Below are 121,007 nucleotides of genomic sequence, written 5' to 3'. Positions count from 1 at the left end.
TAAAGGAGAAAGGCATCTTCAACTTTCCACAGGGAGCAAAATCTATTAAAACAGAAGTGGATCAAACTCGATTTTGCTTTAAAATGGGAATTTACGCAGGACCTTCATCTAAAGTGCTGCGCGGGCATCTGCTGTGAAAAACAGAGATTATTTGTATTTGCTTCTGCCACCAACAGAAACCATAAGCGCTTTTGCCATTTGCAGGCAATGAGAACATTGCAGCGGGGCTTGAAGACATCCTGGCAGGTCTCCTTTGGACTAAGGCAGAATAATTTTGCCTGGAATCTGTACAAATAAATCTGTCACAGACACAATAGAAGAAAACAATTTTGTCTTTCAAGCCTTTTCAGCTTGTCACTATTTACAGCATCACCGAAACAAAGATGTTCAAATATTAAGCAACGCCTTCTGCTTGAAGTTCCTGCATGCAAACGACTCAGTAACACAATGAACTCGTTCTAAACTACTTTTATTGAAATTGTGTGTATACAGCTTTTGACAGGCAGTTGTAAAATTATCATTAATTAAGTGTACAGCTTGCAAAGATGTACAAATACCATTATTTGCTTGCTTTACGGAACTTTAAAAAATATGGTTTAAGTGCGGTAACTGAGTGTGTCCCTGTAGATGACTCTGCAAACCAGTAAATCTACAGAAAGGTCAATGTTTCGGTACTGACCAAAAGAAATTAAAAGTCACTATTTACAGTCTTGAAAATTCCAGAAGCAATGACTTTGGCTATGGAACTTAGATGGATGCAATATGACAGACCATAGAAAAAGCTGCTAAGAAACAGATATGTCTAGGAATTTATACCTAGGGAATAACAAAGTATGCCACAACAGCATAAGGGAGGGTGAAACAATTAATGCAATGTGTATGTTCAATACTGGGGTTTTATTTCTTCAATACTCTTAGCACCAGCAAGGCTGAGTGGATGCCTGAGAATGACAGAGAACTTGGCTGGTAAGAGAGGCTATTTGTCCAACATGAAGTGTTTTAAATAAATCGTCATGGGCAGTGAGCCACTGGGTGCTTTATGGTGAATACGGAAAATAGGAACATGCATAGAATCATAGAATCATAGAATCACCAGGTTGGAAAGGACCCACTGGATCATCGAGTCCAACCATTCCCAACACTCCCTTAAACCATGTCCCTAAGCACTTCATCGACCCATTCCTTGAACACCTCCAGGGAAGGTGACTCGACCCCCTCCCTGGGCAGCCTGTTCCAGTACCCGATGACTCTCTGTGAAGAATTTTTTTCTGATATCCAACCTGAACCTCCCCTGGCGGAGCTTGAGGCCATTCCCCTTGTCCTGTCCCCTGTCACTTGTGAGAAGAGCCCAGCTCCCTCCTCTCCACAACCTCCTTTCAGGTAGTTGTAGAGAGCAATAAGGTCTCCCCTCAGCCTCCTCTTCTCCAGACTAAACAACCCCAGCTCTCTCAGCGGCTCCTCATAAGACTTGTTCTCCAGCCCCCTCACCAGCTTTGTTGCTCTTCTCTGGACACACTCCAGAGCCTCAACATCCTTCTTGTGGTGAGGGGCCAGAGCTTAACACAGTATTCGAGGTGCAGTCTCACCAGTGCCGAGTACAGACGGAGAATCACCTCCCTGGACCTGCTGGTCACGCCGTTTCTGATCCAAGCCAAGATGCCATTGGCCTTCTTGGGCACACTGCTGGCTCATGTTCAGTCAGTTGTCAACCAACACCCCCAGGTCCTTCTCCTCTAGGCAGCTCTCCAGCCACTCTTCCCCCAGTCTGTAGAGCTGCAGAGGGTTGTTGTGTCCCAAGTGCAGGACCCGGCATTTGGCCTTGTTAAACCTCATGCCATTGGCCTCGGCCCAGCAGTCCAGCCTGTTCAGATCCCTTTGCAGAGCCTCCCAACCCTCCAGCAGATCCACGCTTCCACCCAGATTAGTGTCATCTGCAAACTTGCTGAGGGTGCACTCAATGCCTTCATCCAGGTCATGGATAAAGACATTGAACAGAGCTGGACCCAGTACCGAGCCCTGAGGAACCCCACTTGTGACTGGCCTCCAGCCGGAGTTAACTCCATTTACCACCACTCTCTGGGCCCCACATAGGTGCACCGGATACCTCTCACTTTAAGCCACAGGGAAGGTAGAGCAGCTCCCCCTCCTATGAGTCCCCTCTGCCTTGCGTAGGAAGAGATTGGGGCTGTTCTCACCTCTGCAGAACTGAATTTGAAATGTGAGTATTAAAATAGCACATTCTAAAATATTTGCTTATGCTAGCCTCACTGTTTTATAACTTGGAGTCATATTTGAACATAGACAAATAACCACTTAAAGAAACCTAGATAGAAACAAAAATCAAGAATTACCCTGTTAATTCCCATATGTAAAAGGCACTAAAATTTTCCAGGCTATTAAGAATATTCTATTTTTTTTGAAAGTTATAAGGTATTCAGGATATGCCTGAATGTCATTAAAGATGACAAACGTTGTTGGATAACTGACATTATCGACCACGCTGTCGTACAGGTCAGTGGGATCTGCTAGGCTTTTTGGTGGTGGAGCAGCTAGTCCTTTTCTCCCTGCACAGTACCACCCAGTGAGGACTCGAGCCAAATACATGTATCTTCAGCCTTTGATATCCGGTCCGGAATAAGTACTCCGAGCAGAACAACTTGCATCAATAGCAAAGTAGGTTCCACTTCCAATGTCGGCTGCTGTTTGGAAGGACATCATTTACAAATAGAGTTAGTGTTCTTATTCCCGTGAGAATCTCTAAGGCTCCTCCTTTTTTTTTTTTTTTATATACTCTGTGGTAGTTATACATTTGGTTAGAGTTTAAATAACAAATTCTAGTAATAATCTTTTGTATCAGAATCAAATATGAATCCACTTAGATGTTGGGTATCAATACCCAGGCTTTTGACTGACCCTGTTCCTCTCTCTGTTTAGCCTGCAAGCCATCAAATTGCAAATCTTCAGAGCCTTTTCAACTTAAAAATCATTACTGTAATTGTAATGACAGTTTTCTAGTTACACATCACAGCAAGAAGTTAGAGGAATCCTCTTTCTTTGTCTGTAACAGATTTCTTTTTTCTGATACTGGTAGAAAGCTGTTCAGACAGCTCCTTCCTATCTGCCTGCTCCGATCTTGAGGTATTTTCACATGGCTAATGAGCCTGATAGAAGAAAAGCGTGTCCTTCCTGTTGTAATTGGTGGATGAGATGGAGGAGTGGATGTCAATATTCATAGGCTGAAAGCAGACATGGGGATGTAGGGGTCTTGCTTCCCAAGTAAATCCAACCTTCTGACATTACCAAAGACCAGGAAAGTGAAACTGCACCTCCTCTGGTCATGTCTTAAAAAGAAATGGTGGCTGCCGATTCTATCTTGTGTATGTTTGGCTTCATTTTCTTCAGAAAATATCAGTGTAAGTGACTCTAGAGAATCTGGACAGAGAAATGTCTACTTTTTGCATCCAGACCACGCTTAAGTGTCAACTGCTTCTGAGTTAAGCTGTCTGGCTCCCTCAAGATCAAGTCAGCCCTAGGCATGTACAATTATGTCTTAAGGAAGAAAATATCAAGGACAGAAAGTAAGGACTTTGGAATTAAGGTTGCAAAACCTCTAAGAGCAGCGGGCACCTCAATTCAGCCCAAGTTCCATTTCTTTGGATGCTGCCCTTCACTGTTGAATGCTACCAAATAATAAACATAACATAACTGTACAAGAGGAACTGGACAAACCCAGCTTTGAATTAATGCAGAATGTCTTTCTGCTAAATATTTAATGGTTATCCAGAACAACTCTTAATGGGGGGAAAATAATTAATTAATTAATTTCAACGCATTTCATTTGCATAAAAATGGTAGGGGAGTGGGATCTTCTGATTGCTTGTGCTGTCCTTACCTTTGGGTCCAACAGGAGTACCTGCAGCTCTATCTGCCTTTGTCCAAGAAGAGAGGAGGTACCAGCAGCTACTGGTTAGTACCTCAGCTGAGGATGCTGAATAGCAATCCTTGTTCCTTTCTGTAGGCAGGTCATACAAAACATTTCTCAAAAGCTGCCCAGGCTTGGCTTCAGAGTAGGCGAGATTTTGCTGGTACCCTCTAGATGGTGGCATTCATCTACAAGGGATTAACTGGTTAATTCCTTTATCCCTATAGATTATGCTCCAGGGTTGTTTCCTTCAACTTTATTCTGTCTTCCTGTTGTGCTGACAGCACTATAACATTGACATTCCCTAGCACCTCATATACATTTAGGAAATAAACTGCTTTGGATAATGACTCACCATTCTTTCCAGCAAACCCACCATTAAATCCATTGTAGTTGATCATGTTCAATGAGGACGCAGCTGTCCCATGAAACAGAAACTTCTCATTATTGTGATTTTTATTCTTTGTACAGAGTGAGATTCTTTTGATTTGGTATGTCTGCCAGAGGAAGGGATTTTTGTATTCTTTCAATCTGCAAAATTAGAAAATAGAACTATATTTATAGTGCTAGGGACCTATACTTATCATAGCAGGAAAGCATTAAAATCAAATGAAACTGAAAGAATGACAGTTATTTTCACTGTGCCCTGTGTGGTTTGGGTTGGGGGACTGAAAAATCAGAAACTAAAGTAGCTTAACAAGATGTTTTCAAACTTAGTCATTTTTAGCACACGTTTGTCTTGTATGTACACCAGGTATCAGGCACTCACGGTAGCTGTGCATTGCCATCTTTAGAAACAGGCTGTTGTACTGCTGCTAGAGGCAAGGATGTAGGATGACTTCTGTACATACCAATCATCTTTACTGATAATTTTCTCACTAAAGGGTAGATTTTAGAGATAACATGATGCTGAATTTAAGTTTCTTTTCTAGATCTCAGCTTGGACGTCAAAATTACTTCTTTTACTGTGTAGCTTAGCAACCCATAAAAAAATCCTATATAAAAATAAATTGGTGGGAGGATAGATGTTGCTGTCTCTCTATGCCAACAATATTAACATAGCTGTAGGAAATGGTGTATCTGCACTGTAGTCTTAAAGGCATTGCTGTAACAGCTTTCAGTTTTTCAGTGGAAAAGGACTTCATGTCACCTGTGTACCATGGTAAAAAAAAACAGGTAATTTTTCTTTCTATTTGTGTCTTGGTGACCGTGCTCATTGAATCTCATGAAGCAAGAAATTTTTTTGAACACATATTCTCACTCTTAATTTAATCATATTTTTTCCCTGTCTATCACTCCTCCTGATTCTGAATAATTCTGTCTTCTTGGCAATTAAACCTCTGTGCACTGCATTGTAGACTTTTCAATAAGCAGGATCAAATTTTGACACTTTGCTTAAAACCAACACTCTATCCTGAAAGGCTCTGGGACTGACAGGGAAGAAGCAGTAAACAGTTAAAAGCTTTATGACCAGTCTGCAAGAACTTTGTATTTTCCTTTGTATTCTGGATGCGTTTTGTCATTCTTCCATTCAAATATAGAAATTCCTAACTGGAAATACCACATTAACTACTGAGTTGAACACAGAGTCAGCCTGAAGACTGATGGTCACTGGGTTTGCGTTATTAGAAGGCAGAAATGGTAGGGCAATTCCTAGGAAATTTGATTTCATTTATATTCACCCTACACAGTGGTGGGGAGCCAAAGAGATGAAAGGTGTATTAGGTTGCAGACACCTTACAAACAAATGTTTAAAAACTATATGAATGTTTTTAGTCCAAAAATTCACTTTTTTTTCTGCCCACGGGATTTCACCTTCTGTATGACATAGTTGGAAGGCGTTCTCTGAAATTTGCTCTCAACTTCCTGGTATTTCCAATGTAATGGTTTGAGATTCATTAGTTTGACCCATTCCTCTTCCATGTCTTCCCAGTGTGTGGGAAGCTCTATTGACGGCTTATCTGCAAAACAGAGGTTGCGTTATCATCACAGATATCTAGCTCAGTTTCATAGGCATGTCTCACAAACCAACTGCATACAGAGGGCTCAGAGGCAGTACCTTATGCAACACTTCTTTCCAAGAATAATCTCTCTTCAATACAAGCCTGGCTCTGTAATTCAGTGTTCAGAGGATGGTTTGGGTGAGAAGGGACCTTAAAGATCATCTAGTTCCAACCCCCCTGCCACAGACAGGGACACCTTCCTCTAGATCAGGTTGCTCAAAGCCTCATCCAACCTGACTTTCAACACCCCCAGGGATGGGGCTCCCATGACTTGTCTGTGCAAACATGTTCCAGTGCCTCATCATCCTGACTACTCTCAATCCATTCTCTTCCCAGCCTGTGTTTGTGCTTGGGATTGCCCTGACCCAGGTGCAGGACCTTGTTGAACTTAACAAGGTTTGCACAGGCCCACCTCTCAAGCCTGCCCTAAATACCCTCCACGACATATTGTGGCTGTGAAGAGAACACAGCCTTCATTATTGGCTAAAAAACATTAAGAATGAGTCTTATTCCATCATTTCACCAGCTTCTAATATGACCCTCACCAAACTCTGATTGCTTTGAATTATATCATTTGATGTCCTTCATGTCTGCAATTCACAAGGTCACCAAAGAATCTTTTGCTTCTTATAGGTCAGTGTACCTAACCAGGGCTTTGGCTTACAGAGAAACACATTGGGACAAGAGCAGTTTTTCAGAATTATATTTGATCTGGAAAATCCCTTTTATTTAAGCATTTTTGTTTTTTAAACAGGAAAAATCTGGTCAGATGTCTCCCATTTGAGTAGTTTGGAAACTAAATGGAATATTCAGGACATGTGAAAACACCATTTTACATGTTTCCTGACTAATCATAACTCTCTCTCTCTTCTGAAAAATACTTCATAGAAGTTGCACATGTGGACAGTTCTTTCCCCTTCCCCCTTCTAAAAACTAGCCCAAGTTTCTCTCCAAAGGACTACATAGTTGATACAATACCTGATGTGGTATCAAATGATGCGTTTGATATGTTTACAATAACATCTGTATCTTCCTCTGTAATATCTCCACTTATTATTGGAGTATAATGGAACCAATTTGCATTTCATGAACTCCCGATACTTCCATTGAAACAGGACTAATGAAAACTGCAAGGGAAAGAAAAATACCTTAAACACTTCTCTAGTTTAGGGTATTATTTTCTTCCACTGATGGAAGCTTCAACTTATCTATTGGAGGAATATACTCTAGATCAGTTTGATGGACTTAGAGTCTCGGTCTTTCTGTTTACTCCTTTTCTGAAAGCAGGAAGACACAATATTCTTCCCATTTAAATACTGTGAAAGTGAAACTATTTCTATTCCCGTAAATTCTATTCCTGCAATACAAATTCAAGAAAGACTCTTAGTGTTACCTGATCTGCCCAGTTCTATAACAAAGTTTCCTCAATTAACTCTTAGAAAAAATAGGATTATCCAGCTTAAGCATTGCCAGTAGTGGAGATGCCATCACACCACTTTTGTAAGTTATTTCATCTTTACCCTCACAGACGCAAAACTGTTCCTTACTTCTAGTCTAAACTTATCTAATTCATATTTTATCTGCAAACTCTTTAACTTCCTCTCACTGACAGTTGCCACAACTGAGAAGAGCTATGAAGAAAGGGCTATGTGTAGTTTTATGAATAAGCCTCTGCCATTCATGCAGTTCAATCATGAATTTTGCTACAATGTCACATTGCCATCAATTAATAAATGGAAAGAAACTTATCCATTCTGTAGATCTCTAAAAAATAAATGAAAGGTACAGAAATATATGTTATTTATGGCTTGTTTGACAAAGTTTTGTCAAGTTCTTATACCTTTTGACTAGGACAACCTGACTGTTCTCCTAACAGGACATCCTCTTCCCTGTCATGAGACTGACCTCACTGAGAGACGAGCATGCCCTCAAGAAAAGAAATTCCTCTTTAAGATTTTTGCAAATGGAGTTTAGGAATGCCAATCTATTAGAAGGAAAAAAAATGCTGTGCCTTGATGACATTTCATCTGTTTCCTGATAATTATAAAAGTGCTTTACAATATTTATATTCTCCTCTGTGTTCCACCTCCTGCCCCTACACAACTTACTTGATGGTGGCCCTGCAGCATTGCAGCCTTCAGCTACCCTACTTTCTAGTTCAAAGTCAAGGCCTAAGAAGAGGAGAAAAAGGTACCAAAAACAGTATTTCAGAGTTTATATACTGAATAGTCCCATAATTACTAATAACAGTCATGTAGCTCTTGCTGAGACATCTGATGCATTTTAGAGTCATGTTTAGGTATCATTAATAACAGTGGAAGCCTCAGTGTGGGCGGTGTGATAAAAGATATGTCTTTGCATTGCCAAAACTCCTCTGTCAAAAGATGAATGAGCATCTACAGGGGTTTACACTGTCAGCAGTGAGGACAACTTTGTCTGCAGCTTGTGCTTGCTGAGATTTTATATTGCAGAGACATTGAGTGAGACACTGGAGTGACATCCCACTGCTGCTGGCCCACGGCAGTAAGAAAGTGGTTGGATTCAAGAGAAAATGAACTTCCTTGAGAGTCTTCGAGTGTGACTGCTACTGAACTTGAATACCATATCAAACATTAAATTAGCAACAATGGTTTTAGGAAATCTAAACCCTGCAGTTCCAATAGCTGGGAAAGTGATGGATTTCAGTCCTGGCTCTTCAGTTTTCTTCAAGCAGGAACTGATTATATCTTTTAGCATCTGTAAAACACAGCAAAGATCCTTTGGCTTTTTTTTTTTTTAACAAAAAAAAAAAAAAATAAGGCTTCATTTAGTATTCGTTCCAGAGAAACTATCCTGGTATGAGAAAAAGGTCTCAGTGCATTAAGGCACTGTATATATAGTCAGTGTATATATCATGTACTACGTAGCACACACTATATTGTATAAAATAATGAAATCAGAGTATCTATCACATACTAGGAAGCACACTTTACATTGTCTACACTAACTAAGTCAGTGTACACATCTTAACTCGCAGAAAGCTACTGTTTGTGGGTTACCTCTCCTAGCAGCTCTCCTCCCAGGCGGGTTCTCAGTGCCCCGGATCCCGATGACCCGCTCACTGAAGCTGAAGCCCATCCCACTGCTAAAGAAATGTGGTCCTCTGTTGCCGTGCCTTTAGATGATAAAAAATACGTTTGGAAAAGCAGCAGCTTTTATTCATCACAGAGCCAGAGCTGGAGGTGTCTGCTCCGTGCTTGATGATCCAAGCACCTGTCTTGCATGGGCTAGTGAAAAAACACCTTGGTCTCATAGCATCATGGAATAGTTAGGGTTGGAAGGGACTTTAAAAATGGTCTAGTTCCAACCCCTATGCCATGGGCAGGGACAGCCCACCAGCTCAGGCTGCCCAAGGCCCCATCCAACCCGGCCTTGAACACCTCCAGGGATGGGGCAGCCACAATCTCCCTTAGCAACCTGTGCCAGTGTCTCACTACTCTCATAGTGAAGAAATTCTTCCTTATATCTAGTCTAAATCTGCCCCTCTCCAGTTTATACTCGCTTCCCCTCGTCCTATCACCACAAGCCTTTATGAATAGCCTCTCCCCAGCTTTCTTGTAGCCCCTTCAGGTACTGGAAAGTTGCTATAAGATCTCCTCAGAGCCTTCTCTTCTCCAGGCTGAACAACCCCCACTCTCTCAGCCTGTCCTCATATGGGAGGTGCCCCAGCCCTCTGATCATCTTTGTAGCCCTCTCTGGACCCGTTCCAATAGTTCCATATCCTTCTTATGCTGAGGATTCCAGAACTGGACACGATACTCCAGATGAGGTCTCACAAGAGAAGAATGGAGGCGCAGAATCACCATCCTTGATCTGAATCACCTCCCTCGACCTCACAATTCACACAACTTCCATGACCTCTTACTAGCTTGCCAGGGAGGGTTATTGTATTAAAACCAAGCAAACCTGTATTAGAGGTGTCAAGTTCATTGAAGTTCATTAATTGAAAACCAATGGTAAATGTTGAGAGAGGTTTAGACAAACACAAGCCATTAACTACAATTAGTTTGTTTATTGAAAATCACTGTGCCACCATTCATGATGCAGACTGGCATTTGCAGACTGTAAGAAGCAATCAGAAATACAACATCAAGTGGTCAGTGGCTGAAAGAAGAGCCTTTTCAGTCCCCTCCACCACTTGCCACCTCCTAGTGCAACGAGGATGGCCATAAGGCTGCAGGAAAAGGCTAATACAATATAAAGGCTTGATATTTAACCTAATAACAGTTTTCAGTAGAATATTGAGCTCGAGCGTTATATATGCTCAGCTGCTCCAAGTGTTAACAAGCAGTCCATTTCCGTGCTATCAAAAATTGTCAGAGGTTGCTTAAATGTAACCAAGCTTTAAAAAATCCAGGTGATAAAACTATTTCTTTTCATTGTATATTTTATTGCATTTCTGTCCTTCATAAAGGCTAAAAGACATACAATCTTGCCTGCAATCAAAATGCTTATTTAGTGAAAGTGATAAGGTATTCTGGGTAAGCCTGAATGTCATTAAATATGATGAACATGGATGGTTGGTTCACATTATCAGTTGAACTATCAAATAGATCTATAGAGTTACCAGCATTTTTTGCTGCTGGAGTAATTGATCCTTTTATCCCCTGAGAATATTCGCCAACCAGGACTCGAGCCAAGTACATGTACTTCTTCCCATCCGCATCTGGTTTGGAGTAGGTATTGCTGGCAGAATAGCTGGCATTAACAGCAAAGTACGTTCCATTTCCATAGTTTGCAGCTGTCATCAGGAAAACAAACATTTGTGAGTGTTGCATTAGTAGCAATTCATTTATCTAACATCTTCAGAGCCCGTGAATATCTCGACAATTATGCTTTTTATTTGCATTAGGGAGATTTAACAAAAAAAATAATTTTGCGTACAAAGCGGGGACTGTGCAGACAGCACAGCAGATCAGTCCTAGCCCTGTTCACAAAAAGAAGAGTTATTTTGAAATTCACATTACCGTGCATCCCAGCATAGCTCCGGTTAAATCCTTGGTTGTTAATTAAGGTTAACGACTCCTTACTTGTCCCATGAAACAGAAACCTCTCATTATTTTTGCTGGCATTTTTTTTGTCCATTTCACACTTTTTTATTTGGTAGGCCTTCCAAAAATATGGGTTCTGCACCCTTTCAATCTGCAAAGTTTGAAAGTAAGACACATTTAATTTTCTTTAGGTTGCTATAACGAAAAACATTAGTGCATCAACAATTCAACCTGCTTCCAAGATTCTCCTCCTAGCTCTGAGGCATATATACCAGACTATGAAATAAATTTGTCAAATCACTCCAAACTGTGGCACAATGGACAGCAGAACTCAGGCCAAAACATGACAGAAACACTCTATAGGAAACAATATGGGACAGTTTTCCAGGTTTCTGGGGCACAGATGACATGTCTACCTGCAAAGTACACATGGCTTAAGCGAGCAAATGCTATGCTCTATTACAGCAAAAACAATTTAAAGAAAGAACATTCTCCCTGGGTGCTGAAGAAGAGACTGCTTAAGAATCATTCCAAATACTTCAACTGCAATATTAAACCGATGCTGATTAAAGTCAGTGACATCCATAAAGACTTGTCCAGCTTCAGAAATCCCAGTGGAATTTATTTTTCCATTGTTACTAGTATTCTTCATCACTTGTTCTCAAAGTATGTATCCTCAGATATAATTACATGCTTTCACCTTTTCAATTTTTGATGAGTGACAGGTCTTCAGAAACTTTTCCTGCACATCTTTATATTCTCTTGTTTCTGGTTTCAGTTTCACTACTTTGAGTCGCTCGTTTTCCATATCGTCCCATGTTGCAGGGAGCACTGTTGAGTCTTGATCTGCAGAAGAAACGCAAATGAATAATGTTTACCCAAACCCTCTGCTTAAGATGAAATACGCACTGCCACAAACCCTTCTAAAAGCCCCTACATCTAGCTTATCACTAGAGCCTACTGGTCTTTGTCAGCCAAGGGTATTCCGCGGTTCTTTTACCAGAGGATTAGGGCTTTGTAGATTCCAGTTTGCCACTACCCTGGCAATTGATGTGCCTGAATTGGTAGTTCCTAGACAAATCTCTTCTTCACAGCTGAAGTAGGATCCCTTTGCAACATCTTTTACCAGTAGCCTTGCCTGCAAATCAAGTTTTCGAGGACATAGAGTAAATGCAGAAATACTGAGTAATTAATTCTCACCAACTAGGAGACTAGGAACAAAGCCTCTGAATAGGGATGGTTTTAAATTAAGGAGTTCAAGAATATACTATCCATCTGAAAAGCAGAACTCTTCCCTTTCTTCCATACTCCCATTTCATGGCCTAGCTGTATTGTCAAACAGTAATGCTAACTGATGCATATAATGCTGGATGTCTGTAGTATAGGTTCTCTCAATTAGAGGTGACACATTTTTGGGGAGAGAACAGAAAATAAAAATCTGAAAATACGTGCAAGAGGCATTACTGAGTCACTGGGAGCTGCACAGTTTCTTAAACCTGTCTGCTTTCACCTTCAAGTGTTAAGCAGACAAAAAAGTTGTTCCTGTTAGAATATAAAATACGCCGCTGTAAAACTGAGTCATAGCAGGACAAAGAACAATAATACAACAGGAAAAGTCCTGTATGGATGAGTAAGGAAAAGGTAGTTCCTTATATTGTAAAGGACCAGAATAAATGGAAGAGAGTACATCTCAAGAACAGAAATTAGCTGAGATCTAGAATGACAGCTGCTAGAAACATCTAATTATTGCTAGTAAGCCTGTTAAGAACCTCAAAACACATTCACTACATTTAAAAAAATTTAGATAACTGCAGGATTCTTTTATTTTCGTTTCCCAATTTAGTTCCTTTCTACATTCTCCAAAAATGAACCAATAACACTTTGCATATTCTTACCATGTCTTCCTTTTACTAGGCTAGATGCAACCTGGTTTTAACGCAGGAACATAAGTCTGTCAAGATGCTTTTACTTACCTTCACATTTATCAATACGTCTAACCGGTCTTTGTTTTCCTTGCTCATCCACAGCGTATCTACCTTCTATATTCACTGTGTATTTTTTCTTATCAATGGTGACCAGAATATCTTCTTGCTTGCTCAGGAAAGCATTTTCCAATTGCATATTTGTGAGGCTGTCGAAGGGCACATAGGAATCCTTTTCAAAATACTTCCACTCAATTAGGTTTTGTAGAAGTTCTGCACTGAACTCTTCCTGTTTAGCAGCTTTTACCCTGTGGATCATTTCTTGAATAGCTGAATAAGCCATCCAGACATCTTTCTCAACACCTGAAATTCGGATAGAGGTACTATCCAAATGTTCAATTTTTAGTTTCTTTTGTAGGTCATGCAGTTCCTTACTCTCTCTTTCACCAAAATGAGCGATAGATTCTTCTTTGATTTCTGTTTGAAACTGATCCTTTAAAATTGCATTTTTCAACCAGTTTTCAGCTTCTTCCACTTTCTTTTTGTTTTCACCACAAATCTGCACAACAGCCACGTCAATTTTCTTTTCCAAAAGTGGTTTGGTTTTTCCCTTTGCGTCACATTTCTCAGAGTTCCACCATGCTACATTGAAATACACAAATGTTGTAATTGATATTAACCATTATCAGCCAGCACTAAACAGATGTATAACCTGTATTTAAGTGGTGTCTACTTACACTTGATCTTGGAATACAATAATTTGGCTGTTTTTTTAGCAGAATGTCCTCTCTTCTGCATGCTTGCATGGAACACACTCAGCAGATGTGGCTGGAAGATGACAACTTTAACAGTTTTCAGAGATGGAGCAGAGTTACTTCTTGCAAAGTCAGTTACTGCATCTATCATGTCATCAGCTACTACAGCTGGATCAAGGCCTGCCTCACCTGAAACAAGGTATAAAGATTTTACCCTTAAAAAGCATTAATAACTGTTACAAGTGGTAAAAACATCTTTAGAAGAACAGTTATGAATATACCCATAATCACTTGGATCACAAACAAGTCAGAAATAGCTTCAGGCTGGCAATTATGAAATATTTCTATTTATCAGGAAAAGGAGGTTTGAGACCACGTTTCCAGCAAGGGAAAAATGGAAGTTTACTTTTGTTGACATGGCGACTGATTAGGTTACAATATAGATGATATGGCTTGGTTACCTAACAGGCCGCAAGCCTGATGCTCAGTGGTCCAGTAACCAACTCTTTGTTCAAAAAATAAATCTAGTTCTACTCATGCAAGACGCACCTGCATCAATGGGGCCCAGTTCTGGATTCTCTGACTCTAGGGATCCAATCAAAAATATCAAGGACAATTTGTCCTTTTTGACAGTCTACATTCCATGCCTATCAACCCTACTTGTGCAGCCGCTAGCCAGAGTTGCATCATCTGTTGATTTCACCAAGAGAAGTAGCTCCCTAGATATTGTCCCATGAGCTGCCCACACATACCAGGATGCTGTGATAAATATTTGTGGTTCTCCAGGAAGTATAGACACACCTTTGAATCCCTGTTAGCAAGGAAGCAGTCGTAGTCTCTACATATTAGCTGACTGCAAGGAGTGAAGCTTTCTAGGTCTTCATAAGCTTCTGATACCAGTTTTAAAGACTACAGTTCCTGAATATATTTTCACCAAAGAATAACCCCTTCAGATAAATCAAACTCATTGCTTGAACCCCGAGATCAGCAGACTCACAGGCACTAAACCCATTTCAAAGGGGAGACACAGACCTGTTCCAATTGCTGGAAAGGTGACAGAGGTGTACTGCTGTAATTCACACTCCTGAAGCACTTTGGAGACTATCATCTTGATATCATCATGAGCGATACAATGAATTATTTTTTTGCACGGCAGTCTTCCTCCCTCGGTGGTGATATAGCCCTTGTTAGGTTGTGAGGCTGAAACATTAAGTAGGACATAATCAATCAACAATTACCCACAAAACTGATATGTACTAATCTTCATTAGGAGATAAGACATCGTGACAAATATGCCTCGAGATAAGCTTCAAGTTTCCTTCCACAAACTGTGTGACCCTCTCCCTCTATTTACACTTTCAAGGCACAAGGATTCATTTTATGTTTGTAAAATATTTGCCTCATTTAGCAAATACTCCCTGTGGGTCTTAATTTGCCAAGTTTGCCCTACAGACTTGAAGAACTTCATGTAGACTAGCACTACACTCTGTCTTCATGCACAAACAAGCATGCCATTTACCCTCATGCTGCGTATTTTGAATTACTCTCTTGGCCTGCAGAACTGAGTTTTACCTCTTATCTCCTCCACATAATTCTTTTCCTTTTGTTGGTCTTCTAAGTTGACCCTCCATACCAGCCTCTTTCCCACTTCCCTTGTTTTGTGGGGTTTTAAAGCATAAACCTGTGCCTGCCTACTCCCCATTCACTGTATCTGCTGTTCACTACCTAAATTTAGTCTACAAATAAATGCCTCTTCTGAAGCAGGAACCCGACTTCACTATTTTTCCCTCTTAGTCACACAGACGGTCCAGCAGTGGGCTGCTAATTAAGCCAAGAGCAAACATATATCTTCTCACTCAGGCATGACAAAAGGAGTTGTAGGTAGACAGCAGCTTCCAGTGAGGTATGGCTTCTCTATTAACATTTATGCCAATGTTATCCCCTGCTTATGGCTCTCTTTGATGTAGACTTGATCTGTTTTCAGCATGGAAAGCTTTACTGGAGTAAGAGGACGCAACAGCGAATAGATATAGTTATTTACATATGCTAGGAAGCTCTTTCTTCTTTAAGATTTTTCTTTTCCTTCCCTCAACAGATGTTTACAAACATCACATTAACTGATTAAAAACTAGGTGATGTAATGGACTGCGTAATACAGATGGATGTACACTAGGCACTGAGAAAGTATCCCAGCAGATTCCCTGCCATGCATGAAGACCTTCAGAAAGGAGATTAGAAACATTGTACCATACCTAGTCGAGCACATTCTTGATCAATTGCTGTTCCAGCACCACTCAAAATTGCTTTAGAGACTCCTTAAATGAGAAGAGACATGTGAATCCACTGTTACTACTGTATTAACAGCAAACAGTTAAAGTCCTATTTGAGGCAGAACCGTGTACCACATAGTATTTAAAAATAACTCAATCCCGGTAACAGTAAAAGTTATAACTGAAAAGCACTATTACATAATTTTTAGGCTTACGCTTTTCAATTCAAAGTCATATCTAATGTACCTAACAAATTTCACTGAGGAGAAAACCTCATGGAGGTCTGCATTCTCCTTCAGTCTGGCAGACATCTTATAACAAGATTCTATAAAACGTAAAAACAAACAAACAAAAAAAAGATTAAAAGATCAGTTTCCCTTTCTGCAAGAATCTTAAACATGGCATCCTGTAACATAGATTAAGAAGGACAATTAAGCTGCAGACAATTCCTAATTGAACCTTTTTACCGTAAGAAGCAAAACAGAAACCACACTGTGAAACAAAAAGGTTTGAAACTTTGAAAAAAATACTTCCTACTCTCCTCATCTAGCCCTTCCAACCACGCACATTGTTTTCATACATAATAGCAACTAAAATACCTCTTCTGAGGTCGAAGGTTTGGTTTGTTATGTTTACGATGACATCTCCATCTTCCTTGGTAATATCACCTTCCACCACCTGGAACAGGATGGAGCCAATTGTCATTTCATTCACATTCAGTGCTGGGGATGAAGAGTCACCAGGGGAAGCTGCAGGAAAGAAATGCAGACCCTGAGCAGAAGGGATCAAGGAGGTAACAGGCTACAATGCTCGTTGATGGGTACAACACCTAGAAAGATCTGTCTAGCTTCAGCCTCAGACTGTGAATGTTAACCTGTCATATTGACTGAAAATCATTCCTTCTCACGGGAGTCTCTGATCAACCCTTCACCTATTCCCACCATCGCTACTCATGCTGAGATGGCAGAAAAAAAACTTGTTTTGCTGCACATCCCCTATACAGACACCACTTGGCTGACACTTTAAGCCTTCGCAAAACTCTAAGGTAAGACAGCAGCAAATCCCCCCAGGTCTCACTCCCTTGCTCCTCTGTCTCACAGAGTATAGTATATACTGCCTTTACAGCAGCCACTTTGACTGCCACTTGGACTTTGGGAATGACATCCTTACCAAACAAAGAACTAAACATCCATAATGAGTGCATTGCCTGGAGTATTTAAAAGAATGAAAAATATCCACTGGGCACACAACTTCTGTGGAAGTAGCTTACCTGCGCTAGCATTATTTGTAGAAGTCTTCTGCATTTTAACACCACATCTGTTCTCAAGTTCCTCTGAGAATTTCTAAAGAAGGAAATGACAATGAAGTCCTCTAGCAGTCTTTAGATTACACAATAGAAATAAAGGTTTGAAAGGTAAAGTTAAAAAACACTTCCTAAGCGAACTGGCCGATGTGGTTGCAGAGCCACTTCCCATGATATTTTAAAAGTCATGGCAATCAGAAGTGCCTGGTGCCTGGAAGAAGGGTAACGTGCCCATTTTTGAGAAGGGTAGTAAAGACAACCCTAGGAACCATCGACCCGTCAGCCTCACCTCTGTGCCTGGGAAGATCATGGAACAGATCCTCCTAGAAGACATGCTAAAGCACATGGAGGACAGGGAGGCGATTAATGGCAGCCAGCATGAAGAATTTCTTCACCATGAGACTGGTGAGGTGCTGGCACAGGTTGCCCAGGGAAACTGTGGCTGCTCCATCGCTGGAGGTGTTCGAGGTCAGGCTGGATGGGGCCTTGGGCAGCCTGATCTAGTGGGATGTGTCCCTGCCCATGGCAGGGGGGTTGGAACTAGACCATCTTTAAGGTCCCTTCCAACCTAAACTATTCTATGATTCTATGTAGAAAGAGCTTAACACAGATTACTTCATACCATTTGCCATAATGATGATGGCAAGTTTTGACTATTGTTCTCAGACAGCAAGGTTATTTAGTGTGAGCAACAAACTGAACTGGAAAATAACTAAGTCGCCAAGTCCTCAAGCCAATGCCACCCTTCTCTATGCACAGCAGCTCATGGTTTGCTGCAGCTGCCTTCAAGTTTGGCTTTTCAAAATGTATACAATAGCAGAAGTCAACACATGCAGAAACATTTATTTGGACATTAAACACAGCACTTCCTCTTCCAAGAGATTCATGTGTGAAATAAGTAACTTGAGTGTGGATATAGAGAATTTGTGCTAACATGGTATTGAAGAAAGGGGGATGCAGAATGCCAATACGTTTTCTACTGGAGAAGTTTACCAGCATAGCAATCCTAGCTTAATTATTCTTCCTGAAAAGACATTAGCACTTCATTGAAGGCACTCCTATTTCCAAGTGTGATGATATCTATGTAGGATTTGCAGCAAATTTATCTGTAGACAAGTCCTACATACTGAAGAATTAGGCAAATTAATGAGATAAAGAGTAATTACACTTTCATCTGTATTACTGCCAAGGAACAGAAAAGGACAGGGAGGAAGCAGGGCTGCACAAGACAGGTAGCTGACCACAAAGGGTAGAACCCAAAAACAGAGAACCTTGAGTACAGATGAGAGAATGTCAGCAAACTTCTTCTTTAGTATAAGAACAAGCACCCTGTCAATTCTTTGAAGATCATCAGATCGCCAAGTATCATGAGATAGACCCAAACAAAACAGCACATAACGGAGACAGAAAATCACGGTAACTCACCTGAATATTAGCTGTGTCTTTTGAGTGCAACAGAAAGTGAACTTCCTCAAGAGAATTTACTTTATTTTTGCTACTGAATTCAAACACTTTGTCAAACAGCACTTTAGCAACAACAGACCTTGGAAATCCTAAAATCCCTGTCCCAATCGCTGGGAAAGTAATTGACTTTAAAGATAGCTCCTCCGCAATCTCCAGGCATTTTGTGATGACATTGCCCAAGACCTATAAACACAATAATTTTTTTTCAATTACCAAAGGTAACTTCTTCTAGTACATGCAATGTAGCACCCTCCCTTTTATCTTTCTCTTGGTATTAAAATACAATAATAGCATACATCACAAGGAATATATCAGGCAACAAGCAATCAGCCACACATCCACACAGTTAAAAAAGGAAGAGGCCAAATTCTCATCTCTTGCCCACCACATCAATGGAAAAGAGGCGTTAAACTCACTACAAAGCCCAGTCAAATTAGAGTTCAGGCAAATGGAAATCCTTATACCTTTTCAGATGTGTGTCCCTGAGACCATGAAGGTACCACGGCATGAAGAACGACGCTGCAAACTAGATTGTGACCTTCTGTTTTCAACACAGATCCATCCTCAAGTGTTTTCCCTAGGCCTTCTTCTTTTAAGCTCATCTGAAGCATCGGCCCTGCTTTGCTTAGCAAAGCTTTAGCAAGTGGCCCTTTATTAAGCTGCAGATCTTTAGCAACACTGATGACAACAACGTCTGTCTGAAAAACACGCAAGCAAAACATCTAGCTTTTAAGTATCAAGTCTTTTAAATATCAGGTTTAAATTTTACAATGATTACTTAAATACAGGCTGCCTGCTGATTTACAAAGAAAACATTTGGGACAGAAATCTGAGAGTGAACAAAATTTTGGCAAAATCCAGAAAAGTTATGCTGTTGTAATACCATGAGCCTGCCCGTAGCAGCATAAAAACTGATTCAAAGCAGAATTAATTTCAAGACAACAGGAGAAAGATCAAATTGTGCATTCCTGATCTACTTATTCTACCTCCATTTTACAAATGTTTATGAAGTCCATTCTTCGACAGAAACTCACAGACCAAAAATCTGTGCTCACTGAGAAAAGCAGGACCTTCCACACGTGACTGGTCCAGAGAAAAAGGAGAAACTGAAAACAAAGACTGGGAGACAGCTATGGAGAAAGAAGTGATAAAAGTAGTAGCTTAGAAGGGAGAGGAATACAAAGGGCTATGAACATTGCATCAAGCACTGCATTCAGCTCCTCAGGAAGGACCTCTATACATTTTAATGTATATTCTGCTTTGGCCAAGTGGAGTTGCTGCACACACAATCTGTGGGATGCATCCACTCCTGAAAGGATTTGCTGGTCCCTATGGAAAGGGTTCTGAAATGAGTTGCTTTCAATATCAGTGATCTCAGTGAAGAAGCTATCAGTCAACTAACTGATAGCCATGCAATCCTAGAGGCAACTCAAAATCCATTAGTGAAATTGTGTGCTAGTATTCATCAATGACAAAATGCATAACAGTCCCCAGACCAATATCCTACAGACGCAGAGAGAAACAGACTGGCCGTGGGCTCAGACAGGCATGGCTGTGCTGCCTCAGAACCACATTGGATCTGGAAGCAGCCCAGCCACACTCACAGGGCAGGACACTCATGTTAACAAACACTGAACACCTTGAGCACCTTCTTTTGCTTCTGTGCTAGTACCACACTCCTGTAATCAGGAGGTCTGGAAAGGTCAATGCTACATGCAGGTGTTTCCTGCCCAGTGTGGTAAGGTCAGGGAGTTTCGGAGCCCAGAACCATTTGTGGTCACTACAATTGCTTCTGCTAAACTGTAATGCACCACACACCATGGGGATCCATCTGCCTCTGTGCTAACAGATGACAAAACACAATGCTGTGCAGTCATCTGCATCTCTCATTCACGATAGTCATCTAACAGCAATTCTTATTATCAGCAATAATAGCCAATTTCAGTAAGATATCAAACCTGTTATAAATTGCTGATTATAAATGATGGTCTAAGGTTGGTTGGGTTTGGGGTTTGTGTTTGTTTTCTTTTAAACAAAACTCTTCACTTGATATTTGAAAGGCAGGTAATTTAAACCACTTACTGTAGCATCTTCAATGCTTCCTTTTTCCAGCACAATGTCAAGGCCTTCCTCAGTTGTTACCAATGGGAAATCCTTGCTATTTTGAGAAATTTTGCTTTTCCTAGGCTGATGAACTGCACTGGTCTGATGCAGTGACCTGCTTGAAGGTGAACAATCTGAAAACACTTCACTCAGTGCCTTGCTGAAAGCCTCAATGTTATCCTGTGTAATACCCACAAGATGAACCTCCTTCAAGCTGCTGTCCCCCATAGACTCTTCCAAGGTCTCCTTGATGGAGGCTACAATTGAATACGTACACAGTTCCAGTGGGAAGCCAAAAATCCCTCCACTTATAGCAGGCAGAGCTATGGAACGATGATTGTACGTTTCAGCTATTTGTAGACTTTTCTTCACTGTCTTTCTTAACAAGCTCACACAATTTTCTGCTTCATCTTTCCTCCACCTGGGCCCAACAGCGTGAATGACGTTCTTGCAGGGGAGTTTCCCAGCACCCGTGATAACTGCATACCCAGGCTGCAAGCTCCCATGCTTCTTCAACAGGTTGTCACATTCCTGTTGCAGCTCTGGGCCAGCTGCTTCTAACAGTGCCGCAGCAAGGCCACCACTGTGTTTTAAGTCTTCATTAGCTGCATTTACCACAACATCCACAGGGTAATTACACAAGTTACCTTTATTCACTGCTATTACAATTCCACCTAAGGTGACCTGCCTATAAGGCTTGCCTATATTACCGAGTTCTTGTTGTTCCTCCTGCTGTACCTCTGATGGCTCTTCCAGCCTGATCAGACACTTAAATTCCTGTTTTGCACTGGCAGCAAAAAAGTGTTCTCGCTCTTTGAAATATGACTTGGCTCCTGGTGCTTCAATTACCAGACGCTTATAATGCAGGCCAGACAGAATTTGCTGGACTAAAGCGACCCCCTTCAGCACTTCTCTTCTCGGTCCACTCAGGGATATAACTCTATGTTTCTTCTGCATGCTGAAGTCAACTTTCACACCCTTTTGTTGTAAATTGTCCCAAACACTGGCCTTTTCTTTCTCAAAAAACATTATGACAGCAATGGGCTTTCCTCCTATGACCTTTTGTTCTTGCGTGTTTTCATCTATAAAGTTAAAAAGTTCCTCATAGGCTTTTTCTACTGCTTGAGAACAACCTGCAATGATGACCTGCCTCTCTGCCTGAGTGACTCTTATGGCTTCATTCGAGCAGTTTTCCTTGGTGAGCATTTTCCATTCTGTCTTTTGGAGAACTGACTCATCCTCTAAAGCAATGCATTTGTAGATCAGTTCCTTTTTTATTTCTTCTGCTGCTTTTTGGACATCTTCAGGAGAAGTTCCTTTCAAGATGATAGCTTCTGTGCCAAGCTCATAAAAGGCATTAATATGTTTTGACATAAACAGGCTCTGTGACAGAGTTTCATCATCAATATGCTCTAAAAATTGGTAAATGTAAGGGTGGATATTAACTATTTTCTTTGTCATTCTGTGTATATTATCTAATATTTCTCCTTTTACTTTATAAACTTCCTCAGGCACTCCACACAGATTAATGATCTTCTGTGAATGATCATAAGATATCTGCAGGGCTGGGAACTCTGTGCGAACTTTATCTTCAAGATCAATACTCTGTAAAACTGCATATTCCCCAGAATTCAGGAACACTATTTCTTCAATTCTTTGTTTTTCTCTTTCAATTTCTCTGGTGGCCTTTTCTACCAGAAACTTCAGTTCTTGTTCAACATTCTTCACAACTTCTTTTTCACCTACTAGAATAAGTAAATCCCGGGAAATATATGGGAGTATCAGAACTTCATTTTGAGTAAAGCTGTTTCTAATGGCTTCCCACACTTCTGCACTTACTTGACATCTACTTGCTTTGTACTTTGATATGCTATGTGAAAATGCTGTGGAAACAGTTTCATTCCATGTCTTGATCAACCGAGACGCTAATCTCTTCTGCTCAGACAAAGCAGCTGAAGGATGCAAAATAACTTTTGGGTCTGCACAGGCGGGTTCAGGCCATTCTAGCTCACAATTACATTTTGCCATTTCACAATTTATTGTCTCTATTAGTCTATTATTTTTGTGCAAGTAATACCAGACAAATCGATCCAGAGGCACTGTAATTGAATCTGGCTTCTTTATTTGTGGCCCTTCCATTCCATACAGAGCTGTTCCCAGCGAGACGTAGTAAGGATAGACAGAGATTGGTGTTTTGTTGAGTGAATGCTGCTTTGCCAAGATATTGGTTACATCTAAAACAAACAAACCAAAACCCAAAACAATTAATGCTAGCATTTAAAGCTGAAGATATTCTGGGATCTTTTCTAAAACATTGTTTTCTACATAATAATGTTTGCTACAGAATAGTTCCTCCATGAATTTTCCCCCATTCCCACACAGACATAATCCCAAATTATTGAAGAGTTGTTTTAAATGCCAAAAACTAGGTTACAAAATGCCAGGTAAGAACCAACACCATCCTCCTCCAGGAGAAAATATGCAGAGCAGTCTCTGCGCCCTTGAGCTGCCCAACTCAGCAGCTGTCTGGGCTGCTAGCCAGCGGTATCAAATCACAGCTGCTCCACTTGCCCCAAAAAGAGTGTCTATTTTCTTCAACCTCTCTTCAGATCTCCCCTTATATGCAATGCCTCCAGCTTCCCTCTTGTCCTCCACCTTCCACAGATGCTCATGTTTCTGTGACTGGCTGGACAAGCCACAGCACCCACTTTCCAGCAGAAAAGCTGTCCAAGAAATTGGCCTCAGATGACCCAGACGACACCCATAGCCACAGGGCAGCTAGCAGTGAAGGTGGAGTGGAGAAAAGTCTCCTGCAGTACATGGGGCTGCGCTTTCTCTATTGAACTCAAACTGTAGCCTGAACTCTGTAAGGATAAAGGCCTGGGTGAAATAAACTATGTGTGAAAAGGAAAAAATTCTATGCCTCATGCCCAGCCGGTCCAAAACTTAAACCTGCACACCCGTTAGCAGAGACCTGCTGACAAAGCACCAGATCTGTTGGTTTTATAAGGGGAAAGCAGCCATCTGTCTAGAAAATCCATATTTTGATCTTTAAGTGAACAGACCTCAAAGAAATAGGCTTCATTTCGACCTTACCTTTATGGTCACTGAATGTAATGATAGCTGCATCTTCATCAGGCAGCTGCTGAACATCCACTACCTGCGCATCACCATTCTTCTTGTTTTCGAAGTAGATGGCTATATAGTCACTGGCTGTGTTAGGTGGGATATTTTCAGCCCTAATGCTTCTTGTTAGCTCAAGGCACCGTGCAGTAATATTTTGTTGCTTTGCTCTGTGGTTTTGATTAAGCTTTTTAGCAAATTTTCCCGCAACTAAAAAGATAAGGGAGAAGAAAAAATAAAATCAAAAACCCAAACAAGATCAAATTAGCGGCTCACTTTTTCTACTACAATGCTAGCAGACTATTGCTGTGTGCATTGACCAAAGCATTGAATTATGAAGCATCTATCAACTCAGAGATGCCCACTAAGCTACTTCTTTCCACATATTCAGTATCTGTTACCAAATGTTCACCAGATGGTTGAGAACAACTGTTGACTGCAACTGCCATAGCCAGTATTTGACACTAGTTTCCCTACTAAGCAAACCAGGTCTCTTTAACCCAAAAAAGAAAATAAGATCAGTTTCAGTTTTGGGCCACGGCTTTATACATAACTAATTAGACATAAGTCAACAGTTCTAATTTGGTTTCTTTCACTTTTACAATTATAGAATTGCTTGGTTGGAAAAGACCTTTGAGATCACAAAGTCCAATTGTACCTGTCCACTACTAAACCATATCCCTCAGCACCTCATCTACCCGCCTTTCAAATACCTCCAGGGACAGACAACCTCAACAACCTCCCTGGGCAGCCTCCGCTAGTGCCAGATAACCCTTTTGGTGAAGAAATTTTTCTTAATGCCTAATCTGAATTTCCTTTGGTGGAACTTGAGGCCATTCCCTCTCACTCTATTACCTGTCACTTGGGAGAAGAGACCAACACCCACCTCCCTACAATCTCCTTTCAGGTAGTTGTAGACAACGATAAGGTCTCATCCTAGCCTCCTTTTCTCCAGGCTAGACAACCCCAGTTCCCACAGCCGCCCCTCATAAGGCTTGTTCTCCAAGCCTTCTCACGCATTCTATCTCCAGGTATTTTTTCGCCTGTTACCACCATGGTAAAAGACAGTCAAGTCACTTTTACATCTGTCAGGCAAACCCACGATTAAGTTTTTAAAGAATCCACTTATGTCCTAAAGGCTACACTAAACATTTAGGAGTGGACCACAATGTGAGAGGCAAATAATTTCTTACTTACAAAGTGGAAAACCTTGTGCCTTCTCAGAAACTAAAAATTTCTTTGGTTTAGTCATAGCACTGACTAATCCCTTCACAACTTTCAGATTTTTGAGCAACTTCATTCTTACTTATGAAACACCAGCAATACAACTGTTCCCACAGTTGATCCAAAACAGCATAAACTTGTTTTCACCACATTCTACCTTCTACAGAGATTTAGTTTTCCATATGGAAGACAGAACTCTGCTTTCTCTCCTGTCCCAGCTCCTTATTCTAAATCAAGCACACATAAAATCACCCTATCCCTAAAAGGACTCAAGCACAACAACACTCAAAGAATCCTGGATCCAGTTCACTGCTGTTAAGTTTAATTCAGTTCTCCTGGTAATGCAGTGCTGTTATCTCTACACCATCAGCTATGGCAATGGCTTACGCCACTCTGGTCTTACCACATCACTTACAGTTCACTATGTCTTGGGATGGAATTTGTTAAAAATATCAACCATTAATCTTGCCAGGAATTAGGAAGCCTCCCTAACCTCTCACTGGTGAGAAGCAGGAGCAAACACTTCTCCGTCATCTGGAAGATATCCTTGTCATCAATCACTCATCAGGCAGAAGAGAAAGTGTATGGTATTGAACACACTGAAAAACCACAGCGGGCAGACAGTAGCTTAACAACTAGTTGGTACTGCAGCATCAGGCAACGCATACAGTGCTGATTCCATGCTTCCCATCACTGACAGCTGCCACTCTGCAAAAAGGACAGCTGGGCTTGCCTCAGCACCCCAGGGTGTACCCAGCCCAGTATCCTGTATCTAGGAAGCTCAACAGCAGGTATCTAGAAAACAGCTTCAAGAAAATGCTGCTTCCCTATTCCAACTATTTTTAGCACTATTTTTCAGCCTCAAACTATTTTTAAGCACAGCTGATTTCCCAAACCTGATGCAGTCTATATAACAACCTCAAAAAACGCTGTTCCATGTAGTTGTTCAATTTTCCCTCAAATCTATACAAACTTACTACACGTGTAACACCTTTCTGCAAGGAAAGCCTCCATCATCGAACAGTTCTAAGACCAGAACAAAATTTTTTTGTTGCTTGTTCAAAGTTATAGTTTGGTTTTAGTCCTACCTGTTCTGTTTACAATTGAAATCAGAGCTAGCCACCTTCCCACTTACACTGGCCTCCATACCTTAGATAAATAACTTTAGTAGAGCAAATCCTCATTTACAATGATGCAATACCAGATTAAACCTTAAACCCATGACAGAAAACATTCATTTCTTGCTTAGTCTCCCTCATATACACAAGCAGCTAACAGAAAAGATCTGCAACTCTGACTCCTTCTTACCAGGATCTCTAGTAAAAGTAACTACAGCAGCATGTATTTCAGGTATCATTTCCACACTGAAGTCACCCTCTTCCTCTGACAAGCCACTGACATTCTCTACCAGCATAATTAACACACAGTCTTTTACTGTCTCCTGCACATTTTCAAGCACAACTACGTTGGAACACAGGGATCCTTCAGAGTCTTCCATTTGGCACGGTTCCTGGTGAGTCTCCACTTCCCATGGCTTCACAAACAGCTTAATTTTCTTCAGAAAGTGATGCTTCCTTTGCAAAACGTCTTGGGCATCTAGTTTGACAAGAAAACAAAGAAAGATGTGATCATCCCTTCCCCTTTCACCATGGCACAGTAACATGTTAAATTACAGTCTACTTCAAAAATCTGGCCAGTCATATTTTCTTATATAACAGAAGAAACATAAATAAGGCAAAACTACATCAGAAGTTAGGGTCACAATAAAAACTACTCTATGATCTAGATGTCCCCCATCTCCTTAAGGCAAAAATAAAGTTACTTTTAGAGGTAAAAGCCACCTCCTTTCCACCGCCCTCAAGTGCATAAACTATTCTCCAGATCAGTAACACCTAATAAACAGCAAATAAAGAAAGGGTTTTCCATCCTGCTTATCTTGTGTATTTAACACATATTTAAGTAGTAAACTAAATATGACTATGTAAATATTTAACTACTTCTCCTGCATAAAGAGTTTCCTCTATTTGTATACATCCTTCACACACTAACAAGTAGCCAACAGCACTTTAGTGTAGAGGAAAACAGGAAAACTACAGATAAATTGAGGCTACTTTAAAATAATTTTCTCCAAAAAGGTGAGCATTCATCTCTCTGCCTTACAGATACATAATATTTACTACCTCTTTTCCTCCTACTTTCCAAAACCCTGGCAATTGAAATGAATATGAAAGAAAATACAACAAAATAGTATTTACCCATGATATGCCTTTAATACTCTACTATGCTTTACCCTGCCTGCAGAGGCAGAATTAAAGTCTATTTATTCTGCAGTGCTCCTGACACAGTTTCCCCTGCATTATTCTCTGTAAGACTTGATCAAGCATCTGGGACAGGTGTAGAGTACCACTTCTTTCCCTGTGGGTTATTACAAACACTGTCAGAACCCCACATCTGTATTGGATAGACAGGCTCATCTGTTCCTATTACCTCTTGTCACTCTCAGGGAGTAATACACGGCTTCTGCTGAAGCAATGCCCACAGAAAGATCCAGCACCAACAAACGTCTATTTTTATAAGAGAGCTTTAGTGATAGAACACCTGCAAGATACGATCATACCTTCCTCATTCTGAAAGGTGATGAATATTTGCTGGTCCTTTTTGACGAAGGACTCGATTGTCCCCCCACCAGACTTGTTTTTATTTTCAAAGTACATTTCCACAATCTCATCTTCTATTTCCTCCCCAGGGGCAGTGGTTACTACTATGACAGATTTCCTAGAGGCTGCGTTTTCTGCTTTCTGTTTCTCACGTGATTCTGAAAGAAAAGATCACACCCTAATGCCTTAGAGAAAAGTTAAGGAAAAAAAGCAGTTTATTATACTCCAAGTCTGCATGCCACTTTTTACTCAAATTACAAATAAGATCAGGGAAAAGAATAGGCGAATAAACAGTAATTCAGGTGGTTGGTTGTGGTTTTGGTGTTTGTGTTTTTTTTTTTTTCACAACAGCCTTTAAATCCCAAAACTGAACTATCACTAGCGTGAGCTGTCATATCAACAGGTTAGGAGAAAACGTTTCCATTTATCGCCAGGTAAGGACAGGAGAAGTTACGGCTATGAAAACTCCTTCGCAAATTCACAATGAGGGGAACCATCGCTTTTCTGTCTATGCACTCTCTCCACTTACAGTTCCAGCCACGGCTGTGGGTCACCATGGGTCTACACATGCTGGCTGCCAGCAGAGCTTCGCTGTACCTGGGGTACACAGCTACCAATTTTCTATCACAGGTCGCCCCAGCAGGGCGAGTGGCAGCTGGAAAGGGCTAGGGAGGGACATGCTTACCCAGAACAAAAGTCAGCATCAACTACATACTCCCCCTAAAGAGCTGGCCTGTCCGAGGCTGCCAGTGAAGTGGGGAGTTTCCTAAAGGGACTCATACAAAGATAAAAAAACCCTTATTTATTTTAGCCTGAGACCATGATTTCTACACTCCATTAGACACATATCACAAGCCACCCAGGTGACCAGGGCACTATTGCAGCATAAAGGTCAAAGAAAACCAATGAAGCAATAAAACACTGGTCTTTGCTTGATAAGTGACATGCTTACCTGTCTTTTCCTGCTGAGTGCACACAGAAGACTCCTTATTCTGGCAGGTGGGAAGAGACACCTGGGATTCATTAACTAGAGCTAAATGACAGTACTTTCTGAGTTACTGCATACTTAAAGAAGAAAAAGGTCATTCTTGTAGACCCAGGACCAAATACAGTTTGAATTTAATTTCATTTGGCACTGCTAGAATCACAGATTTCCATATATTCCTTTTTCAAACCATATGTTGAATGTGCAAACACCCTTTAAGCTCAGAAAAGCCTCGGGCATAATGTCAAAAAACAAACTAGCACACAGTCCTGCTGTGTGAAGCACTGCTAGCAGGTCCTCCCATGTGTTACAGCACTGTCCTCACACAAACCCTGTGTCGTTGAACAAGAGATTTGTCAAGGACATCCCTGCTCTGGAGGGGAAGCACCTTTGGAAACCTGGCACCTCTACAAAAGCATCTGTTGTGACGTATTCGTACTCTACACAACATTCCTCCCTGCTAGTTTAAAACAATAAATGGATTTAAATGGAAGGCAGAAGATATAGATTGGACATTCTTCATGGAGAGGGTGGTGATGCACTGGAATAAGTTGCCCTGAGAAGCTGTGGATGCCTCATCCCTGGCAGTGTTCAAGGACAGGTTGGATGGGGCTTTGAGCAGCCTGGTGCACTGGAGGTGTCCCTGCTCATGGCAGGGGGCTGAAACTGGATGATCTTTAAGGTCCCTTCCAACCCAAGCCATTCTGATTCTATGAACTGCGCAGGTATGCGTGGACCTGATGGTTGGAAAAGACCTTTGAGATCAAGCGATTCTATGATTCTATGAATAAGGAACACAGATAAATAAGAAAAAAAAAAAGATAACAGCAATATCTGCCAGACAGCTTTTCTGGTCTGTGCGCTCATCCCTCACTGGTGGGCTGCCCTTGTTGGCACAAATAAGTAATCCACACACAGAAAGAAGCGGGCTGGGAATGATGGACAGCCTCTCCCTGCAGGGAGAATGCAGGCAGTGTCTGATGGAACCACAACAACTGCATGGGAAGTCAGTCCTTTCAGTTTTTATGCATACCTGGGACCTTACTTACAGGCTGTGCTTTATTAATTAAATTAATTGTGTGGTTCAAAACCTGAAGGAGAGTGCTGGGGTGGGGGAATGGGGAAGGAAGAGTGCAGCCTGCACCAGCATTCAAGGGAAGCTGCCTTAGAGCCCCACAGTGATGAGGCCAGTGTTTCAGCCCTACACTGTGCCAGACATGGATCCTACCTGGTTCCTTGGCACCGCCAGCTGGTCCCAGCTCCTGCAAGCGGAGCGAGAGGAGAGCGGTTACCCATGGTCCAGCTTGTCCCCAACTTCCCACCCCGCACCTCCACCTTGATGCAAGAAGCAGTGGGATATTTTTTATTTCAGCTAAAGAAGAGTAAAGTTTCAACTAAGTAATTGCATTTTTTCCTCAAAGTTAGCCAGAATGTCCCTCTGACAGCATGTTTTCTTTCATGTTTTTCCAGACATTGTTCATTCTTTGAAGACGATAACACCTTCTGTGAACTATAATCTATGCTGAACAGAGGTCTCCTCTTCTGCAATCACCTCTGTTTGAGTCTCTCCCTATCTCAGATATAAGGTCAGAGAGCTGGAGCCAGCTCCAAATTAGAAAGCGTTTTGACTGTTGTGAAGTCCATAATAACATTAAAATTAGTTCTTGGATAATAGAATATACAGGAGATTTCTGGGAAAATTTATACATAGGCCTGTAAGTGGGAAATACATCCTGTAACAGCTCCTGTCTCGCTGCACGTCATTGATGGAGATCGCTCCTCGTGTTTCCAGGCCTGATAAAGGGTGCTTGAGTCTCAGAGTGTTTATTCGCTGGCATTTTCTGTATCAGCCTCACCTGAGCAGTGTCCTCATCGGGAGCAGCGTCCTCGTCAGTGGGCGGCTCGGTGACCAGCAGCGACAGCCGCCCCTGAGGCCCCCACTCCAGCTCATGGATGCGCCGGTCCAGTACCCGCTGCCGCACTGCCAACACCACAGGCACTGGTCAGTGGAGGAGGGGGAGAGGAAGGGGGAGAGGAAGGGGAGGAAGGGGAGGAAGGGAAGAGCAGAAGGGGGAGAGGAAGGAGAGGAAGGGGAGGAAGGGAAGAGAAGGGGAGAGGGAGTGAGGAGAAGAAGGGGAGAGGGAGGGGAGGAAGGGAAGAGCAGAAGGGGAGAGGGAGGGGAGGAAGGGGGAGAGGGAGGGAGGAAGGGGGAGAGGGAAGGAAGGAGGAGAGGGAGGGAAGGAAGGGGGAGAGGGAGGGAAGGAAGGGGGAGAGGGAGGGAAGGAAGGGGGAGAGGGAGGGAAGGAAGGGAAGAGCAGAAGGGGAGAGGGAGGAGAAGAAGGGGAGAGGAAGGAGAAGAAGGGGAGAGGGAGGAGAAGGGGGAGAGGGAGCGAGGGGAGGGAGCCGAGCCGAGCCGCCCGCTCCCCACTCACCCTCGGGCTGGGCGAAGCAGACCAGGACGCTCCCGGCGGCGCCGCCCGCCCGCAGCTCGCACTCGCCGCCCCCCGAGCGCTTCTGGCTCTGGAAGTAGCAGAGCAGCTTCTTGCCGAGGGCCGGGGGGGGCTCGGGGGAGCCCCAGTCGCCGCTCACCAGCACCGGGAAGGCGCCCGGGAGCCCCGACATCGCAGCAGCCGCTGCCTCGGCCCCGACCCCGCTTTCGGTTTCGCTTTTCGGAGCGCTCCGCCCGCTCCCGAGTGCGGAGCCCCACAGCTGGGCTGGAAGGGAGGGACCACAAAGCCCATCCACTCCCACCACTGCCACGGGCAGGGGCACCTCCCACTGGATCAGGAGCTCCAAGACCCATCCCGCCTGGGCTCGAACGCCTCCAGGGATGGGGCAGCCGCAGCTTCCCTGGGCAACCTGGGCCAGTGCCTCACTGCCCTCATAGGGAAGAAATTCCTCCTGATGTCTAATCTCAATCTTCCAATTTAAAGCCATTCCTCTCTATCCTATCACTGTAAGCCTTTGTAAACGGTCCCTCCCCAGCTTTCCTGTAGCCCCTTCAGGTACTGGAAGCTGCTCTAAGGTCTCCCTGAATCCTCCTCCAGGATGAACAAGCCCAACTCTCTCAGCCTGTCCTCGGATCGGAGGTGCTCCAGCCCTACGATCATCCTTGCAGCCCTCCTCTGGAACTGTTCCAATAGTTCCATATCCTTCATGTTGGGTATTCCAGGACTGGACGCAATACTCCCAGTGGGTTCTCAATGTATCTTGGCCGTGTCCCAGGCAGCACAGGGCTGGTGGGCCCTCACTGGCCTGTTGCTACCTAGTGACCCACACCAGGTCAGTGGAGGAAGAGATTATTTGTTCTAAGTTACTAACCTATTATATATTTGGATACTATGTATCGTTTTTTCTGATTTTTTTAGAACTAAAATATAGGATTAGCTTGAATAATAACTTGTAGCTAGCCAGTGCCTGGATACTTACGCTTACATAAGGAATTTTAACAAGGCTGCGGTTAGAAAAAATGGGAAAGAATGTGACTGTATCTAATTAAGCCAGATAACAAGGACTAGCACAATAAGGGAAAGAAGAACCAGCTAGGACCAAATGCAACCTTGAAGAGGTGCCCAAGGAGTCTAAGAGAATGTGTAAGAAGGAAAGTTGAAAAGGTCATAGTGAAGAAGCCTGCGAACCTTCCTCGAGAAGCCCCCGAAACCAAGACCCCGAGAGGGCAGAGCACGTGCACCAAGGGGAGGAAAATGTAAATAAATTATGTAAATAAGTTCCAGGAATTTATTATAATAGACACACCTGTTCCAGGAAAAGTGATGAATATCTATGCTTTGACTGTAATTAGACTTTGTGAACTGTGCTAAAAGTCACAGGCACGTTAAGTGGAGCGATCCCCTGCATGCCTGCCGTCGCATAAAAGGATATCTTACTTAATAATAATCAAATCTGCATTGATTATTGAGTCTGGCTTTTCACAGCACCATCAACCGAATGGCCACAACCTGTATGATGTTGTTGTACTCCTGAGCAAAACAATATGAGCTGCTATGTAGAATGCAGTATCCATACTAACGCCTAATCTAATCAATGAATGGTAAAGTCCTCATTTTGTGATATTTAAGGAATAAAGCAACGAAGACTGCAGAAGACTGGCATCTGGCCAGTACTTGAGGAGCCAAAAATGATGGGTGGTCAAAATAACCCTTGTTTCAAACCTTATAGAAACTTCAAAGGGGGCCAGATGCCAACGAAATAGAGTAGGGGGCTCCTTTGCAAACCTCAGACTCAATAAAGGACCATGGGGAGCATGTGTGAGGAGGAGGACTCTTGTTATACTTAATAATGAATATGCATGTTTTTTAAGAGAAATATAGCACATAGGTATAAATTCAGTCTATGAAAAACCTGCTACTTGTAGTCGCCAGTATATACAGTAGAAGGATCAACCCCTCGGAAATCCAGTACCATATTAAAAAGAATGCCTTCTTCTTAAGACCCCAAACTGGCGTTAAGAAGTATTTTTCCCCATTTGGGTGACAATGTGACCTGTTAGAGGACGTGATGGCAGGGAGTGACTTGTCACCAATGTGATGGAAAAGGGCAGGTAGGTGCTAGGTAGAATCTAGAAGAAACAATCTGTCATTGCTAGGTGATGTAACTGAGTGCATAATACAGATGGATGTACATTAGGCATTGAGAAAGTACCCCAGCAGGTTCCCTGCCATGCATGAAGGCCTTCAGAAAGGAGATCAGAAACATTGTACCGTACCTACTTGAGCACATTCTTGATTAATTGCTGTTCCAGCACCACTCAAAATTGCTCTGGAGACTCCTTAAATGAGAAGAGGGGTGTGAATCCACTGTTACTACTGTATTAACAGTAAACGTTAAAGTCCTATTTGAGGCAGAACTGTGTGCCACATAATATCTAAAAATACCTCAATCCTGGTAACATAAAAGGTTGTGATTGAAAAGCATTATTGCATAAATTTTAGGCTTACGCTTTTCAATTAAAAGTGACGTCTAAAGTACCTAACGAATTTCACTGAGGCCAAAACCTCATGGAGGTTTGTGTTCTCCTTTAGTCTGGCAGACATTTTATAAAAAGATTCGATTTCGAAAAAAAAAAAAATTAGTTTCCCTTTCTGCAAGAATCATAAACATGGGTTATTTGTAAAAAACTTGATTAAGGTTTCAACATATAAGTCTTTTTCTACACTCTGCAGTTCTACTAGGCTGAATAACACCAAAGATATTTCAGTTTGGCTTTGCTGTTCATCTGAACGTGTAAAAGATTAATGAGCATTCCAAAGAGGTCACTTTAAGACATACAACCAGGAACTCACCTACCTTCCCAGGACACAGGAAGGCACTGACCTGCTCATAATCTAATCAAGTATTGCCACAATAAAAGAAAAAGCCCTGTTTGTGTCCTTGACCCATGATAGATTCTGCTGTCCTGATTTGTAAGGGCACTATACAGATAATGAGTAACAAGTACGTTTTTCTTCTTGGCAGCTCTAAAACTGCTTCACAAGTCACAGACAGTCTGAAAATACTATATATACTGCCTTTACAGCAGTCGCTTTGACTGCCACTTGGATTTTGGGAATGATGCTCACCAAACAAAGAACTAAGCATCCATAATGAGTGTATTGCCTGGAGTACTTAAAATAATAAAAAATATCCACTAGGCACACAACTGCGGTGAAAGTAGCTTACTTGCGCTAGCCTTGTTTGTAGAAGTCTTCTGCATTTTAACACCACATCTGTTCTTAAGTTCCTCTGAGAATTCCTAGAGAAGGAAATGACAATGAAGAAGGATGTGGAACTGTTGGAATGTGTCCAGAGGAGGGCTACAAGAATGATCATAGGGCTGGAGAACCTCCCATACAAGGACAGGCTGAAAGAGTTGGGCTTGTTCATCGTGGAGATGAGAAGGCTCCGAGGAGATTTTATAGCGACCTTCCAGTACCTGAAGGGGCTACAAGAAAGCTGGGGAGGGACTGTTTACAAAGGCTTGTAGTGACAGGAGTGGGAGCAATGGGTATAAACCGGAGAGGGGCAGATTTAGGCTAGACATAAGGAAGAACTTCTTCACCGTAAGAGTAGTGAGGCTGTGGCACGGGTTGTCAAGGGAGGTTGTGGGTGCCCCATCCCTGGAGGTGATAAAGGCCAGGTTGGATGGGGCCTTGGGCAGCCTGGTCTAGTGGGATGTGTCCCTGTCCACGGCAGGGGAGGTGGAACTAGATGAAGTTTAAGGTCCCTTCCAATCCTAACTATTCTATGATTCTATGATTCTATGATTTCCAGGTCACTTCTGGACATAATGACACTTTCTACTTGCAGGCTTGCAGCCCCCTAAATGCTGCGTCAAAACCCAAAGCTTCAATGTATTAATACAATCAGTAATTATGAGCCACTCCTCCACATATGTGTGTGGTGCTTAAGCGTGTGAGGGGTTACTTTTGGTGATTGCTTTCCTGTGCCGGGAAAACATCTCAGGACTTGCATCCCACTGTGCTCAGAGATCATTGTGCTTTCAGAGTTGTGCAAGGAGCCTGCTTTGCAGATGCAGCTGTTTCCAATGCCTGAGCTGCTGATGTCAGGCACTGGATAATACTGACCTTGCTCTCCCTGTCAGACACTTTGTTGTGATCTGAGGTAAATTATAATCAGTTTTGTGACTAACTCAGTTGCTGTAAGTAAATTCATTCTCTGAAAGCTAACTGCATGTTTTCGAGACAGTGTTCTTCTCCCAAAGCGGTAACGCAGGGCACTGGTATGCACAAAGGCCAGTGCTTATACATATCCCTACAGTAACAAAGGCCATCCTTGAGCTGCTGGAAAAAGGTCACACCTGCCAGGAGGGGTGAATAGGAGAGGTGACCCTAAGTTGACCAACAGTGTATTCCATCCCATATACATTGTACTCAATATAAAATTGAAAGACTAGGAGAATTTCATTCTTCTTCTGTGATGGCAGACATCCAGTGAGGACCTCGTTTGTCTGGTTGCTCCTGATCTCAGATCCACGCATTCTTGAATCCAGTTCCTGAGCTCTGCTCCCTCCAAGCCATGGACCCATTCTCTCATGTGTGCTCTTCAGTATTTGTGGTGACATATAGTCATCGAGGGTGGGGGCATGATCTCATATATTAGTATTTATTTTATTAAATTATTTATTAAATATATTTTATTATTTTTTTTCATGATTGCTAGTGTTATTATTATTATTATTACCTCATTAAAGCTGTAGTTTTAGTTTCCAATGTGTAAGTATTTTTCCTCTCATTTTCCTCTCCCTTTCCCTTGGGGGTGGAGGGGAAGGGATCCAGGAGCCCAACTGCACGGTCTTAGCCACCAAAATTTAGCTGTGCTGGGGCTAAACCATGACACACTTCCACATCAAGTCATGACACATAGTAAATTTACTCATTTACATCATTCTCCACCAGAAATAATTCTACGATCGTGCAGGATTGTGAGGGAAGAGTCTTTTCCTCAAACTGATGTGTCAGCAAGCTATTTCCAGCGGAGTGATGAGGACTTCCCCTCACGGAGGCTGCAGTTCTCAGCTATTTCTTCCTGCGTGTTTTGCCAATGTCCCCAGCCATAAGACCCTTTGTCACAGAAAAAACGGGAGCAAGTGAGTCATCAGATATGGGCCTGGCATCTGTGAACTGGCTTCTTGGAATAGAAAGTGAAACGAGAAACCGCAGGAGGCTGGGGAGATTTGACCTTCACAGTTTGCTGCAGTGTGGAGAAAAACAAAGTCACTGGGAAACAACCAGTATATTGGTATCACACTGCACTAGAAAAGGGAAGAAACTGGAATAGTGTAAAATGTGAAAACAAATACAATAAAACAAAACCACAGTAGCAAAGTCATCCTAGCCCACTTGGACCAAGCCCTGCCCAAAACTAAAAAATCTAAAAGTCAAGGTGGTAAAGCAGGACTGCCTATCCACAGTGAGGGGTCTTAAAATAAAAAAGGAGGTGGCATGGGGTTCAAATTACCTCAATTCATGGCATTGCTGGGAACCTGCTAAATGAAAAAAAATATACAACTCTACATACCCAAAACAGGAGGAAAAAGCTATACAGAAGGCAGAAATAACCAGATGGTATTTTCATGTTTTATTTATTGATTATATTCAACAGCCTAACAAAAATGGCTTAACTCACTAACATTAATGGCTTCTTCAAGTGAAAGCTATTTGTTTCACACCACCACAAGTGTAATTACCAAGCTATTTAGACAGCACAAAGTAGCAACAAAGTATCTTTATGATATAATTTAAACCATATACTGGAAGCAAAGGGAAGAATATAGTTTTATAGTTGCAAAGCTGACTCAAAAGTTGTATTTAAGCTTAAACACAATGGCAGACACAGAACAAGGACCCCATTATCAAGACCTGACCACAGACACTCTTACTTCCCATCTGCTCCAACGTGGCTCTGAGTGTCTTCTGCAGAGTTAAAAAAACAGGGCAGCATCCACGTTCCTTTTCATACACTATCCATCCTAATTTCATACTTAAAACTCAAAACACTAAATGACATTTCTACCCTGAAAAGGAAAAGAAGACAAAAATTGCAGCCTTATCATAGCTGATACTGTAACAGTGGCATAAAAGCTTTTCAGCAGATGGGTTACATGATGCTATCCATGACAAGAGATGTACTAACACAAAGGTAAAGTAAGTGTTTGGTCAAATAAAAGCTAGTAGTGGATCTACCAGTTTTGGAGGTCAGACTGAAGACACAAGAAAAAGTGCAGACCAGATTAACTGCTAAAATCAGATACACAATCTGATATCTGACAAGCGCAAGAAGTACTGAGGCTGCAGTCCCAAGACCCAAATTCTGTAAAGGCTACACCTCCCTATGGCAGGGGAGTTGGAACTTTATGATCTTTAAGGTTCCTTCTAACTCAAACTATTCTATAATTCCATGATTCTATATAGGGAAGCATTCAAGGAAGCAAATGATGTGCAAAAAGAACATAAACTGTTTGACGAAAAAAGGTTACTTTTCTTAGCTGACTGACAGAAAAGTGACTTAAGTACAGCAGTTGAACAAAGTAACTTCTTTCTTCTTAGTGCTTGAATAGTAAATTAACTGCTACATCTTCAGTTGTTAGGCTTAACAGATTGATGGTTGATACATTTCTTTATTCAATTCCTTTTGCTTTCAATTCTGATCGAACCCGCTGTAGATACTCAGGATCAGGGTAACCAAAACTAGGAGAAGAAGAAAAGAATTATTTGGGCTACTTCTGCAACGAAGCACTCAACAGTTCTGCAGAACCTTCATACCAAAATCTCTTACAACGCTTCACAGATTTTATGCACTGACTTCTTACTCTGGAGAGAAACAGACCCTATTTTGCAGGTCAGAGAGGTGGCACAGACAGAGTAAAGCTAAAAGCGTAAGGAGCTGCTGAATTTGATCATCCAAATTGACAGTAAGAACTTGATTTTCAAAGTTTCATTTGAAAATGACAGGGCCTTCGGGTTTTCTAAAAATCAGACCTGAAGCACATCTTAGTGAGCATTCAAAACACGAATATAATGGCACCTCTGGATTTTTAGTGCACTACCAAAATTGTGTGTGAAGCAAGGGATAACTAGGACGAGCACTTGGGCAGAGTGGGGGACAAAGGAAAACAAATGCTTTTTGCTCTTTTATGATCCAGGAAGGAGGATCTAGACACCAATCTTTAAAGCTTGCAGGAAGACACCTGCCCCTGAAAGGCTGCAACAAGCTTGAGAGGATTGCTCCAAGCCCCCCTCTTGTCCCTGTGAGATTTTTTCCAGGAGCCAAACAGTTCACTGATACAACCTGTAATTAATCATACCTTTATGAAAGGTCGATTGTATGACCTCAAGGGGTACAATGTAGTGAACTTGACTGGAAGGTCATTATACACTGAGGAATTACTGACTCACGTTGCAGTTAACCTGGGCAGGCTCAGCTCTGTGCCGTGCTGCGACTCACCCAGCTCACTCCAACAGAGGCAGCTCCCACTCAGTACTGGGGATCAAGAGCTTGCTGTCCTGTCCTGAACTAGAAGTAGTTTCTCATCAGGTAGTTACTGACTGAGCAGGCATTCACACAACTCAGTGGTGAATGAGCGGCCTGAGGGGCAACAGAAGACTAAGCTCATCCTTGTTCCCACTGTACAAATTAGTAAAGGTGATTCAAGCCTGGATCCTTAGAGTATTCCATAATCGCTTTGTTAGCAACAAAATCTGAAAGCTTTAATATTGAAAATATCCAGGGTAGCCTTTCTGGCACATCTGAGTAGCAATAAAATTACATAAAGAGAAGAATACTTACTTTGTGGGTCCTCCCATTGTGGAAGTTTTGTGGTGAATATCATTCCATGTGATAACACCTTGTGCACCAGTGGTACGTGACTGCCCCACTGTGAAAATCAATTTTTGGTTAAAGGCTCTTCTGAGGAGCTGCAGAATTTCTTGCCCTTCCTTATTGTCAGGTAAATATGCTGTTCGAGAAGTTGCACCATAAGGTTTTCCTGGGTTTGGATGGTTGCTCTGTTTTGTAGAAAAACAAAACCACATTGTATAACAGAAATGCTTTGAAAGTGTGAAAATTACACACCTCAGCTTTTGTGATTCTTTTTATCCTGTCTTTAATTCAGAATAATGTAGCAGGACTGATGACAGATTTTGAGTTTTTTAATATAATTTCCTTCATATAAGTTTCATTCACATTTTCTTGTCATCAATCATGCATCCATTGTTAATTTTTGGGTTTTCCTCTTTGCTCCCCCAAATGCATGTCATCCCTCACCCAACTTTTTAATCTATCCCATTTTCGGTCCTAGTCATGACTCTAAGCACAAGCTGATTTCTCACCTGGAAAGGTTACGAGCCAGCCAGCCATTCATTTTTGTCCATTGGGTTGGCAGCTAACAGAATGTCTCAGAGAATCCTCCTTATACTCACAAAATTTTGTTTACATTATATCACTTCACAGATTTCAGTTCAGTTATTCCCAGTGTACAAATCAAAACCAGGCAGCTATGTCCTGGAGGGCTACCATATGACTATCTAATTCCTTCTGTATTACTCAATCAGACCCCAAAATACCGATCTAAATACTTGCAGATCTGCACAGAACAAAGAAATGTCTCTCCTGGTTATGCATTAAAATGATGAAAAAATAGTTAATTTTATATTCACTATTGGTTTTGTTGTGGGAAAAATATCTGTTATAAATCTTTAAATATACTTACAGTTTGAATACCAGCACACATGTTATATGTAATCACAATAGTACCACAATTAGGGTAACCGGGGAGAGCTATAGAAATCGTTCTAGTTGACATTATTCCCTCTGGTTGGTCTCCTTTCATGCTTCCATAGACAGTATTACAAATAGGACAAGCTTGCTTGTAAGTCATGGCCTGGTCAATGCAACTTTTGCAAAACGCATGATTGCACTTCTCCAGTATTTTTTTATTTTTAATTCCCTCCATGCAAACAGGACACACATCTTTATCGTCTTCTTCTGTCTTTGCCTTAGCCTGTCCTTCAGAAGAAACATCATTCTTTTGTGTGCCACTGTATTTCTTCTCAGACACTCCTGTAGCTTCTTGATAGCTGAGATCAGAGGACAGTCGTGTCTTATTTTCACTTTGTATTGAGTCTTCAGTATTAAGAAGACTCATAGTGTCCTTTTCAGCAGCATAAAGATGGTTTGGTAAACCATGTAAGATGGTTTTCTCTTCCTTTGTCTTAAGTTTTACATGCAGATCTTCTAATTGTTTTCCATTAAGTTCCATATTTAATCTTTTCTTCTGATCTTCTGAAAGTTTTGAGCTGAGGCGTTTTCCTCTTAACATTGCAGAGGCGTACTGAAATGCAGTGATGAAACTTTCAGTAGCATGTGAAGACATATCAAAAGTTTTGGTCCTAGGCCTAAATATTATGAGCATCTTCTGGCCATGTGAACCGTCTTTCTTTTCTGTTACCACATCAAATTTGTCTGCAATGTCTTCAATTTCTTTGGACAATATTGTTTCCAACAATTTAAACACAGAAGTATCGACTTCAATTCCATTTCTGTATTTGTACAGTTCAGATGATATTTTCATATTCTTTTCAGCTTGTCTGTTCTCATCTTCCCCAGCTAGAAATTTTTTGGCAGCTGCAATCTCACTCGCTGGACCACGGAGTAGCAATTGATTCCCTTCTTCTTTGGCAAGAAGATTAGTAAACCTAGAATTTAATTCCACTATTGTCTCATTTAATGTATAACTGTTTGTTATGGGAATTTTTTCCTGTTTCAGATCTTTTATCTTTTTCTGAAAAGTCCTGATAAAAAAATCATTAGCTTTTTGTATTGATGCAGGACTTTTATCAGAAGTGAAGCACACTGATGTATTTCCATCATAGCGATCTTTACTTCTTATGCACACTCCAAACCTTTCACGTAATGTTTTGATTTCTTCCTTGCAGGTATGATTGAAATATTCATATAGAGCTGACAGAACTGTAAACTCATTCATATCATCAGTATTCAGACCATTTTCATCTTCCAAACTCTTCTTACTTTCAGAATGTGAATAATCATGGTTTGGGGCATTGCCTTGAAGGATATCCTTAAAGTAGTGATAAGCTTTTTCAATATCTGTAAAATCTCCCATTAATTTCTCAGCGCCATCAACATCAGGATTTCTTTCTCTTTTTAAATTCGGACATATAATGGTAACTTTATCCCTTTGCTGTTCAGTGAACATGCTGGTATTCAAAGTTGCAGATACTGTAAGAAATATCTAAAGAGAAGACAAGAAGACATCAGTAATAGGTTTTTTTTCTGAGGTTCTCTGCTTGCTGCTTCTGTATCTTGAGTAAGAAAAACCTCTACATGTCTCAGCAGGGTCAGATTTCTATAGGCACATTTCCACACAGTGTTTCTTTCATGTCATGTATACTGACCTTACACATGTGTAAGTAAAGCGATCTGCTTCAGAGTCAGCAGCAGATATGAAATCTGTTAACATCAGCATTGCAGGAACAAAGACAACAGCTTTGCTGCTTAGTTTGAGACCGTGACCATTATGTCTTCTCCTGACCCCTGGTGATGTGAACACCTTTTTAGAAGGCTCATGGCCATTTTCTGTGACGAAGCTGGTCACACATTGGTCTCTTTTCCCCCTATTATCAGGCCCTGAAGGGGCCATGCAGACAAAGCAAGCAGATTTCTTCTTCCCCTCCCTGTCGTGCTCAAGGTTCCTGGGCACTAGGCTGATTACTGCCCTTCTCACTGTCCTCGAAGGTCTCAGGCATCCAAACAATCAGGTAGTGATGAGCCCATCACAGAACAGGGAAGCAGAACTGCCTGCAGAGCACTGTCTACAAAAACAAGCAGTTAGAAGTCCTAGGCATGATCCTGGACCATAGCTGCTGCTGGACAATGAGATCCGTGATCCACTGGTGGCCAGGGACACCTCCACCATCCTCTGCTTCCTCCAAGGACTGACTGAATGACTCGTATTCTTTTACATGTTTTTCAAGTCTGGATTATGATTGTCGTATTGATGCAGCGAGCCAAGTATTACTATTTGATATGACCTACAGAGGGTCCAGATGATTAAAAAACACAGGCTGAGCTGTGCTATAAAATTCGGTGCTGTGCTACTTATAAAATTCTGCTACGCTGAACCTGCTTGTAGAAATCCGGTGTTATTCTGATCGTTAATTCTATGGAAATCCTGTTAAAAACAAAGTTAAAGCTTTAACTGTAACTACAACATAGTGCCACCACCATTCTGCCACGGATCCCCAAAAGAATCTCTCTGTCTCTTTAGTGTTGGGTGACAGAGACACAACATATTTTAACAGCACATATAAGTTATATCACATTGTTCTTTAATTATATTAGACTTTCTAGTTTCCTCTTATTTTTTTTTTTTCAAAAATTCCCAAACCACAGTAACTCAGGTTTAAGGCAGAGAACAGGACTCTGAGAAATAGTAACAAACACGTTCACATCTCTACTTCGCACAGACAGAAGGACAGGGAAATTCGCAGCATACTGCTACAGATGTCAGATAACCACAACATCAGCACATGCTGCACCTTAAAAGCTACATCTATGCTACTATACAGAACAGTGTAGACCCTCTGGGCGAGGTGTCAATGTCAGAGTAGAGTCACAGTGTGCAACATGTAGTCTGGCCCTACCCCATGTGCCCAACACACAGCTGTAATTTTCCGCATAGCTCTGGTTCAAAGCGTCTGAAACATTGTTTGCTGTGCTACATCCTATCAGAGTACGTTTATTTAACACTGAGGTAAGGAATAGAAGTAATTAGGGCTGTTTGGAGGTGCAAAATATGATGAAATAGTGTTGGAGGTCTGCGCAGCAAGAATGGATAGGCTAATACAATTCTTCCACCTTTTGGGAGCAGTCCTTGTTGCATAATATCTCTGAAACCTGCCAGGCTGCCACTCCAGGGAGTAGCAGTTGGCATGTGCTGAGGCCACACTGGAGAACATGCTGCCTGCGGATGATCCACCTGATTGGTGGGATGCCTGGGACCTTCAAAGACAGTGAGGAGGGGAGTAATCAACCTGGTGCCCAGGAACCTTGAGCAGAACAGGGAGGGAAAGAAGAAATCTACTTGTTTTGTCTGCATGATGCACAGGACCTCCTGGTCCTGATAATGAGGGGAAAAGGCTAATACATGTGGATGACCTGTGGTCAAGCACTCAGAAGTTGCTCGTTGCCCCTGTTTTGTTGACTAAGACAACATGAATGACATTTGCTTGGCAGGAAATATTGAAGTGCAAACCAAAGCGACGCAAGGGACTCGTGGAATGAGAAGCGGGACAGGTTTGTGACACTGCCTGTTGCCACTTTTCCTGACATACCTTTTTGGTAATGTCTCTTTCTGCATCTCCGTGGCCTTTGGCTGCTGGCTGCTCTTGCTGAGGCGGGGAAGAGCTGGAAGCGACGGAGTAGCTGGGGGAGGCCCGGCTCTTGCTCAAGTCCCCTTCTCCTGGCAGGATAACTATCTTCAGGTGTCTGGCACCAATTTCCAAGACATGATCTGTGCGGGATTCCACATTCTTCTTATCTGCAGTAATATGGGAATAGGCAGATAAGTCTGATAAAGCTTGCGGCCACGAACGCCAGCTGTGAGCTGCATCAAAAGAAGGATGGCCAGCAGCTTGAGGGAGGGGACTCTGCCCCCCTACTCTGCTCTGGTGAGACTACACCCAGAATACTGTGTCCAGCTCTGGAGCCCTCAGCGTAGGCTCAATGATCAAAGGCCTGGAACACCTGCCCTGTGAAGAGGGGCTGAGAGAGTTCGTGTTTTTCAGCCTGGAGAAGAGAAGACTCCAAGGAGACCTTATTGTGGCCTTTCAATACTCAGCGGGCTTATAAAAAAGATAGGGAAAAACTTTTTAGCAGGGCCTGTAGCAATAGGACAAGGGGTAATGGTTTTAAACTACAAGAAGAGAAGTTTAGACTAAGATATTAGAAAGAATTTTTTCACACTAGGTGTGGTGAAACACAGGAACAGGTTGCCCAGAGGGGTGGATACCTGGAAGCACACAAGGTCAGGTTGGATGGGGGTCTGAGCAACCTGTTTGAGTTGAGGATGTCCCTGCTCGCTGCAGGGAAGTTGGACTAGATGACCTGCACGGTCCATTCCAACCCAAACCATTCCATGGTTCTATAAGCTGCCCGAAAGCTCGAGGGCTGCGAGCGCCCACCGAGATGGCTTTGCCCTGCCCAGGGGTGCAGGATGAGGTCCCGGGCAGACCCCTCAGGCTGGGGGGCAGCTCCGTGGGGCGCTTTCATTCCTCACCCCTCTGCACCAGCAGCAGCCGAGCCCCTAAATTCCCGAGCCACCAAGCCCCCAAGTTCCCAATTCCTGAGCCCCTGAATTCCCGAGGCCTGAGCCCCTGGACTCCCGAGCCACCAAGCCGCCGAGTTCCCGAGCCCCTGAACTCCGAGCTGCGCCCTAAGCTCCCGAGCCCCGCTCCCCGCCCCCGGCCGTACCTCGCTGCTGCTGGAAGTCCACCCAGTACGTTCCGGGCTCGGGTCCCCTCCGCACCTCGCACTCGCCTCCCCCCGAGCGCTTCCCGGACTGGAAGTAGCTCTGGAGCTTGAGGATGGGCTTCTCGCCGGCGCCGGGCGCGGGGCTGAGCCGCACCAGCAGCGACGCCATCGTCCCCGCGCAGACCCGCTTTCGCTTTCGCTTCCCGACCCGCCCGCCGCTCCCGGATCCAGCTCCTGCTCCAGCACCCGGATCCAGCTCTCGATCCAGCTACCGGTATCGGTTCCAGCTCCCGCTGCCGCTCCCTGCTCCAGCTCCCGGTCCCAGTCTCAGCTCCCGCTCCCCGTTGCAGCTTCCGCCGCACCTCCCAGCTGTCGGTCCCGGTCCCCGCTGCAGCTCCCGGGCCCGCTCCCGGTCTCGGTCCCCGCTGCAGTTCCCGATCCCCGCTCCCGGTCCCTCTCCCAGCTCCCGGTCCCGGTCCCCGCTGCAGTCCCGGCGCGGAGAGGCAGCCGTGAGCGCCGGTGGCCGCCGCCGATCGCGGTAAGAGCGGGGCCGCCCCGCGCTGGGCCGGGCTCGGTTGGGGAGCGCTGTTCTCTGTCCGGGCGCTCGGGGTAAAAGCATACGTCTATCTCGGGATAAAGCATCCCTCCGGACGCCAGCGGGTCCCGTTCAGTGCTCCCCGGGTTCAGTACTGGGTCCTGTTCTGTTCAATATCGTAGAATCGGAGAATGGTTTGGGTTGGAAGCAATCTTAAGGCCCATCCAGTGCCAACCTCAGACATCTCCCACCGGACCAGGCTGCTCCAAGCCCCATCCAACCTGGCCTTGAATGCTTCCAGGGATTGTGCATCCAAAACTTCCCTGGGCAACCTGTGCCAGTGCCTCACCACCCTCATGGCGAAGAATATCTTTATCAATGATCTGGATGAAGGGATTGAATGTACCTTCAGGAAGTTCACAGATGACACTAAGTTGGGAGGAAGTGTCGATCTCCCTCTGCAAAGGGATCTGAACAGGATGGATCGATCAGCTGAGACCAACGGGATGAGGTTCAACAAGGCCAAGTGCCAAGTCCTGCACTTGGGGCACAACAACCTCGTGCAGCACTACAGACCATGGGAAGAGTGGCTGGAGAGCTGCCCGGAGGAGAAGGACCTGGGGGTGTTGGTTGACAGCAGCTAAACATGAGCCAGCAGTGTGCCCAGGTGGCCAAGAAAGCCAATGGCATCTTGGCTTGGATCAGAAATGGTGTGTCCAGCAGGTCCAGGGAGGTTATTCTGCCCCTGTACTCGGCACTGGTGAGACCGCACCTCGAATATTGTGTTTAGTTCTGGGCCTCTCGCTACAAGAAAGACATTGAGGTCCTGGAGCGTGTCCAGAGAAAAGCAACGAAGCTGGTGAAGGGTCTGGAGAACAAGTCTTATGAGGAGCGGCTGAGGGACCTGGGGTTGTTTAGCCTGCAGAAAAGGAGGCTGAGGGGAGACCTCGTCACTGTCTACAACTGCTGGAAAGGAGGCTGTAGCGAGATGGGTGTTGGTCTCTTCTCCCAAGTGATAGGATGAGAGGAAATGGCCTCAAGTTGCACCAGGGGACGTTCAGATTAGACATTAGGAAAAATTTCTTCACCAAAAGGATTATAGGGCACTGTTAGAGGCTGCCCAGGGAGGTTGTTGAGTCACCATCCCTGGAGGTGTTTTAAAGACAGGTAGATGAAATCCTTAGGGATATGATTTAGGAGTGGACAGGTATGGTTGGGCTTGATGATCTCAAAGGTCTTTTCCAACTTAGTGATTTTGTGTTTTCCTGCTTCTCCCCACCTGCAGGCCCGCTGGAGCTGGAGGAAGCTGCGGTGGCTTTGCCCACAGCATCTGTTTACTGTGATTTCAGCTCTGAGCAGCATTTGAGATATTAGAAAATTCACACTGGTGTCTGAAAAGGTGGTGCTGCCGGTGCTGTTTGCAACAGGATTCGCACTGTAGGAGCACAGCCCGACAGGTAGTAGCATGTGTTTTGGCTTACTTGGGTTTTCACCATAGAGTTACAATCCAGAGAGCTCAAATGAGAGGAGCAGTTCAGGTAAGCCATCACTTAGCCCTTCACAAAGCCCGTTCCTGTATTTCAGTTGGACATTGACGCTACAGCCAGCAAACTGGAAAGCATTGACGTGGGATAGCCAACAGCGAGCTGAAATGTATAAATTGGTTATGGTTATGAATCAATGTTATTGATTACTTCAACAGCATTTGCTTTCATTTTTCCTCTAAAAGTAAGACACTATTTTGATGAATCAGTGTGAATGCCTTATAAGTGTGAAGCGTTACACTCTTTTTACAAGCAGTTAGCATGCCCAGGAGGAAAGTTTGATTAAACTTGTATGAATTGATTTACACTAATTAGCACAACTACTGCATATGGTACTGCTGACATCTGCCAGGAGAGAGCTGCATGGCCATAGAGATAATACAAAACCTGCCCCACTCGTTAGCATTATTTTGGTAAAAAAAGTGGTTTAAAAAGCCCTTCTGAATTTGTAAGTTCCTTACCAAGAAGGAACTTGCTTGTGGGTTTTAAGCGCAGACCAAAGAAGAGACATAGACTAGAGACAAAGTTCAGCATAAGATTTCTGTGGCACGGTTAAAGGAATGCATCAGCAAGTTTTCCTTTGTGGATGTGGCTGTGTGTCGCTGACTCTGCAAACACCTGGGGTAATCGCCCTTGGACCTTGCTGGAAATCAGTAACAACATGCCAAGAATGTCCGGGAGAGGGCAGAGGCAGGCTTCGGCCCTCTCAGCAAAACAAGTTCAGAGGGGGAGAAATGGTGTTTTCTGCTTTTGTAAGCATTTTGAAGCACTGATTATGGCGTTGCTTTTCACTTTTGGCTTCTCAGCTGGAGTTTTAGTGGCAAATGCAGCGCAGCATCACAACAAAGCCCTGTAACGGCATCCATTTCAAAGACATTCCTCTTGTACTTATCTGTACCATTTTCTTCCTTCTCACCATTTATTCTCAGCCAATTCAGTTGTGCTGCTGCATCAGACTTTGAGGTTGGTGCTCTAACTCAAATTTTGTGGTTTGGCTTGGGAGGTTTTAAATTCAGATTATGTCATTGATTCATTTAAGAATATGTCCCTGACAATGGTCTTGTCAGCCTAATGGTGGGAGAATAAACAGTAGAAAAGAGAGTGAGGGAAGATTGAGCAGCAGGAGACACATCTTAACCAAGCTTCCTTCTCAGGTAAACTCACAAACTTAAGCCCTCAAGTCACCACAGGCTCAGTGATATTGTTGTCATCTTTTAGTGCCTTTGGAGGAAGTATAGGGAAAGAGAAGCCTTCGGCTGCTTCTAAGGAAAAAGTATTTACCCCAGGGACCTACAGGCCATATGCTGGTAATCCCTCTGCTGAAAGGACTCTGAGCCAGCTGTTTCGGGGCTCAGGGAATATTTTACCAGGTCTGACATCTGCTGGGTCGTAAGAAGAGAATCAGAAAACAGACTGCTTCGCAGGAGGGTGTGTGGTCTGTTTGAGGACACTGATCAGCAGCTGGCCACTCCCATGGCCTGTGTTCCGTTACAGGAAGGGCGCTGGTTGTTGATGGGAAAGATGAAACTCAAAGTATTCACAGGCTTATGGGAAACATGGACAGCATAATACTGTTTCTCAGAATCCAAATATGTTAAGCCAGCAGAGTGTGCTTGAACTTTTCACTTTCCTGTGATTCATAAGGTATTGGAAGGAAAGAGAAGGTCTTGAGGAAAGGTGGGAAAGGAGTTACTACATGGGGAGGTTAATTTGAACATAATGAACAACACTCAATGCCTTGATTTCTTTGCTTAGTTGAGCATTCTAAGCCTGTGGAAAGGAGAGAAGAGAGAATCAGACTGTGCCTACAAATATAGTATATAACAACAGTAGGATAAAATTGAAAGCTATAAACCACACTTCTATATATAAAAGGCAATGTTTTGACAGTAGTGTCTTGGATTTCACTTTATATTATTCTTTATCCTAGGGCCAAGCATGGTGATGGCTGACAACAGCTTGATGATCCCCATCAATAAAGATGCCTATGAAGTTCTTAAGAGAAGAGAGGACTGCCTAAGTAGTCTCATTTGCAAAAAGTTTGGTTGCACATTGACCTTTAAAAGTACAAAGTGCACTGTTGAAGTATACAGGAAAAAACTAAAGCAGGGAGTCAACATTTGTGTTTGTAAGGATGATCTCACCAGACACAAGGCTGATGCTTTGGTGAATGCAGCTGATGAATATCTAGATCATAAAGGAGGCCTTGCATTAGCCCTTGTGAAAGCTGGAGGGCCAGAAATACAAGAGCAAAGCAATCTTTATATTCAAAACTATGGAAGAGTCACAACTGGCAAGATAGCAGTGACAAGTGGAGGGAAGCTGCCTTGTAAGAAAATTATTCATGCAGTTGGTCCAAAGTGGAACATTTATGAAAAGGAAAGATGTTGTGACCTACTTAAGGAAGTTATTGTGAATGTTCTGATGTACGTTAGTGCTCCAGAAAATACTATAAGGTCTGTAGCTATCCCAGCAGTGAGTTCAGGTACTTTTGGATTCCCGCTCAGTCTGTGTGCTCAAGTGATTGTGATGGCTATAAAGGAATTTGTTGAGGCAAGTCCACCAAGCTGTCTGAGGGAAATCCGCCTGGTGAACATTAATGAGCCTACAGTTGCAGAAATGAAGATGGCCTGTGAAAAATTCCTGGTTGATAACTGTTCACCTCAGGAGACTCTTTCAGCATCACCAGGCCAGACTTTAGCTTCTATCAAACATGGAGGCATTCGCTTGTACGTAGTAAGAGGACTCCTTGAAGAGCAGAAGGTAAGCCTGTCCTGTAATATGTTGCACATGGAGTTGTCTCCAAGTCTTTGTTGGATTTGGAGCCCACAAGTTTAGAACATATATTGTATTGGTTCGCTAATTAGTCACCTTCTCTGCCTGAGAGAATTTACAAACGGTAAATCAATTATAGCAGCAAGCAGTTGGCTTTTTTCCTAAATGGGTACTAAACATTAGAACATTTTTGTTTCTTTTTTCTATACATTGTGTTGTGGTATTATAGGAAGCAGCCAAAGATTGGACGATTAATAATAATATATCCCTATGTTAACATTGATCTTCTTGTTATAATATTATGGGAGTTCACATTTTATCGTATATTCCCTAGAAGTCTAATTTTATTTTTCCTTGGTTTTTTTTCCTATAGTTTATGTTCTTGTAAGTGCCACTGCTGGATTTATTCAGCAAACACTGAAACAGCTGAAAATAACTTATATAGATGTTGTGCTCCTTGCCTTTAAACAGTGCATCATTTAAACTGATTCATTTAACTTTTTTTAGCTAGAGCATCTGATGCAAAATATATGAGCTTGGTGATAGTTATCCAACAGACCTCTTAGTCTGGAAGCTACATCACAGGAATGGCATTTGCTTTTAGTAAACACTGTATCTTAAAAAACAAGAATAACTTTTATTTTAAAGAAGTATCCTAATTGAATAGGAGGTTCATTTTTTTGAAGTGAGAGCAAAGGATCACAAAGTTCACAGTGTGGGGAATTTTATTAACCAGTTCTACAGCACTGAAAGATACCATATGCCTTCAAGACTTTGAGGAAAATATGCTCCAAAATCTTGTGTATTTAGATAATCTTCAACAATTAAAGTTAGAACAATTACTACTGTTATCAGCGTTCTGTAAACAAATTTTTTTTTGCATTTTACATATTTAATTTGAAATACAGAAGACCTATGGGAATCTGCTGTTTCCTCTGGGAACTGGAAGCAACCGTATTTTTGCAGCTCCCCTGTGTGCACTGACCATGCCAGTTTGGTGATAAACACTTGCTACCCTAACATGGATAGCATCTGTGTGAGCTGGGATAACAGACATAGCCATGGTTCTCTCCTTCTCATTGATAACTGACTGTGGGATTGCATTTGATGAGGCACATATGGGTCACTTCTATAGCTGTGATAATAATTCTGATGACTTGAACAGATCTTATGCACGCTGATCGCTTCTGAAAAAAAATGTATGCATTTACTGCCACAAGATGGTGCATACATCAATGTGTTCCAGTGCTGCCCTTAGTAAAAGAACCTTTCAAAGAGCTGGTCTGCAGCAGGCAGGTTTTTATAAGGGAACTGCTCCTAGGAAAAGCGTTCTTTATAGTAGCAAAGCTTGCAAATAGTAAACTTGGAGTATACTGAAATTTTGCACTCTTTTCTTCCAGACTACAGCTGTTGTTAATTTTGTGTCTGTGAATGGCGAGCCTTACTCTCCAGTTTCAAGAAAGCTGCTGCAGAAAGTGGATTCAGCTCTTTGGGATACACTTAAGTCTCATCTTAGACATTCTTCAACTTACAAGGACGTCATAGTAACAGGAGGGTATAATCTGCCCTGTAAGATTTTACTGCACATTGTATGGCTGCCGTACCACCAGAAGGTGCGAGGTGTTGATCGCTTAGAGTGGATTTTAATTGATTTTCATGTTGAATGATGCGAGGACTAAAACACTTGTTTTTCCTGCAGGAATTAAAAGCTACAGTGGCAAAATGCCTGTATTATTTAAAGGACTGGCAGTCTCCCTCAGTTTCCTTTCCAGGAAGCGAGGTGTGGTCATTAAACCTGCCAGCTGATACAGTGGCAGAGGTCATGATCGAAGAGGTTTTAAATTTTGCCAAGGCATACCCTGAGAAGGGGATGGATGTGCTGTTTGTCTGTGAACCACATGACAATGATGCCTATCAGGTAACAAATTTGTTGTTAACTACCAATAAAGAAAATACCAAACTGTAAAAATATTCCATAGATAATGACAAATCAAGATAATCTGAATTCCATACTACTTATAACATTTGTGAGTGGCAGATCCCTTTATGAAACTATTCATCTCATTAACAGGTATTATTAATCTTACAAAACTTAATTTTCTCTTTACTAAAGCCAATCTTCACCCTGTGGCCTGATAGCAAGTGGAGGGAGCTCTGAAATTCCCATGACTATCAGCAAATTTATAAGAAAGTATCTATGCTTAACTCATCTGAGAATAAGCTTATACCTCCACAGGAAATTTATTTAACTATTTTATTTAATGAAGTTCCTAAGGCAAAACACTATTGACACATTATATGACCTAACATAGCAGGATTTCAACTGCAGTGTGCCATTTTCCACCTGGCCAATGTGATTAATACACGATTTTAGATAGCCACGTATTGTAAAAGTACAGAGTTTGCTTTTGTTCCCATTTAGCTTCAACCATCCATTCTTTCAACTGGTGCAAGACTTAGGTGGAGGGGGGATGGAACTGGATGATCTTTAAGGTCTCTCCCAACTCAATCCATTCCACTATTCTAGATCCATATTCTGTAACAGTGCCGTAAACTCTAAAGGAAGCTGTGTGATGGCTATGTGCTCTTCACTTAATCCCTTGATAATAAGGGCACAGCAGAAACTCTTTTTGATGAAAAAAGGAAGGAAAAGCAATTGGCCAGATGGCAAATCTGCTACCTAGCAGAGTAGCACTGCTCAGAGGCTTTGCATGTGTGGTCATGAAGAGGAGCTTTGGGGTAAAGGCAGGGGAATAGTCTGGGTTTAAAAATGAATGATTCATCAGCATTAAACTGCAGATAATGAACACCTTTATTTACTGTGGTTCCATGAGTTCTGGATATGCCACAACCACGAGGAGCTGGTAAAGGTGCCATTCAGTGTGTAAAGTGTTGTTCCTTGGGAAATGTAGAAGAACAGGAATGCATTTGATGGTGTCAGGAATTACATTTTGGGAAAAGCTGACAAATATCAGCTGTTAACAATTTCAGAATTTGGGAGCGGGAGTAACTACAGCTGTAAACTGCTTATCTATAAGACATTTGAAGAAATGAATTGCATAGTTGACAACAGAGATATCAAACTGCTCTTAAACTTTTCCCTTTCAAGTTTTTCCAGAGAAAATGTTATTTGGCAGCACACAAACTGGAAAAAAAGCATTACAACAGAAGTGATCATTTGAGTAAGTAACGCGCAGAAGAGGCATTTAAAGTATGTGAGCACTCCAGATATGAGAATCTGAAATCACATTCCTTTAAAAAGAGCCTAATATTTGCATATGTATCTTGGGGACAGAGTAAGGCAAAAATATGTGAGTGATTTGCATTTTTACATTAATAGGAACGGCAATGGGTACTCCCTTTAAGAGTTTCAAACATAAAAATTATCGTCAGTGCCTGACTTGCTGGAAGTCATTTAGTGGAAGGCAAATAAATTCTGTATGTGTATGGGTTGGGTTTTTTTTTCCTGGAAAGCTTACCTGCTGGTATCTAATTCCTTTTATTTTGAGGATACCAGAAGAGTAACGTTTCTCACACTGTACATCTTGGATTACCTATAGGGATTTGTGACAGCACTTGAAATCTCTTCACTCTTCCAATGCACTTATATAAAAGAAATCTTTCTTCCAGGCACAGCGTCAAGCAGTCAAAGCGTAAAAGAGTCTGCTAACAATGAACTAGCCATTGAACTTAAAGGGGACAGAGATACAGCATTGGAAGCAGCAGAATCATGGATCCAAAGTGTGGTACAAATTCAGGAAAGACGATGTGCTGTTATTGAAAACAACTATATTTTTAGCTTTGGTAAAAACGAGTTTGCACAACTGTCTCAGAAGCAGCATTCTGGTGTATGTGTATCAGAAGAAGTGAGAGGTGGTAAAGCAAGACTGAAATTTCAGGGCCCTCCTGAAGCTGTGATTGATGCAGTACTCACAACTGAAAAAATACTGCTTTGTATGCAAGAGAAGACTACAGTCACACAAGGGGAACTGCTGTACTTAATGGGTATGTAAAGTAAGTAAGTGACTAAGTAAATAAGTGCCTAAATAAGGTCAAATATGAAGCACCATATATCTGTGTATTGCAGAGCGTGGACAGAGGTGTATTCAGGTCACACACATATTGAGCGTTGCTTTAATTACTCATGTCATTGTACCTTTATCATATGAGCCCCTGAATGACCATTTGTTAGCTTTGGTTACTCACTTGGCAACATTCCCAGTAGGGCACATGTTATAGAGGTGCTGGCTGTTGCTGTACAACCAGCTGTAATGCTGCCTTCCCCCAGGACAGCTTAACTTTAAAACCTGGCCTCTGGAGATTTACAAAATTTGCACTTAATTAATTAACACATACCTTTGCTAATCTCCTTAGCTGGCTACAGCTGGACCACCGGCGCAGAACTCACCAATGGACTTGTTCTGCAGAGCCCTTGACTTTCATTAATAGCTCATAGAACTGGTGGTGATTCCCTCTCTGGTTTCTTTAATAAATGTAAAAAAAAAATTAATAAATGAATATATATGCATTAGTCCTCTGGCATTACTTTGGCAAATGTTTAATATTCTTTGTTTGTAGCTAAACTACCAAAGTGAAGTATTGGATCCCTTCTCCTTGCCTGTGCTTCAGATATCATAATATAATGAAAATTTTACTCTCCTATTTGTATCCAGGTCAGTCAGATGCAGGTCAGCTTTCAGAAGGACACCTTCACAAGACAAATACTACTAAATGCTTTGAGATTTCACTGGTGGAACCGCACCTTCTTGAGTTTAAAGACCGACAGAAACAGTTTGAAGAAGCTGGGCTTCACGTACTGAGGGTAAAAAGAGCATTCATGGAAAAACTAAATTTCCAGTGATATATTTGAACTAACATATAACAAATGCTTTAAAAATGAAGAGGAATTATTTCAATACATTGCTTTTAAAAAGTAAGATCAAATCAGCCTAATCCTTAAAGTAGATGTAGTCTTTACTCTGAACATAATGCCAATAATCACTCAAAAAGTGTGGTTAAATTCTGCAAAGTCTTTTTAACCGTACTGTATATTCTGCCTCTTACTTCATGCTCCAAATGTTCCTCTAGAGAAATTTGAGATTGCTACATTAGAACGAGTACAATATTCCAGGACACTAATGCAGTGTCTCTGTTTTCTTCTTGTGAGCTTGACACCAAAAATTAGCAACTGCATTTGTCAGAGTTATGATCTGATTGGTAGTGTGTTGAAGTTGGGATCTTGCTTGGGTATCAGGGCTTTACTGAACAGCAGGAGGATGAGGCTGTGCAATGCAGAGAAATACAGAGGGTTGTAAACAGGGATTTGTGTGCCCGGTAGTAATGGTAGGTGACTGACTGGAAACCAGACTGCCACGTCCCGAACCACCTTTCATACAAGAAAGGTATTTAACAGAAATAATAGCAAATACCAACCTGATGAAAGCAAGTGCTTCTTGATCTGAAGAACTAAAGACTTTGTTAAATCTCAGCACAAAAGCTACATCAGAATTGAAAACAATGCTGCGCTGAGAATCGGTCATAGCTCAGTTAACTAACTTTTAAGAGAGTCAGCCTCAGCAGCTTCTTGTTTTTAGCTGAGCAGTCGGTAGGCTGGTGTGAGTGCGTTGCTGGTACTGACAGGACTGTGCCTGTCCCGCTGGTGGAGTCAGGAATGCCAGCAAAAGCTGCAGCTTAGCCAGTCCACCTGAAGTTGTGTGGTGTGACACTGCATGCAGCCATGCTTTTGACATGCAAGCTAACATAAATGCTTTCTTATCTGTGGACACTTTTTTTCCCCTGAGAGCTGTAAAGCTTTGACCAGCAAGGGCCGAGGTTCTCCACACCTTGCGGGACACCTGCAGTTCTTCACAAGATTAGGCAATGAGCACTCGCACGGTGGTTGATACTCAGTCTGTTCAGCACAACTCAAGCCCACTAGGATATATTCCCACTGATTTCAATGAGAGGCCTGGGACAGTGGCATGGTTCTTTTCCCGTGGATCAGCCGCACACTTCAGATACCTTATCTGCTACGCAGTCAATGCATATAAGCTAAATCAAAGGTTCTTACATCGAAGAACATAGCCTGAACAAGAGCACTCATGGATTTCATGGATATTGTTCTCTGCTTGCTTAAACTACGCTATTATTTATGTTACAGATTGAAAAGATAAATAATCATCTTTTATCTGCTGCATTCCAACAAATGAAAAAAGAAGGAAAAGCAGGTACCTTCAAAATAACCCAAAAGTTATACCAAGAAGTTCCTGCTCAGTTCTGTAGCTCAGTGTGCCAAACTGGATTCCACAGGATGTATTCTCCACCAATAGGTAATAATTTGCTTTGGCTAATGAACATTGACTGACTACTAAAGTTGGATTACAATCAGAAAAAAAATGGCATTCCTAAACAGGTTTCTTACCTGCATTTAGAGTCATATGAGCTTACTTTTTTTGTCTACAGTAAGATTTTCCTGTGTTTCCTTCATGATACTGTGGAGTCAGTAAGGCTCTGGGAGGATAAGCCTGGATTCTAGCATACACTCCACCCTGACACTGTTGTCAGAATTGTTAATATATGCATAATGCTAAGCGTGGGGTTTATTTTGTGGCATCACTTTCTGAAGAAAGTAAAAATCCTTATTTAATTGCTGCAAACACACATTCAGCAGCTCTGATGCTTTAAAGCATGTTCAAAGAATTGCGAAGGTACCTGTGAAAAGTCATCCAAGCTAACCCCCTGCTCAGATCAGGTGCGATCAGAGACAGCAGGTAAATGTCACTGAGCTGAGCAAACTGCCATTCAAACTAGAGCAAACTTGGGAAGGAAGCTGTGGTGCCTATGAAGTATTGTAGTGGACAGATGTTTTCAGAAACGGAAACAAAAAGCATTTAGCGCTTCATCCTGCAGTAGGTGAAGAGTGTGATATTTTGCTTGTTAAATGCAGAATTGTGATTTCAGACAACAAACTGTTCAAAAAGTGAATTGCCTAACTTTGTCCATGCAGTGTGCATGGCACATTCTCACACTTTCAAAGTAATAAATAGGATTAAGGTCCATTTCATTTCTTTGCATTTTTCCATGTGTACTGTAATAGCATTTTATATAGCATCCTCCTTATAAATCCCAAAGGGTTTTTTTGTAGTTACCTCCTCCTGGGGCTTATTTGAGACCCTAGTATGTGATGACACAAGTGTTTATATAAATGCATTGTACTTTGATGCTCCTGTCACTGGATTAAAAGCTGAATCTGAACGGTCACCAGTGAAGCAGCAGCTAAATCTGCCATCAGCAGTTATTGCTCCCAATTTCAATGGGAGGTCAGTGCTTGCATGAAAGCCACTTAAGGCAAATTTACTTCCAAAAGGATGGCACACACTGAGCAGTAACATAACACGTAATACTGAAGCAGTCTCTTTGTACTACCACCTCAAAAGAAACAGTTGCTAAAAGCTTATTTTTTTCTTTCCTTTTCCAGAACAAAAATATGGAGCGGGCATCTACTTTAAACGGAACCCAAAAAGCCTAATCAAGGCTAAAGATATGTGGGAAACAGACTCTAAACTGTACGTGTTCGAGGCTGAAGTACTAACAGGGTTGTACACTGAAGGCAAGCAGTCTTACATCATGCCACCGGCAGTGGAGGGGGATGCCACTGAGTTCTATGACAGTTTAGTAGACGATGTAAACAATCCTGACACCTTTGTCATTTTCAACAGTGTTGGGGCCCTTCCACTGTATTTGTTGACATGTTCCCAAGTGAGGGAGAAGTATATGGCCCCCTGAGGGAACCAGCATCATCCTGAGTAAGAATCAACCAGAACGGTAGCTACTGGGAAGACCTCTCAGAACAAAGTCTAGTAGATTTTTAAGAGGATGCTTTACCTTGTAACTTGCTGTGACCAAAATGCCTTGTGCAAAGTGCTCCGAAACATCCGTGAACAAAAATGTAATTCAATACCTTAGGGAGATTAGAACAAAATAATGGCATATGGAAAGGAAAATATCACAAAATACGGTTTAACATTTATCTGGTCATTTACTTAATGCCTTAACGTGTTCTGCGCATGCGACTATACACTTGATGTTTGCATAGGTTTTCATTCTTCCACTACATTTTCTTAATCTGAGACAGCGCATACATTAGTGACAACCAAGAAATCTTCTTGTGTCTTTGCTTCTTAGATGTTCTTTTGACTTAACTAGGTGAAGGTATCAGGTGAAAGCTGATTCCCACTTTAGGGACATGCTAATAAACACACACAGTTAGGACAAATATAAGGCAGAATTTCATGATTTCTAATGGTAGTTGCTGTTATGGTTTGTACTAGTTAATAGATTCTGAGCATTGTAGATACCTGCATTCAAAATAAAAAGCATGAATGACACGGTCAGCCAACCTGTTATTTTTTTCATAGTCTTAAGAACTTGACTTGGACTGGATTTGAGCTTCAGATTCCTCAGCAGCATTCGATCTCTTTGCAAGGCAACAAAATAGTAGAGAATTGGTTCAAGCTACAGCTTGAAATTGCTCTGCAATTAATCTACCTTTACTAATATCTTTAAAGATTACAGTGTCAACTGTAGATATCCCCACATTGCTTCTGCGGTGACCCGAAGCCAGTAAATGGAAAAGCCTAAGCTAGTATACTCATTCCAGTGTAGAAGGGGATTCAGCCCAGCTCTTGGGTACTTTGAAATTTTCTGTACCAAAGTCTGAAACTATGGCATTAGCAGAGGTGAAAGAAAAACCTACTGCCCCACACAAAAAGCTACCACCAGATGTGTCCAGTGTGAAGCATTTAAAACCACCAGCTATGCCCCTAACTAAACAACTGAACAGCTTAGTGCTGTAATACAGAAATAAAGGCTCATCTGTCAACATCACCTCTGCTCCAAAATTCGCCTACGGTTAACACTGTAATTATCTGGGGAGATGAAGAGCTCATGTAGAACTATTAAAAAATGACAACATTGTCATATGAAAAGCATTTCATCCCCATGCAGAACACTGTGGTAGTGGAGAGCAGCCTGAACCCTAAAACATAAACAAAATTAGCATTTAATAAAACTTCTCTAACTTGTTAATGAACTCACAGCATATTTACATGGCACCTGCAACTCCCAAGACAGCAACTATAGTACTAGGAACTGCTCGCAAGTCCAAAAGAAATTAGGTTATAAAAGTCTAATTCTCAGTTCTAAGTGAGGATGCAAGTGGAAAATTTATTCAAACCATTGGAATACAAACTTTTAAATGTATATATTCGGTTTTTTAATATTTATTTAAAAATTATTTTTAAGACTTGTTGTGCCTACAGTGTTACAAAAGGGTAGCTTTTGTAGTGTGTGAGCCCAGCGTGCTCTAGGATAACGTTAAATGGGCAACCCTCCTGTGAACTTCTAAGAACCATCTAACCCATACAAGTCTTGTTCTCGCAGAAACACCGAGGCTGCTGGAAGTTTGACAACAGAATTAGCCTATTCCTATTTTAACTTTTCCATTTAAGCAACTGGTTCTTTGCAACTTCTGTCCTGTTTCTCCTTGTGTTTCTTGACTCACACACTACTACCAGAAAAACACACAGCTTTCTTTTGAGCTTTGTTTAGACAGCACTGAGGAAGAATAAGCTCTTAATTCAGTTTGATTCAAGAGGTTTCATTTTTTAAATGAATTTCACAGCAGGAATTTTTTGTTTCTATTTTCTCTTGAAAAAACTCAGTACAGAATTTCTGGACTATTGCAACAATTGCTCACAAGCATTAGTTTCAGAATAAAAATAAGGAATTTTTTTTTGGTAAAGTGTAACATCTTTTCCCCTACCAGGAATAAAGGACAGTTTTCCTGGTACAGTATTTTAATACCATTACACAAGTACTGGTAACAATGTATTTCATTAATATTTTTATTAACTTTGTAACTCTTCTTAACTGCATCAGAAAAACTTGAGAGTCAGTTTAATAGAAAAAATATTTACTGAGAAAATTTTAACAACTTACTCAAATGCCCAACACATTCTTCCTCCTCCTTCCACAGACACCCGTAGTTTATCAGGTTCAGTCTTACTGAATATTTATCTTGCACTTCATTATTGTGAGATTTTTGTCCAGTATATAGTATCTACTCACGTTCACCTGTGCCCTCTGCACTTAGTGATACAATAGATATTCTATACATACAGTTTTTTAAAAACTGGTAGCATAAGAGGTTTTATAGAATTCTTTTCATCTGGTCCTCAGAAAGAATAATTTCATATACAGGAACTAGAAAATAAATCCAGCACAAACTAGATGTACCAAGGAGTACATATTAAAAATAATTACCACAGTAATTAAAAATTCCCTGGTCTTAGTCCTACAACCATCGGTTAACCAGAGGCTACTCCACTGCTTCTGGGATTTCTCTGTCATCCACAATAAGGGTATGGATAATGCCTTCCTTTCGTTTGCCACTACTGACAGCCTTAATGCAACAGCTGTGGTCACCAAGATTGAAGTGAGTTTCGGTCCCATCTTCTACAAATTCACCCTGGGAAAAAGGAGACAAGAATAAAATCAGACATGCTATTATGGCAAAATGAAAGCTTGAGCGCATCAGACTGTTTCCAAAGCCAAGATCACTTGTAGTTCCCTCAGTTAGGTACCATCTGTAGGTACCTGTGACTAATGCAGCACAAATGCTGAACAAAGCTGAAGACAGGGCTTTGTCACAGCATCTGACTAGATTTGTGGGTATCAGATGATAAAATTTCACATAATCAGAAATGGTAAAGAGGGAGTTTATGAATTAACATAATTGATCCACATCAGTAAAACAAAACCAGAAAAGCCAGTTTCCTTACAAGTTGTGCAGTACAGCCAATATGTACCACAAAAACCTATGCTGAAGTGGCAGTAAAGTGTGACGTATTTAGTGGTGCCTTCTAAAGCAGGACAAAAAGATCCTTAAATTGAGTGTAACAGTGGTGTACTTGGATACACAGCTCTGCTGCAGCGGCGAAATTTCCTGTTATGGATTTTGACATGCATAGGTGTGTTTCTGTCATCATCTTGGGGAAAGCAGGAAAATCACGTGTGCTGCTCTGATGCAAGCACAGTTTGACAACCAAACCTGGACTTGTAGCTTACAGGAATCTCTCCTTATGCATTTATTACACAATAGAAAAGGCTGAGAACCATCAAGAGGAGAAGTTCTGATCCACTGAGAGAATGTTTGTTCCACTGATTACCCAAAAAACATTTGGTATTTTTATCCTGTTCTTGAGTATAGCAATTTTACATTACAATTTGTAAATTTACTGCTTATTTGTGGCAGCAGTAATCACAGCAACAACTCTGTTGAGAAAACACATCCTTCAAGGTGGGGGAAGCCTACATAGTATGCATATTGAAATCCATCATAATATAAAAGAAACTCAATATATTAAGCCTTCTAGCTGTAAACCTGCTCTAAAAATTAATGCAGATATGACTGAATGACAAAAGATGTTCCAATGAGACTCTTAATTAAGCCATAAGTGTTATTAACCATCTTTAGATTGAAAAAAAAATTATGAGTCAGAACAGAATACACGTGTTCAACTTCCAGTCACCACTAACATTGGCAGGTTTGGATAAGCTCTATGCTCTGCATCAAATTCAACCCTCTCCCACTCCCTAAAAAACACTGGACAATTGACCCAGAAGATTTATTCTGCTTGTACACATTTTGTGTAAAAAAAAGTATTGTTTATCCTTAAATAGACAGCTATTTGCCATCCTAACTGAAATACTGCCAATCATAGAATACAATTAAAGATGTTTGGACCAAACTAGTAGTGTACTGGCTATCTAGGCGTACACTCATACTCTGTGGCAAACTGAGGTAACATGCCTCCCTCTGGCTTATTCTGCTCAGCATCGGTTATCTAGCCATAGCCTTTGAAGAGGCTACGGAAATGACCACGTACCGCTGTTTCCAGTTTTTGACCATTGCACCACACATCCATAGTGTCCTTTTCTGTGAAGGAAGAAGAAAACAAAAGTAGAAAGAACAAGGTTTTTTTTTCCCCCTACAGACAAAGAAGATCTAGGAATTTTAAGAATTTACTGGCCCCATAAAACTGTTTATTTTGTTAAAATCTCCTTAAAAGTCCAAGTATCACTTTAAATATGTTAGACCTCTTTTTCATTCGAAACAGAATATTCCTTTACTTCTCCCAACACTCCTTCCTTGAATTACTATACTCTAGAAGTCACATTACCAACACTATCAGCCACAGTTCATCGATAGAGACATGAACACTGCTTGCCTTTCAAGTAAGCATAGAGAGATTAAAAGTCTGTGAGAAGACTAATCTGTTTCTGGTATCAGAACTGCCTTTATTTCCTGTTCCTCTTCATCTTAGGGCAGTTCATTCTGTCCTGAGGTTTCTGGAGAAATCATAGCCCACAATCTTGTCTCCAGGTCTAATCATACAACAATACCTAGATGCAAGTTTTACTACTAGATGCCGCAGACAAATTCCTCCAAAGATCCTTTCCTCCCACATCCCTGTAATGTATTTCAGGAAGGGGGGTGGGGGGGCAGAAGAGAAGAAATGTATGGCCTTACTATAAAGAAAGTGAAAAGCCTCATCTGAAGGTTTTACATAAAGTTTGTAGTTAAGAAGTGGTGCAAAAAAAAACCCCAAAAAAACCAAAAAAAAACCCCCAATGCTGATTAATCTAACAAAATTGTCACACTTCTTCACTTAAGGACTCCTTGACTTTGGCTGATGATTTTTGGACAGACAAACTTACACAGCAGGTTTGAAGGCATCACAGATAACACTTCTATCATTTCTTTACCTGCAGAATTGCCTTGCTCTGGCAGCTGTATGGATACGAAGCCATATATCTTTCCAGTCTTTTTTTTGCCCCCTTTTTCAAATCTAGACCATGCTGCTGCAGAACAGAGCACTGACAGCAGGCTCACACAGATGTAGCAAGGCCATTATGTTTCAGTCTTTGGCATCTAATTCCAAACTTCCAGACCACCCAGGATTTTATACTGCAACAGCACTAGCCACTGAACTGTGCTTTCTCTTAAGTACCAGTTAACAAATGCATAGAAGCTTATTCAAAGTCAGCAACATGAATTTATTCAATGTTTACTTACCTAGAACAACTCTATAGTCCGTACCACCCAAGTTGAGTATCCATGTATTAGTTGTTTTTAACCTGTTCTCCATATGCTTCTTTAGGCTCTTTCCATTGATCTCCAAAGTATATTCATATGCAAAGCCACTGACTGCATCAATGTTAATAGTAGCTTTTGTTTTGGATGCTCCCACAGTGAATGTTTCTTTACCCACTAATTTAAACATCCATTCTTTTCTTATTTCTTCCTGTAGAATAAAACAAAGACAATGGATATTAATAGCTAAACCCAAATACATGTTTTAGTAGAAAAAAAAAGTGAACTAGAACTCAGGAAACAGCTCAGTATTGAACTATTATTTCAGAATGAACAAACACATGATAGTTTGTGTGTCTATAGTGCTTCTGCCCAAGAACAGCACAGCACTTCATGAATACTCATGTAACTGGCAAAAACAGAATGATGCAGTTCATCAAGTTAGGTAAAGTTAATCAACTGAATATACCTCACTTGCATTTATTAGTCTTTTGCTTGTTCTGATGCCTGTCACATGGAAGTGCACTTATATAATCTGTATCATAGCGAACTTTGAGCATATAGCAATTTCACCTTTCCATCAACGTAGACAACACGTTTTCCCGAAGTGGTCCCATGTTCAAATTCAATCTTATGAACACCATCACTTAAAGCTACTTCCCAAACAGCCACCAGATCTGTCATCTTCTCTAAGTAACTGTACCGAGACCTATGGAAACACCAACAAAGTAAATTAATTGCTGTTGAAAGAATTCAATGACTGATGTCTGTAGTTCAAAGCTTTACAGCTTCAGGGCAAGTTGCTTTTTACAAATGAAAAACAAGATTTGAAAGAATAAGCTTACAGAACTGCTTACGTTTTTGTGTTTTTCAAACATTAAAACATGACAAAAAAAATCACAAAATATAAACAGACAGTTAAACAGACTCACTTTGACAAACACCATACAAAGCCATATATATAAACCTATCTACTCAAACTTCCATATCAGTAGGTTACAAAATTATACTGGGAATTCAGATGCTCCTGAACAGTTCTGCGACTTCTTGGCAGGTGTTAAAATAACAGTATTTTGGTTGGTGTCTGAGAAAGTGATTTAGCCTTTTACACTTGAAAAATAGTCAGGACAACCAGTTTAGCTATGATCTGTTTCAACAGATTTGTCTGTAATCTTTCTCATAAACATTACCTACATCATTCAGAAATGCAACTTTGCAGACACAAACACCCACAGGGGAGGAGATCTGGCAAGATATCCTTTTATTTAAGTGATTTTTGAAGTTTAGATACAACCACAAGTGACTTCTGGAACTGTGGATATCTTTCCAAACCTGCTCATACCACAGTTCCGATTTTTTACCTTACTTCATCTTCACAGACAGTAATCTCCTCACGGGATGCCATAGTAACCAAAATGGCTTTTAATCCAATTAGCAGCAAGAAAAAAAGAAAAGCAGAATAGCAGCAGAGAAGTGTTGAGGCCTAAATTTTCCTCATTTTCTCCATTTAAGATAAAGGACATTTTTACAAGTGTCATCAACTATCATGCACTACTGTATATATAATAAAATACAAACAATTTCTCTTCTTAAGACAAAAAGGCAAATGTATTCTTTTACAAAATCAGTATGTGCAATTTATCCTAACCTTATTAGCACATCAGTATATTTGTCCAGTAACTTGATGGAAAAATCAGTATATTTGTCCATAACTTGATGGAAAAATGGTTTCCCTATCTTGTAAGCAAAAGCTTAGGAAGGAACAACTTCACCAAAGCAGGAAGCAAATCCGCAGCTGCCCATCTCAGTCACAAACTGGAACAAACTAGGGACTACCGCCACCTCAGGGAAAGCAAAGTAGCCCAGGCAACAACAATTTAAACCTATTCATTTTTCTAAACCACTGCAATAGTTTTCAACAATTGTATTAGCAGTTTGACCTTGCAATTCAGTCATAAAGTTTAGGTAAACCACAAATAAATCACTTGTTTCTTACTTAGTTTTTGAGACCATGACTGTGTTTTACAACACTGCTGGCTTATTTTTCTATTCATTATTTTCACTAAACAAATTAATTTGTGAAGAGCTATCTGCATTGACTGTGGATATCAATAAGCATAACTTAAGTCCAAATAAGCGAGTTGTTGATAAATTGCACTTTTGGGTGAAATATGATTTAAAAGTAAAGTCCTATGTTCTAGAGTCTCTATTCAGCATAACAGAGGTGTGTGCACTTAAAAATTAAACCTCCTTCACTCTGACTTAAGCTTCTATTTTAAAAGATGCTCAGGTACACTGCTGTGTTACTGTCTGTGGTGGTGTCAGTAATTACAGACATATTTGTTCATAAACTTGAAAACAAGTTTTAAAAACAGTGCAACCGTTTTAAGGATACAAGGATTTCATTCTCACAATTGAGAGCAGGACGCACGCCCCAAGAAATGCCGAGGAGGTCTTTCTTCCTCAGGTTACAGGTTGACTTCTGCGGAGGATGGCATTCCTTGGCAAGCAGTGAATGCCAGGCAGGTGTATTTCTGTGCTTCCCCTCCTCGTCCAAGAAGCAGGCGCCAGGGGCTCAGGATAGATCCATGCTCATCCCTGCCATCGAAGGAACAAGAAGTGGCCTCAGACACACAGAGGAACTCCAGAGAGAGAACTGCAGCACATCTCCAGCCGATCCACAGAGACTGCACCGTGGTACCCAGCCCTGCTGCATAGATTTGAGCAGATAATTTAGGATTGATGCTGAAAGAGTTTGGAAACACCCCAGAACACACAATTTTTTAAAAGAAGTAATCGAGTCACACTTTTTTTTTTAAAAAAAAAAAATCAAACTTGAGCACAAAACCTAACCTCTAGGCCAGCTTCGTTTACTGAAGGGCAGCCGATAGCACCATTCTGAAAGGAAAGCTGTGCTCTACTGCAGGGCCAGGAGATGCCCAATGCAGTCTACCCTCAGACATCTCCTCATGGCCTTGAATCCAAGGAAGCGGATTTGTGCTGACCGCTGACTGCCCCAGTTCACTACATTCTCTGTCAATCCAGTCAGCAGCCCAAAAGCAGATTTACTTCTTTATACTCAAGGGATTGCTCTGAAAACCAGGATAAGATCACCGCTCCGCATCCATTTAATCCCTCCCTGCCTGGCAACAGGCAACGCGGGATGGTGCGCTGGGAAGCACGTGAATCCTAAAAGGGTTTGGGTTGGGAGAGACCTTAAAGACCATCCAGTTCCAACGCCTATGCCCTGGGCAGGGACACCTCTCAAAGTGGCGAATTTCTCCCCACCACCCACGTTTATTCCTAGAAAAGATGGTTTGCTTTTAAATAACGCCACGACAGCAACACTCCTGAAGACATCCCCAGTCCCCCTTTCCCTGAGGGCTGCTGACCGCGCCACCGGCCCCAGCGCGTCCCAACCCTCCTCCGCCAGCGCTGCGGCAACAGGGACGCACTCTGCTGCCTCCTCCTTCTCCTTCTCCCCCCTATTCTCCCTTCTTCTCTTCCTCTTCTTCTTCCCCTTCCTCTTCTCTCCCTTCTCCTCCTATTCTTCCTTCGCCTCCACCTGTCCTTCCTCTTCCTTTCCTCTCCTCCTCCTCCTCCCCTTCTTCCCCTCTTCCTCTCCTACCCTTCTCTTCTTCCTCTCCTCCTCTTCTCCTTGTTTCCCCTTCCCCCCTTCTTCTCCTTCCTTCTCTTTATCTTCTTCTCCACCTTCTCCTCTCTCCCTCTCCTCCTCCGCTCTCCATCTCCTCCGCTCTCCATCTCCTCCGCTCTCCATCTCCTCCGCTCTTCCTCTCCTCCCCCTCTCTTCCTCCCCCTCTCTTCCTCCCCTTCTCCTCCTCCTCCTCTCCTCCCCCTTCCCACACCCCGGTACCTGCCGGAATATCTCCCCTCGCTCCAAGATGGCGGCGCCGCCCCCCCATTCCCCGCTATCCCCGCGGCTGCGCTGGCCGAGCCGTTCCCTCCGCCCCGTCCCTCCCTCCCGGCCGTTCCCTCCGCCCCGCCTCCCTCCCGGCCGGCCTCGCGCCTTCCCGCCTTCTCCTTGCCGGGCAGCCGGTGCTGTTGCTATCCCGCGCCATGGCCGAGGTACCCGGGACGAAACTGAATCTCACTCATTGCGCATCGCTCTGACCCTGAGAGACCTCAGCGCCTCTGCCCGAGCGAAAGGCGGTGCGGGGGGCGGGGGTGGGTGTCTCCTCCCCAGGGAAACGGCCCGCAAGTGCCCGGGGCGGGAGAGAAGGGGGATAGCGGGAGGAATTTATTTGCTGAAACGGTTGCCAAGCGCTGGAACCGGCTGCCCAGGGAGGTGCTTGAGGCACCGCCCCGGAGGGGTTTAGAAAATGAGTAGGTGCTGTGCTTGGGGTATCCATGGAGTCATAGAATAGTTTGGGTTGGAAGGGACCTTGAAGATCATGTAATCCACCAGACCAGGCTGCTCCAAGGCCCCATCCAACCTGGCTTTGAATACCTCCAGGGATGGGGCAGCCATAACCTCCCTGGACAACCTGTACCACTGCCTCACCGTCCTCATCGTGAAGAAATTCTTCCTTATGTCTAGTCTAAATCTGCCCCTCTCCAGTTTATATCCGTTGCCCCTGGTCCTGTCACTCCAAGCCTCTATGAACAGCCCCTCCCCAGCTTTCCTGTAGGCACCCTTCAGGTACTGGAAGGTCGCTATAAGGTCTCCTCAGAACCTTCTCCATGGATTTGTCAAACGTGGTTTAGTGTCAGACTTAGCAGGGCTGAATTGATAGTTGGATTTGATCTTAAAGGTCTTTTCCAACAAAAAAACATTCTACAATTCTGTGATGAGAAGGGTATGGAGCTGTTGCAACCAGTCCAGAGGAGGGCTGGAGCACCTCCCATATGAGGACAGGCTGAGAGAGCTGGGGTTGTTCAGCTGGAGAAGAGAAGGCTCCAAGAAGACCTTGTAGGGACCTTCCAATAGATTGCTTTAAGGTCTTCCAATAGGGAGCCTACAAGAAAGCTGGGGAGGGACTTTTTACAAAGGTTTATAGTAACAGGACATGGGGCAATTGGTATAAACCGGAGGGGCAGATTTAGGCTAGACATAAGAATTTCTTCACGGTGAAGGTGGGGAGGCACTGGAACAGGTTGTCCAGGGCAGTTGTGTGGAGGTGTTCAAGGCCAGATTGGATGGGGCCTTAGGCAGCCTGATCTAGTGGGATGTGTCCCTACCCACGGCAGGGGAGTTAGAACTAGATGATCTTTAAGATCCCTTCCAACCCAAACTATTCTATGATTCTATGCTATTAAGTACATTTGTTCCCAGTATCTCTTACAGATCCTATTGGGCATAAGCCTGCCTGTAGTGGTTAGGGCTTCTTGGGGCTCTGGAATTTGTTTTTATTTAGGGAAGATTTGATATCTTTCACTGTCTGCACGCCAGGAAGGGCAGAAGATGGCGAGCTGATCTGGAGATCTCAGGTTTCTGTCTCTTTTTCACCTTCTCCCAACTGCAGCAGGAGAAGGCAGAATGGGAGAACTTAAACCAGCTACTAATGCACAATGGGTTGAAACCGGTGAGTCTTGCTGACCCCCAAAGCTGCAGAAATACATCAGGTAAGCAAATGCTGATTTTACAGATGTTTGTATTTGAAAATAGTAAGCTTAAGTTCATAACACATCTCTAAAGCCATCACTTCTAGATGGTAGCAGAGATGGTATCTTCTTCAGCTATTAAAAGCCTTTCATTATGACTTTATTTTCTGTATCTTCAGATATGATTGTCTTAGACAGTCAGTCTTCTCTAGGAGTAAGACTTGCATTAAAAACACTGATGGAAGACATCGACCGACAGCAGAAAATGATGCAGGGGCTAATGGAGGCTAATCGTAATCTTAGGTAAAATCCAGTGGGGCGATCTGCCTTGGTAATGCGAACTATAAGTATTATCAGTGTCCATCTCCTGCCAGGTGGAGCTTGTCATACCCAAGGTTTAAGACCTCTTGCCTGAGATTATTGTCCAGTATGGAGCAATATTGCCTGAGTTCCTTTTGAGCTCTTCCGTTATTTCATCTGCTGCTGCTTCCCATACCAGCATGCTTCCTGCCTGTTGCCACAGGCTATTATTCAGTGTCATCACATAATGTTTGTCAGGCCTGTGCTTTCTTCACTATATTTAGTGAGATGAGTTTAATTGAAATCAAGGATTGATTTATTTTTTTCAGAAATGAGATACGACAGGAACGAGGGCGGGCATCTCGACAAGAACAACGGGCTAATGATTTGGAAAATGTGGTGAAAAACATTAAGTCCAAAATTTGTCAGTTGGAAGATGAGACGATAGCTAAAGTTTGCCAGCAACAGAATCAAGTCAGAGAACTTCAGAAAGATCAAAAAGTTTCACAGGTAATTCAGTTAGTGCTGTCTGAGGATTTGAACTTTTAACTTGCCTTAAAAGCTCTAAAAATATTTACATTGATCAAAATAAACATGAGTCTTGGGTCACAGAATTAGTACATGGCTTAGAGCTAATATTTTTCAATCTATAAAGAATTTTCTAGCAATAACTTAGAAAAATATCTACATCCTTCTTCCATCACCACTTCAATATGGCTAAAACCCAAATACTAAGCCTCCTTGGGACCAAGGCGGATCCATGGGCACATACAGTGCAGTCTCCAGTCTGTGGGTTAGTAAAATTTCATGATGCTTCCATTATCTGTTCACAGGCAAAATATCAACAACAGCAGGAAAAGCTGCAAGAGCAGGAAGAGATGATTGCCCATTTGCAGAAGGAGCTGTGCAAAATTGGGATGGAGGAGCAACGGCGTCTTGCCACTCAAAATAAAATGTTTTGTCGGTTTTGCAAAAGAGCTCCCAAGTCTCTTCTAGATCAGCAGTAAGTAATTTTCTTATATTGGTATATTTTTTGTAACAGTAGATGAGAAATGGATTTTAAAGTAACTGTTCTTGATATTTATATGAAAAAAGGCCGGAAATCTTAGGAGTGGAGGCTGAAATATGAGTTTTGTAAAGGTTCATCAATGCGGTAATGTTATTTTGTATAATGGAATCATCATAGAATGGTTTGGTTTGGAATGGACCTTAAAGACCATCCAGTTCCAACCCCCCTGCCATGGGCAGGGACACCTTCCACCGGATCAGGTTGCTCAAGGCCAACCTGGCCTTGAACACATCCAGGGATGGGGCATCCATGACTTCTCTGGGCAGCCTGTGCCAGTGTCTCACCACTATCACAGTAAAAAATTTCTTCCTAATATCTGATCTCAATCTCCCCTCTTTTACTTTAAAAATGTTCCCCCTCGTCCTGTCTCTGCACTCCCTGATAAAGAGCCTCTCCCCAGCTTTCCGGTGGGGCCCCTTTAAGAACTGGAAGGCTGGATTTAATCTATGGCAGAAAGTAACAATTTGCCAGCCCCTGTAGACACTAGGTGTCAGCAAAGAGAAGGGAATGATTTCTCTGCTCTGGAACTGTAGTATCTCCCAGGCTGGTCCCATCCTGAGGGTCTGACGCCTTAAAATGTAAATTAAAAACCAACAAGCACGACCACTACTCACTCCTTCCCCCCAGAAATAAAGCCTTGTCCTGTTTGCAGTCACTTCTGAAGTGAAGCTGGTCTTTTCAACTTCTGACTGCGGACTTGCTCTAAGGTTTCCCAGGTACTTTATCGACAGTGCTGAGAAAGTGTTCCAGCCTGTGTTTCTATGCAGTAAGATCTCTGTAGTTCTGCTATAATCAGAGATTTGCCGGTTCTTAGGCCTCCGGTGGCCATCACTTTATTGTGCTGGTGTCACCTGGTTTTCTAGGCCTGTATAGTGATTTTTACCTGGGAAGCATTTAAAAGGGATTGTATGTACACAGCCCTCTTCTCATTCCCTCACTGCATGAGAAGAAAGATCACTGAATTTGGTTCCCTGTCCTTTCTCTTGTGTCTCTTCAAAAGCGACAATCACAGAGGACTCAAGAGGAAAGGTGGTTTCTTAGCTGTTCATTTTTTTGTGGCTGTATTTTTTGCAACAGCTCACTTTGAAAGCCCTTCTGGTTTCTTTGGAGTCAGGTGTTCTTGGGCTATGTGGGACCTGTGCTCTCTCCCTCTTGCAATGGTCGCAGAGCCCTGGCACTCGAGGCTGTGCCGTGCTGTTAAGACTGCTGAGTAAATATAGTCACAAGATGAGGAGGTTGTCAGGAGGATTTAGCTTTTGTCTCCTCTTGAATAATTTTGCCACTTTTAGTCTAGTACAAAGTTAATGTCTCTACTTTTGTGTTTTGGAAATCTGTGACTCTGTGTATGTGGTGTGAAAGAGAACCCACTATCAAATGCAGTCACTTCTGAAGTGCAGTGAAGCTTGGTAAGCTGACCTGTTCCTATGGGGTGGTCACAGTGTCCTTCAAGCATGATTTTTTGAGAATATCTGAAATTCAAAATTCCATTTTTCCTTTCTTCAGGTTCCTTTCTCTAATTGATTATTATGAATCTCAAATCAGTCAAATGAAAAAGGAGCTAAGGTAGGTCTTTTCTAATGCCTTATGGCCCTACTGTTCAAAATTTTCTTACTCTTTGCTGTTCTTGAAGCTTGTAATAGTAAATATTCAGTGTTCAAGATGTCACTGGCATGTAAGAAACAGCAAAGGATTATGATGGTTCTGGATTCATCCAGGGAATAGCTTTCAATCAGGCTAAGCAGCTGCTCAGTCAGGAGTCCAGGACAGCCAGGAACTTGGGGGTATTTAGACACTTGAGCTATAGTTCTTTCTTTTGTCTTTCTTTTTTTTCCTTCCCATCCCCTTTTGCCATGGTTCACAGGCAGAAGAATTACTGTATTAGCAGTGCTCAGTCAGCAGATCTCCCTAAACAAAAGGGATATCAGCTTTTTGGTGCCCACATGGTACAAAGCAATGAGCAGATACCTGAGACATTCCTATAATTTGAGATTATTATCTTGAAAACTGAAATGGGATTTTCTTGTACTGGAATTTCTTTTGAGGAATAACTTTTGAGGAATATATAATAAGTATAATGTACTTAATTAGCATATGAAACAGCTTCCCAGAAATAACAGAAAAGAGCGGTGAATCATAGGGCAGAATTTCTATTCTGTTTACTTTGAAGTTTATGGAAACATTATTACCATACATAACTGCTAGTCAGGCCAAGTTAGATCTTTGAGGTGATCAAATTGCAGTTAAGCTAAACAATTTATTTTTTCCAATAGGCAATATAAAAAAGATGAAGACCAGGTACAGAGAGAAGTAAAAAGCAAGGAAGAATTCTTAAATCTAGATGCTACTCCTAATTATAGAGCACTGCTCACGGTATGTTACTGCTATGAATAAGTCAGTGTAGACTTCTAAACGGTAACCCTCCAAGAGCTGTGTAGAAACATGTATGTGTTTGATTTCTATCCCCCTGTTCTTACCATGCCTTCTGAATTTGTAACTTCCATGGGCAGGGTTTGCTGTTTTTATTCAAAGATTGCTTACTGTGTTTTGAGTTGTCTTTGCTGGGGACTACATAGACCTTAATCATAGCTTCTCCACCTGTGGTCTAATGCAGCGGGCTCTTGGTCTTAAGTAGGCTAATTTATCGTCCACACTGTCTTGCTGTATAGGCAAGTCGGAGCCCTTCTTAACATGCACGTTGTTTAAATTGTTCATGCATGTTGTTTGTGGAATGAGTGAAATAAAAGAAATAACACAGTCTATGTTGCAGTCTTTCCAGAAACAACTTCTTGAAACAAAAGCCAGGAATGAACAGCTTTTGCTTGAAAATATAAATCTCAAGAAAGATTTGGAAATAAGGTGAGAAAGGATAAGTATCATCCTTTGTAAAAGCGCTTTGGTAGACTTTGCTCTACAAAGAAAGAAGCAGACAGCACCAGCAAGTGTAGAAGTGTAGTATGAAACCTGCCCTTAAAAGCGATTTGTAGAAATGAGATCTGGCAGCAACAGCCAGCCTTCCCTCCCTATGCTGTTGATAACAACTGCTAATGGTTAGTTTGCTGTTGCTATGTAGAAATGTTGCAGAATTTCATTTCCAGAATTGATGTTGCGGCACTGGCAAAGCTTTCTTACTTTTTCAAGTGGCTCAGTTTTATAGATACCTTCAAGTGCAAGACATATAATATGGTACTTTTTCATTCTAACAGACCAACAGCACAGGAATTAAAACTTTACAAGCACCAAGTGAAGAAACTGGAGAAAACGTTAAAGAAAACTGTCCAGTGCGTATATTTCTTTGGTAACTTTCATGAATCCTCTGAACTTCTCTGAACTAAGACAAAGATACTCTGCAACCTGTAATGCAGATAGTAGCTTATAAAGTGTGCACCTTATCAGTGTTCCTCAGAGTCTGCTTATGGGCAGCAAATGCTACTGCATTTCCAAAGTCATCCTGCAAATCTCTGATGATGGCATCATCTCCAAATCGGGGCACAGAAGCGTGTTGGGTTTATTTCATTTTGTCTTTCTGGATTTGGGTGCTATTGCAGGCAGTATGGTTAGGACCAAACTGTGTTGTTTGCCTCTTCCATGAGCTATAAAGAAAGCTACCGGGTACATTATGGATTATGAATTAGAAAATATGAGTTGGCACGAAGTTACAACTACTGAAGTTATGTCCATAGTAATGTTAGAAATGGACTTTTTTTTTTTTTTCTGAAACATTGCTAAGAAAACACATTGAAAGTTTAGAGATCCAGTATTGGCAAAGTGTTTTTATCTGTAGTTTCACTTACTCATTTGTGCGTGTGTACTGAGTGCTAATATTTTATAGCCTGAAAAAGACATCACTTAAAGTTTAAAAATGTTCAGCTCTTCATTTCACATCGTGTATATTTAAATGTTCTTTTCTTTTATGGCAGTGGGCATGATTTAGGTGGTAGTTTTAGAGAAAGTGATCTCAGATTTGACGAGAAGGCTAGGGTGTTATATATAGTAAGCCAGGAAAGAAGTTCAAGCAGATACACTGTGAGAATGTGACCCTCTTGAGTAAAGTTGTGGATTTTAAGTCCTCATCCATGGGTAGAACCGCTGGTAAGAGAACAACTGTACATCCAGCAGTGTCCCTTCTAAATTGGTGGGCAGTCTGGAATAACCTCTGGAGATTTGAGATAAATTAATGATATTTACATTAGGTCTTAGATTCTTCAGCTAGTTCAGTTTGATGGAATTCTATTGGCAGGCATCATAAGGTGGAGATTTTACTTTGTAGTTATGTGTGCCACACACTTGGTTCTTTAATCAAATTGAAAGCAGTGTCTCCTGCTAAGGCTATTTGTGTAACCCTGTGTATGTATTTCGCGTGTAGATCTTCGGGGAGCAATACTGGAGAAAGAACAGAAGAAAAGAAAGAACCTGAGACTATCACAGGAGTAGATCAGCTGCAGGCAGTTTGCCAGCAATACTTAAAGGTATCCTAATTTCATCTATGCTGTGTATATCTAGCGCTGTTACAGAGAAATACAATACACGAGTTGTGTGTAACTGTAAACTGAAGCATGCTGGTTTGAGCCTAAGAGTTCGTATGAAGTTCTTTACACAAGATGTGTAATGTTCTGGATTTGGCAGTGAATGTAGGCTTGTTCTTAATTGTTCTATCTTAGTGTAAACTGCCTGAAAATACAGCATGGAACCAGAGTCTAGGTTGGCAAACAGCAAATCTCAATGATTTAGCTGAAGTCTCTTCAGGACAGGGGATTTGTGCAAGGTTTTGGGCAAAACGGATCCTTATGTTATGGCTTTAAACATGCCTGAGGAGATAGTGGCTTTTATTTTTCTTTGAATGAAAAAAGGCAAATATAATAAAACATAGCAAAATGTAAACTGTGGGAGGAACAATGCCTCAAGTGGATAAATGTTAAATATCCCTCAAAGGGAAGTGTATTTGCATTACTTTTACATATCTCCTAGCTAGTATATTTTTAAATTTTTGAATCTATTACCTATTGAATGCATCTGTAAAACCTGTCAACAGTGGAGCTATTTATGATTTAAAGTTTAGGCAATCATGACTGCCGGAAAGGGATTTTGTTATAAAATGTCGTACATATTTGAGCAATAACATCTGTTATTTATTGTTGAAGGTTTTGTCCCATATTGATTCTATTCTGCAAAGTCCAAGAGCTCCTCCATTAATATACAGGCGCAGTAAAGGGCCAGTGCAAAATTCTATTAAAGAGAACGGACAGGAATGTGGATTTGAGCACCTTCCACTTACTATAGAAATGTGGGCAGATCAGCTAATGGCCCTAAAGGTAATGCACATTTGTACTTAGTTTTATACTCATTCTCCAATCTGCTGACCACCCCTCAGTCTTTCACTACATACAGGTTTTTTTTCTCTGTGTGTAGCTTTTGTTGCCTGGCTTGTTGGTAAATAATTCTGCTGACCATTTATATACTGCTTTAAAACCAGAGTACAGTGAAAAATGTGCTGTGTGCCTACGGGCCAGAGATGTTCCTCTGTGTGTTGCCTAAATGTTTTTGTTCACTTGCTGAGTCCCTAAGGATACACTTAAACTTTAGAATCTATATACGCACACATTAATAACGGTGCATTCTCTCTCTTTCTTCTTGTTCCAAATACAGTCTGTCTTTCTTTTTGTTCCAAATACAAATGAAATAATTTTGTTTAAAACCAAACTCTATGACAAACACTTCTTGCTTCACTGAAACTATAATATATGAAGTACTTCAATTGTTAGACTATTGTTGTTCTTTTTAAATTTAAGAATGTAAGCAAGATACTGTCCTTAAATTCCATTAAAATTAAAACCTTACTATCTCCAGTACTGGAATGTTTCTGTGTGTGAGAAACAGAAAGTCTGCCCGTTTCTATAATTTAAAAAAAAAATTAAGAAGTTACTGAAATAATTTGTGTCCCCTCTCTTCTTTTAAAAAGGATTTGCACAGGTCCTTGAAAAAACTGTCTCTGGAACTGATGCCCTGGCACACAGCAGATCCGCAGGATAACAGAGAATCCATACGAGTTGAAGACCTCCAGTTCACAGTAGATGCAATTTTGGAAGAAATAGAAAATAAGGAAAAGGTAATTCTTACCAGGGGTTTATAATCACAAATTACTGCGCAGTTCTTAAATGCGTTCTTCACACGCTGATTAGACTTGCACATCTGAAAGCCTTGTGGGGTTTAAGAAATAGCTGTTTGAAGATATTCAATATTCAAAGACTATTTTAGCATAATAGATAAATTGACCTTGGGGAAGATTGCTTTAATCAGTCATTTGACCAACAATGAATTTGCATTGCCCTGTAGACTCAGGTGTTATCCTGTTCAGTCTGTTTCTCAGTCAGCATTAGGAATACATAAATGTGCTTACTAAGCAGGAGAGAAGAAAGCTTTCAAGAGTATTTTGGTTTGCTGGATATTGGTGTCTGAAAATTCTTTAAAATAGGTCTTCAGATTTAAAAATATTTGGAATTCTGTGATATAATAGAATAATTTTTCTTCATACACTAGTTTTAAGAATGGTTAAGAGCTATCACTTTGTCAAGCAAGAACATTGATAAATTATTCTTTCTGCTTGCTACAGAACACCCAGACTCCATCCGTACCAACCTTGTTTGCAATAGTCTCGCACTTCCAGAAGTTGTTTGATGTGAATTCTCTGAATGGCGTTTACCCACGAATGAATGAGGTTTACACAAAGCTTGGGGAAATGACCAATGCTATGAGAAACCTCCGTGAGCTTCTGCAACTAGGTAAAGACTTACTACCTAGTCCTCAGCACAGGAAGGACATGGATCTGTTAGACTGAGTCCAAAGGAGAGCCACAAAGGAGATCAGAGGGCTGGAGTACCTCCCATACGAGGACAGGCTAAGAGAGCTGGGGTTGTTCAGCCTAGAGAAGAGAAGGCTCTGGGGAGATCTTATAGCAGCCTTCCAGTACTTAAAGGGGGGGGCCTGCAGGAAGAAGACAAGTGTAAGGCTGATCTCTTCCTAGGAAAAAAGTTGAGCTGCTGAGAAATGAGTAACTAGGTATAGTCTTCACTGGGAAAATAAAAATAGGTTGCTGTCAATTGTGAGTTTAAAAATAGCAAACTTCCATTATTTGTAAGCCTTTAGCAGTTGCTGAAGAATACCAGGGAGGCAGAAGAAAGGAATAACTAAGGAAATGATTTTTTGTTTTGTTTTGTTTCCTGTGGGCTGACTTTGTCATTCTTGACCATCTTTCAACCTATACTTGAAAGTTAACAAGTTTAAGAAAAAACAACTCAACCTTTGGTGTAGATTTCTACTCAGTAATTCATTCAAGTGTAATTATGTCCAGTCCACAGAAACTTCCTCCTTATATTGCTAAAGGTAAAAAAAGAAGTTGTTCAATGTCATAAACTAAGTGCCACCACTCAGAGGTATACTTAGTTACTTCTCAGTACCCATTTTCTTCCACTTCCTACTTACGGAGAACTGCAGCTGTTGCTGTTCTTTGGTTTAAATGTTTGGCTGCTCTGTAGGGTGTACAGCCTGAGAGCACGGCTCTGCAACTGCTAACGTCTTCTGGGCCTCATTCAAGAAGAGGGAAGCAGTCTTCTAGCTAGGACAGGAGATAAGGAAACCTTGTGTTTCCCTAATAATCGCAAACCAATGGAGTTCTGAGGATATCTTCTTCAAACCTAGTTCTTCTGAAATTGCAGAACAGGACAAGGAGCTTGTTACCTTCAGTCACAGCAGTCAAAGCAGATAAAATCCAATACCAAAACAAATTCTGGCTGTTCACAAAGTATTTATTGACCAGGTTCTTTGTTGACCTATATCGAGCTGCTGCTGTTACAGGAACCTAATTGAATAACCCTCTATATATAATTTTAGTTGGCTGATTTCCACTGACACTGTAGAGTGCACTTCAGTATCATTCCTATTGCGAAAATATGCAGCTCTGATGCGTTTTTTAGTCACTAAAGGCTTACTGATTCACCCTTCCTAGCTAACATTCGTTTATGTCTAACGTTTGTTTTCTGTGAATGAGGGAAGAGTATGCTTAGATGTGTGACAAGCAGACAAGAACTGGGCACCTGCAGGAATTGGATTGTGTCTAAAATACTTTCCTGTTACCATTGCTGTAATAAACACCAAGTGTTTGATTTTCCACAGACAATTCAGCTCCACCCACTGTGGTAGTGGATACTGTTGGGAAACTGTGTGACATAATTAATGAGAACATGACTGAGCAGGTACAGCAGCTTCTGGGGACTCAAGACATCCGTAGGTATGTGGGGCTGTTCCATTTGTGACCAATCTCCAATTATCACATTTAGTAATTGAGAGAACTGTCTAAAACCAATACTGAAAGAAACTTTATTTGCTACAAAGTCAGTGAGCTGTGACAGAAATGGTGCTACTGCTATCCTACATGAAACAAATCTTGAATACTTCAAAAAGGACAAAGCTGGCCAAAAGGAAAATTAAGGCTAGAAGGTTCCAAAGCACCCTCTTGGTTTGCTTGGATAAGGTGATCAAATGAGCCTCAATAGGATGTGTGTTTCATAAGGAGACAAAGTGAATACTGCACGTAAGTGGGGAGGAGAAAGGGCGGCAATGTTTCAGCTGTAATTGTGAGTTGCAAGGAGAACGTGTGCCTCAAGCTGCATACACCTGCTTTTGGGAACTGGACAAATCCTGTTGTATCTTCAGCTGATGACATATATGTACTTGGTAGCAGGCTAGAAGAGCTCATAGTCGGTGTGGCCTCTGCAAGCATACTAAAAATTAATCGCAGCAGGCAGCAAGCCTGACACACGCCGAGTTAACAACACCAACTCCCTCAACCTTTCTGCATTCCTCACAGTTCTAACTAGAGAACAGCTGCTTATAAAACATACCTTGCTCCACCTCTGAGGCAGTTATATCAGCCACCCCCAGGCAGTATATTTAGCATACAAAGACTAATGTTCCAGTCCAAAAATTACCTGGTGCCATGTAAGGAGGAAAGGAAGATGTGTATAGTGCATAAATAGTGAAATCAGAGATCCTCTTTTGACAGCTAATGCTTGTTGGCTGTGGGTTCAGAACTGGAGAACGCATTTTTGGTGTGGATGGTTTTACATACTACTATGTAGCAGTGTTGTCAGAAGGTCATGACATAGTATGACAAAACAGCCAAGATGAACTTAAAATGCCATTGCACCTTTTATCTGACAGTCTCACTTGCACATTTCAGTATCATCAATAAGCTAGAAGAGCATGAGTGCTTCTTTCCACCGTTTCAAGCTCTCATTCAAGATTTGCTTTGTCTTCTAGGTGAGTAATATTTGCAGCAGTTGTAATTATCTTCACGCCAAGCTTCCTCGTAAAACTTTAAATAGCAAACACGTGCTTTGTTTCCTCCTGGAGTGCTAAAACACAAGGAGGATGTGAAGGAAGGTGCTAACTTTTGCCTCACTCTCCTCCTCTTTATATCTTTCCTTGGGAAGTGACCAAAATAACTTTGTTTTCATTGAAAAAGGGGTTGGACTTGTTCAGTCGTATTTTTCCTACGGCAAGATAACTTGATTTTTTTCCAAAAGCATTACTGGATGGAAGTTCATTATTTCCTTCACTAGCTGTACTTCTAACATGTAATTTATAATTTTGGCTGAATGTGAATATGTTCTTGGTACAAACATCTTACTGGTTTTGCTTTCCATTCTGTTTCAGAGATCAGAAACCTGGATGATATTTTACCTACTGTGAGAAATTTGAAATTGGTAGCTACTTAAGAGTTACTCTGGTTGTCTTTAGCAAGAGTTCTTACCTGTGAATGTACTTGTTGATGTATGTGACCTTACATCTACCTCTATAAACCATGTTACTCTTAGCAACAGTTTCAGGTTTTTTGACATAAATAAAAAACTTCTTCAGTTTTTCTTAATTTTTGTTTCATGATCAACTTAAGAAAAACTTACTGAAACCACTATCAGCTGGCCTACTCAGTCCTATTGAGAGAGCTGATGAACTCTTTGTCAGTCTCAGAAACGGAACCCTGCTCAAAGCCAAGCATACTATAACCACTAACCATTTTGAATGTTGCCGACACATTAAGTATGGGAGAAAGGTGTCCAACAGCCTTAGCCATAGCGTTTTCATCCTTCGCCTATCTTGGTTTTCTGGAGAGTCTATTTTAAGATGCTGGTTACATCTTCAGATAAGTTTGGGATGTGAGCAAATTTTTATTCAGTGAGTATTCTTTCTGGTTATGGACCGAGACAGGCTCAATTTAATGTAATCCAGGCCAAAAATAGTTGAAACTTGCTTCAAGTGGTGGTTTATGGATTTCTCTGCAGCATGGATTTGAAGTTACTGCAGTCATGTTTCCAAAGTCAGTTTCAGAAAGGCATCAATCAAGTTTCTTATGCAAGACAGAAGTTTATTGTACAGAAACAAGTACACCAAGCTTCCAAAAATATTCTGGTATATTTTGCTCTGATATTAGTAAAGCTTAGTTTACAAAACTCTGCTGTTCCTCAGGCAGAACACTTTACGATCAAGGTTTACAAGGTGTTGAAATGTAGTGTAACAAAGAACAAAACATTTTAAGGCATCACAAACTAAAACCTTAATGACATCTAGGTAAACTAATGTCCCTGCCTTTGGAAGCTCACTATATACAGACCTGCAGCCACAACCTGCTAAGGTACTTTTGAACAGTGGAAAACCCATTTCTTAGTTTCTCAAAAAAACAATTGCTATTGGAGTCTTAAACAGTGTCTTTCAACGGGTGCTGTAGCCCCTGCAGCTGGAGAAAGCTGATTAAAAATGAATGCTTTTAAAAATACAATGCTTTCATGTTAAAAACCACATGAATATGGTCCTGGGGAAATGAGACTGCCAAGCAAAGTAATGACACTTGGCTGACAGTCTAAAATGTCTCCAGGTACACCACTTCCTTATGAAAGTGTTTCTACTTAAGGGTTCTTTGCGACAGATATGTCAGCAACAGCAAAAATAAAGGACTTATTATTTAGGGACAAATTATTCCCAAAGTGTGCATTTGTTTGTTTGTTTTACTGCAGTGAGAACTAATCTCTGAGTAGGATCATTAAATTTACATGTCCTGAGCCGAAGACTGCTTCAAATTTGCAGTGACTGTTCAAAACGCATTAATTACAAAAGAGATATGTACATTCATATAAAGCTGAAAAATCAGTAACTTATATACATGGGAAGAAATCAGTTTTTCTTGCGTCTGCTCCTTGTCAGCTCGTACCTGCAAGACAGACACAATCAGTCATTAGAGTAGTTCAAGACTTCCTTTAAAGTTTTAACTGCCACGATGGAGAGAACCTGGGCTGCTTTCTTGCTTGTGCTTCATAGGCAGTGCACAAAGGAGGCTTCAGAGATGGCCTCAAACTCAGCTTTTTACCAGGAACTCTGGATGCTTAATTTTTCTACTCCCGTAATTGCCCTGTCCTTACATGAGAGACAGATGCAAGCTGGGCCATGGGAACTTGGTTTTCCTATCCTGCTGGCCTGTGTGGATGGCAAGCTCCACACCACATTCCTTGGGCTCCACTGAATGAGAAAGAAGGAAGAACTACTGCCATTAACTACAGACGTAGAAGGAAAAAAGCCACTGTTTCTTAATCTTCGCCTCAGACCAATGCTTAAAGTTTACATCTGCACAACGAACATAAAAGCCAAACTGCCTTATTACAATAGTCTCCATAAATGCTTTGTAATTAAAGTTTTTTCCTATATCTGTAAATTGCTGATCAGAGCATTAATTTAGTTAAGATCTTTATCCAAGTTAAAATTTGTTGCAAGGTTACTTTAATAAACATAATTCTTTTACTCATGTGTCCCAGTGGCTTTCATAGCAACTTAAAATATGCTGAAGACTATAATTGACATGCAGGCCTCTTATTAAAACTGTTTCACAGGGCAAGTATTGCACCAGCTACTGGATTAACACACAACTTAGATAAAACAACAAGATTAGTTCAAGTTAGTCCTGTGTTTGCAGGTCAAATACTCTTCTTGCTCACCAAAACACAGAACCCATTTACCAGCACTCCAACAGCATCACACAATCTCCCAGCAAAGCAACAGGCAGGGTATGTAGGGATGGAGACGAAAACTTACCATTGTGCAAATCCTTTTATTAAATCCTCCTGTGACAAGTCAATCCGCACCTTTAAAAAATAAATTTTATTTATTTATGTATTATTCAGTGTACAAATTGATCAGCTAAGCTCACACTCCTCCCAAGTCAGATCTACGGTCAAGTTCCAGGGCTGCAGCTCAGTTTCCCAGTAGCACTACATGAAAATTTATCTGTCACTGAAGAAGTGGTTCCAGTTTACTCTTCATGTAAAGCTTTAAAGCAGCATTAGCAAATTCTAGGGTTTAATCCCAGGCCTTTCTCAGCTTTATGTTTGCACTATTGAAGCTATTCCCCAAAGAAGCCACAGTGGGTCCCCAGAAACATTTTTATTTCAGGAGCACCCTTCTGAAAGGAAGCAGCATCGGACACAACTCACAAGATCACATAAGCTTCCACATGGATACAGCCTGATGTCAGGTGAAAACTTGGCAGAAAAAGTTATTTCCAGATTGCTGGTCCTATTACTGAGACCTGGTTAATAAAACTACGTTTCTGGACTACAGGAACCGCCCAGGCTGTTCGTCTCTATTAATAATCAAGAGTGTAGCTTCTTCAAACTTACTTTTCCCAGCTCCTTCCTCTCCTGTGAAATGAACGGCCTGCTGTTTTTCACCGCAATGTCCAGTGTCCTTTTCTTGACATCTTCCAAAGATTCAAAAAACTCAAACCTAAAAGTAAAGTTTTAAAAAGGGAGACTTAAGGCAGAAACTAAAATCCTATAGGCATTGGTGGCCAAAATACAGTGACAGAACACAGTGTCAGCAGCCAGAACTTTAACAGAGAAGGAAGACGCAGGAAAAGCAATTCTAGAGTTAGATTTTATTCACATTGTAAGGAATCTCTTCCAGGCCTCATGGAAGACAAGCCACACTGTTGTTCAGACAGGAGAAGGGAAAACAAGCATCCATGATGAAATGCTATTTACTATTGTTTTCCCTCTTCATGGAAGGTCAGCGTGTTTTCCATGCAAGCTTTATTACTCAGAGGAAATAGCTGAGCCAACCCCCCAAGTTTACAAACCAGGCTTGTACCACATGAAGAGAGGCAAAGGTTGAAACCTGTGGCAATTAAATTCTTAATGGCTCCAACTCATGCCTCCGGCACACCTCATCCAGTGTCAAGTGAGTTTTGTCCACGCTAAGTCATTAAAGTTCTGCCCAGCTGAATAGCTTTTCCTCAAGTCAGAGCTGTAAAACAGGTAATGTTTTGAAGCCACGTATGGCTCAGCCTATTGCACTTAATTGAGGATGTGGAGGATGTGTCAATACTGAGGCTGAGGAAGAAAAGGTGCTGTTCCCAACGGCTGTGCTGGTACTAAATCAGTTGAGTGCACGAGAAGAGGCAGAAGCAAAATGCACAGCGTTAGTGTTTTGAGTGCTAAGATGAAATATTTTGAAGCCTTTTCTCCATTTCTGCCTTATACTGACGTATACAGAAAGGACCTAATGCAGGAGGAGACTGAGTCACTCAGCATCACCCAATATTCACCTGTTTTCACATGAGTACCTTCCTCTAAATACAGCTTTAGAGCCACCTCTCAAAAGAGCTCTACGTCTCAGCATTACTAAGTTGGGTTTTACACAAAACACATTCTGTTTCAGCGGCAAAGCTGCGGACACGGCACTGTCAGCAGAGATGGGAGCATTTTATGCTGCTCTCACCAGGTCTCAGTGACAACATCCATCCATTCGTAAGGGAAACAAATTCAATTTCAAAAACACAATTGAAAATATGAACCAGATAATGTTGCTATGAGCTTGCTATGTTAGGTTGGTGCCCGTTAATGATTTGTAGAAAGTAATTAAGCTTCCTTTGTGTTTGGTAAATGAAATGACCATGGAAGGCCTTTAATCGAGATATGTGCCTAAACCAAAGGGAAGCCTATTTTCTCAGGAGGGTCCCAAGCTGATGGTTTGCCAACTGACCTCAGCAGAATTTTTGAAGGAACTGGGACAAAGGTAATTTTGACGAGGGGCATCATGACCTCAGCCTCACTGACAACCAACCCAAGAAACCCCCTGACCCAAAACTGGACGCTAGATGGCAGATGCAGCTGATTTACATAGCAAGTGAGGACTGTAATTAGCCAGTAAGGCAGAGCATTAATTAATAAGACAGATAAGCAATAAATGTAAATCTCATGTAATTATGGGCAGTGCAGTGCCTTGTAAATGACGAACAGGATAAATCCTGTGTGAAATGCTCCTGAGGTGTGCCAGCTTCCCAAGATGACTCTACCAGCACCCCACTTTGCACCAGCTCGATAGGTCACCTGTGTGTTATTGGCTAGCACACTGGGTAAATGATCCCATGAGCTTTGGGACAACATGAAGAACGACTTTGTATTTCAGTCTTTCCCTTCTGGAAACGTGTCAGAACAAGCATCAGGCAAAGAGAAGTGAGCTTTGTGAGGTACCCGAATAGAAAAATGGCCTCTACAATGACAGGGAGTTAAACACGGGTAGGGGACTGTCTGTGCGCTAAAAAGCAAGGTAGCCTGCTTCTGCTAGGATCAGGGGAAAGGGTGGGAAAGATGTGGCCTCCTACGAGCACCATACGCAGAGCAAGGCCACCCCTAAGCAGGGGCTGCAAATCCCAGTTCAAGTGTCATTTTTTCCAGAAGACTTGCCAATGTTCACATGAGACAGTCCCTGGGCGCAACAGGAGCGTACCTCACGTGAGCACTTTCAGTATACAGAGATTGTATCTATTTCAGAATAATTAATCATAATTAATATTTTCTTACTTCTCATCATATTGGGGGTTCAGAGTTTTTTTCTTCACAGAAGTCTTCTTCCTGCTTGTCCATCTTCTATCTGGAAGCAGGTATATACGAACATATGGATCTACCCCACGATTGGAAGAGGGTACCAAGTTTCTGTTGAAACAAATACAGAGTTAACTAACAGGGCAGCTTCTCCCACTGACTCTCTTAGAACCAGACCCACCCTTCCTGGTTTCATGGGCCAAAAGCTTTTATCTCGGAGTTGGGACACAAGCAAATAAAAACTTAAGGATGTGAAGATAAACAAAATTTTCACTAGCGAGTGCGTGGCTACTTACTGGACTTCCTAAATTGAGAAATTCAGTCATAGGTGTCAATTCTTGTCATGATGTCAATCATTACATCTCAAAACACGCATCAGTTGTAATGCTGTTCAGAGAAAGTTTTGGGTGGATGAAATTTAAAGTATCTCTGCTGCAGTGAGCACTTCTTGCTGGCCACTCTGGCAGAGAAGCTACTGGCACTGATCAGAGTTGGTGGTTTCCACCTGCTTGGGCTTGGCCAGGCTGTATAGATTGAAATCAGCCAACATTAAGGCATCTTAGCCGGGCAGCTTACACTGCACATGGTTCTACTTTGGCTTTGCTGGATGTCCAACACAAGCTCCAAGAGTTCTTCCCCTTTCCTTTACAGATAGATGCCAGCAACTGTCAGCATTACCTGCAGCCATTCACCAGCACGACGAGGCTCTGCCGTATGGAAGCATACCGCACCGTCAGCTGAATCTCTCCCAAAGGCATTTCAGTCCCACTGTAAGACAGTTGCATAGTCAAAGCTTTTAAATACAGCTATTTAACAGATTGCATGTGGAGGCTTAGCAGCACAAAACAGGACATGAACCCCAGAAGCTCGTGCTGTATTTTCAACTAAAACTGACTTTCAGGGAACCACTCCTCTTTCTTGCAGCCTAAAGTTTGCTTTCTAGAAAGCAGCTGGACCACAGAGGCTCTACAGAAACAACACTCCTGTTAGTGCCAGGTACTGGCTTTCAGCATAAATGGCCAGAAAAGCACCTACCTGGCCTGTTGTAGATGGATTAACACAGTACGGCTTAGCATGTTACACGGCTCCTTCAAAGACATCTCCACATGCAAAATGAGACCTTTTTTATATCTCATTCTGCATGTTATTAAAGTGATTTTAAATCCAAAACACTGCTTAAAAATGGTTTTAAAATGGTTTCTAAATGAGGCCCTGTTCAGAGCTAGAGAATTTACCAGCCCAGAAGTACAAGACTGAACAGCTGCAGCTGGGTGTGATGTTTAAGTTAACTACTCTGATGCTCTCTGAAATGAGGCAGACTCTGTTTGCCACTTCAGTTCATTGAGGATTCTTCTAGCTCCATTCTAGGACCCCAGAGACAGATCCTGGCTCTCCGGCTTCTCAGCAGAGCAGACTGCCTGCAGGCCCACACTCAGCACTGTGGGAAGGACAGACACATAAGCATACCTCGCCACAAAAACTTTGTTCACAGCATTATGAGTCTCAAATTTGTTGGATAAAACACAAAACTTTAGGCAGACACATATGCTTATTGAGAGCTTATGTTTTACAGAAGTGAGGTATTCAGACTTCCAATATACTGTTGCTAAAATCATCAGTGTTACGGGACTCAAGATATTCTGTGTGAGAGGCTCTTAAACAATATAAAGCCAACACACCACTTAAGGGAGCCAGAGGAGGAAATGCTTTCACTTTACGCCTTATCTGGTAGCGACCCTGTAATTTACTTTGCTGTTGACTGGAATACTTAGGTCCATTTGAGACCCAAGATCCCAAATAACTTAGTAGTCTTGAACTGTATGCAACAGGGATCTACACAACCTAAGCCCTCCTATGAGAAGAATAATTCAGCTGGAAGAACACCTACTTATGAAGGTCCAGATTGCTGCTACTTAATTCAAAGCAAGAAGAAGGCAGAGAACCCAGCGAAGTAATACTTGGCGCAAGCCTCAGTTCCTCTACAACCGGCAGTGAGGGCACTACCACTGCTCTGGTGTGCAATGCTGATGACAGGTGATGCTCTGGATTTTGCTCATGCTCTGCTTCATTAAGGGCAGCAACAGTTTCACTTGGTTCAGGGGCTGCTGAACTGTCATCCGTGTCCAGGTCTTCTCTGCTGTCCTTTCTCAGCAGGGGTTCAAGTGCTGCAGAGTCGTTGTTCACAGAAGGTGCTTTTGAGACTTCTGGTTTTGGTGGGGAGACAGACTTCTGCTGGTTTCCACTCTTCTCCATAACATACACAGGCCCTTGCTTTGAGGCTTTGACACAAGCCTTGACTCTTTGTGGATCAGGTTCTTCAACGTTTAAGGTCTAAACATGGGAGAGAAATGTGCTAGGGTTAATCACAGCATTGCCACCCAGGATGAAATTTCACCACAAAACTGTAACAGCAGGAATCTGCCATCAGAGATGAAAGAGGCCTATGGGACAAGAATCATAGAACGGTTTGGGTTGGAACAGACCCTAAAGATCACCCAGTTCCAAGCTCCTGCCATGGGCAGGGACACCTCCTACTGGATCAGGTTGCTCAAGGCCCATTCAACCTGGCCTTGAATATCTCCATGGATAGGGAATCCATGACATCTCTGGGCAACCTGTGCCAGTGTCTCACCATCCTCACAGTAAGATATTTCTTTCTGATATCCAAATCCCCCCCTTTCAGCTTAAAACCATTCCCCTTCATCCCATCCCTGTACTCCCTTATATAGTGCCCCTCCCCACCTTTTCTCTAGGCTCTATTTAAGTACTGGGAGTCTGTTATAACATCTCCCTGGAGCCCTCTTTTCTCTAGGCTAAATAATCCCAACTCTCTCAGCTTGTCCTTGTATGAGATGTGCTCCAGCCTTCTGATCATCTTCATGGCCCTTCTCTGGAGACACTCTAACAGATCCATGTCCTTCCATGTCTTTAGCTGTGCTGTTCTCTGACTCTTTCTCTCCTGTATGTGTATAACAGTGTCTAATCACTGATACAGAGCATGACGAAGAAAACAATTCCAAAGCATCTGTCTCTCTCCCTGTTTCGCAGCTTTGAGTTCTCGAGCTCAGATTTTTCTCAGTTCAACTCTTTTTTGTCACGAGATTTTCAGCAATGGCACTGCACTAAGTTTTAAGCAATCTCTTAACACCCACCCTTCATCTCTTTTGCCTGCTTAGAATTGGATGCTTCTGCTGGGGAAGCTGAGTGAATATGGCAAAGAACAACTCACCCGCAACACGAGTTTCATCTTAATGAAGCTGTCTGAACTGGAATGATCCAGCTGAAATCTTTGATCCAAAGTCATGTTTGGGTCCTTAAGTAAGTGGGAGAGACATACCACTGCAGTTCCCAGGGCACTATCGCGATCCTTGTCTTTTATCTGGGGAGGAGAAGGAAGTCTTTATTAGATGGCAAACTGGAAAGCATACTACTGGCAACCAGAAAGCAAGAAGGTATTTTAGACAGATACCTTATTTACTTTAGGACAAACTATCAAGTATGGTTACCTCCAAATGCATGATACCAATATTTCAGGAGTGTAACAAACTACTGTATTTGGAATAAAAATCCTACCTCTAACTACACAGAGAAGGACTGCCTTAGCAGAAATACTATACCCTGGAATTTAATTGATTTTCCTTACTTGCTCTGGGAAAAATGTCCCAGGCATCTGGGCTTACAACTAGTCTAAACCTTTGCAAGCTTTTTAGGTAATTGTTTAGCCTATTCAACCTCAATGCACCTTCTAAGTCCAAATACACTTCCGTAGCTGAATGAACAGCCACAGAACTGGCTGTGACTGCAATGTACAATAGTGAGATATAGGACTTTTTAACAAGCCAAAATACCAAGGTGAAGAGATAGGACTCAGCTTGAGAAATATGAAGGCTGTGATTTCTGACAGCAAAATATTCATGGCTTTACTACACACAGACCTGTGTAAAACCTCCTTTGCACTTTGCAGCCAGAAACGTCCCATGTTTGAACTAATATATTAGGTGCTACATGATCCTAGAGCAAAGGTAGGTATCAGCATCACCTAACAGAGAATTGCCTGTGCAACAACAGGCGCTTCTTCCACCTTTCAAGTAGGAGGACCCCAGTACAAGCACACAGAAACAGCCAGCACTGAGATCACATCCACCATAAAAGAAGTTTCTTCTTATGGATATGCCGTCGATCTTCAAAGGAAAGGCTTTTTTCTCACCTCAACGTGGAGTGACTGGGAATGAGCATTATGGACAAAGAAGGTGAAAGCCTGGCCCCATGTGGGATCTTTGCTGAAATTGCAGGTCTGCAACAAGAAGATTGTGGCATGTTAGCTTATTCTGTAAGCAGCAAAAAAGACCATGACACTGATCACCAGAGAGGGTCCCAGTGACCCTCTTATTTCACTCAGTGATGCTACACCCCACAAGTATGGAGAGTGAATTTTCCAGGTCAGAAGCACGCAGAAGCAAAGTCTCTGGCAAAACCAAAACAAGTTCTGTGGGGAGTGGAAATGCTGAAGAACTAGTCTGGTGAGCTGCAGTTGGCCCCAACCAATGCTGCTTGGACCAGCAGCCTGCCTCACCTGCAGCAAGGCAGCTCCCTCCCTCCCACCTCTCCACGGAGGGAGAGCCAGAACGCTGCTTCCAGCCTGCAGGCACCAGCTCCCAAACCTGCAGCAAGCTGGCAGGGAACGGTAGGAAATACAGGGGTATTTTGGGAAGAGTAGGAGGACATAACTCCAGTGCCATCCAATTCAAAGATGAAAGAGCATGGAAAGCACCCGCAGGGGTTGTGGTTGAGGCGAGTCTGTAAACCAGCTGCTTCCGCCAGGCCACGAGTGCTGGCAGCAAGGGGAAAGGAACAAGGGAAAGCTGGAAGTCTGACCTAGATTGGGAAAGGCAGGTGCTGTGGTGGGGAAAAGGGAAAGCCAAAAAAAGTAAAAATTTAAGCAGAACCCAAATTTCTGCATGAAGCAGGTTGGAGAAACAAAGGAAAACAGGTGCCAGTCCTGTATGGTCGTGTGCAGCCAACAGGCTTCATTGCTACTTGTTGTGTGTCCAAAAGAACATAGAGCTGCCCTCATTCACATCCAGTTACGGGGCAATAAACGCAGCAGCTGCTGGGAGGGCAGAACTCAGCTGCTGCTCATATTCATTGGGCAAAAGTAAACATTAAATAATGAAAAATGAACTGAAAGTGGAGGAGTCCAGGTAAAAACGAAAACTCCGTAAAACTGTAACAAAGGAGCCAGAAGACTGACGAAGGAACAAATTCCAGTTCGATGCAAATGACACCCTGCTTTGAGAAGGCACGAGCCAAACTGGAGACCTGTCATTTTTTCCTCTTCAGCCCTCATAGAACTAGAGTATCCTGACCAACATGACCTCGTGGCCATGAGCACAAAACCACACATCTGTACAGCAGCTGATCAGACACCTACTAAACAAGTGACACAGTGCTTCCACTGCAGCCGTAACAACAGCTCTTCACATCAGCTTCACCAGTCCTACCCTTCCTAGGGGCTACTTGGATATAGTCACCCATAAAATATAATAGAAAGCATTTAAAGAAAGCAGAGAAATCAAACAGCCTCACCTTGCTTTTCTGAGTCTTGTTTCCTACTGTGAGCAGGACAAAGGAGGAAGGTTCTCGTTCCATCTTCTGTAATTTAATACAAGTCAAAAAGAAGCAGGGAAAAAAAAAGATACATTTATAGTTTACAGGAAGCAATATCAAACCACTGCTCTTACTAGAAGTAAGTTGCAGGAAAGCTGACAATAGTTTTCAGATGCTGGACAACTGAAAAGTGCAGTTCACAGGAAAGACTCCAGCAGTAACACAGCACAGTCTTATCCCCTTCCGTCAAGAGCATCCATTTAAGCCAAAGTTTTATGTATTCAGGTTTCAATAGGTAAGCAGTTCAAAATTTGTTAGTAGCTGGGAGGAACCGGTAAAGACAGTTGAAGGCTCAATGGGAAGCCTTTACTGTTCCTGAATGAACCAGGACTCTCAGAATCGGTTTCCACAGCTCAGACTTGCTACTGTAAAGTAGCTAGAGGTGACTCTTCAGCATCAAGTAACAATTCCCTTCTAGAAGCGATCAATATTGAACCTCTTCTCTGCGCTAATCCTATAGGATCCGGTCACGGCACAAGATTGCCTACAGAGTGGATACAATAAAGCCCAGAATTAAGGATTATTGAATGTGAGGTGTAATTCATCTAAATTGTAAAGATTACATTTAGGAGGGGAGCTACTCGGAGAGAATGGGAAGCTTTATCCATTGCTCAGAGTTGTGGTTGTGTGTAGCTTGGTCAAGAAAGAAAAGGGAGAAAGACATTCTTCCCCATACCCACCATTTACACCACAGTAGCAAAAAGTAATATTTGAGGGAAAAAGTAAACAGAAGCAAAGAGAAGGCAGTATGAATGACAGAGTGGCTTCTGAGACCCTCTGAAACAGAGCGAGAAGCAATCTGGTGGTCAGGTTTCTAATGGACAGGAAGGTTACCACAAAAAAGCATATTCCTCCAATCCAAATGCGGGAGGTCAAGCTGGAACAGCTCAGCACGGAAAGAACCCCTGCAGCACCAGAAAGGATAACATGACTTGGTCCTACGTCTGAAGGCAGTCTGTCCAAAGTATAAAGTAAAAATAAAGACAAACCCACACGCAATCTACTATTTCTGTTCTGCATTCCCCTTTGGACCTCCTAGACTGTCACTGGGGTGGGGGTGGGCTTCCAATCACTATTTTGAAACTCTGGTCACCTGCATTCTGACAGTGGAGAGATTATTTCTTTTTAACCACAGCAAGTTTCAGTTGCTATGACACCACATAATCCAGAAAGCCGTTTTGCAAGGACAGGAGAAGAATTATAAATTTTACCTTGAGGTACTTGTTATTTCTTATCTTCTTTGCTCCACATTCACCATTCGAATACTCAAAGTGGTTTTTCTGCATTAGTAAAAGAATATTTCAAAACAATTAATTTGTACGCTTTAAGAAAAGGGTTAGGAGCGAAGGCTGAGTTCATGTGGTTTGTACTTACGGGAAGGTTGAAGGCACTGTCCAAGTAGACTATCAGAATAGCTGTAGACAGACCCTTCTTATCCTGTGAAGGCCAGGAAAGATAAAACAAAACAGAACACAAGGCAGAGAAGATCAACCCATCAAGGACAATGTAAAGCACTACAGAAATTCAAAGGACAGTTTCCGAAAGCTAAGCAGCTCTTCACCTTTCTCCTAGAACTTGCAGTTAGAGAAGCACAAGCCAATACCTCGTAACAATTTTAAGTACATCAGTAAGAAGCCATATAAATCTTTTTAAGTCACTGGTTTTAATGCTCTTCAGACTTTCTAGTGCAGAACTGTTTGGATTCCCCAGTGCAGCAAGACACCACAAAAAACATACTCAACCACATACATCAACAGCAGTAACACAATGTCAGCAGAACAAAGCCTGGAAACAAATTTTGTCCCTTCAGTGGAACTCAAATGCTTTTGCTTGTTTCTGAAGAAACAGCATTGCTGGCAGATAGACTTTATTCAAGCAGTTCTGCTGGACAAGTAGGACACTGTTTGGAACCATGGCCCTACCAAGCACCAGTGCTGGGTATTTGTCTATGACCAGTAGAGGTTACAGACGGGGTCCCTCACACATCCTAGATGAAGAGGGAAAGGAAAAACATGAAAGAATAGTATTGTGAGAGGCCACTTTGCAGTGAGTCAAAGCTTTGCTAATTCAAGCAAAAAGAGCTGCCAGATTTGAGTTACTCCTGAATTACCAAGGGACCTGAGGCAGGCAAATGCCCTCCCTCTTCAGGAAGGCCAGGGAGGAATCACATCAAAACTTTGTCAGACAAAAATAAACTCCTATGAATTTGCCTGGGCTTCCTGATTTTACACATTCCTCTGTTGATCACTGGACAGGGATCGGAGTGTCTGAGTCCTTTAAGCAAACATACTCACCTCATGTAGCTTTTCTTGGTCATTCACTAGTGAAAGCCACTCCAGTTTTAAATGCAAGTGTCCGCTTGTTGTCTTACTTAAGGGAAACCACTAAATGGAGACAAACAGTAACTTGAGAACTGTGAGGGAGAATAATTTTTATATGTATGTTGTGATCTGTGAGACTTATGTACAACAGACAATACGAATTGTACTTCAAGCGCCTTAGCTTGCATTTTTTGACACAGGTTGTAGTATGTCCATCTACTTAGAAAGACAAGCCAGAAAACCCCAAAATAAGACACCCATATACATGCAAAACACATGGATATTCCCAACCAGCACAAGACAGGCACTCCTGGCATTGTTTGCCGAGTGCTGGGTTGCAGGATGAACCACAATAAGAGGGGATCATTTCTTCACTCAGCAATCGGACTGCTTCACCAAACTTTATCCAAAGCCTTGTGCAAAACATTTAGTACATATAGGACACGAGATATCAACACAAGATACACTACTGCTGGCTCGGCCTAACCTCAGGGCCGTCTGAGGTTGCCAGCTTGATTGTGACAATTATTGTAATGGCTACTTTAAGTTTTCTGAGCAAAGGTATTTTCATTCTGTGAAAATACCACAGTGCAAATGCGCAAGGACACAACGCAGCAGCAGAGGGAGAGCACAAATAAGCCCATGCAAGTATACACCACCAAACACATTTAGAGATAAGTTGTGATCTTTACCTCATCAACACTTCTGTCATTCATTACATCCACTAGGCTTATAAGCAAGCTGAAAGACAAAAACCCCAAGTATTCCCGTGTATATTTAGCCATACAGCATACTGTTGTTGGGGGAAGAAGAAACCACCACCGAAAAAGCCCATGCTCAAATAGGTTCCAAGTAACGACTTCACTGCACTACTTGCGTGTTTGTGTGCTGCAACACACCTACGCTTCTGAAGTCTGCCCCTTGAAAAGCTTCCAAAACTAAAATAAATATGGAGTAAATCTCACGTCATGTAGTAACTGTAATTTCTAATGGCTTCCTAGGATTCCCTGCAGGAGTTTGGCTGGGATCATTCTCTACCTTGTTCAAAGTTAGTTGCACTAGGAACTAATAACTTGGTATCAATATCCAGACAAAAGGAAATAGAATCATACAATGGTTCGGGTTGGAAGGGACCTTAAAGATCATCCAGTTCCAACCCCCCTACCATGGGCAGGGACATCTTCCACTGGATCAGGCTGCTCAAAGCATCATCCAACCTGACCTTGAACACCTCCAGGATGGGGCAGCCACAGCTTCCCTGGGCAGCCTGCGCCAGTGCCTCACCATCACGACAGGAAAAAAGTTCTTCTTAAGATTAAATCTACCTTCTTTCAGCTTAAAAACATCACCCCTCATCCTTCAATATTAAATTTTTGGTATGCATAATCAGATGCACTGAAGAGACACTGGACCCCGAGCAAAGGTCATGCTAATTTACCTGCCCATGAAGTCATCTTTATCTGGATCTTCATCATACAAGTCCACTTCTAAGTCCTGACCAGGGACTTCGTGAACAACAAACTGGAAGAGAAAGAGGTACCGATTAAAAAACAAAAACCATACAGGTTCATAAAGGCTCAGGCTGTGGACAAGAACATGACATTGCACAGCTGTATAGCACAGTAAGGACATTCTCTGCTGTTTTGTGGCTAATTGAGTAACAAATACAACTGATTATAGGCCAAAATATTTCAAAACCAGTTCGCTTGGTTTTGACCTACGAGCTAAACCCCTTAAACTGGTATCCCTAATAAGCAAAGAAGAATCAATGCTAGAGCAAACTAAAGCCGCACAGACTGCTGCAATGATTGACACTTAAAGTAGCACTTTGCGTCTCCTCCAAAAACCCGCATATGTAAATCAGGTCAACCTGAATGGCATTTCAAGTTTGCAATGTAAATCTGAACTTGTTTAAGGAACAGGAATGTCTCAATCAAGTGACAAGGAAGTCCACCTGCTCCAGTGCAGTCAGCTAAGAGATGGTCCTCCAAGCACAGGGAAGTGAATGACTGTGCATCGTATAGGTGGAAAGATCAAAAGATTCAGTACCTCAAATGTCTCATTCCAAACGGGATTAAGGTCTCGGGAAACTGTCTTGCTTCGATACTGCACTGTGCCAACACGAAGAAGAGCATAGGGGTCAGACTTCCCCCTGATTGCACCAAGGAAGCTGTCTTTCTGGACAAGGTTTTCAGCTTCTAGCAGATGAACCCTTATTACTCCCTGCATGAAATAAGACACAAAGTCGGTCAGGAAAATGCGATCTTTGGCTAATTATAATATGCTACCTCTTAAAACTAGTTATTTCAGGCAACACGGTTAGTCACCATGACAGTGTTGCAGAGACATGTATTTTGATGCAGTATATTTCCAATGACAGCTATATTAAAACACTTTTTCCACCATTTACCTAGAGGAAAAGAAAATCTTAAATGTATACACAATCCAATTTAGACAACTGTGTAGGAAATATTCTTCAATTTATTTTTCAATCATAAACAGACATATGCACATAGGATTAAGCCACAGTCAAATCAAGTGTAAAGACCAATTCGCACTGACTGAAGGGCGAACTAAGCACCAACTGGCCAGGTCTTGTTTGATTGCAGAGTGGCCACTCAGCTTCAATTTGGTGATGGAAGTTTGCAGTCCTTTTGTCATTGATTTCTATTTGCCCTCAGTAATGACTGTATTAGGTATCTGATGGGTGAAGGACACTGAAGATGTGGATATGCCAAACATTTAGGGGGGTTGTTGTTGGGCTTTTTTCCTGAATTTGTTTTCTGTAACAAAGCAACGTCACCCTCTGAGCTCCTTATTTACACCCCTTCACAAAATCAGTAAAAATATTAAGTAGCATGACACGTACTGCTCTCTAATTGAAGATCTGTGGCATTCTCAAATGCAACTAAAGGTCTGAATAGGTCAATGAGCTCTGTGTCTAAACAGACTTCTTATGCCATGTACATAGCATAGGGCCCTCTGCTCCCCCTAAATTATGAACTATACAGCACCAGCTTCTATATTTCTGAACTATTACTAGAGAAATCCTACAACCCAGGCTGAAATAGCTGATGCAGGAACCCAAGGCACTAAGCTTGCATGCAGCCACACTGTGGCAGATGCACACTCAGGTAGATTAACACCCTCACTGAAAAAACACTCACATGCGGGATAGGGAACCTCAAGTGGGCAATGTTCATGTTCTTTTTCAGAGGCACTGTGATCCTGTTTGGTAGAACCAGCCGTGCAGCGATGAAGTCTTGAATTAGCGAGTCAGACATTACACTGCAGGTGGGAGAAAACAAAACAACCTAAATCTCTGCAATCACAATTTCCATTAGAATGAAAGATTGAGGCATAGCAAAAGAAAAGAGCGCTGCAAAATGAGTGATACTGACTATTTTTCCCCCGGAAAAGTTACCACACAGTGGAACAGGCTTCCCAGCGACGTGGCTGAGCCATCATACCTGAAGGTATTTAAAAGATGTGCAGAGGGACATGGTTTAGTGGTGGACTAATGTTAGCTTGAGCGCTGGACTCAATCTTAAAGGTCCTTTCCAATCTAAATGATTGTATTGTTCTATGAAAGCGTGCTTCCGTACAACTGCACACGGGCAGAAGAAATTCATGCCTGTGACTTTTAGCTTGGAATTAGAGGAAATGGAGAGGACAGTTCAGCACCAGAACCAATCACCGAGGATGGATGTGGATCACTGTAGAAGGTTACACTGTCACCTGTCAATAATATGCATCCTGCTGACCTGCTGCAGAGGAGAATATGAGCATGGGACAACCTCTCAAGATTCCTTTCAATCCTATTCCTTATCATTCTGCACATAATCACCATTGCCTTGTGGCACACACGGTGCAAGTGCCTACTTATGTGCAAGGATGCTCCAGTCTAGGGTTACTAGAGCTGGATGTGAATTTGGCTCCAGCAGGTTGTAAATGATGAGTGGGAGCTTAAGCCATATGATGAGATTGTCATGCACCCAAACAAGTCATACAAACTCATGTGCCCTCTGGGTTTCCTTGGGAATGCTAACATCACAGATGGACAAGGTGAGCAGACAATCAGGAGTTTTCAGATTTTCAGCACTTCAAAGGGGGGTCAAGACCCTGAGGCAGTTTGGTTTTATATGTAGAATGTGGCCACCACTGTCTGCTCTTGGCCACATCCTGAGACGTTACTGTGAAATGGAAAGAGAAGCCAGCCACATTCAAAACAAAATTAGTTTGTTCTTCTATTTTTATAGCGGAACAAGCAAAATATGAGATTCTGTATCTTGGTATATTTTGTACTACGAAGGAAAATCTTGTTTGGAAGAACTGCACCTTTGGCACATGGGAGATCACACTGCCTGAAGAGAGGGCACTGCCTGTCTTGGAGTTCAGGAGATTTTCCAGTCTAATTAAAAATGACATATTTTTAGCTTTTCAGTTTAAATATTTTCTTTAGAATTGCTCTGTTTGTATGGTGAGGACAGCTAACTTGACCTATTTCTTATAAGCAAGAAGTATATGGCTATCGCAGATGTCCACTGCTCTCCAGGTAACAAATGACAGGATTTCAACACAGAGCAACAGCTCAGCATGAGCAGAGGACAGTATTAAGATGAAACCCCAAAAGCACTAAATATCTGAAAGACTTTCATCTTTTTCATAAATCTAGAGCTCATAAGACAGGTTCTCCAGTTTCTCTAGTAGGACTATGTGGCAAAGTTGTCACAGTTCACAGATGAGGCTGGATTCACACGGAAGGAAAGTCCTCTCCTACTCTCCAAATGTGAAACCAGGAGAGTGAAAGCCCTTGGGGTCAGGCTGTTGGGTTTCCTGTCAAAAAAAAACCTGTGGGAAGGTCACCGAACTGTCCCTCCTCTCAAATCTCAGCGTACACCCAACTAAACACAGTTTGTAAATGAGGACAGACAACTGCATCCGGTTTCTTTACTCTCTTAAATAAGCCTTATTCAATTGAAAGGGAGAGCTCTTGTTCAGCCTGTGCTTCAGTCTATTCATGGCCAGGCACGTTTTGCTCCTGCCTTTCATGTGTGGTGACGATGAACCAAATCTGTTCAAATCCTTGTGAGAGAATCAGGGAGTGAAAATTGAGGACACCAAATTTGCACTTAATTATATGAGAGGCTGTAGGTTGGAACACCTACATACCTTCCCCTTGCAAGGATTAAGGAAAGCTGTCTAGAAAAGAACAGATTAATTCCTCTGATAAAAACTGGAGCTCTCAGGGCAAACTTCAGGGCAGAAGGCCATTCTGCCTCGAAATTAAGAAAAACACTAAAGCTTCCTCTCACTCAACATCAAAGGTCTTCAGAGGCCCTTTAATGCTTAAACTGGCACCTAAAGTAGCCAGACACTTCCTACAACACTGCAAACCATGAACTGCAGGGGAAGAGAGGAAGCATAAGTATCTGCATTTGCATTTGAAAGGAGAAAGGCAATGGCTGAGTAACCAACCATATTTTTTTCTTGCATAAAAGATTTTCTACTTGCTGAAGAACAACGAAAAAGCAAATCTCCATTCTGGAGAAGCAGTTTGAAACTTACAGTACTGAAAACTGCTAAGGTTTTCATCCTTGCTGAGTAAGTTTTATGTACGAGATCAGTCCAAGAGGCATTAGGAAGAGCTATGTTTTTTCTGAAGAACCTAAAAGGTGAGCAGATTACACAGAAAGAGAAGAACATTTCTCCTTGTAAATATGGTGTGGTTTCCTTTATCATGGATTGCGTTTCAGTTTGCCAGAGAGACTGCAACTCTGAGACAGCTTGCCTCTTTTAACTTTAAGGCAAACAGAAGCACAGTCACCTAAATCTACCTTATCTGTCTTAGCAAGGAACTGGCATGCAGGAAACAGAAGGGTTTGGTTTTTAGCTTATAGACCATTGTTGCTTGGGGGATTTATTATTTCCATCCTAAATCCCAAATGCAATGAAGCAATTGTAGTAATTTTGGCAAAATATAAAAAGCACCCTCTTCAGGTTTTGTAAACTCCACAGCCGGATATGATGAGGTGAGCATCAGCACAACACCTTTCATGCAATGCTCTGGAGAATAGCTTTGATAATTACTGAAGAATGCCATCCCAACTTCCAAATGCTTTTCAAAGAATAAAGTGAAGCAAAGCAAACACTCACTTAATCCCTGGAACGTCCAGAAGGTTGCTCATGCCTGCCCAGTTGATTTCCAAGTGCTACAAAATATCAGGGAGAAAAATGATACAGGACCATTAAAATTTATTTCAGAACAAACATAGAATTTAAAGTGGAAGCAAATGTTTCTAAAACAAAGCCAGTTGTTCACAGAAAGCAAAACCTGCACCAGTAAGTGACTGCATCAGTACAATGAAACCAACACCTGGCATCAATTCCCTTATCTATTTTACCTGCCATACCTGAAATGAGGGCATCACTGGGGCTTAACCCTGCAAGCACAGGGAAAGACAGCATTCACTCCTAGCAAAGGCCACTGCCAGGTGCTCTGGGGTCATGTGTAGTAAATCTGACAGCCCTACCTAGACTTTGAAGTTTCTTCTTCATCCCTTCACTTAGGGGGTGGCCTAAACCCTGAGGAAGGGGGATTAACAAACACCACCTGACTTCAGGTGTCTTTATTTCAATTCAAACAATAAACAATTTTTTTTTCATGTGCTAAAATAATGCTACTATATCTAAACCACCTCAACCAAGACAAAAAATGTATGACTTCCATGAACTCATGCAGGGCGTAACCCACAAGCGAGCTAAACTGTGTGCTATGAGATAACTGGTTCTTACAAGACTAGGTGGTTTCTCGTATTTTATTATACCACAATTCAACCACAAGGCATGTGACCTTAAACAGGCAAGTCTTCAAAGCACAACCATGACTGGTCTCCAAGATGACTGCATCCTAAATCTAGGAATGGGAAGATTTAAAATCCACCTGCCAGGAACCTTGCAGCAAAGACCTGCAAAATGGTTGGACTCGATGATCCAGTGGGTCTTTTCCAACCTAATGATTCTATAATTCTATGAAACGGTTGCTGTTCTGTCAGCATCGGGAAGTCCTCTCATTCTTAGAGTGAAGTAACTTCTTAGGCACTACTACAAAAGAATAGGGCAAATTCATTCCTGCCCTCTTTGAGCTCAAGAGAAGCAGTGAACAATCAGGAATTTGCCATTCCAAACCTGCACTGTCAGGCATTCCCAGTGATGCAGTTTGCGTTACCAGCAATGGACATTTTGTGTCACTCACTGAAGTGACATGCATTAAGACAGACGAAGGGCAAGAAGGCTGCAGAGTTCACTCCTGACTCACCGGTTTCTGCATAAAAAACAAGGTCACTGCTCCAACAAAAGGTGCTTCGGTTAGAAGAGGTTCCAGTATCACCCGCAACGTCCCATAGAGCTGCAAGCAGAACAGACCAAGGAAAACTGAGTCTGAAGATACTCTCAGGATGAAGTTGCAAAACTGTGAGTTTTTCAGTGATGGAGATAATTTTAAAAATCCTACTCAAAGTAATTTTATCTAGAACTTAACAACAACCACCTCCCCCCCACCAAATCATTGCTATTGATATCAGGCAAGTCCTTCTAAGTCTCTCTGCAGCCCTGACTGCCGTACAATGGAGTGATCTGCCTACTGTCTTTCAACACTGTAAGAACAGGTCGTTGGTCTAATCTATACCAGTTTCTGGATACCCTGGCAGAACTGCCTCTTTTGAAGTTCTCTATTGACATGAGCTCCTTTGAACTCTAGTGGCAGAAGCTGACCCGAGCGCCCGCCTCATTTAAGAATGACACTGAGAGCTTAAAAGCGGTATTTTGGTGCTTTCCATGGAAGGCATCATTTCCCCAGGCAAAACACAAGGAGATAAAGTCCACTCCAAGCCTGCAAGCCTGTTAAGTGTCATGACCTCCCCACTGGGACATGCTACCTCCTGCCACACACAGCCTTGAAGAGACGTTAGCACTGCACGCACCTGTACACCTTTGACTCCAAGGTTAAATTTCGATATGTCCATGTGAATCTCACAGTCACCTACGTAACTGAAAGAAAATTCTCACGTTATTCCAGAGTTTGCAATAGTTTAATGAGAAATTTTCAGTTGTACGGAGTATAAATGAGATAATTGACAACATGACATCACAGGTAGAGATGGATTTTCAAGCAACTGAAAAGGGAAAGTTAAACACATTGAACAATGGTCAGTTCTTCACCAGAAAAGCCCTACAGTCAGCTGGGATATTAATCTACCTGCAAAATGTCAAAGCAACATCTGTATTCAAAGTTATTTTAAGACCAGCAGTTGACCGAGGCAAGCTTGCTCCAAGCAGGGGATTGACAGGCTGGTTCAGAATTCAAAGTCACAGCAGTTGCCCTCTTGCTCCTTTCTCTGCTGAAACCCTGATCCCACCCCAACAACCTGGTGACCCAGCTCCCACGCTGATGCAGAGCCATCCTGCCATTATATACAGGGTCTTCGCCTTGCCCACAACACAGAAGTCCACTTGAAGGACAAATTTACCACTAAAAATAACCCGGTTTCCTTGAGGCCAAATCAAAAGACAACTACTTAGACAGATTTTGGTCAGTTGCCATGGAGAACATTAGGCTTTAAATAAAATGAACACCAAGTGTGGTACTTTCGCTATTTGGAAACCACCTCAGTCTTTAATAGAAGTACAAACATCACCTTATGCAGAAACCAACAGCCATTGCCCAGGAAACAGAACCTAGCAGATTTGTTGATCCCTCTGGAAGAAGACAATTGAAGGCAGCTACCAAGCTCCCTTTTGGTCCTCTGAGAAATAGCTTACTCTGGATGCAGACAAACACCCTGCAGGTAAAGCAGGGAGTAAAAGTACTGCAGCACAGTGAATATGCTGTGCTCACCACTTGCATGCATAATTTCACCCCATAATCAAAGAAAAAGGACAAGATTTTTGCTCTGACCACATGTTTATGGGCAAATAGTCCTGCAGCTGCCACTAATTCACACTGTAATCTGCACAGCCAGATTCCTTCCCCACCAAAAAATCTGCCAAGAATGTGTAACCTTGTGAATTTGACTTCATTTTTGCAAGCGAAGTTATTGAATATTTGTTTACAGATTGTCACTTATCAGAATTTTAAAAGCTCATAACACACAATTAAAGCCCTTAATGTTAGAACATTCTCATTTCTTAAATAACCAACCCCACAGGCCACGCTGAAATTAACACATTCTTCCTTATAAGCTAGTCATATAATTAAACAAACTTATTTTTACATTTACTAATTTATACAATTTTGACATGATCTTACAGCTCATTACACTGAGTGCTAATAGAGCTTTGTCACAATATAAATCTAAATAAGAACCTAAAATGAGTTCCTCAATTTGCAGTAATTAATCCAAGAGGATTTAATTTAGCTGTTCCCAGTGGCCCACACAACAAATACTAGCTGTGGTGTTTCAATTCACAACATCATGGTTTAGGGATTGTTAGGAATGGTTGTCTCGATGATGCAGTGGGTCCTTTCCAACCTAGTGATTCTATGATTATGACTTTCCATACGTCAAAAACTCTTCCCACACAGTCCTAGATGTCTCTTCCCCAGTAACGCTTCAATACATGCAATTGTGTTTTAGACTCTTGATGTCAGAGAAGCCTTTGCCTCTTTTATCTGAGCCTGAGCCTTTAATTATCATCAACTCAGCTTCACATAGGCATCACCTCCACACCAGTATGCTTGGCAGGAAGGATGCACTTTTCCTCAATTAGTTTTATTTCTCATTTCCAGTCCAAGCTGCTTGGGCTCTTGTCTGCCCACTACGCTCAGTGTAACCTCGCGGTGCTCTCTGTTGTCCTGCCCCAGGTAGAGCACACCTGAGCCAAATTCAAGCCTTGACCCTCAGCACAAGAAGGACATGGATCTGTTGGAGTGAGTCCAGAGGAGGCCATGAAGATGATCCAAGGGCTGGAGCACCTCTCCTGTGAGGACAGATTGAGAGAGTTGAGGTTGTCCAGCCTGAAGAAAAGAAGGCTGCAGGGGGACCTTACAGCAGCCTTCTAGTACTTAAAGGCACCCTACAGGAAAGAGGGGGACAGACTTTTTAGCGAGGACTGTTGTGACAGGATAAGGGGTAATGGTTTTAAACTACAGTAAGGTAGATTTAGACTGGATATAAGGAAGGAATTTTTTACAATGAGGGTGGTGAACCACTGGAACCAGAGAGATGGTAGATGCCCCATCCCTGGAAACATTCAAGGTCAGGCTGGATGGGGCTCTGAGCAACCTGATCCAGTTAAAGATGTCCCTGCTCTTGCAGAAGGATTGGACTGGATGATCTGTAAAGGTGCCTTCCAACCCAACGCATTCTATGATTCCATGAAAAGTGTGTAGGGCTGAGCCCCTCTGCCACTATCCACAGGACCACACCCACCTGTAAGGAGTGGAAGAAGAATCTGTTTCTCTCCATACTGCACAAGGAGATGCAGAGAAGCTTGCCTGTGCCATGGATGAGAAATGGAGAAGCTTGTACAAACACATGTATGTATACCTCTTCTGTACCAGAGTGGAAAAGCTGGGACGAGTGTTTACGATACAACAGCAATTCATTGGCTGAAGGCAGGGACGCCAGTTAGACCAGCGTCTAGACAAGTTAGACTAACCTGGATGTCTATATATCCCTATATGTATATATCCCATGCAATTCTGCCCCTGCAAAGTAACTCCTCACGCACCCCACCTTCTCACTGGCCTGCATGGCAAAAGCCCCCTCTGGTCCAGCCTTCTCAAGTGCTTTGTAAAGCAGACTGCTGCTTAGTCTGCCTGGCTTTGGACTTGGGTAGATGAGCAAGCAGTATCAGACAAATAAGAGAGACAAGAGAGCGTGACCAAGTACCACAGGGTATGAGAAAAGACAGACTACCTCTGCCTTTCCCCTTTGCCTATCAAGTCATGCTTCCAAGGAAAAGCATTCCCCTTCTGCTCAAGACTAAGTTTCCAAAATGCTTTTAGTTTCTGTTAAGATCTTACAAACTCAGTCAACCCAAACTCCACCACAGTTCAAAGTATTGTTGCATGCTTCTTTTGACTACTGTCTCCCAGTTCTGCACAAGATAACAGAAACTGTCTTTCCAGATTTGAAAACCCACCAGTTAAGCAGCCCAGGGATCTTCCTTTAAGAGTAAATTGTAATGCGTATGCATTTTTAATAAATACATTATTCTTCTACAACATGTCATGTACTGAAAATACAACAGAAGGACATGGAAATGGAAATTCAAAACACTGCCAACAACAAATTATCATGAGTACTAAATCAGATTAACAAAACAGGAAGCAACTGGATTGCAAGATATTCTTCTGGAAAATAGCAGTGCCTTCAAATACCTTGAACCTCTGATGATTACAGTCAATGATTACATGGCTACACAGCAGCTCAGGCAATTGCAGAATTAGTGGAAAGAAAAGCAGCTGCAGGAGGTCAAGTGATTGCACTTGAAAAGTTCCCATTTAAAAAATGCACTTGCAGAGAACATTTCTGGAATGCTTTGACATCAATTCATTTGGAGAACGCGTCTGTCAGATCCATATGCTCAGGGGACAGATTAATGATTTAGATCTAGGGCAAACTCTTTGGAGATCCCAGGGTATCACCAGTTTATTTGCAGTCAGGATGTCATATTACAGATTTGGGGATTTCAGATCCCAGTCTGGCAGGGATTTCTTATTTCATTCAGCCACTGCAAGAACCCTGATACTTTCTTACACGTCAAGTGAAAGCCATAGATTGGGTATATTTGTGCAGGGGGGTGGACAGATGAACTGAATACAGACACCAGGACCTTCAGACAGATAAAAGACAAACTTTGTCAGTACAGATGACCTGAAGGTGAGCAGTGGTTATCTCAATATTTCTGCTCAGTCCTATAAGCTGTGACAAGATTTACACAATTCAATTTACACCAACTGGGTGCATCATACCAGGGACCAAGCGAAAGTTTTTGAAAGACAACTTATGGCCTCCTTCCTGGCCTTTAACAAAAGATCTCTGTGCCTTACAAGTAACCGCCTCTGAGACTTGGTTTCCCTGCCACAAACTCAAGTATAGTCCTTCCACATGGGACAGTCAAGGCTGTAATGAGACAGTGCTCTACATAACCATTCCCCAATGCTCTGATGCTACAGACATGTAAGCTGTTGTTAACAGATTTAATTAAAGCAGCTTCTGAAGTTCCTTTTGGTAACTCTATGCAATACCAGATCACCTGCATCACTGACTCTGCTGACGCTACTGCCCATACAAGTAAGGGACCTCTAAGTGCTACTTTTCACAGTTCCCGAGCAAAGGATGCAATTTGTGATATTGCATCACAATATATTACATCAATCATTACATCACAAATTACATCACAACTTTACATCGATAATTACATTATGAATAATTACATTGCAATATTACATCAAACAAATTTAACACAGCAGAAAGGAAGCTTTTCTTCACACGGTACAGACCTGAATCGCAGCACTCAGTGCCACATCATGTTAAGGAGATCTGGAGCACAAACCAAATGAATAGAACACTTGATATAGCGTATGTCTACAAGTGGCTATTAAAACCACACGAATGATTCCATACAGACCACAAAGGAAGGATGAGGGAAAGGCTTCTTCTACTTCTGCCCTTTTCCTGTGTTTTGCCCTGGCCAAACCAAAGACTTCGGGCTTCAGAGACTAGTTGCCTCCTTGATAAAACTGGAGGGGAAAAAAAAAACGTCCTCCTGTGCAGCTGTGTTAGACAGTGTCTCATATCCAGAAATCTCAGGATTTACAGATCATGCTGAGATTTCTGGATGTGAGACACTGTCTATCACACAGGGTAACCTGGTGCTAGAGTGGGGCAGAGCATGCTGCCAGGGCAGGGTGCTGTCTGCCAGGATAACAGCCCCGTACGTGAAGCAGCTGCTCGGCATTCCCTGCTGCAGCCACCCTGGGCAGTGGGGCATGCAATGGTGAGCCAGCCAACAGGCCATGCTCACACGCTTCGAGCAAGTACCAAAGCGAAGGAGTCATGTTTATAACATGCAGACACGTTAATCCTTTAATGTCCACTGCAACATAGCTATGAATCTTTGAAACCTAACCCAAGAGAGGGAAGTCAGTCACTGTGGTCTCAGGATTGCAAAGTGCACCACATCGACACCCACAGCACATCACTCTCTTCTCCAGAGCTGTGATGCCAGGGCGCAGCTCTGTGGACAGATTCAGCAATTTAAATCTCACCAGCATGCAGTCACCAAGAGGCAGTGCAATGGGTGGCAGCCTCAGAACAGGTCACTCCAATTCCATCTCCCCTACCCAGCTCTTCTCCCAACACCAGCTGCATTAGTGCTATTCACGTAGCTAAAAGAGTCTATTTTGTAATGGGGGTTTGCCTCACTCCAGAAAAGTGGAGATTGCCCATTTCCTTGATTAAAGAAAAGAAAAAAAAAGCCACATTCCTTTGGCAATCCAGAAAAAGGAAGGTATATAACACTGCTGCTCATAGATTTGCTTCTCCTCATTCCTGAAGTACAGTACCTCCTGTGGACACCATACTATGCACAAATCCCTGCTTAGCTGCAGAAACTGATGTTAATATATTAATGTAAGAGAAACTAGGTCCTTAACACAGCCCAGGAGAAGAGATCTCCATCAGAGACAAGGTAGTCTGAACAGACCTGTGTGAAAGGCTTGTGGGGACAGGACCAGGGAGAATGGGTATAAACTGGAGAGGGGCAGATTTAGACTGGACATTAGGAGGAATTTCTTCACCATGAGAGTGGTGAGGCACTGGCACAGGTTGCCCAGGGAGGTTGTGGCTGCCCCATCCCTGGAGGTGTTCAAGGCCAGGCTGGAAGGGACCTTGAGCAGCCTGAGCCAGTGGGAGGTGTCCCTGCCCATGGCAGGGGCGTTGAAACTAGATGATCTTTAAGGTCCCTTCCAACCCTAACTATACTATGATACCATGAATACAGAAAATACTTGGGTTATCAGATGACAGTTCAGGTTAAGTTATTGTCAGGATGAGGAATAGAAGTATTTGACCATCTTGGAGATGCTCACAGGTCTGCCACAGGGACAGGAATGAGGAGGTCGGGGGAATCCCTCTGCAGAGGGTTGTTAAAAGACAGTGAAAGTGAGTATGTGAGAGATGCTTCTGAAGAAGTAGTTTAACAGAGAACAGCAGCAACCTCCTGCAGAGTCTTAAAGGCATCAAATCCCTCGATTTCAATGTGGAAAGCACAAATGATTTGCCAAAGGCCATAAAACTGGTCTGGCTATTACACTGACTGCACTGAAGCACAACGTGTTCTGGCTGAAAATCAAGCACGTCATTTTGCAGGAGCGACAGTGCTCTGCCAGGGCTGAAGATGCTGCCATGCCATCGCCACATTAAGCAGCAGGCACAGTTCTGAGCAGCTCTGTGCTGTTGCCAAGACACTCTGTAACTTCACACTTATTTTTCCTGGAACTACCATGAAGAAAAGCCATTTAAATTAGGCAGCTCGATCACCCACTAAACTTATGCATGCGAGTGGTAATTCCCCCAGCAACTCCATTCTCCAGGCTAAACCAGGAGAGAGTTTAGCTCTGATGTTAACAAAACAGAGCAGCTCATTCTAAACAGCGTGGAAGGTATCAAATGTCTTATCTAATTTTGTTGTTGTTGTTAAAGCCAAAGGCAGTTTTCTGCTCAGAGAACACCTGTAATCAAAAAAAGCAAATGTGTTGGGTGGCACATGAAACAAATGGTGAGTAAAACAAGAGGATTAAGCTGGGGGAAGGAATTAAAAAATAAATAGTGCAGGTAGTTCTGGAAAAAGTGGAGAGACAGAACTGAAGGAGAACCATAGTGGGGCAATAGGCAAATGAAGCACCACCATGCTTCAGAGCTGTTAGACTAGGAAATACAGTCCCAAAACTTGGGAGTTTACTGCCCTGAAAGGCAAAGAAAAGGGACACATTCTTATACTCAGAGCCACAGTGATGGGCCAGAGGAGGTAACACGTAAACCTGTGCAGGTGATGCTGCTTTCTGACTTCAAGACTGATGCACAACATCTCACCTCTAATTACTGAGGACATCCAGCTGGGGACAGATTATCTCACATCATCCTAGGTTAATATAAGACAAGAACCTCTCACTTCATGCTGATCTTAGTGGACCACATGTCCAGGTCAGCATGACAATTCACACACAGGTGTTAAACGGGCAATGAGTTAAGAACCATCTACATCATCAGTGATGCAATGTTACCATATCTGCAGATCTAAGACAACTTGTCTTCTATCAATTTCTTTGGTGTAGGCTTTTATTCCATTGATTCTAGGGCACTGAAATAAAGACAAACAAGATACAGCATAGTTAATATCTTTCAAATTAAGCCCAAGTGAAAAGTCCTACTCACTTCAATCAACTTGAGTACAGAAGCATTCATTAAAGACTTTGCACAACTGCATGCAAAGTATGAGTAACCCACACAAGTTTTCCTCTTAAAGAGGTATTGTGAACAGCCTTGGCAGTCCTCAAATGCAGGGTTGATTGCAAGCAGCCCATGCTGCAAGCCTTAGGATGCACTGAAAAATCCTTTCACAGGGATATAACAGAAAGAATTGTGGATACGTGCACCTTTTTCTACCTCCAGTCCCATGATAATGACAGCCAGTGGGGAGGGATGTGTCTCCTATATGACCTTTCCTTCACAGTGAAGACGCTCAAGTCAACATGAGAAAGGAATGAAGGAGGCAGCAGTGTTGCACCAATGCCATTTTGTTAAACACTCAGAGCTATAAAGAGCTGAACATCAGGCTCCCCTTGTGTCTGAGCTTTTCAGTGGAGATGGAACTGCAAGGGCTGCAAAAGATTCACATTACCTTCTCACCAAAGTGGATCTTGGTAAAGGTGCATGTTTTCAGATGTACATTCTTTGCTCTGATTTTTGGTTCAAGAACTTCTTTAAACGCTTTTTCCATGATTGTCCCAAAGTACGGCCAGGCTTGTACAAGGACCTAAAGAACAGAAAAAGCAGAAACACACTGAAGATTCTTTGATACTTCTTTTGAGCAACAGATGCACACATCACAGAACATGGCTATTAACATCTGTCCTTTCAAAATACCAAGTCACATTTGTGCTCTTAAGTCATCCTTATGGAAAGGACCATCTCAGTTCCTCAGAAAAGGAATCTGGTTTAGGAACTGAAGGGTGAGTTTTCAGCACCCTAGAGTCTACTGACTGCTTCTAACTGCAGGGGCTGAGCCAGCAAAGTTCAGGGTTAAATGCTCTAAAGCACAATATTTCCTAATTACTTTAAAGCTCAGAAAGTTCCCTAGAGCAAGGTTTATTTAGAGAGGAGTGAAAAGAGCTTTAGAAAGTTTGCTAAAAAGAAAGCCTCCTTAAAAGAGAAACAGGATAGTTACTGAGCGCTAATCTGCAAATTCAGCTGTTTTGCTTTGAATCCCGGTGTTCAGTTCCAGTGAGAGCTTGACTATACCTGCGGATGGAACCCCTGCCTCAGAGCAATCTGGGAACCTCTCTGGTAAGAGAAGATGTCACTACTTTTGCTAAAATAACATACACACATTATGTATATATACATTATACACACACAGATGCATCTATATATATACAAATGTAAAAACACTGGCCTTTTTTTTTATCTCAGAATGAAGCTCTGTGGTCAAATTAATCAAACCTGTATCAACCAGGCACACTTTTGGCTCTCACCAAAACCTCAGTGACAATTCTATATTAAGTGGCTACAAGACTTAAGTACAGACACTGAAATGACTGAGGTGTATTATAGTAGTGCCTGGATAACTTTCTGGGGCTGGAACCACAGAATTTGTGCTGTGATGCAGCTCAGAGCAGATGGTCTCACAAACCAGAGCTCCTCACCTTGTTCAGCCACTCCACTCGTTCAACATCAGGGAAGTGAACCTGGATGCAGAGAAAAATAAAGTGAGTGCCACGTGCCATCTGTTCCGGCATACTGCAATGCATGTAAGAGATTTCACAGAGCGTGGAACAAGTTTTAGAGTAAGCTGAGATCCCTCTGCCCTCATACGTACATCCTTTATAATTTACTACCTCCTTGAAAAATTGTAAAAGGCAAATAAACAGTAGAAACTAAAATGACAATAGAAAGAACACACGTGCACTGACATACCAGTATGCCTCCAGGTACATTTATATGATTAAAGCAAGCGTCATATCCTGTTTTGATGTAAAACAGCATTAGATTTCTCCTCCCTCTCTTGGTTATGTCATGGGAACCCATGAGAACTTGCTTCCCTTCAAGATCACGAGCTGGGCAGGACCTGTTTGCTGTACTGGCTCACTTCAACCAGGACATCACACTTTGGAAAACAAGAACCTGCTTGGGAAACTGAGTTTATTGGCTGTAGCATCATTTCTCCACCAATACTAACACAGGACCAATGGCTTCAGGGAAAAGAAGCACTGTAAGAGTTCAAGCCTATCACCACACACTACCATGTGTAACAGTCCAGTGTTTTCACCTCTCAGAGCCTTTCTTTTAAGATGCTAAGGACAAAACAAAATGTAGCAGTCGCTCACACATCGTATTTTCAAGCTGGACACACCAAATGCCAAGAAGAAATGTACGTGCCCATAACAAAATCCATCCAGCTCGCTGAATTAATGACTTTTTTAATCACCATCAGGACAATTGGATATGAGGGCACTCTCAATTAACCAACTGATCTCAGACCTCACCAAGAAGCTACTGAGCAAAGAGCCACAATCACCTTACTACACCCACACATTAAAGTCTGACAGCTGTGGTATTTTCAGGCAGTGCTACAAGCTGGCAGCAGGTCAATGCAGAGGGGAAGGATGGCACAGCAGCTTCTCAGAATGGGCATTCAGGCACTGCTCAGCTCTACAAGAGCACCAGAATACAAAGAGACTCACTCCTGCAACTATCATCAAGCCTGACAACAGTAACTGGGTAGAACAATACATTATCTCCTTATACAAGAGCTGTGAATTACCTTCTTCAGTCAAAACCTTGCTGTTTAATTCAGCTCTTTACAGAGAGGTGCTCAGAGATGTTTGGATGCAAGGGACAGCAGCTTGCCTTTTATCCCAGCTTGATGATTTCAGAGCCCATTTTCCTGGCTCAAATAATGCTTCAAATTATGCTTCAAATTATCTCCAATTATGACATTAAAAAAACCAAAGTGATATTACCATACTCTTTATAAGCAATTCCTTTTGATGCTCTAAATAGCAACTTTTCCATTAAACAAGACAATGCAAGTTCACTGAAATGTCAGCCTACCCAGCTCTATTTGCATGATAAAGTGAGAATACGGCACCAGAAGGGGCAATCTATACCGATAAAATGCAGCTGACATTTTACAACAAGATGGATTATGTGGATCAGGGGACCTCCACTTCACCTGCCAGCCTTTCGTCTTTCACCAAGTAGTCCTCCACTAGGGCGCATAAATCCTGGGTGACTTGAAGGCAGCTGGTCCCCAGGTCCAAAGCAACAGCCAAGTGCCAGGGTCCTGCAGCATTTGTTCCGCAATTCTGGATCAGCCACACGCAGGGTGAAGCATGGATGGAAAAAGCATGGTGAGCCATCCTTCAAAAGACCTTACAGTGAGAAGAGGGATGTGACCCAAATGAAGGACAGACCAGGACTCAGGGCAACCAAGATCCCAATGAGAAAATCACAGACCACACATGAGACCCACCAATGTTAAGGGGAGAAACGCAGAACAATATAAACCTCTAAAGTTGGCTGGGATTATTCACTAGAGCCAAAGCTGCTAGAGATGCAACGGCAAGAAGGATCCAAGAAGCAAGCTGGTGGCCAAGGAATGCTGGAACAGCACACAGGAGCATCAGAAAACAGGCAAAAACTGTGTGAAGGAGACGGCAGCTTGACCTGCCTCAAGAAAACGCAAAATTGAATTAACTGTTTGACCCATAGACACTCAAACTGGACAGCCCAGTGCAAACTCCAAAAGCAACCCCAATGAATCACATATCACTGTGACACACCTGGGATTGCTGTGACAGGATGAGCAGCTGCTTGTGACACAATTCCATCCCGCTTATCACCCCTTCGTTCATGTGTCTGCAACACAGCTCCCACCCAGGCAAGCTGTGCCTCAGTTTCCTCTGACAGACAGAAGAAATAGCATTGCCATAGCTCAAAGATAGCAAACACCACTGGGATCTCCTCAGCTGACTCAGTAGGGCTCTCAAAGAGGCAAGCACCACAGAAACAGGACAACTACATGTCTCTGGTGAAAAGAGCTTTCTACATATTATGAAAGGCCACCAGATTTCAGTAGGTTCCCAATACCAAAGGTCAGCTGCACTCAATGGTACAAATACCATGAGGAGTTCTGCAGAAGAAGTAGAGCTTGACATCCAAGCATTGCATCTGGATTAGTAAGGCATAAGCTCTGAGCAAAGCCTTTCCTACCCACAGGATGTTCCCATAACGTGCACAACCTGCTAACACGAGACGAGTTCTGCTCCAGTTCAGCCCAGTCACACCACCAAGCTCTCTTCTTGACCCAACAGCTCACCCCAAGAACTTATTGTGTTCTAATACTTTGGGGAAAAAAAGCCATCTGTGGTTCTGTACTTTTTAACCATGTGCTCCGGACTTCAAACTCACTTCATGCCCCTTGTTACTGCGAGAGCCCTGGCAGCAGTCTCATCCTTGAGTTTGTCATCGAGTTTGTCATCAGTGCAACACAGGCAAGAGAAGCACAAAACATTTCCTACCAAAACAAGCCCACAAGAGCTGCCAAAGTTAACACCGTTTCAGAGTAAGGCTTACTCCCTTAGCCTTGGGCAAGTCACACTATCAACATCAGTTTTCCCCATTCACAAAAGCAGGCATGTTTCCTGCCAGTATTTTAGGAATGCTGCAAAAATTACTTAGCATTTGAAAAGAGCTTTGAAGATCAAAAACACGAGGTAAAGGCCAATTACTAGTAAGTAAGGAAAGCATAGAGTTTCTGCATGGCTCCACCTTGCCCTGGAGCAGACTACACCAACGATTACAGCAACAGCAAAACCCATGACACAACGACACAACCATGCTATTCTGTTCAACTACAACACAGAAATGTATCCAACAGGGGTCTGTCTTTGTTTGGGGTGTTCTTGGGGTTTTTTTGTGATTTATATTTTTTTTTAAGGGACAGAGTTTTAGCTTCTTGTGCAAGGCCAAAAAAAAAAAAAAAAGCCTAAACAAGCCTTTTGCATGAATAAAGAATTAACAGGCAAAGTTTTAAAAGGACTGTTCTGTATCCAATAATACCATTTCTGCCTGGTAAAGGGAGTTAACATCAGGAAGAAACTCAGCACACTTGGATGTCCTCACTTGGAATCTGCTGCAGCTGTGAAAGAACAGAGAAGTCACTACCACTCCCAGGAGCCAGAATGAAGGTGGAAGCAGGGCTACCTCTGCTTGGGCACTGACTGGTTTTACAAAAGTCAGGCTGAGACAAAAGTCTCCCCTTCCCAAGACAGGGCTCTAACGCTGCTCAGCGTGAGCAGAGTTCCAGCCTGCTTTCCTAAGCTCAGCCTGCCTATATAAGCTCTCCAGCACAGGAATGCCTCTATTCCAAACTGGTTTCAGCCAAGAAACAGGTGCTGCAAAATTCCCTGAAACAGATGGTTAAGTAGATGAGGGAAACCATCCCAGCATCCCTCCTGAAGGGAAGGCTGCGGTACGCGTGCATCTCCTAACAACTGACACCAGGACCGAGCAGAGCCCGCGCCACATCTGAAGGAGCCACTTGCACTGCTCTTAGCGGGAATGGTTTTAACCAAGTCATGCAATCAGTGACTGGTCTTAACTTCTCCCTGGATGAATCCTCCTTGATTTACCACAGGGCACATGAGGAAACGGCTCCACACCAGTCCCCAAAGACACTGCCATCGCTTCACACCTCTGGAACCTTTCCTAGGATTACAACACTGTGAATCCAACCCGTGCTCTCCCAAGCCTGAATCGTCCTCCTACTCCTACCTCTGTGCATCAGGAGAGAAGAACACACAGGACATTTTTTAAGCTGTTTCAACTGAAGGCTCATGAACACCGGAAGGCAAAAATGAAAGACACAAAGACAACATGACAGAGAATAAACTGATCTGCAGGTGAGAAGCAGCCTCCAAGACTGGCACAGAGGAGTAGATGAAATTGAGGAAGCAGAGTTAAAAAAACATCCAGTACAAGTATAGTGTGGAAGCAAACACCAACTGATGAGGAAAGAAAGTTACCAACTTAGAAAAGGAAAGGAGAAGTGGCAATACGGATAAAAGCTGAAACCAAAAGCACAGGTGGCAGCCCCTTTATCCTTAGGTCCTGCATCTTGCCTTCCAGCAGCCAACTCCAAGAGTTCACAAGCCAGAAGCCTCTGAAGAGCATCTGACTCCACCTTTTCCTTAAACATGAGCTAGGCAGCAGGAGACAGTGGTGAGATCCTCTGTAAGCCTTCCCTTCTGAAGGGGCAGCTCTATCAGCTTCTGCTCCAGCCCCGACCATCTCGGTGGGCTCTGCTGGAGTCCCCTTGTTTGTCAAAACCTCTCCTGTGCTTGAGTGACACAGTGCTCCCTCTGCAGCCTTGTGAGCGCCGAGTACAGGGGAATCAATAATCCCCTCCATCGACCTGCAACCCACGCACCAATGAACCCCAACACTACCAACCACAATCCCCAAGGACTTCTGAGATTGTGTGTGTTGGGGAGGTGATTCTGATTTTTCAGCTATGACTAAGAGACTCAATATCTCATTACCAAGACTGAGGGCACTTCAGGATAAAAGAAACCGCTACTCTCACCGCATCAGGACGGGAGCTGACACCACCACACTCATTAATGCTCCGAGTTGTTTTAAACACTCTATCAATACAAACAAGCAGAAATCTCATTCAGAGAGAGGTTTCTGTGCCTGGCAGGAGGGAACGTGTGCAGGGAGCTGCACCAGCTCTGCTAGGAGACTCTGGCCTCACTCCTCAGAAGCGCTGACTGCCTTCATTTCCCACAGTATTAAGAAGAGCCAAGTGCTGTAGGCTACAAAAAAACCAATTTACTGACTACAAATGTCACCATACAACACTCCTTACAAACAGAGCTCTTTGACAGTCTCTTTCTTACAAGAAAGGACTCTTTCTTACATGTTTTTAAATGGTAAGGAACTGATTATGAAGGAAAAAAACCCAAACCCCTCATAATCCTTCTCAATTAGCCCACCAAGGCTACCCAGCAAACAACCAAAGATGTAGAATAAAACGTGCCACTTGATTTTCAAGTTTCTTGACTTTAAAACCTAGAATGGCGAGGAACAAGTGTGGGGAACAAAGAGCAGTTTGTTCAGGAGAGAACAACCCACCTTCAAGAGATGGTTCTTTAAATATTTGGGCTTTAGTAGGCAGAGAATATTATTTTTACGGATTTTTTTCTCCCCATGACACTAAAAAGAAGGGGAGAAAACTTTCTAGAAGGTCTAAAATAAGTACTTCTCTACACCAAAACACCTGCAATGCAACAGCACACGGCTGACAGAAGGTTTCTCCGAGGATACAGCAGTGTATTCCACAGGTACGCTCACACCAGCATCCCCGTCCCCCCGACTAGAACGACTTCCAGTTCAGTACTCGCTTCCCTGAGTGAGGCTCCAAAATCAGGGATGTTACCGCTCAGTCCAGGGCATCCCTTCACCCCTTTTCTTTCGCCCTTCGGCTGCTTAGTGCGGAATACCCTGCTTTCCACGCTGCTCCCGCCGCTCCGCATCCCGCAGCATCCCCGCTCCCAACGCCTCCACGGCTCAGCATCTCGCAGCATCCCTGCTCCCAGCCGCTCCGGGCTCTCCCCAGCCCCGCAGCATCCCCGCTCCCAGTGACGCTCCCCAGCCCCGCGTCCCACACTACCCATGCGCTCCCCACGCCGCTCCTGCCGCTCTGCAGCATCCCGGCTCCCAATGCCGCTCCCCAGCCCCGCACCCCGCGGCATCCCCGCTCCCAGCGCCGCTCCGGGCTCTCCCCAGCCCCGCATCATCCTCGCTCCCAGAGCTTCCCAGCCCCCCATCCCGCGGCATCCCCGCTCCCCACGCCGCTCCGGGTTCTCCTGAGCCCTCCATCCCGCACCATCCCCGTTCCCAGTGCCGCTCCCCAGCCCCGCAGCATCCCCGCTCCCGGGGCTCCGCATCCCGCAGCATCCCCGCTCCCGGGGCTCCGCATCCCGCAGCATCCCCGCTCCCGGGGCTCCGCATCCCGCAGCATCCCCGTTCCCAGGGCTCCCCATCCCGCAGCATCCCCGCTCCCAGGGCTCCCCATCCCGCAGCATCCCCGTTCCCAGGGCTCCCCATCCCGCAGCATCCCCGCTCCCAGGGCTCCCCATCCCGCAGCATCCCCGCTCCCAGGGCTCCGCATCCCGCAGCATCCCCGCTCCCAGGGCTCCCCATCCCGCAGCATCCCCGCTCCCGGTCTGCGGGCGCCGCTCCGCCCCGGTCCCCACTCACCCAGGCGGGCAGGTGCCGCGCCGCGAGCCCCTTCCGCACCGCCTCCCGCTCGTCCTCCAGCAGCGCGAAGGCGGCCGCCAGCCGGTCGCGCTTGCAGCGCCGGTTGCGAGCCCAGCACAGCCAGAGCGCCAGCGCCAGCAGCACCCAGCTGCCGCTCAGCCGCACGTACCCCGCCAGGTACACGGGGCCGAGCCACAGCAGCGCCCGAACCACCCACGACAGCACCAGCGCGCCCGGGCGCCGGGCGGCGGGGCGGGAGGCGGCCGCGGGGCGCATCCTGCGCGCCCGGCACCCGCGGCTCCCGCTGCCGAATGCGCGCTGCCCGCCCCGCCCCGCCGCCACACGGCGCCCCCCGGCGGGCACACGGGGAGGGGCAGGCGGTGCCCAGCCCCGAGGAGCCACGGCGCCCCTCGGCGGGCGCACGGGGAGGGGCAGATCACAGCTGGGAGGGACTGTGGGTCTGCTGGAGGGAAGGGAGGCTCTGCAAAGGGGTCTGGACAGGGTGGATCCATGGGGTGAGAGCAACGGGATGAGGCTCAACGTCATCCAACCTGGCCTTGAATGCTTCCAGGGTTGGGGCGTCCAAAGCTTCCCTGGGCAACCTGTGGCAGTGCCTCACCACCCTCATGGCAAAGAATATCTTTATCAATGGTCTGGATGAAGGGATTGAATGTACCTTTAGGAAGTTCACAGATGACACTAAGTTGGGAGGAAGTGTCGATCTCCCTCTGCAAAGGGATCTGAACAGGATGGATCGATCAGCTGAGACCAACGGGATGAGGTTCAACAAAGCCAAATGCCGGGTCCTGCACTTGGGGCACAACACCCCTGTGCAGCGCTACAGACCATGGGAAGAGTGGCTGGAGAGCTGCCCGGAGGAGAAGAACCTGGGGGTAATGGATGTCAGCAGCTAAACATGAGCCAGCAGTGTGCCCAGGTGGCCAAGAAGGCCAATGGCATCTTGGCTTGGATCAGAAATGGTGTGACCAGCAGGTCCAGGGAGGTTATTCTCCCTCTGTACTCGGCACTCGAATACTGTGTTCAGTTCTGGCTCCTCACCACAAGAAGGATGTTGAGGCTCTGGAGTGTGTCCAGAGAAGAGCAACGAAGCTGGTGCAACAAATCTTATGGGAAGTGGCTGAGAGAGCTGGGGTTGTTTAGCCTGGAGAAGAGGAGGCTGAGGGGAGACCTTATTGCTCTCTACAACTACCTGAAAGGAGGTTGTGGAGAGGAGGGAGCTGGCCTCTTCTGCCAAGTGACAGGGGACAGGACAAGGGGGAATGGCCTCAAGCTCCGCCAGGGGAGGTTCAGGCTGGACATCAGAAAAAAATTTTTCACAGAAAGGGTCATCGGGCACTGTCAGAGGCTGCCCAGGGAGGGGATGGAATCACCATCCCTGGAGGTGTTTAAAAGACGAGTAGATGAGGTGCTCAGGGACATGGTTTAGTGGCAGACAGGAATGGTTGGACTCGATGATCCAAGAGGTCTTTTCCAACCTAGTGATTCTATGATTTTGCCAGCCCCACCATGCTGGATGCCCTGTGGTCCCTGGCACATCCCACGCCTGCTCAGGCAGGCTCGGGTGATCCAAGAAGTAGTTCCTATAACAAAAAGCGGGATATTTTTCGTTTAAGCTGAAGTAAAGTTTCAACTAAGGAACTGTGGTTTTTTTTGAAAGTTACCCAGAATGTCCCTCTGACAGCATGTTTTCTTTTGTGTTTTTGCAGAAACTCTTCACTCTTTGAAGATGATAACACTTTGTGTGAACTATGATCTGTGCCGAACAGAGATGTCTTCTGCAATCACCTCTGTTTGAGTCTCTCCCTATCTCAAATGCAAGGTCAAGCAGAGAGCTGGAGACAGCTCCAAATTAGAAAGAGTTTTGACTGTTGTGAAATTCATAATAACGTTAAAATTAGTCCTTGGAAAGTAATAGAATATGCATGAGATTTCTGAGAAAATGTATACATATGCCTGTAAGCGGGAAATACATCCTGTAACAGCTCCTGTCTCGCTGCACATCATTGATGGAGATCGCTTCTTGTGTTGTCCAGGCCTGATAAAGGGTGTTTGCTTTCTAAAACGCCAAAATGAGTCTCAGGGTGATTATTTGATGGCACTTTTGGTACCATGGGTGCCCCTCTTCTCTGATCCAGTGGGAGGTGTCCCTGCCCATGGCAGGGGAGTTGGAACTGGATGGGCATTTAGGTCATTTCTGACCCAAACCATTCTATGATTCTATGTGGGATCACCCACTGTGGAAAAGGAGACTGCCCCTGGATGGGCCTGGCTCTCTCCTGCTGTTCTGGGGTCCATTTCTTTCAGTGGACCTAACTGAATCCCACTGTGATTGCTCGCTGCTTAACAGAGAATAATACAAGGCAGAAACAACCTGTAGGTTGCTGCGTGGAAGAATAAGAGTACTTTATTCTCCTCTTTTGGTTTTGTTAGAGATACTGTGGGGGTTTGGATTTGAAAAACAGAGAATTATGCACTAGGGAATTCAGCTTTATTTGGGAACTATAAGACACTTTTTGAGATGCTTTTACTCCTAGAAATATGTATTCTATACCTTTGTGTTTCTGCCTTAAGAGACAGGCTGTATTCGTATGGTTCTACACTGTGTTTTCCACTGCAGTTTTCCCTGGATCAGGCAAATGCCGCTCTTTGTTCAGTGGATAAGTCGAGAACATCAGTGAATGATGCCAGCTTTTATTGCGGCCCCCTTTGGATACGGGCTGCACAGGATAACAAATGATGAGCTACACACAAACCTTCAAGAAAAGGAAGTTGGCCGTGACTAGGGAGACCAGGTATGACCTCTGCCTTGCCATGGAAGTGGTATTTAATTATGGGTCAGTCAATAAATCAAACAGCACTGCAAGTGATCCTCATTTGTATGTCAGTCATTGCGCATGACTGATCTGGGATAGAAATCAGTTCAGGCATCTGAAAAAATCAAGCCTCAAATGCCTCACATTAGGTGAACTCATGCACGAGACATCCACTATTAATAAGTACTTTTGGAAACAACCCCCCTATTCCTCCCCTTCTGTCAAATGAGGATGATCATGCTCTTCTTTCTGGGGGTGTTGTAAAGATAAATCACCATAAAACATATAAGAAAGTACTTTATGGAGTGGGTAGTAAACCTCCAGAACTTGGAGGAGGCTGCAAGGCAGAAGATATCAGTGGGTCCAAAAGGGATCAGATAAATCCTCAAACAACAAAGCCCATAAATGTTCTCCCTAAAATCCTGGATACAGTTGCTGTGGGTACTGGGAGAGGTTGGGAGGAAAGGACTTCAGAAAGTGTCTGGGCTCGTGCTCTGTCCTGAAACAGCAACTCCTACCACCCCAGAGAGCGGGTGGACCAGGGGTCTGACCCCAGGGGGCATTTCTGTTGGTAAAGCTGGGAAGAAAGACCAGAAGCTGATGGATCTGACAGCTGAAGGAGTATCTGCCCTCTTGATATCATACATTAGAACCCACAAACAGTTAGTTGGCACATATATCAGGAGATAGGTTTACATGCCGAAACACACCTGGTTTTCCTCTAAGTGTGGCCAAAGACTGAGGCTGACTTGTTACTTATTTGACATGTTGCTTTAAAGCTTTGTAAAACATTTTCAGTCCCACATTTAAGCCATGGGGTAAAACTTCATATGGATAATATCTCAGCCTCAAAGAGAACCTTTCAGAACAGCAGAAGCCTCTGAAAAAAAAAAGAAGGGGTCTCTTTTAGTGCTTATAAGATTTGGAGTCTTGCTTTTGCTATCAGGAGAAGCTATAATAAAAGGGAGATCTACTGTTTTGCTCCTGCGAATTACTGCTTTTATAGAGTTTGAGGTATTTAGTTTGAACTCAGAGTGTTATGCCGTTTAGAAGCGCCAACAGGTGGCAGCTTATTGAGCAGGAAAAACAATTGGACTGCGGTGAAAAAAATACTGACTAATTTAATAAATAAACTACAATTTTTAATTTTTTTCTTATTCTTCACTCAGCTGATCACAAAAGCCTAAGTCCAGGTTAAAGGATAATAGAGCTCCCTGTGGACAAATGATCAGAGAGCACTTACAGTCTCACAGCACTGCCCGCAGCCGCTGTTTAGTGGAGGAGATAATTCCCTGAAAGCAGAACTCCATGTCCCATCCTGCACTGTCCCCTAAGACCTCAAGCTCAGAAACAGCCACACTCTCTTGGGCACTGCTTGTTCCTTCACTGCCAAATCTTTACCTTGTAAGGAGATAATTCCTTTCAGGATCTAAAGAGATTTTAAGAACTTTAAACAATAGCAACAGGTTACAGACAGAGCTGTTCTCAAAACTAATACTACAATCATGAGAACAAGATAAATCGATAGCCTTTGAGACCTCTATTAACTCTACTTGTGATGGATATTTACGCTTTAAAGAATAGTTGTTTCCAGTGGTTTTCTCAAATGTCAGAGGAAATACTGCATCACCAATTAAGAGGACAACTGAAGACCTACCAGTTTCCTACTGGGGAAAGTATGATCTTGATTGCAGTGGACTGCTCTCAAGCATCAGATTTTTTAGCCATTTGAAGCCAACCTTACTTTCAGTTAATGGGAAATTCCACAACTGTTTCTCCCAATATACACAGGGCAGTCACTAAGGTGGTGACTGAAGGCACTTGTTCTGCCCTGTGACAATCTTCACCTCTGATTTAACATGACTGGACATCACCGCTGTAGCTTAACACTATGATAAAAACATATGTTGTAGCTGATTATGACACAGAGATTCTATGGAAATTGCAGAATCTGCTTTAAAAATGTATTAGTACTAAATTTGCTGTCTTTCAAGCTGGC

At 42.7% G+C, this 121,007-nt stretch overlaps 6 protein-coding genes across 17 annotated transcripts; 2 read left to right on the top strand and 4 right to left on the bottom strand.

The window, feature by feature from the left end:
- Positions 1-9,954: 9,954 nt before the first annotated feature.
- On the bottom strand, positions 9,955-31,445 carry PARP14 (poly(ADP-ribose) polymerase family member 14). Of its 3 annotated transcripts, none has more exons than XM_054069839.1 (19): positions 31,194-31,445; positions 30,618-30,742; positions 29,990-30,023; positions 28,729-28,809; positions 27,737-27,934; positions 26,428-26,715; positions 23,869-24,105; positions 20,752-23,006; positions 19,134-19,367; positions 18,631-18,852; positions 17,173-17,245; positions 16,502-16,651; positions 15,885-15,947; positions 14,665-14,832; positions 13,615-13,821; positions 12,929-13,519; positions 11,656-11,801; positions 10,932-11,106; positions 9,955-10,705 (listed from the first exon to the last, which is right to left on the bottom strand). In XM_054069839.1, exons 1-19 carry the CDS (start codon positions 31,381-31,383, stop codon positions 10,416-10,418), a joined length of 5,727 nt encoding a protein of 1,908 aa, XP_053925814.1. In that variant the 5' UTR covers positions 31,384-31,445; the 3' UTR covers positions 9,955-10,415. The 3 variants fall into 3 exon arrangements, with proteins under 3 accessions (XP_053925814.1, XP_053925816.1, XP_053925815.1); XM_054069841.1 differs by having other exon boundaries at positions 28,729-28,789; positions 31,194-31,328; XM_054069840.1 differs by lacking the exon at positions 28,729-28,809 and having other exon boundaries at positions 9,956-10,705; positions 31,194-31,444.
- Positions 31,446-36,841: 5,396 nt separating this feature from the next.
- Positions 36,842-44,939, bottom strand: DTX3L (deltex E3 ubiquitin ligase 3L). Its single transcript, XM_054070241.1, has 5 exons — positions 44,770-44,939; positions 43,632-43,837; positions 39,989-41,530; positions 39,067-39,284; positions 36,842-37,967 (listed from the first exon to the last, which is right to left on the bottom strand). Exons 1-5 carry the CDS (start codon positions 44,936-44,938, stop codon positions 37,898-37,900), a joined length of 2,205 nt encoding a protein of 734 aa, XP_053926216.1. The 5' UTR covers position 44,939; the 3' UTR covers positions 36,842-37,897.
- On the top strand, positions 44,910-58,010 carry PARP9 (poly(ADP-ribose) polymerase family member 9). 4 transcript variants are annotated; one of them, XM_054070238.1, is made up of 10 exons: positions 44,910-45,043; positions 46,590-46,761; positions 48,779-49,611; positions 51,024-51,236; positions 51,323-51,541; positions 52,733-52,805; positions 53,254-53,628; positions 54,297-54,445; positions 55,784-55,952; positions 57,101-58,010. In XM_054070238.1, the coding sequence occupies exons 3-10, from the start codon at positions 48,787-48,789 to the stop codon at positions 57,406-57,408; spliced, it is 2,331 nt and encodes a 776-aa protein (XP_053926213.1). In that variant the 5' UTR covers positions 44,910-45,043; positions 46,590-46,761; positions 48,779-48,786; the 3' UTR covers positions 57,409-58,010. The 4 variants fall into 4 exon arrangements, with proteins under 4 accessions (XP_053926213.1, XP_053926212.1, XP_053926214.1 ...); XM_054070237.1 differs by lacking the exon at positions 44,910-45,043 and adding an exon at positions 45,169-45,307; XM_054070239.1 differs by lacking the exon at positions 44,910-45,043 and adding an exon at positions 45,169-45,307 and having other exon boundaries at positions 46,590-46,842.
- Positions 58,011-58,293: 283 nt separating this feature from the next.
- FAIM (Fas apoptotic inhibitory molecule) lies at positions 58,294-66,741 on the bottom strand. Of its 5 annotated transcripts, none has more exons than XM_054070247.1 (7): positions 66,654-66,741; positions 65,192-65,377; positions 64,141-64,198; positions 63,353-63,488; positions 62,762-62,990; positions 61,572-61,621; positions 58,294-60,151 (listed from the first exon to the last, which is right to left on the bottom strand). In XM_054070247.1, the coding sequence occupies exons 3-7, from the start codon at positions 64,182-64,184 to the stop codon at positions 60,002-60,004; spliced, it is 609 nt and encodes a 202-aa protein (XP_053926222.1). In that variant the 5' UTR covers positions 64,185-64,198; positions 65,192-65,377; positions 66,654-66,741; the 3' UTR covers positions 58,294-60,001. The 5 variants fall into 5 exon arrangements, with proteins under 5 accessions (XP_053926222.1, XP_053926221.1, XP_053926223.1 ...); XM_054070246.1 differs by having other exon boundaries at positions 65,192-65,489; positions 66,654-66,691; XM_054070248.1 differs by lacking the exon at positions 66,654-66,741 and adding an exon at positions 65,633-66,249.
- Positions 66,742-66,782: 41 nt separating this feature from the next.
- On the top strand, positions 66,783-79,930 carry CEP70 (centrosomal protein 70). Of its 2 annotated transcripts, none has more exons than XM_054070242.1 (16): positions 66,783-66,865; positions 68,263-68,362; positions 68,521-68,644; positions 68,971-69,151; positions 69,475-69,644; positions 71,214-71,273; positions 71,981-72,080; positions 72,478-72,566; positions 72,914-72,988; positions 74,074-74,176; positions 74,849-75,019; positions 75,667-75,813; positions 76,318-76,486; positions 77,877-77,991; positions 78,943-79,022; positions 79,419-79,930. In XM_054070242.1, the coding sequence occupies exons 1-16, from the start codon at positions 66,857-66,859 to the stop codon at positions 79,478-79,480; spliced, it is 1,755 nt and encodes a 584-aa protein (XP_053926217.1). In that variant the 5' UTR covers positions 66,783-66,856; the 3' UTR covers positions 79,481-79,930. The 2 variants fall into 2 exon arrangements, with proteins under 2 accessions (XP_053926217.1, XP_053926218.1); XM_054070243.1 differs by having other exon boundaries at positions 66,813-66,865; positions 68,190-68,362.
- A 184-nt stretch (positions 79,931-80,114) lies between these two features.
- On the bottom strand, positions 80,115-116,491 carry ESYT3 (extended synaptotagmin 3). 2 transcript variants are annotated; one of them, XM_054070234.1, is made up of 23 exons: positions 116,175-116,491; positions 109,553-109,594; positions 108,529-108,663; positions 107,912-107,988; positions 100,602-100,668; positions 99,938-100,027; positions 98,776-98,831; positions 95,787-95,907; positions 94,669-94,842; positions 94,058-94,140; positions 93,312-93,360; positions 92,593-92,682; positions 91,673-91,735; positions 91,510-91,578; positions 90,218-90,283; positions 88,839-88,925; positions 87,861-88,010; positions 86,520-86,962; positions 85,310-85,399; positions 84,611-84,742; positions 82,427-82,532; positions 81,843-81,892; positions 80,115-80,967 (listed from the first exon to the last, which is right to left on the bottom strand). In XM_054070234.1, the coding sequence occupies exons 1-23, from the start codon at positions 116,448-116,450 to the stop codon at positions 80,931-80,933; spliced, it is 2,553 nt and encodes an 850-aa protein (XP_053926209.1). In that variant the 5' UTR covers positions 116,451-116,491; the 3' UTR covers positions 80,115-80,930. The 2 variants fall into 2 exon arrangements, with proteins under 2 accessions (XP_053926209.1, XP_053926210.1); XM_054070235.1 differs by lacking the exon at positions 116,175-116,491 and adding an exon at positions 111,082-111,688 and having other exon boundaries at positions 80,128-80,967.
- Positions 116,492-121,007: the final 4,516 nt, after the last annotated feature.

The sequence above is a fragment of the Cuculus canorus genome, chromosome 6, assembly GCF_017976375.1.
Source record: "Cuculus canorus isolate bCucCan1 chromosome 6, bCucCan1.pri, whole genome shotgun sequence".
Taxonomy (NCBI): Eukaryota; Metazoa; Chordata; class Aves; order Cuculiformes; family Cuculidae; genus Cuculus; species Cuculus canorus.
The sequence above is the reverse complement of the archived record's forward strand: the minus strand, read 5'-3'. Positions and strand labels throughout refer to the sequence as shown.

Coding starts and splice junctions, on each gene's coding strand:
- ESYT3 (XM_054070234.1), bottom strand. CDS start 116,450: ATGCGCCCCGCGGCCGCCTCCCGCCCCGCCGCCCGGCGCCCGGGCGCG. Junction 91,579..91,672: donor ACAGTGCCTTCAACCTTCCC/GTAAGTACAAAC, acceptor TTACTAATGCAG/AAAAACCACTTTGAGTATTC. Junction 88,011..88,838: donor CCCAGTCACTCCACGTTGAG/GTGAGAAAAAAG, acceptor TCTCCTCCCCAG/ATAAAAGACAAGGATCGCGA.
- CEP70 (XM_054070242.1), top strand. Junction 68,645..68,970: donor GAGGCTAATCGTAATCTTAG/GTAAAATCCAGT, acceptor TATTTTTTTCAG/AAATGAGATACGACAGGAAC. Junction 69,645..71,213: donor AAGTCTCTTCTAGATCAGCA/GTAAGTAATTTT, acceptor TCCTTTCTTCAG/GTTCCTTTCTCTAATTGATT.
- FAIM (XM_054070247.1), bottom strand. CDS start 64,184: ATGGCATCCCGTGAGGAGATTACTGTCTGTGAAGATGAAGTAAG. Junction 62,991..63,352: donor TTGTCTACGTTGATGGAAAG/GTGAAATTGCTA, acceptor TTTATTCTACAG/GAAGAAATAAGAAAAGAATG. Junction 60,152..61,571: donor GTCAAAAACTGGAAACAGCG/GTACGTGGTCAT, acceptor CCTTTTTCCCAG/GGTGAATTTGTAGAAGATGG.
- DTX3L (XM_054070241.1), bottom strand. CDS start 44,938: ATGGCGTCGCTGCTGGTGCGGCTCAGCCCCGCGCCCGGCGCCGGCGAG. Junction 41,531..43,631: donor AAAGAGACATTACCAAAAAG/GTATGTCAGGAA, acceptor TCTTCTCTTTAG/ATATTTCTTACAGTATCTGC. Junction 37,968..39,066: donor ACAATGGGAGGACCCACAAA/GTAAGTATTCTT, acceptor TTCTTCTCCTAG/TTTTGGTTACCCTGATCCTG.
- PARP14 (XM_054069839.1), bottom strand. CDS start 31,383: ATGTCGGGGCTCCCGGGCGCCTTCCCGGTGCTGGTGAGCGGCGACTGG. Junction 13,822..14,664: donor CTTTCCAGCAATTGGAACAG/GTCTGTGTCTCC, acceptor ACCTTGTTTCAG/GTGAGGCAGGCCTTGATCCA. Junction 11,107..11,655: donor ACTCATCAAAAATTGAAAAG/GTGAAAGCATGT, acceptor CAAACTTTGCAG/ATTGAAAGGGTGCAGAACCC.
- PARP9 (XM_054070238.1), top strand. CDS start 48,787: ATGGTGATGGCTGACAACAGCTTGATGATCCCCATCAATAAAGATGCC. Junction 49,612..51,023: donor GACTCCTTGAAGAGCAGAAG/GTAAGCCTGTCC, acceptor CTTTTCTTCCAG/ACTACAGCTGTTGTTAATTT. Junction 51,237..51,322: donor GGCTGCCGTACCACCAGAAG/GTGCGAGGTGTT, acceptor TTTTTCCTGCAG/GAATTAAAAGCTACAGTGGC.